The sequence below is a fragment of the Buteo buteo genome, chromosome 19 (assembly GCF_964188355.1).
Source record: "Buteo buteo chromosome 19, bButBut1.hap1.1, whole genome shotgun sequence".
Lineage (NCBI taxonomy): Eukaryota > Metazoa > Chordata > Aves > Accipitriformes > Accipitridae > Buteo > Buteo buteo.
The window spans coordinates 26,919,612-27,063,790 of NC_134189.1; the positions used below are offsets into that span (position 1 = coordinate 26,919,612).

The following is a 144,179-nucleotide window of genomic DNA, read 5'->3' on the forward strand; positions in this document are numbered from 1 at the left end:
ACTGCTTTTTTTCCCATTCAGAAACTTTTTTTTTCCATTTTAAAATCTGTATGCCCCTTTGTCTATGAATAGTTTGCCTTGTTGATTTGTAAATTAAATTTGTGATTATGTAATGTATCTGTCTACACTGCGAAGTTTTGAGGTTAATGTCCTCTGAATTGAATTTGATAGGAAACACTATCTTCGGTTTAACACAAGCAGCTAAAAACTGGTTCTAAGAAAGTGTTCTAAAAAGAATTCATTTGAAAAGAGAAATATCAAGATCCTCACAGAAATATGAAACAGAATAGAAAGAGAATTATTACTTTTTCTCATTCTATAGTGAAATTTCAGTATTCGAAATGACTATATTTACAAGAGCAGAAATCTCTTTAATATTACTAACTTGAGTCTCCACTACTTGCTTATGCAACTTGCCAAAGTAACAGCAGCAATTTACTAATTGAACTCCTTCAAATCCATATTATTTATACCAACTTTACACAAGATTTGCAGTATTCCAGCAGACATTTCTTCTATTTGTCTAGAATTTAATGACTTGTGATGATATAAATAGAATGTCATTTACCCAACCAAATACAAAATTTAGTAATGTAATAGTCCTAATTCTGATTAGTTCAATTCAGAGGTTAATTTTACTCAAGTCAACAGATGAAAAAATTTAGTGAAGGGTCAAACTTGAGCCAGAATAACACTAAGAAATTATTTTTTAAGGTCTGTTTACTCCTTTTGGATTTAAGATGCTCTGCTGGTTTTTTTTAACTGAAAATTTGCTTTGTTTCTCCACATGTTTTGATTAAGTTGGAGATACCCTTTAAACATCTTTCTTGTACCATGCAAACACCCTAACTTTAACAGAAGTATTAAATTTTACTTCAAAGCTGTCTTTCATTAGCTACTGCAATGTTTAATTGTAGTAATTTCTGATTTTTGAACAAAAAAAGCTGAACGTTGCCTACACAGTTCTGATCCAAAGCTTACTAATATCTGCAAGACTTTTATTAGGCTTTTCTGAGTTTTGAAAGTTGGAGAAAGAGATGGCATTACATTATCACAACTTAGTAACTCAGCCATCTCTTCTTGTAAAATAGCAAATAAAACAGCAGACTTATTTTTCTTTAAAATTTTAACTAACCAATAAACCTGGAAAATTCATATATTTTGGAAGAAAATGAACTGCCCACTGGCATGAGGATAAGAGGGGGTTTTTGTTTGTTTGTTTTATTTAGTCTCTCTCACTTATATAGTAAAATAAACGCAGTGGAAATATTTTTAACGACATGATCTTTGAAATTGATTTGCTAGAGGTTATGAAAATTCCTAGTTAAGAAAAAAAATACTAAAAAGTAAAAGTAAGCAAAATTAAACATTACCAAGACCTTAGAGAGAACAAAACTTCCCCAAGCATCATTAGGCAACAAAGTAAACTTTTTCAAGGATTCCATCTTACCTCCAGTGGTCGGTGTCAGAAGCAGTGGAGAAAAAACCCCGAACTCTGGCAAGTTAAATGTAAAAACTTAACAACAATGACAACAACAAAGTTTAAGGATCTCTAAAGTAAAGGCATAAAATACGCATTCATTTCTGAATACCTCAGTAGCAGGTAATCTGAAAGAGAAGCCTGTAGGAGATGAAATTTATAAGAGCAGCAATTGGAAGAAATAAGGACATTGCAAATAGATTTAAGAAAATTTTTGTGTGTTCACAGTGCAGGAGAGTAGGGATGTTTCCAAACCATAATCTTTTATTATGTGGAACATATTGGTAGATGTCTCAAGCCATTATGTTGATCACAGAGATTACAGAACAGCATAACAAAATGGACAGTAACAGGTTGCCAAGAATGAATGGTCTGCTTTAAAGGGAAATAACTCATCAAGTCCCTCAAGCCTTTGTCCTAGGTAAAATGGTATTCAACATACTGAAAAAGGAGGTAAATATTGTGATCATACACTTTACTGATCACATTAACCTACCTGTGTAGTAAAAAGATGGTGAGAAGAACTGCATAGGAACTTGGTGATACTGAGCAATGGGGAGACAAAATGGTAGGTGAAGCTTGATACAAAAAACCCCAAAGTGACACATACAAAACAACCCCCCCCACCTAATTATATATAAATTATATATAATATATAACCCTAATTATATAACCCTAATTATATATAAATTTTGGTGGCCCTGAGCTAGCTGATACCACCGAGGAAAAAAAAAAATCTCCAAGTTACAGTATAGAGTTCTAAGAAAATGCATCTCAGTGCTCAACAATGGCCAAGAAAACAAAACAGATGTTGGGATTATATGGAAATATACATATATATTACTATGGAAAATATGGAATAAAACAGAACATACCATTATTACACAATCTTCTGACCCCCTCATCTCAAAAATGTTATAGAGTATAATTTTTAAAGCTACAGAAATGGGTAGCAAGGACTGAAAAATCTGTGACAACTTCTTAATGAGGAACAACGGAACCAACTAAGGATTTTTCAGCCTAGAAAAAGGGAAGATTAAACAGTGATGTGACAGATGTCTAAAAAACTGCAAGGAATACAAGGAACAGCTGTTCAACTTCTTAAAGTATTTTCATAAAAAGATTAACAAGAACCAAACGAAGCTTGAAGATGTCAGGTTCAGAAACAAACAAAAAAAGGTATGGAGTCTGCAACAATACATCTGGATGCTGAATTTATGTGGACTCAAAAACTGTAAGACTTTTCTATCACATTTACTAATTGTAATAACAACCACCTATAGCTCTGGAAGTCCCTGAGACAGTTTGCTGGAAACTCATGTTCCTCCATCAAAGAAAGGACAATGTCTTAGTTGGATACTTACTTTGTTGTATTTCTTAGTCCCTCTTCAGGGAAAGGAACAGAAGGGTAACCATACAGAGAATTTCAAACTCATTTGCTCACACCAATTACTATCACTTCAAAGACTTAACTATGCACTTTACCCTCTACTTCCAACAGTTCTGATTTGTACTTATTCCAATTAGCTGTCCATATCCTCATACACAAGATGCTGTCTTTTTCACTGCCATATTTATTAGAAATATCTACAAATATCACAAAGAAAAGATTACCTCAGTAATGGACACCAACAAACATTTTCAAACAGCACCTACAAACAGTTAACGCTCTTCTAATACACCTTGTCTACTTATTCCAATATTCAGCAGTAAAAGCAAAGAGAGTGACATTTCAAAAGCTGTAGATACCAGTCCACACCTTGTTTGTTATAGAGCCATACAGGTTTGAGAAGTTCCTGCACCTCAACCCCTTATTATCACCTACTCAGCTAAGATATGCCTACTGAAAACATGGCTTGTTTCTGTGCAAAATAAAATAAGTTGGTATAAAATATCAACGACAATTAATCCTTTTTCGCTTTACATTAAGCATGTTCTCTACAACTTGATTGTGCTTCTTTTTTAACATCTAAAATAAATTTCACATTTTGTATTCTGAAACAACAGGTAGAATGTAGTATGGTTGTTCTTGCAAATATAATTGATGATGCTGAAAGTTTTCCAGGGAATTTAATGATGCCTGATCCTACCCAATTATTGAATTGTCAGTCATCTTATTTGAATTTCTATCTAAAGGCTTATTTGTAGTATAACTGAGAAACCTATCCTTTTTGTAACTTCATATAAGAAGTTTTCAAGCAGGTGAGTAGATAAATACGAAAAGGCTTTAATCATACAGTCCTTCCTTAAGGAAGCTCAAATGTCATCTGACTAGGTCCAGCGTATTTTAGTTAAACTGTACAGCTGTCAAAGTCTGTAAACACCTACTCACACAAGCTGGACAAATGAAGACAACTTCATGAACATTTCATCACTTTATTCTTTTTCCATCTTTATTCATTTTTCCATCAGGTAACTAAAACTTTAGTTGGAAAAAAAAAAAAGAAAAAAAAAAAGTCAGAGCCTGATACATTCAACACAGATCAACTTCAGTTAAATGAAAACTTCTACAGATAGCCTATTATTTTATCCTCCCACTCCATTTGATGGCCTTTCTATTCTAAGACAAGTACCTGCACTCCTGAGATTGTCAATTTAATACAGTATTTGGTAATACTACAGAGATATCCAGCCATGTGTGAATCCCAGTCTAACAAATAAATGGATCTCCAAATGTTATCACATTAGAATCTCTTGAATACCATCCCTTCTTACTTCTTTGTGGTCTGGCTCGTCATTAATGGTGCAAGTGTGATCCCCTCTCACCTTTATCTTCCAACTTTTCTGAATAGCACATTCTTCAGTTCCTGTATTCCAGCCACACTTCTTTTCTACCTAGTTTCTGTCTATACTGCAATTAGTTCCAGTTGTATTAATAGACTAAAATTGGAACATATCTTTTTGCTATGGGTTATTCTGTCCAAAGACACTTCTTTAACCCATTTTTATATTCTCCTTACTTGATTTCCTTCCTCCTTTCCATCTAGAGGGATTAACATGATGGTCTTTTGCAAACTCCTGTTGTTATTACCTGATTCAACATGGTAATTAGTATTAATAGCCTGATCCCACAGGGCCACTATTTCAGCTGAGCAAACAGACCTGTTTGAAAAGAGTCCCCTTTCAAGGAATGCAAACAGAGTTGTTTGAACAGTCCCCTTTCAAGGAATGCTTCCTTCGAACATCTCAAAATCCTCCTAATTGTATCTAACTTGAGAAGCATGCATTCTTCATTATATTCACAAAGATGAGACTAACTCATTAGAGTTTACCTCAGCCTCAGTTTCTTTAAACGTCTTTCCTACTTAGCTTGGTATAGTCATCTTTAACCTGTTTCACCAGCATTCAAAGTTATCACTTATCCTGATACAAAGAACAGTCAGTGGACTCCATGCCAATAACATAAGGATGTTTTTACCCCAGGTTTACATCCCAGATTCCAGCAAGCTACACATACCTATTTCAAGATCTATTCTTATAAATGGCCTCCCTATTTTTATTAAGGGTTCACAATCTTAGAGGTCTTGGATGTTTAGCTGAATCTCTCATCTCTTTCATCCTTTCTTCTGTTTTAGATCATTAAGTCTTTTAAACCTTCTTCCAGCCCTCTGTATGTTATCTCTTTTCCTTCTGGATTTAATTTTCTGGTTATCCCCATCATCCATTTCTCTTGTGCAGTTCGTTTCTTACATTGCTTTTCCATATTTTCTTCCCATGTGTTTCACTTGGCCATTTTTCAAATATCATTGATTGGCTCGTCCATTGCTAAGTCAATTCGGTAACCATAAAAACAGGAAGCAAACTGTTTCCCTGTATTACCCTGCACAAGCTGAGATTTTTCTCCTTGATTTTGTTTGGTGCATGCCTGCTTTTTCCTCCCCTCTTCCACCATTTCTGTAAACTCTCCCTACACTCTCCTTTAGAGGCACACTGCCTTTAAATTTTCTGCATTATTTCCAATGAGGGATGGTGTATGTAGGAGTACTTTCCCCCACTTACTGTAACACACATTCCATTTCTGTGTCATGCCTCAATGCTCTAACTACCTTGGCAAATATTGAAATCTTCTCTTCTTATTCCCACTATTCAGGAAATAAAAGCAATATTTCTGACCAACTTTTCCATTTCTTCCTCTTTGCTTGCTTTTGTGTCTGGCTGCTTTTTTTGCCTTTTTAAAAAAAAACAAACACGAACAAAAAAACCCAAACAAAACCAAACCACAAACAAACAAACCCAAAACTTTCTGCCTAGGTCATCTTTCTTCCCTCCCACAGAATCTGCTAAGAGTGCATCACTTGTGATCTATGTCAGGCAGCATTCCCCTCTGACCAAGTTGCATAAAGTAGCATTATATTTTAAATTGTGATTCCTTTCCAGAAATTCATTTCTAAAGGCATGGATCATGTAAAAATTACAGTTAAGCCTGAGACACTATAGTCTAACAACCTACTACTGAATCTACTAGTACTTTTTAGAAAAACAATCAAGTTTAAAAATTATTACAGTTTTCCTCTTCTTAGAACAGATGTGGCCTAGCAGGCTGTCCTTTAGATTGAATGCACTGGTTGAACAGAGAGGGAACAGATAAAAACATGGGATTACTCAATAAAAAATTTTAATATGTCTCTATACTTCTGTATATTTCAGGTTGATTTGTCCAGAATGTCATCGGCTGGTTGTATTAAACTGTGCATAATACTGGCCTGTTGGAAAATTTGAATATGCTTCTTCTTTAAGATAAATGTTCCTAGCAAGGAATAAAAAAATGCAGTTAGTAAATGTTTTCTCATTATAATATAGAAGTAACCTGAGAAACCTAAAGAAGATGTAATGCATAAGCACTCATAAATACTAAAAAAATTCAGAATTATTAGAAATGGAATTTAATATAACTAGATGATATATGTCCAAAATGTATGCCACATCTCAATATAGCAACCTTTTTTTTCATCCTAAAATAACCTTCAAAAAAGTCTCACAGTGAAAAACTAAGGTAACACAATTCCAAATTTTTACTTCCATAATAGAAAAAGCATCGGGTACTGGAAATTCTTTTGCAAAATGTATGTATGTATGCATGATGAAAAAAATAAAAAGAAGAAGAAAAAAAAAATCAAACCTGGAAGAATAGAACACCAAATCACTTGGTTTGATTTTTTTTTCCTTCACATATTATCTTCCTCCTTTCCCATTAGAGTAGATGCAAGATGTGTCCACCAAGATGCGTCCAGTGGTTAGCTGAAGAATCATCTAGTTTTGTCATACATAATGGAGGAGCTCCATTTGTGCCATTAGTTTAACCCTGAGTTATCAGAAACCAGTAGCCCTACTTATACCCATCCTTTTCTGTTTCAGAAAACTGAGGTAAAAAATAAACACATACTGCTTTACACCTGTTATAATTTTCTGCATAGTTAATTGTATTTATTCTCTATTTTGCTACTGTCAACAGACAACCATCTGTTGTCAGTGGAACACTTTTAAGAATTCCAGCTACTAATTCATACATGTAAGTCAGTAACAATCGTAACCTACTCTTTGAAGATTGCTTAAATAGTACTGAAAAACACACTTGAGCTGAATTGTTTATTTTTTTTTAAAGTATAAACTTGTAACAAGTGTATTTAAAAAGTAACAAACAATACAAGTAAAAATGCTCTTTGAAAGCCAAGCCATTGTGTTAACGGCAAAGAGTTTCATTTGAAAAGAAGAAAACTCTTTTGGTACTTACTTTGATTTCTGCTCCTGAGATAACTCTGCATTTATGTTATCTAAAGCTCGGCGGCGTTCCCGATTCTGTCGTTGTTGATGCCGTTCTAAAATCAAGTGAGCTTTTGCAGCCTGTATACTTTGCCTGTCCCATTCAGCATCTCTTTGGTGTTCTTCCTCTTTTAGTCTCTACAGGAGTCAAAAAAATGCTTCATTTTCTCTTTGTTCAAAGATGAAACAGTCTATATAAAGTCTCATTGGTAAATTCATCCAAACAAACTTGCTTGCCTTTACTGAACACTAGGGGTAGCATATGAAATAGAGAGAAAAAGTAAGCACTTCCAAACTAGGTAGGAGCCCACACGCTAGGCAGATGTAAGATACTGCAGATGAGAAAGCTGTCCTTTTCCAGGGAGCAAGACAGACTCCGACCTCTCCATAAGGTAAGAAAATTAGGATCTGCTGCCTGGCAGAAGTAAGTTAATCGGTAGATTACTATTTCTCTCTGAGATATTAGCTTTCTAAAAACCTAGAGCAGCAAGACAGACTTTTTTTTTTAAGTTCCTGTTAGCAAGAGTTGTAACTTCTTGAGGTCAGAAGTTAGTATACATCAGTATGGCTTATAATACGGCTAACTCCATGTGGTAAGTGAGCCACCAACACCAGATGTGTAGACCCAAACTATTTTTTCCTCTGCCCCTGTTATATTATCAGTTCCTCACTTCTTGTCTAACATCACATTGAACTGATTCAAGAAACCAGACCTGCAAAAAACCTCACTTTTCTTGGTGGGGCTCATTTTCTGCCAGCTTAACTACTTGAATGGGTTCACTTTAGGGTCATAGGAGAGCCAGGAAGATGACAATTCTATCTTCAGCTTTAATAACAGCAGTAGATAAGACATAGTGTAGCACATGGTATTGTAGGGATTAAAAAATAAAACTGAACAGCTATTCATTAGCTGTTATGAATCCAGCCTCTGCACTGAATGAAGTAAGTAGCTTCCTACTTCACAATACCTAGGTCTGTACACTCCTGACTGCCTAGGAAGGGTAGATTTCTTCATTTTGACTGCCTGCTTCCATACACCTTTAGAGCAGCAATTATTAGCAATATTTAGGGTTTTTATTGAAATTCTACCCCAGAGCATGGCTCATAGCTGTGTGGGATGGTAGAAAGGAAATTCTGTTGCATTCATGAACTTTTAACACTATGAAACATGCATAAGCAGGATCACTGGATCTGCTGTATTTGTTTTGCTCGAGTACCCTTGAGCATGAGAACACTGCTCCGGCCTACCCTGCTCTCACCCTTAGCTCCTGGCTCTTCTTCCCATATGGAGCAGCCCACTCCTGCTCATCCCCTGCAGACAGCTCATGCCGTCTCAAGTCCTAAACTGCACCATGAAGCCTGGGTCTCGGGCTGTGCAGGACCTTGCTCCTCAGCTAGGACACCATGGACCATGCCCTAGGATCCCCCAGGGCCCTTAGCCCTGGGCTCCACAGCAACCTTCCTCCTAGCCCAACTCCAGGGCTCCAGCCCATTCCTGCTGCTCCATGACATTTCCCAGCTGCTTCAGAGACACTGTTCAGTTTGATTTATTAAAGTTTGGGTAAAATTCAGATCAATGGAAAACACAGTGTTATAATGCAATGTGCAGGGCAAACAATAATATTTTCTTCTGCAAATACTGTCTATAATATTATTACAACCAGGAATACAGAATATGCACGTAAGCTTAAATACCAGCTTCTCCAGAACTTGTTGCTGTTGAGAGTAACGGATTGCCATCAGCTGATCCCGATTCATTCCCTTCCATCGATCTGTGATCACACGATGTCTACCAAAGGAACTGACTGCTTGTTCAGGGTTTTCCGAAAGTAAGTCTCCTTGAAGGAGGCTGGAAATTTCATCCATGTCCTCTTTCATTTTTTGACACTTTTCCAACTTCTTTCTCTCAGCTAGTTCAGCAGCCTAAATTCAGTGAAAGAAGAGAACTGATAGTTTTTTCAGGAGAAAATATTAACTAAGGGATGCAACAAAGTTAGCACATCACAACAGATTTCTTTCCAACTTGCATACAGTTGTCAACAGCATCACATATGAATACTATGATCATGGTCCTATCGGCTAAGATTGAAAATCTAATAGTATACATTTCTTCAATGTTGTCAGATCACATACAGAAAGTAATTTCAGGAATTTTTTTTTTTTTATAAGAAAAGTAAGAATTAAATAAAAAATAATTTCACATTTATCCACAAGCAAACACCAGTTGATATTTGGAGGCCAGACACAATATGGAAAAAATTTACAATAAAAATGTACAATCGTGAATCACTAGTCTTGATATACATTACAGATTAAAATCTATGTGGAGAGCATGGTTAAGCACTCAAAACTGTTAAACAAACAGACAGGAGATGCCTATGTTAAGCCTGAAGATGCAGCCTTGACTCTGTTCCCTTTGCTGATACAAAATGCAAACGTGAATCACATTATGTGAATGTATCTGTAGTATTAGAAATCATAATATGCATTTCCTATGGAAATCACTGTTCCTAATGTCTACTCTAAGGTCATAGTCTCCTGTTCAGAGGAAATTTTCCCCTTACAAAACTCCAGAAAGCAAATATGATGATTTTGCTTCAAAGTAATTATCTTCCAAAGAAGAATTACACTAAGTAAACTAATTCAAACTAGAATGATACCGCTATGCATCATCCATTTCTAATCCTGTCTCATTCTTCTGTAATGTGTAAACTAAACCATCTGGAACAATGCACAGTGCCAGCTTCCACCTGGACAGAGGATAAGTAATCAAGCTCCTTGCTAGGGCACAAAGAGCACAGGTTGCCAGACCCGTCTCCCACATATGTAGCTTTATCCATGTATTGTGACTGCAACAGACCAGTGGATACCCATCTCTCCAGTTTGCCCAGGATTGTCTCATGCTTTGTTCAAAAATCACTGGCTTGAGAATATTCACCTTACAAGTTAACTAGAACAGCTCTGTACTTTTCTTGCCAGTAAGTAGCTCACTGGTTGGCACATACACATTTAGAAAGTGGATGAGGACAAATGAAAAATGAAAGTTTTTGCATCAAGAAAGTCACAACAGGTAAAACAGTCTTCTGTGGCATATAAGGTGAAGTGAAAATTAGTAGGCAGAGCAACTAGAAGATATAAACAACTGAGAAAGACAAGACTGTCTAGACACATGCGTGGGAACTTGTTCCTTTGCAAACTTTATGGAGAAGAATCCTAACTCAGTAAGCATAGTGATTCATGCCACCAGAGGAGACTGCTAATCTGGGTTTCTCTCTACATTTGTATTTATGGACTTCGGGTTTGGATGACAGCAGTTCTCCCAAGTGTAAGGCCTGGAGAATGTAAAAAAGCTCCAAGCAAACATGGACAACAACCTGTTAGGGATCAGACAGAAGAAGAAACAAATAATACTATCCTAGATTAATAAATTCCATGGCTGAAAACAGCCTCGTGGCTTTCATTAAAACAACAAAATTATGTGATGTGCAAACAAACTAATAAAAGATAAATTAGGGTTTTTAGAATTATAAATTAGCTAAGCCACAATTCAACTTAGATGGTGCAGAAAACCTCATATTTAAAAACACCACCCATCTAATAGGAACATCCATTCTACTCTAGAGCAAGAAAAGAAGTGTCTACTTTTAGACAAATGGAAAAACTCAAGCAAATCAAATTTCAAGTGGCAAGACATCAACTTCAGGTCTAGTAATTACCAGTTCTGCCATGAGAACATGGAATAGTATGTTGGAAACTAAAGGCCACTTTTTCATCTCACTTAAGTCAGCGAGTACAATTTTTACCAGCAGTTTAAAGCAATTTTTTTAATCCATAATGTGTTCTCTGAAGTTTGGGGTTTTTTCCTCTGGAAGAGTCAATAACAACTTGAAAGGAACTATGACATTGCACTTTCCAAGAAAACATAAAACCTAAAGATTTTCAATCGTGATATTTTTGGAACACTGAACCAGAATATCTTTGTATGTACTTTTAGCTTATTAATACTATGAATTGAGCAATTATTTTTAGTTCTGAAAATGCTCTAGAGTAAATCACATTTAACAGAAAGTCATTTTGGATGGAACTCACATACTTATTGGCCTATGACAGAATTATTGAAGCTTAAAATGCATAATTTTTATTTAGATCACCCTATTAATGTCATTCTACTGTGATCTAGCAGCAGAGCCAAAAAAGGCACTTAGACCTTGTAACCCTAACCTTCCTAGTAAGAGGGAGAGCCTAAAATTTCCGAGCTGCCTGGGAATCTTACTGGAGGAAACTCCCAGCTCTATGCATAGGCATGCATGTAGCACTACTATGCAATGATTAATAACACTGCAGAAGAAAGATTTTAAACTCGGAAAATGCATCAGATTTAACCTATCAAGTCAAATCCTTAATAAAACATAATTCATTGGAGTAGCATGGAAAAGAAAACAGATGCACAAATACATGCTCCTTTATTTTCATTTGTGATCTAATGTTATTTCTCTTCCCTACTACTAAATTCTTCCTTTTGCTCTTGATTCAAGTCATGAAGCAAAAGAAGAAACACACATAGAAGCATTATGAGGCCAGGACTTCACATGCTTAGAATAACACCAAGTTTTGAGTGTGTGAAGAACTAACTGCTGCCAATACAGGAATAAAGGAATGCACACCTTCTGAAGTCCTTATCACAAAGTCACAAAGCTCACAGATTACAAGAGTGACCTATCCAGGGTCTTCAGAACTTGTGAAAGAAGTATTATTAATCTGTAGAGTAAATACAATTCCTTTGTCTGTATTCTACAGATACTTCTCTCGTAGTAGATAATTGCACATCCATGCATATTGAAGCTAGGAACTTCTGCTTAGCAAGGTCTGTCAAAAATCAGTATGTGCACTATGTTTCCTCATGCATGAAAACGTGGTAAAATGTTGAAATATTGATGATTCTAGACATTGAATATCAAGAATATGAAGTAAGTGATAAAAGATGTTTGCGCAGCACACTTTGAAAAATGATAAAAAGTTACCATTCTTTTTCTACATTTAGGCACACAAATGTTTCATTTCAGGTGAAAAAAAAGCCTCTGCAGTTAATGCAAATACATTATTTACTCAAAGCCTGGAAAGCTATTTCTCTGAAGTGCCTGCTAGCTCTGAATGTGTTAGTAATGGCATAGTGTAGAGTGAATCAGGAACCAGAATAATGCCATGAAATGTCCATGATGTGATATGCCCAGGAATAAATTCTAACTACGTAAGGTCTGTAAGATTGTTAACAAGTCTATAAATATGAGCTCATTAAATTAGAGATCCTCTGTAATCACATCCTCACATGTTCTTAGCATTACCTACAAAATGTCTTGGAGAGGATTCAAGTCCTGTGCTATATAAAGCAAGATGACTCATTCTGATTTCAAGAACATAATCAGTGTATCTATCACTGTACTGCTAAATTGGGCATTCCCAAGTGTTATTATCCTTAGTGAGAAACCTCTTTCTGCAACAGTGAGATTCTGCTATGGAATAACAATCCCATCAAAAGAAGTGAAAAACACATATTCTAGTCAGGACTCCAGGTAGCCTTCATTTCTGTTACCTGGCTTCCCAACTTAAAATGACTACTACTTATGAATGAATGATTTCAGCAGGAATAACTGACAGTTTAAGTGAGTAGAAGTCTTCTCTTATACCAAGGACAAAAGCAATATTGTTGTTCCTGGTTAACACATACTTAGGTGAGAGAAAATCTGAGAGGAAGGATAGCATTGATTTTCTAGACACTACACATGCTTAGAAAGTTTGCAGTACAGGATCCTTCACCACTGGGAAATATGGTATCAAACATATCATCAGTTCTTTGTCCTGCTAATTAATTCCAGAAGAACAGAAAGAACCATTAGTGATAAGCTTGTCAGCAATAAAGTTATTGGCAATGGTATTATAGTAAGTGGAGGAAGCTGAACCACTGTCACAGGGGGCAGCAACATCAAATCTTGTCATGAAGCAGGCTGTAAGGGACTGAGATACCCTACTTTCAGTCATCTGCTGGGATTCTTTACTAATTGACTAGCAGACTGACCAAAACATGTTTTGCCTGGAGTATATGACTTGCTGGGTTTTCTGTTGGTTTTTTGTTCAGGTTTGCGGTTGGGGTTTTTTTGTTGTTTTTTTTTTCTTTCCCCTAAAGATATTGGCAACTGTAAGGACTACAGAAGATGGCCACAAAGACAATGATTGAGCCAAAGCCAAGTTCTAGGAAATTTCTTCCTCTCAGAAGATGCATTCCCATATTATGCTTTATCTAAATGCCTTAGAAAGGGTGGGTTTGCTTTCTCCCTTCCTTTACTGCCACCTGTGCATTCACTCCTCCCAGCTGGATCTAGCAGTCACTCATTCTAGACCAGAGTTCATTTTCTTTTGGATTTGAGAAATGATCCAACACATCCTGAAGCTTCATGACCATTAGATTGACTGCAAGAGACACAGCAGAAAAAAATGAATGAAACTTAGGGAACAGGAAAAAGGAGTTCCTCTTTTTGCAGCCACCAACAGGTAGAGCAGATGTGTGTAGAGCAAAAACGCAGTGTGAAACTGCACCCTCAAGAGGTTAAGATCTTCAAACCAGCTACTCAGAATGCTGAAACTGCTAGAGACTCCTGTTCAATGCATTTGAGGTCAGACATAGAGATTTCTTCTGTGAAGTTCATTCTCAGGCTGAATGCCCTATTTTTCCTCTCTTGGGAAAAAGGTGTATAAAAAATCCCTCTGTAATGTAACTTTCTCTTAAAGATGTCACTGAAAGGCCTGGCAGCCTGAAATCTCTGGCTTGCATGTTTAATAAAGAAAAGCAGCAACTGTACCAGGGACGTCATTTCATCAACAACATCATGTCAGGGAAAAAGAAGAGCTTTTCTCAGCCATTCAGCAAATAAAAGGAAAAGCTGAAAACAGTATCACGGATGAAAAAAAAGTAAACTACCACAGAAAGAAAAAGAGCTGCAAGTTGTCACTCAATCTATACAACATAGCAAGGGACAACAAGAACTAAGAGGACCCCAACCTCCATTATCATGCCCTTATGTTAGAAAAAACAAAGAGCAAGACTTTTTAATATATTTAATATGCATACCAGTCAAGTAGAATTTTTATGTGGAATCAATTGGTATGACAACAATCATTTGGAATACTACTGCTACCCTAAGTGCACCAGCTACTTAGGGTACTTTTGTGGCTATTAATGTAAAATACTGTTCAGTAGCCATGACTTCAAGCAGCATAAGCCTTTTCAATTACCTTGGGCTATCTATAAACAAAATTATATGCCAAATGTGCCCTGAAAGTCTCAAGCAACGCTGACACAAAGACTTGCACGTTTATGTACTTAAACCAAAGATACCATACTTGATGTAGATAAATTTAATGTGGCTTATTTTGATGTGACTAAATAAATACAAAGCTAAGTCACACTAAATATAGTTTAACCAAACTAATAGCCCTTTGAGCTGTATGTATAAGCTGAACGGGAAAAAAAAATATCTGTGGAGCAAGATAAAGAACTGGAGCATGACAGATAATGGTACTAAGACAGATAGAGAAAGGTTCATGTCATGTTTCAATAGGTTCGAAAGTACACTTGGTAAACAACCAAGAGACATGTACACAAATACCAAGGAAGCAGCCAAAGTGCCAAAACCAGCGGTTATGGGGAATTAATGTAAGCAATAAAGACAAAAGGCTACTGGTAGTGATGTTTCCACACAAGCAAAAAGAAAAGCAGGCAGACACAGCTAAGATTATCCAATGACTGATATAAAACCAGAAGAAAGCATGGGAGGCTTTTGCTGTACCCCAGTTTACATAGAGAGACTGGGGAGTTGTTGCTGCTCTCTAATCAGCAAGCTGAGAACCAGGTGGGAGAATTTTCAGAGAGGGTAACTAGATAGAGGATAGCTAGATCCTTGGAGAGGACAAAGTGAATAAATTCTGTCTTCCAATTACTGAAACAACCTTGGAAGTTAGCTGCTAAGAAACCTCTGTGAAACCATCATTACTCTTTGTACTTTTGCGCATCTTATATTCTTTTTGTGTCACCACTTCTTTTAAAAACAAACCAACCAACCCAATATTAATTTACCTGGGTTCTATTGAAATCTTTAGTAGCTGCACAAACAGCACGCCTGCTTTCTTCTTCTTTTCGTTGTTGCTCCATAGTCTTTTGGTCAAGTTCAATCCTATTCTTGTCATAAAGATCATCTAAATTAGATTAAAATGAAAATAGTCAATATTCACGGACGTGATGTGCCATGAGTAAGCCACTATAAGACACAGAGAGAGAGAGAGAGAGATGGACAGACAGAGAAGCTATAGATACAGTAAGCTAAATTACATAACTATATCCAAATCCTACCATTGAAGCTTTCCATTTTGGAATTTCAAGTGACTCATGAAATCAGTTTATTATGTAAACCCATCTTGTCTTAACAGTTAGACAAAGTTAAAATGAAAAAGTATGTAGTACTGCAGAAAAAAATGTTTCATGACAAGCTAGAAAAGAAAAATCAGTATTATTTTGTCTGCTCTAGAACAGTAAGGATTGTCCAATTTTGTCTAATGAAGTAAACATACCATGTAGTAAGCAAAACAGATGTTTTTTCAGAATGCTCTGGTACTTCATTTGAGGAGTAAAACAGAAATGAAACCTAGGTAATATTATACTCATCACATGTTATTAAACATAGATTTCTTAAGTGAGATATTGAATACATTAGAGCTTGTAAATTAAAAACTGCTGCAGTTTTTCTAAAAGTTAAATATTGAATATATTAAAATACTGCTATGTCAAACTGGCTATACCATATTTTTGTCAGATACATCAGAATTTCAGAAAAAGCAGATTAAAACCTTATTATCTTCTTTTGTTACCTGCAAATTTTTGATCAGCTAATGCATTCTTCCAGTCTCTCTGTTGCTGAAGAGACCACTCTCTTAACTGCTCCTTTTGAAATTTCATCCTCTGATGATAGTTTAAGTCTTCACCCATAAACTTTTGCAAGCCAGATATAGTACATCGAGGATCATTGTCTGAAAGTCGAGCAGGTCTATCCTTCTTTAGGGCTTGCGGATCAGACAGGTCAAATTCACGCCTTGTTTCTGGCTTCTGAAAATTCTTCCGAAAATCACTGATAGCCTTATTTACGTTTCTGATATCATTTTTCTGTCGTTCTTCTAACATACACATGATCTTGTCATTTTGCTTCATTTCATTAGCTAGAGAAAAATGAACACAGTGAAAATACAACTCTTAGAAGTGCACGTGTCATGGAAGTGCACATGTAAGATGGAAAATAGAGTTTTGAAGGGGAATAAGTAGAATATAAGTCTTCAAATGCTTACACCTTAGGAAAGACTATTTGACCTGTGAGTACCAGCCCAGCAAACACTCTCATGTTAATAATATTTATTTATAAAACACTTTCAGTTTTTTAGGTATCAATTCTCTTATTAATGTTACAATGAAATATATGCATGTGAAACAAAGACAATGAAAAATACTTCTAGAACTATGGGGTTTCATTTGATTAAAACATGCAGTAATGCATGAAATGCACTGTATACTAATTCTTCCCATTTACTCTTAGTTTACAGTTACAACTGAAATACATTGAGTTGCTTATTAAGAAACAAACAAAAATTGGGCTTCCACTGAAAGGAATATAGATTGTTGTTTCATAGTTCCAATGATTTTTCTAACCATAGCACTAAAATAATTGGCTGGCACTAACAGTTTTTGAAAAGCTTAATATCTCTTGCTCATTTAATCAAAATGCTATAATTGATTTAGTTGTAAAGAAAAACAAACAAACAACAAAAAACCCCCACCCAAAACTAGCCATTTTAGCCATTTAAATATAATTCACAAGGACAGATCATTTCCTCTGTTGCCAGGCTACACATAGGTTCTGGCAGTTTCCTAGGAGTCAAAGTCTGACAGGTATTCTGCCAGGAAAATCACAAGCAGCCATAGAAGCACAGCATGGAAGTTGGCGGCTCATTCTAGCTCTTCTTGAAACCCACAGAGAGCTCAGTCTGTGGAACCTTTTCACATGATACCACAGGAAAGCATTCCAAACACAGAGGGCCACAAAGGGTTTTGAGGTCAGAGGACATGAAATATTTGTGTGGCTACGTGTTCTGATTCAGCAATGGCTCCAAGTTACAACCCTGCTGCACATGATTCATGCTTCTAGCAATAATAATCTGTAGAGGAGTCTGGTAGAATCTATATATTCTATTCAAGAATGGCCAGACAGAACATGGGCTTACTCTACAAGAAAACAATCAAAAAAATTTGCCACCACTATTCTGAAAAGAACAGTATTAAGTAATTAAGTTTTGTTAAAATGCTCTCGTATCTTCAGGTCTCCAGCCAATGCTATTTGTCAACATTTATTAAAAGAAAACACTGAAAATTCCAGCCTATTAGGAAATGCATACCAGTTTAATCATGTCAATATAAATCTTAAGATACTGAGGAAAACACATACTGTACCAATGCAAATGTATGAACATAAATAGGACTACACATTCTAGTATTCAGTTTGTATGTCTGAATTTAGAGAAAAGCCTACAATTGTGCTTATATATACCTATCTTGATTGATAGATTTATATAGATAGAGCTATATAGCAAGATTCAAGGAGGTAGGCTCTATTTGGAAACAAAAACGGCAGTTTCAAACACATGAAGGGAAAAAGAAAGGAGGAAACAGATGGTAAATTACATTTAACTCTTCACAGAAATATCATAGTATCTATGAATATACCAAGTTCTTCATTTCGTGCTTTTTCAGCTGCTTCTTGAATTTTCCTATCCTTGACCTGGGTATCCAATGCATCTTTATCAACCTATTAAAATGAAAAAAAGCAGCTCTTTAAGAGATACTATGTCTGAACAATTAAAACCAGGCATTGTTAAGCTACATTGATTCACAGTTGCATGAGATAGATATAAACCCACTACCAACAGAGTATATACACATCACTATTTAATGTGGGTAACATAAAAAGCAAATCCAGAAACAGCAATTTTCTTGTTTGTTTGCTTTGTTTTAATAATGATAGGTATATTCTTGCACCAAATCAGAACAAAACACCACATTTACATGATATGTAGAGCTAGAAATATAAACGTTTTAAGCTGTGTTACACAGAATGTTTTCTCCATTATAGCCAGCATTTTTACTTTTTCTTGTTATTCTGCTTTCATTTATAAAGCAGGTAAGTATTCTGACAGTCAAGATGACAGGAAGTTGTAATAGTTCAGATTTGAAAAAAATAGAGATGATTCATTAAAAGTACATTGAAGAAATAATGTGAATGGAAAGAAGTTTTCTAGTCTTATCTGATAGAGTGGGATTCATGTAGTTGCCAAAATGCAATATTGGGTGCCATTTGAGATACATGCAGACATCTACAATGAGCTGTCAGATACGGTACAGAATATTCACATCCCTGGATAGTGGTACCTGAGCAAAGCATAATACCCTAAGGCACATCATCAAATGGTAGCAGCCACCTACATTGTAGGCAAAAGAATCAGGTCCCATATTTGTTGACAGAAGGTGGCAAATTAATAGGCAGACACCTGGATTTTTTTCCCCTCTTTTATTTTTATTTTTTTTTACTGGTCAAGTCACTTAATGTCTTTAAAAGATTTGTCAAACAACAATGACAATTCTTCAAGAATCTAGTAAAGTGTTTTGATAGTCTTTGCCTAAAAACAATTCAGATCAAGACAGAAAGACCTGAACAGATCATGTCTGACAATACACATTGTTAATGCTATGAAGGACTACTGCTTATACCAATCAGGCAAAGAGGTAAATCTGTAAGCAAGAGTGAAATCCTAAAGAATTCTACAGGGTATCACTGTCCAAAAACAATGGTGTCATGGGCATTAAATATCAACTCATTTAGAGGTCTCATTTGGGAAACCAACCTTTCAATATAACTATAGGAAACACTGTTAAGACAAATTCAATATGACTTCATTAGTAGTTTCTGGCAATAATACAGGTAAGTCAATGCATCAACTTGTGTGTGCAAACTCAGTTATGCTATCAGCTCTCTCCCATTTGAACAGCTTTCATTTGACAAGAATACATCCCTGAAACAACCATTCCTAGTCACATAAAGCTACAGGTTTAAGTGTTAAAATAACAAATCCCTCACTATGAACAGTTTGAAGCAGTTAATTTCTGATCTACTTGTATTTATGTATAATAGTTCATATATAAATGGAAAGTAATTTTTCATTTCGACTACTCATCTGAACTTTTTGGGGAAATGAGTGATTTACTGAGGATAAACTCTTAAATCTCTACGTGAAGAGAGTGGTACCTTACTTTTGCATTACTCAGATGAGGAAACAGATACAGAAGTCAAAGTAATAGTAAAACTAGTAATAATCAAGAAAAAAAAATTAAAATCTTGGTTCCCATTCTGCTTTCCAGTCAGTATATTATCTCCATGTTTTTAAACTACTCAATCCTTGCTGAAAGGTTTGTGGTATCTAAGTCAAATACTGCCTTGATTTTTTAATTGTGTCAGAGACAGCCGCTCAGCTAAACTGGTGAGAGACAGAGAAAGCAAAGAATGTAAAACCACATTGGAAATACTGATACAGTATATCTCTGTATAGATTTGTGGACTTTTCATGCTTTGGACTTGGCCTAACTTCAAAGCACAAGAACAGCCCCTTCTGTCAGCAGTCATTGTTCAGCCAATGAGCAAGGTACATTGAATGATATTAATCAGAATATTTACAGAATTATTCCAATGGGCTCTCCTTCATTTTAGATGTCTGTCTCATGTAAATGGATCTATCAGAACCGGTCTGATAAGTTAGTTCTGCAAAAGTATTTGGGAAAGACCTTCAGATGGTGTACTTCAGTACTGCTCAATAACGTACACCAAGATATGCTATTTCATTCTCAGCTATTTCATTAGCTGAGAATTTATGGTTTACATTTCATTTTTAAGGCCCTAGAAAAGCCATCTTCCAGAGAAATTATGTGTTTCCTGATGAAGAAATTTGGACTATCTTACTATACTCATCCCACATCTGTTAAAAAAAGGTTATTAGCTCCTTCCACTTAAGTATATTGTTGGCTTCCATATGTGTCAGGATGCTGTATCAGGTGGACAACCTGTCCTGTTTGTTAAGTGGGAACTGCTACTTTGCTCTGCAGCTAGGATGACTCTTGCATAAGAGTGACAAGAATAAATCCAAGGTGCTGTCAGAGACAAGATGGATATCCTTCCACTGACCTGAGGCACGTTTCTATACCCGAGACAAGATGGATCAAATTGACATCTGTTGCAATTCTACCAGTCCAATGAAGTCAACAGATTGGACTTCTTTTCACCAATTCTAAATTTGGTTCTATGTAAGTTAATGCTACAGCACTTACACATGATATATACGCATCAGCACAGAGCACTCAAAATACTTTACAAGCAAAATTTAAACTTCCTTGACCTCATAGCACTCCTCCCTCCATGCACACACACAGAATCTTAATATGGGCCTTTGGACACATTACAGGAAGATTAAATGAACCATTGCATCCAAAATTTAAATAGGTGTCAAATACAGCATAATTTCCTGACATTCAGGGTGCAAACTGCATAGATGACTCTAGAGAAAACCCACCAGAATGAAGCTATCATCCCCACAGATCTTCATAGACTGAAGGACATTCACATTCTGACACCCACTCCAAGAAAAATGAGACAAATCAATTAATTCCATATACCTAAACGTGGCCTGATTGATCTTATTTTGCCTGACGCAAAATAGGGACCAATTGCATGATCCCCTTCAGCAATAAATCTCTCACAGCACCGATTCTAGCTTCTAGCGAGAATCAAGCAGATGAGGGAAGTACCAGCAGAGCAGCAAGGTAAAAACACTTATTTGTTTATGCCACTTTGCCTGAGCTGAGTTGGCAAGTTTCTGGCTTACCCCCCCCAGTAAAGCATCCTACATCAAGTTAACTCCTACACAGATGCTGAAACACAGGGCTTGATCTTTCTGTCAAGGAAAGATGAAATCTTGCCCTTGAATGCCTCAGCAGTGAGACAGCAGTCCTCCTCAGACTCTCTCACACCCCACACGCACCCCCAGCGACCGCTGCCAAAAATAACCGTTGACGGTGCCTACAGAGCATCAACTCGCTTTCCCCAGCAAATTTTAAAAGGGCCTCAGCCCTCTAAAACACGCGACGGGGCGTTTTCTCCCCGTTTCTCTCCCCAACCTGGAACCACCCGTGCTCGCAGGCGCTGAGGGGGCGCGCGCCGCCGGCAGCCGTTGAGGCAGCCGCTTCCCGCCCTCCCTCGCCGGCACGGCCGCCCCCTCCTCTGGCCTGCCCTAGGCTTCACCCTCGCTTTAGGCCGGTCTCCTCAGAACACATCGGAGCGGGGGGGGGGGGGGGACCCCTCCCCGCTTCGCCCTCACCCCTATGGTCCGGACTCGCGCGTTGAAGATGCGGCTCTGCCGCTGCAGCTCCCTCTGCCGCCGCCGCTCCAAGGCGGCAGCCTCCTGCAGGTCTCGCTGCAGCCCCAACCAGCTCATGGCGCCCAGAGGGGCAACCGGCCGCCGGGGCTGAGCGGGCGACGGCCGGGAAGAGCGGCCCGCCAGGAGAACAACACACCGGGTCGCGATGGGAACGGCAGCCCCGCCCCCTGCGCCGCTTGCCCCGCCCCCTGCGCCGCTTGCCCCGCCCCCCGACGTGGCGGCGAGCACGAGGCGGGTGGCGGTTGAGGGCGCGGCGTCGGCGCCTGTCGCCTCCTGAGGGGAGAGGGCGGGGGCCGGTTGGGGAATTAGTAAAATTTACTCGTTGATGATTTAAATCTTGTGGAGGGGCGGGAAGTTCCCGGCTTCAGCTCCTCCTCGCCCGCTGCTGCAGGCATGGGTTACCTCAAGCTGCTGGTGATGAAGGACTTCAAGTCATGGCGGGGGCAGCAGGTTATCGGCCCCTTCATGAGGTTTAGCTGCATCATCGGGCCCAATGGATCAGGTAGCAGGCTGGGGAGCGGGAGGGTGGAGGGTTAGTGGCCGGCTGGTGGCCCTTCTTCTCCAGCGTAGCTATCAGGATTGAGGTTTTGGGGTCTTTGCCGGGTCTTTTCTGTGAACGCCGCAGGCCCGATGGGGAAGAAACAGCAGTAGTGCAGGTGCGGGCTCAGGAATAGGGCCAGCATGGCTGCACTGAATGGGTGAGGACGGTGATAGCTTGCCTGTTGAGGAGGAGAGTTGCAGGGCTTGGTGGAGGGGAAGTAAAGATTCATGGGCCTGCTTAAAATCTCTTCATGTGCACTTGGGGGGGTGGCAGCACAAGCAAAACTTTGGAGGCTCTTGAACTGCTATTGCTTCTTTAACTGAAAGTATAGATTCTTCCAGTACGGAAGGACAGGGGTGGGATGTTTGAAAGAATTTCCATTTCTAGCTGACTTCTCTACTCTTTCCAGCCCTTGTAGAATGAGTGGTTTGCAAACAGCACACCTTGCCTTTGCCACTCCAGTTCGTAGTTCAGCTTATTATCTGGGCTGTAAACTGTAGCAGTGGAAAGCTGCTTCTTGATTTGAATCTGTGGTTTTTGCCATATGCATGAATGCCTCTGGGAAAGAGATAGTAGCTTTGCAGCATGGTAGCTGCTTTGTAGTTTAGCTCACAAGAGCCTTGGTTTGTAGATGTCACTCCACATTTTTATCCTGTGGATGCTGAAACTTTTTAAAACTTGATTCACTTCTTCTGAAAGCTCCATTCAACAAATGGGATTTCATCTTCTATTTGCTAAAGAAAATATGATAGGAGGTGAGGATTGTCCCAACAAAGATCCACAAGGATGGGCTTAGCATTTGGTCTCAGTTTCCCCAGTCTGTTAACAATTTAGTTTATGACTTAGATTTTTAGATCCTGTTGTTTCTTCACTTATCTAATCAAGTGAAATCTATGAATGTAAGTAACTATTATTTAGCATTATGATCATATTCTTTATCATCCTGTCCTCACTGTTCCCTATTGGGAAGTCTCAAAATTATGGATGCTTTTTCCAGGTACTCTTCCAGTTAATTCCGAATACATTTTATAGGTGAATTCAGGGAGAAAAATTGAGAATATTGTTTAATCTCTGAATTAAGTATTTATCTGTTTTCCCCCTAGTATTCTTCCTTTCATGATGTTTTGGAGAGTAAGTCAAAATACTGCCAAAGTAGCAAGGTTGAAGGCAGGAAATAATTAAGCTGTCAACAGAAATGCTCAAGACTAACGGGGAAAAACAAAAAGAGGATTCAGTTAAGAGAATTTTTGTCTAAGGAGTATGATCAGATAACTTTGTTGCTGTGGTTAATGGATCTGGGAAAGTACTTGGGTTTTTTAGAACACTGGAGTTCCAGTGGAAAAGTTCTAGTTATGCAATGGAGTACTTATGCAGCAAACCTCACTGACTGCATTAGATGAAGGAAACAACCAAGTAAGGATTATGATGTTGCTCACTCAATTTAAGTAATGATCTCTGGAGATGCCTGGGTAAGAAAAATTTGTTCAACAAGGCTGAACAAATAACATCATTTTTGTGATGATTTTTATTACAGACAGGCCGATTATCTGCTGCCAGTGTGTTATATCTTAGAAATGTATTTCTTTATTATGTGCAATATTTTTGTCTCAATGAAATACAGAATTAGAAGTAGAATTAATAAAAACTTTTGCTTTTTTGTATCTTTTTTAGTTAATTGTTAATCAAATGCCTCCATTTCTGCCATGTCAAAGCAATATATTTTTTTTTTTTAAGGAAAATCCAACATAGTGGATGCTGTTAGTTTTGTGATATGTGAAAAGGCATCTAATATGCGAGTTAAAAGTGTTCGAGAACTTATTCATGGAGCACATGTTGGAAAACCAGTTTCTTCTACAGCTAGCGTGAAGATAGTGTATTGTGAAGAAGATGGGGAAGAAAAAACATTTTCAAGAGTTATCCGTGGTAGGTAGGAGATTCTGTTGCGTGTACTTCCTCTTGTCTACTGTATAAAAAATGGAGACCAAGAGTATTCAACTTTGAATTTCAAATGCCTAACCCTCTTGCATATTTCAGAGGATTAAGCCCATGAGTTTTGCAATACTTCTTATAGTCCTTTAGTAGCATTTTGATAGCCAAGTGTTATAACTGAAAAAACATATTGGGGCAAAGTTAAAAAAATAAACAAGTGATTAATACATGTTCTTTGCTCTGTACATTGATCTGTAGATATTCACTTAGAATATGTAGATGGTGTAGGCTTTAGAAAATGGGGTCTGACCTAGCTGCAGGCATGAGCACTTAAGCATCTCTCAATACCTTTTGGAAGCATGCAACTAGAATTTTCATACAGGAAAATGAAATTATTGAAATGACTAAGGGAGTAATTGAAATCTATTTTCTTCTTTGAGGAAATCGCTCAGTTAAATTGTTCCACTAGTTTAGTTCTTTTCTTACGGACTTTGTGTTGTAGCCATTTTATAGTAATCTTTTTTTTTTTTTTCTTTCCTCCTTTAGGTAGTTGTTCTGAATTTTTTTTCAATGATAAACCTGTCAGCCGATCTACTTACATATCTGAGCTTGAAAAAGTAGGCATACTTGTCAAAGCTAGGAATTGTCTTATTTTTCAGGTGAGCATTTAAGGTACTTCTTAGAAGTTTTTATTTTCTTTATGATTATTTCATAGGAGTACACACTTACTATTTGACAGAAAAGAGGGCACCCTTAGCTAATTTCAACCCAATAAGTTTTTTTTTTCTCACCTGAGTGAAGAATTACAAGACTGCAAAATAGAAATAATGGGGTTTGTGTGTACATGAGTGCACTAGTAAGACAGAAGCTAATCTGGAAGAAATTGAGTACTTGTGTTATTCAGAGTATATATGAAAATGTGTGTCTCTATTTATAAATGTTTAGTGTATTAAATTCTAGGATTGTTATATTTAGGAAAACATAATTTTATCTTAAAACACTCCTGTCAGTCAAGATGCATGAAAACTTACTGGATTTTTTATTAAGACTGTGGGATTGAAAATTGTACTGGGTTATTAGTTCACAAGTATTTAACAACATAGGTCAGAAATGCCATATACTTATGATGAATATACTTCACAGGATTGTCTTCCTTACAGTTGCTGTGGCAAATTCCCAAGGAAGAACTGATTCTTTCTTTTTGTAGAAACCCTATATATGCATTCTTATTGTGATAATAGTTTCTATGCTGAGGGCATTTCCCCACTATACAAATAGAATAAAAATCACAAAACTAATTTCCTACACTTGTCTGAAAATAGTAACTCCTTCAGATCTGTGAAGATTTGAGCAGCTAATGCACGGACAAAAACTGTGTGCCCATTAACTCTGGGAGTTATGTAATCTTCTAGTGCATTGATTTGAGCTGTTTTGCTTTTGAAATACTGGGGGGGGTGTGTGCAGTTTGTTTTTCATTGAAAATGAGTTTCAGTTACTTTAAAGAGGCTAACAAGATTTAACTTTGTCATTGTGATATGCTCACTGATTGATTGATTGTGCAGGTTGATTTAGGTTGAAGGTGTTTTTCATAGACCATATCTGACATTCTAAAACTTCTAGTGATGTCCTTTAAGTGAGGTGGCTAGGTGATATTCCTTTTGGTACTAAACTTTTCCTTGGATTTGAATCTAAAAGTATTTCCATGCAGTTCTGTTAACCATAAATATATCCGGAGATAAATCTCTACTGTATGCTCTTAAAGAAATTCATTAGACAACATAATGATCTACAGTGCTGCATTTTTTTTGCAACTTTGTTTTAGGGAACAGTAGAATCAATTGCAATGAAGAAGCCAAAGGAGAGAACTCAACTTTTTGAACAAATCAGTAATTCATGGGAATATGCTGAAGACTATGAACAAAAAAAGAAAAAAATGCAGAAAGCAGAAGAGGATGCGCAGTTTAATTATAACAAGAAAAAAAGTGTTGCAGCAGAACGCAAACAAGCAAAGACAGAGAAAGAGGAGGTAACTCAAAGTTACTCCTTTTTTTGCATGTTAAGATCTCAGATTTTACATCTTTTATGAACTTAAATACAGGTTTTCTTTAAAAAAAAAAACCACGACCAAACACAAACTTCTGGTTTTCATCTAGTGCTTTTTTAAGTATCATATAGTATATAATAACTTGGTATAATTTAAAAGGGTAGAGGAATACATGTAATAAAATGTAAATAGATGAAAGTGTAGTTTTGCCAGTATAATTGTTGACTTACTCGTTGAGTTTTATGACTAGTGCACGTTACTGGAATTACAGCTACTGGTCCATCATCTTGCGTCACTTTGGAGTTGAAATTAGAATCTTAACGATTAAAAATCCTTTTTATAAACCATGAATAAAATTTTGATGTTGGTAGGCAGAGCATTACCAGATGCTTCTCAAGGAACTGGATGAAGAAAGGATTCAGCTGCAGCTTTTCCAGCTTTATCACAATGAAAAAAATATTGACTTGGTGAAAAAAAGATTGGATGAAAAGAATAAGGAGACTAGTATCAAGAGACGGTCTCTTTCTGCAGCAGAAGATGCATTCAGAGCCAAGAAAAAAGTGCTTGGTGTACTAAGCAGAGACCAACAGCACATGGAAAGAGAAATGAAGTAGGTTTTCGAATCAGATTCTCTGATACTTGAGTTAAAGCATAGTCTGCACTGGGAATTGCTTGGCAGCCATGTATTTCCTGTTAAAGCAGTTGGGTGATACCCCAAGGCTATGGAATTTAGTTTGTAGCAGTTACTTTAGTAATATCTAGACATTGATTTCGCCTCTACCACCATGCCCAGGTTGTCAATAATTTCATTATATAAATATTTGTTTGCTATTAAATTTTTAGGAGGTTATGCTTCACTTCTTAAATTTCTGTTTTCAGTGGATATTTAAAAAAAAAATCACCTGTGGGTATGTAACCTTGCAGTTGATAACTGATTGTTTGCATGTGTGGTTGGGAAGGGGTTGTTCTTTTTCTTTTTTTGGTGTGGTTTTGTTGTTTTGGATGTGGTTTGTGGTTGTTGGTTGCTTGGGTTTTTTGTTTGTTTGCTTTGGGTTTTATTTTTTTAGGACTCTGGAAGCATCACTGATTCAGCAGAAACCCCTCTATATAAAAGCCAAGGAAAACACTTCCTACCAAATCAAGAAAGTAGAAATGTCTAAAAAATCTCTAAGGGACAAGGAGAAATCCTGTGATAAGGAAAAGCAGAACGTAAAAGAACTAGAGATAGAATTGAATGATATTGAGAAGGCATGGAGAGCATTTGAGAAGAAAGCTGAAGAGGAGATACTACAGAGAGCAGCAGCTATTGAGCTGGGAGAAAGTCAGGTGAATTGGGAGGCCAAAAAGTACTGTTTGCTAGTGAAGTCCAAAAATCCCCACTGACAACAGAGAAACCATTGTTTCACCAATAACCTGTAATTTCTAGTGATCTCTTGCTGTTGAGCTCAAACAAAACCAAAATTGTAACTTTTATTTAGACACTGTTTCATTGGCTGAAGAGAAATGATGGTGCAGCCTCTTGGGAGTGGGCTGTCTCCTTTCTGGGGGCGGGGAGGGGGAGGAAGTCAGATCTCTCAGAAGTTCCAAGTGTGGAACACTTCTTGGAAGTAAATTGCATAAGAGAGAAAGTTGCATAGAGATTTATAAATTCACCATTGTGAGAGTGGAAATGGTAAGCATCTCTCCTAGGCTGTGACATGCATCTTCTAAGCAATGTGAGAAGATAATCTTATTAGACAAAGTAGTGAATTTTCAGTGAACAGGGAGTTGAGAAGAGTTTGATGGAAACTTCAGAAGGGCTGCACACACTGACTGTCATCTGTTGATTAGGATTATAGCTACATGTGATTATCCATGGTTAGGTTGTTCTCTTTGGTTTGGTGTTTTGGGGTTGGGGTTTTTTTTGCCCTTCTTCATGGAAGCCCACATAAGTACATTGTGGGAAGATAGGATAGAAAACATCCAGTAGGATTTCAGGGTGAGAGGCTAATATTTGAGAAACGGTTTGTGAGCTGAGGTACAGAAATATGTCTTCAATGAGGAAAAAACAAGACAACAAAAATGGAAACAAGACTTGGTAGTATGCATACCATCTACTGTGGGTCAGAATCTAAAACTGAGGTAGCTCACTTACAAGCTATTTTAAGTTATTTTAGAAGGAGAGGACTGCATCACTTTACAGTAAATTCACATTTGAAGAAGTTATCTTTGCAACCATATGGCCAGAAACACTTTTAAAACTAAGTGCTAGGTTCTTTTCTCCACTGTCCCTTCCTTAAAGTAGTTTCCGATCAATTAATGGAGAACCTCCAGGATTGTTCTTCGAGTTTGTGAATCTTCCTACTCTGCACTTCGGTGGCATTTGGTCAGTTAGTCATAACTTTGCAGGATTGTTTAAAATGTTTGTTTACCTTTAAAAGAAAAAAACAAAACCCAAACATGAGAATGCTGTAATTATAAATACCAAAACTTGCACTAATTCTGGACTGTGCAAAAACTTAGTGTTAACCTTAAGATTGACTGTGAAGTACTGTAAACTTTATAAACTTTACTGAAACATAAGAGTCATTAGAAGTCTGAAACAAGACCGCAGATGAGAACATTAAGTGTAAGCTTTGGGTTGACTCTTTCTCAAATAAAATACAACTTTTTATAATGCAGTTAATAGCTAGAAAGTCTTCTAGATAATTGGGTGGTTTCATAATCTTAAGTATGATAAAGTAGGCAATCACTAATTGAGGCTGTAACAACATGAATCTCTCCACTTATAGTGGAGTTATTTTTTTTTTGTTTGTTTGTCCAGTTGGAGCGCTATAAAGAGCTAAAGGAAATAGCAAGAAAGAAAGTAGCTACACTAACCCAGCAGCTAGTAACACTTCGTTGGGAGGAAAAAGCAGATCAAGAAAGGCTGAAACTTAATCGAAGGAAGAAACAAGAAGTTGAGGTATTTGTATCAAGCTAGAATTATGTTTTAAGGAGAAAAATGTTTCTTTATCCCCCCCTCTGGTATAAATGTGTTAAATGCTTTGACATAACAAATCCTCAGCAAAGGAGATACATTGCAAGTGTTCAGTTTTCATATTGCAACAGGTTTAGCAAAATGGTTTCTAAATTTGTTAAGAAAAATGGTTGTGTGGGCCCACACTGAGGGTTTGGTTTTGAAAGCTCTGGTATTTTACAATTACTCAGAACATATGCTTAGCTGTAATCAGTTCCTGTTTCTGTAAGTGCAGTTTTTCTTTCTGAGATGTCCTACCACTGTTGTATATCTGTATGATACTCACACCCTTTAGAGGTTTATTTTGATTGCAGCTACCTTTTTGCTGAGATGTTTTTAAGATCAGTTATGTGTACGTGTGTTGTAGCTGGAAGAACCTCCTTGGAGCCCACTCTTTTATTGCACTTCATAGGTGGGGTGTTTGGTGTGAATACAGATCACTGCTGTTATTTTGTTTCTGATTTCTCTTATCATTGCAGATCCAAACATGTAACAATAAAATAAGTAATTGTTTTCCCTATGACTTGGTCACCATGCCCAATTCCCCCCCGCCTTTAATTTGCTTTAGTTAATGTATTTTTATTCAAGTTGAGTAATTGAAAATACTTGTTTCAGTGTTGGTTTGTTTTTTAGTACAATGCTTTTCTGTCAGTTTGGAACCTCTGTCAACTTCTTCATGTGTTCTTCTTGGGGAAGAAGATTGTAGTAATCTTGGCCCAAGAAAAGCACTTTTTTTTTTTTTTAAAAACCTGTAACTTACTAAAACTATGTTTAAAGTTATTTTCTTTGATGGTGCTGTGATTCTTTGTGCTGAAGAGGTTTTCTCTGAACTGTAGCCAAACGTGAAAAATCCAGTAATGGCCTTGATAAATTAATTTTCCTTTATTATTCATGGTGCAATTTGGCATCTACTATTGAAAAAGAGATGCTATTACTTCAGCATGAAATACTAGCAAGGAAGAAAATATCTATCTCCGTACTTCTGAATTAAGAGCTTTATCTCGTGCTATAAAACTGTTGTATTCCTCTGTCTTGTTTTTAACACATGCTATTTGTGATTGCATAGGGAAACATAAAACAGACTGTGGAACAGATAGAAGAGCATAAGAAACGAATAGAGAAGTTGGAAGAATATGCCAAGATATGCACGTATGTTTAAAAAATGAAAAGCTAATTGGATTTCTTGCTTATTACATGTTTTCAAATTAACATAGCAGGTTTCTAATTCTCATTATTTTCAAATTAACATAGCAGGTTTCTAATTCTCATTATTTTCTGTTCTTTCAAATTTTAATAAGAATTAGAATTCTTACTAATTCTAGTTAACAGTTCAGGTACTTTAACTGTCAGAATAAAGTAGGAAGTACATTGTTTGAAGCAGTATTATAATTGCTTCTGATTTCTTGTAGGTGTGCAAATTATGTCACTACAGGTAGGGTGTGGGGCTATTAGTGTACACATTCTGAGTGAGAGAACAGGGCAGTTCTGTAGTTGTGCTACTCTAGGAAGCAGTTAATATTTACATTGAGTATTAGGAGTACAGCTCAGTTCTTGCTTCCTGGGTCTTGTCTTCTACCTGATTTTTCTCTTTGTGAAATAAGGTATGTAAGCCCTTCATTGAGCAACCTGAACTAACTTTGGCATTAGCCCGTGTTTTGTGGAGGAGGTCAGAGTAGGTGATCTCCATACGTTTTTTTTGTTTGTTTTGGTTTTTTCCCAACCTATCTTTTCATGTGCTTCTGTAATTTGTGCTTTGGCTTAATGCTTGCTGTGTGTACTGAACAAAGTTCTGCCATGGACAGGGAGCAGCAGACCCATTGTGATTGGTGTAATGCAGAATTACTTTAAGTAATTGTAGTAGAGTGTGGAAGAGCCTTAGTGACTTTTGTAACGGTGTAGTGAGTCATAATTTTGCATGAGAATTCTCAGTCCTTAGTTTTACAGTATCAGACCTTTTCTTGATGGAGGATAAAACAGTATGGTTGTATGTTTCACAGCCAAAAACTCTCGCTTGAGCTCAATTTTGAAACATTAAAAATAGTTTATACTATAGAATGCAACTTGTCTAAGAAGTAGCTTCTTATAGATACTTAAAATCTTTAAAGATTTTTATAGTCTATGACCGCAGAATGACTTTAATTTTATAAGCTAAAGGCTTGTATAAATGAAAGAGTAAATTGCTTTCCTATTTTTGCTTCCCTTCAAAGTGAATCATTAGAAGAGAAAAAACAGCAAGAGGAAATGCTAACTAAGGAAATTGAAAATTCAACAGTACGAATGGCTGAAGTCAATGAAGAATTGAACAAAATAGCTGGTGAACTGCAGAATGCCAAAATTGATTACCATGAAGGAAGGCGTCAGCAAATGAGAGCAGAGATCCTGGAAAGTCTCAAAAGACTATATCCGGATTCTGTGGTAATTGAATGGCCTCATTTAAATGCCTTATTTTAGAATTAAGATTTAAGAGTTTTGCCTTAGACTGAGTAAGCAGCTAGAGTAAATTGGACTGCCCTGAATATTATTTTAAACTTTATGCTTGCTTGAGTGTACTTGGTGAAATAGTATTACTGAAAGAATAGTAGCATATACTGTCATCATTCTTCACCGTTTCCAGAAATAGACAGATTACTGCTTGCATCAAAGAATAGTTTTGATCTCGTGTGATTTTTGTGGTGTTTGTTTATTATTTTGGTTTTGTTTTCTTCTGTCCTCAAACTTATTTTTTATTTACTTATTTTGAACAAATGAATGGGAAGGTTAGCTGTGAGACCATTTATTCCAGAAAGAATACTTCTTCCAAAGGACAACTTTGCTTCGGTACATGATATTTTTGTGTTACCAGCTGGTCTGTCTTTGCTTATCAGTTACCATATTTTACTTAATGGCATTACTGAAGAGTAATTTAAGTGTTTTGTGTATTGATTCTGAATTGTCAGCAAGCATTGTTTTACAAGGCATATTTACACCTTTTTTTGACACTTAAAAATATTTACTCCAACACTGGGAGCCATTCCAAATAAGAACTTCCAAATAACTCTAATCAATTGAATAGTTGGTCTCTGAGTATGTCTCAGTACGATCAATCCTTTTTGATATATGTAGTCATATATAGTCAGTTGATATGTACCAGCAGGGAATTTTTTTTTTAAAATGTTTAGAAGGCAACATATCTCTGCTTCCTAGTGCTGCTATAGGAACATAAAAAATAAAATGTTTTCTGTTTTTTGCTTCTTGATCTTTTGCAAAACCTCCTCAGAATCTGGCAAGTGTCTGATCCTGTTGTTTTCTCAAGAGATTTAAGAAATTTGCTCTTCAGCTGTTATTCAGAATTTTTTCATCCATATTAACAAGGTGTTCCGAAAAAAATGATTGGTATATCTCTTTATGCTCACTCTTTGCATTGTGTCCCTATTTGAAAAGAACTGGATCAGACTGGTGATACCATGCTGACTTAGGGGAGAGATGGTATTCAGCATGTTTTCTGTTGTTTAGCTTCAGGTGCTGCAAATTTAAGAGTATTTACAGAAGTGATGGCTTCTAACAAATGAAAACTAGATAAGTCAAATTGGTTACATAAACTCTCCTATTACAGCAAGTCTTAACAGTATCTACTTCAGCTACCCTTGTTCCTGCAACAGTTTTCCCAACACCAGCATGTGAGGCAACAGCATTGCTTCTGAGCTGCTCCTTACACTCTGGTGTACTAATTCAAGATTACTGAACACAATCCGAATTAGGTCTCAGGATGGAAGGGTCACGGCACATTTCATCATCTGGTAGTCCACTAAGTACTCAGGCAGAACAGGAGGAAATCTTGGTGTCAGTCTTCTGGATTTCATAGGCAAAAAATAGCATACTGCTTCTAAATGTTTACTTCTTAAATCCATTTTAAAGCTTCTGTTCTTCTGTCAAAACATTCTTGTAATGGTTGGTGAACATTCTAGATAATGGAATAGCCATGCAGCAATGTGATTCCTGCATTATGAGTGACGTATGCATTTTCATGGATTTGTCTGATCAACAAAGTGAATTTTGCAGCTGATGACAGTTTTTACAATTTAATCTTCAAAATGGTGTTCCTACATTGGTAGTTTTAATTGGCAGGATTGCTATTGCTACAGATTCAGTTGGGCTGTGTCAATATTTGGTTTTACAGAAATCTGGCATTCCATCTGGACTTCAAATGCCTGTGTCTGAAAGTATGTAGATCCTCTGTATAGTTTTGCATGTCTGAAACATCACATGTCTGAGCTGCAGATAGAAACATCCAAGTAGATGTGATAAAACCAGGAAACTAAATAAAGACCTTTGTGGTGTTATCCTCGCTTCTACTGTTTTTCAGAAAGGGGAAAAAATTTGTCAAGAGAAGGGTAGGAAAGTAGATCAACAAGCAGAAAAACTGTTCTTGTATGAATTCACAGTTTGTAACTTTCAGAATGTGCATTAGTAGCTTTAATCACTCATGGAAAGTTCAACTGTACCTACAATTACAGAAATGGAACAAAAGATCTTTAGGGAGTGTGTACAGCAAAGAGCTAATTACTCCGATCTATGGACATGTTATTTCAGTATATGGCAAAACAGGCTTGATTATTTGGACTATGCAGTACAAGCAGTTTTTATTCTTTTCATGCTATTAAAGTAAGCAGACACTTCTTTTTTTGGGTTGAAACTGGAATGGTGCCTCTCTTGCTACCATTTTGCAGTTAACAGTTTGATTTATTTAAGACCTTATTGTCATTCAAAGATCTTACTCTGTGTTAGATATTTTCTTTCTCTCCAAACAAGATGGTTAGTTAACTTTGCTATTGTCACTCTGTCATACTTCTAGAGGTATATGCTAGAGAATCAGAGTAAAACATTGAGATATGTAACTGTAACCTCAGGGAAAAAATTAAATCCCTTCAGATTTTGAAGGCATACTTTGCAATTTGGATTGACTGCTACAATTTCTATTTTTTTTCTGATGTACAGCCATTGTAAGAGTGCAGCTGGTAGATATGCAACACATTTTCCTCTTACTACTTCAGTATCTTGTATGTGGAAATATTTCTTGATAGGTAAATAACATATTAATATTTCTCTATATTTATATCTTCAGTTTGGAAGACTGCTCGACCTGTGTCATCCTATTCATAAAAAATACCAGCTTGCTGTTACCAAGGTATTTGGCAAATACATGACTGCTATCGTTGCTGCCACTGAAAAAACAGCAAGAGATTGCATTCAGTTCCTAAAACAAGAACGAGCTGAACCTGAAACTTTTCTTGCTTTGGATTACCTTGATGTAAGTACACTTTTCTTGTTCCTGTCATCAGGAATATGTCTCAAGTTAATACAATTGTAAATCTTGATGTTGGCTCATTTAAGCTTAACTAAAATAGGCTTAAGTGTTAAGGCAAAGCACTTAGGAGGTGAATTTCATGAAGTTCCTGTCAGCCTGTTTCTCCAGCCTGTAGAGGTCCCTCAGGATGGGAGCATGACCATCTGGCATATCAGCCATTCTTCCCAGTTTTGTGTCATCAGCAAGTTTCCTGAGAGTATGTTCTCCCCCGTCATCCAGATGATTAATGAAGATGTTAAACAAGATTGGTTCCAGTATTGACATGGCTAGTTACTGGCCTCCAACTGGACTTTGTGCCACCAGTCATCACCCTGTGTGCCTGTCTCTTCAGCCAGTTTTCAGTCCACCTCACTGTGTGTTCATCCAGCCCATATTTCATCAGCTTCTCTATAAGGATCTCATGGGACACAGTGCTGAAAATGCTGAAAGACTTACTGAAGTCTGGGTAGATGATATCCACTGCTCTCCCCTCATCTATCAGGCCAGTCACTTCATTGTGGAAGGCTATCAGGTTGGCCAGGCATGACGAACTTGGTGAATCCCTGCTGACTACTCCTCCAAGACTTTCTTGTCATTCATGTGCCTGAAAATTGTTTCTAGGATTAGTTGCTCGTTCACCTTCCCAGGGATCAAGGTGAGGCTGACTGTCCTGTAGTTCCCTGGGTCCTCTTTCTTGCCCCTTTTTGAACATAGGAGTGACACTTGTTTTTTCTCCAGTCCTTAGGCACCTCTTCCAGTTACCATGATCATTCTATTAAGAGTGGCCTTGCAGTGACATCAGCCAGCTCCTTCAGCACTGGTGGTTGCATCACATCAGGGCCCATGTATTTATGTATGTTCAGTTTGCTTAAGCATTCCCTGACCTGATCCCCTTCCATCAAGGGTACATCTTCCTTGTTCTAGACTTCCAGTCTCTGGAACCTGAGATTCCTGGAGGCCAGTCTTGCTAGTAAAGATGGAGGTGAAGAAGGAATTCAGTACCTCAGTCTCCTCCATATCCTGTATCACCAGGTTGCCTATGTACTTAGATAAACCATTTCTTTGACATCCCTTGCCAAACTGAATTCCATTTGGGCTTTGGCTTTCCTAACACCATATCTGCATGCTTAGACAGTGCCTCTATATTCTTCCCAGGTTACCTGTCCCAGCCTTCACCTTCTGTATGCTTCCTTTTTGTATTTGAGTTTTGCCAGGAGCAACTTGTTTATCCATGCAGGCTTCCTGGCATTTTTGCCTGACTTCCTGCTCATTGGGATGATAGCTCTTAAGGCTGGAGGAGGTGATCCTTGAATATTAACCAGAATTCTTGGGCCCCTCTTCACTCTGGGGCCTGATCCCATGGGACTCTAGCAAGCAGATGTTTGAAGATGCCAAAGCCTGTTCTCCTGAAGTTCAGGGTTGTGAGCTTGCTTTTTGCCCTACTCCCTCTTCTCAAGATCCTGAATTCCTCTCTCATGCTTGCTGCAGCCAGGGCTGCCTTTGACCTTCCCATCTCCAGCAAGCCTCTCCTTGTGGGTGAGTATAAGGTCTAGTGGAGCATCTCCCTCATTGGCTACTCTGTCACTTGGGTGAGGAAGTTATTATCACTGCTTTCCAGAAACTGCCTGGATTGCTTATGCCCTGCTCTGTTGTCCCTGTAGCAGATACTGGGGTGGCTCAAGTCCCTCATGAGGACCAGGGCCTGTGAATGTGACACTGCTTTTAGCTGTCTGTTGAAGGCCTCATCCCCTTGTTCTTCCTGGTTAGGTGGCCTGTAGCAGACACCCACTACAATGTTACCTTTACCAGTTCTCTCCTCCATCCTTACCCATGAGCTCTCAGTTGGCTCATAATCCTTCCCCAGGCAGAGCTCCATGCAGTTCAACTGTTCCCTCGTGTGGGGCAACTCCACCTCTTCATCTTCCCAGCCTGTCCTTCCTAAAGAGCCTGTATCCCTCCACTGCAACAGCCCAGTTGTGGGAGCCATCCCACCATGTCTCCCTGATCCCAAGAAGCCCTGCAACTGCATCTTGTTTATTCCCCATGCTACGTGTATAAATGTGCTTGCATTTCATGCACAGTGAAACAGGTTATACAGATTTAAGGACTAATTGCATACAGAGAATATGAAAACCAGATCTATTTCTAGTCTTAGAACAACTGAGACCCCCATTCTGTTGATCTGTACATCCTGTCCCCAGACCACTCGGATTTAGACATGCTTTGCTATTACAACATGGATTCTAAACACTGCTTGTTTGCGTTACAGGTTAAACCAATCAACGAAAAGTTAAGAGAGATAAAAGGAGCTAAAATGTTGGTGGATGTTGTACAAACTCCATTTGCTCCACTGAAAAAAGTGATTCAGTTTGTGAGTGGGAATAGCTTGATCTGTGAAACAGTTAAAGAAGCAAAACAAATAGCATTTGATGGACCAGTAAGGTTGAAAGTAAGAAGCTGAATTTTGTTGCATATGTTTTTCATTGCAGTTATGTATTTGATGCCATTTAAATCTTCTATAAGCATCCCATGAAGTATTGCAGATAAGCACAGAATGGTACTATGCTGTCTAGTCTGTTCCCACATAAATAAACCCCCAGATATGTCACATGATTATGTTTTCCTCTGTATGGTAGTATGTCTAAGTGATTTCCTGGGAAAAAGAGGCAAATTAGAGGATACTTAATGTCCTAGTATGTTTGTTGGTATGGTCTTTGTGATGAAGAAGAGGAGGAAGAAGGAGGGATAGTCCTGTTCTTAAAACTGTCTGATTTAAAAATACAAACTTTATCTTGCTAGCTTTTCTATGAAGAAATGCTTTCAAAAATTCTTTAAAATACCTGACAGAATCTCTTAGTTGTAGATATAGACTGTGTTGAGGACTGGAAGCTTCTCTGTCTCGTCCTGCAGTTTGTTTGTCTTGTCCATATATCTATTGCTCTGGACAGTCTGTAAAGCCCTTTTATGTACTTAGTAAACCTTTTAAAATCTTGACTAAAATGACTTTAAGTTGAGTGTGAAATCATGTTTACTTGGAATCAAGTTAAGTCACAAAAACACCCATGATGTGTACTACAATTTACACTTTCTGTTTACAAACGAGCTGTTTTGCTTCACTTCATTATCACATTGCTTGGTTAGCTCTACTGAGCCAGACATAACCTCTTAAGTTGCTAGTGTGTACACAAATGTCTCATTAATTTCCTAAATACTAGGAAATTACATGATTTCATTTCCTTTTCTGATCAGTTGTAATAATACCAAAATGCGACTAGTGCCAAGAAACAACAGACTCTTTTTTTTTTTTTTTTTTTTTTTTTTTGTGGCTTCATGTACCTCATGTTGGCAGGTTTAGAACAGGAAAAAAACTTGGAGTCCAACTAAAATGTAGTTGTTGCTTGTTTCACTACCATATCTTGGTGCACTAGTTCATGGGATATTTTGGCTGCTTTTTGTTCAGATTTATTTAGTTTTAATTTATTTTTTTTTTCTTCCAGACAGTGGCTCTTGATGGAACTTTATTTTTGAAATCTGGAGTGATTTCTGGAGGATCAAGTGATTTAAGATTTAAAGCTAGATGTTGGGATGATAAAGAAATTAATAAAATGAAAGAAAGAAAAGATAGCTTGATTCACGAGTTAAAGGTAGGTCTGTTTAAAAGCACTTAACTGCAAAAGGCATAAAGGAGTAAAAGTGTCCAATTCAGCTATGGGAAGATGACTTTCTAAAAAGGTGACTTTGGAAACTTCTAGAAGATAGGACATGGTAGCTGTTTATCCTCTTCTAGTTAATAATAATAATAATAATAAACTGTGGGTCTCTGTCCTTAGCTGATGGGTTGGCTCACGTATCACAGAGGTGGAGAACCAGGACAACACTGTTGATAGAAGTTCCTTCAAGGAAGAAGCTGTTGTTCAAAGTACCTGAAAACTTTTAGTGGAAAAGTTGATACATTTTATCAACATGAAAATATTTGCAGGGACCAAAACCTGTTGGTGTAAAACGATTTGTCATACCTCTAGTCATTTTGGATGAGGGATGGAGTAGGAATTTAGGAATTTGCAAGCATATGCTTTCTTTTGAGAAATAAAACTGTTACAAAATTACTGTTGAATATGACCAATGCTATCAGCATTTACCTTGAATGGGGCCTATGTCAGTGAGGCTAGTTTTATGTAGTGTGTAAATCTGAAAAATGAGTAATTTCCAAATAAGTCACCTTTTTTGTTTTAAGTGTTTTTTCTCCCTTTGTAATACTTTTCTAGAACTTAATGAAGATCAAACATAAGGAGGCTGATTTGAAGCAGTTGGGTGCTCAATGCCATGGAATTCAGACACGACTTAAATATTCACAGACTGAATTGGAGCTTATTAAAAAGAAACATCTCGCTAATCTCTACACGGTATAGTAGTAAGACTTTATAATCTTCATATTTAATAAGAGTATTTTTTTTACCTAAGCTGTAATTACTGATGAAGTAAATACTACTTCCTTACATAGTTTTTTAAGTCAGTTTAAGTTTTACATACAGCAGTTATGACTGAGGAATTAATAAAATATAAAAACCAAGATTACAAAGAAATTTACGTGAGGCTTTTACTATTTTAGGTTATAAATTTGAATTTCTGGTAAGCTTGGCTTATCATTTAGTAACCTGTAGAAGTCTGTAAGTCACAATGCACTTCAAATGGTACTTAAGTAATTTGCTTTTCTGTTCATTAAAACTAAAATCATTGCATGCAAATCAGCAATAATAGTGGGTAAGTGGCATTTGAGGAAAAAATGTTCAATATTTTTAATCAGAAAAATACAATTAGCCTCAAAAACTGTCTCTTAATTTCTAGAAAGTTGACCATATTAAGTAAAATTACCATCTTTTTCATCTCTTCCTATCTAGGAAAAATCAAAACTGGAAAGTGAACTTGCAAATATTGAGTCTCAGCATGATATGCTGAATGAGGGAGTAGCACAAAGAAGAGAAAAAATAGAAGAATTTCAGAAAAAAATTAATGAGGTAATGCTTTCTATCATAGCTTTGACAGCTTATGCTGTTATACTACAGAAACTTCTTTCTGTTCTTGCTGACTTTTAGAACTTGGACAACTTTTTACTTTGTAAACTACTTTGTTGACAAGGGTTGTAAGTTACTCCAGCAATCTTCCTGCCTTCTCTACCTTTTTTACCAAGGTAACTGTAAACAGAAGTGCACTTGGATGTTAGGATAAACGTATCATAGCTTTGCAAGTCAACTTCCTTAAAATCAAAATTCTGTGACTTTTATGTGCCAAACATAAACCCAACCAACTAAATCCATCTACTTGAATTTTAGATTAAGCTTTGCTCAATATATACACTATAATTTCATTTGACATGGGAGAAAATTTTTGAGTTTGAAGAAGGTGGGTTGATTTTCCCCCCACCTCTTCCTGCTCTGCTAATAAATATGATTTACTCTCTGTAGTATTGAGCAGGGACCGTCCATCGAAGTTCACAGCTTTAGAGCTCTCAGTGCAAACTTTCACTGTAGATCAAATACCAGAAAAATATTGTCTAGGTCTCAAATATGGTAAGCATCAGCTTATTCTTACTCAGACTCTAATGTCCAAGTTCTTTGTAAGAAACTGTAGTTACAGGATCTTTCCTTTTTTGTGGAGAGATAATTATGTAGCCTGACTAGACCGTAATTTTTTTTGATGTGAAGTCTTTCTGGCCAACGTGGATCTGTGATAGCATGTACGTACACTAAACTCTGTATGCGCTGTCGTGGTTTAACCCCAGCCAGCAACTAAACACCACGCAGCTTCTCACTCACTCCCCCCCCATCCAGTGGGATGGGGGAGAAAATCGGGAAAAGAAGTAAAACTCCTGGGTTGTGATAAGAACAGTTTAATAGAACAGAAAAGAAGAAACTAATAATGATAATGATAACACTAATAAAATGACAACAGTAGTAATAAAAGGATTGAAATGTACAAATGATGCGCAGGGCAATTGCTCACCACCTGCTGACCGACACCCAGCCAGTCCCCCAGCAGCAAATCCCTGCCCCCCCCTTCCCAGCTCCTAAACTAGATGGGATGTCACATGGTATGGAATACACCGTTGGCCAGTTTGGGTCAGGTGCCCTGGCTGGGCATGAGAAGCTGAAAAATCCCCGACCATAGTCTAAACACTACTGAGCAACAACTGAAACCATCAGTGTTATCAACATTCTTCACATACTGAACTCAAAACATAGCACTGTACCAGCTACTAGGAAGACAGTTAACTCTATCCCAGCTGAAACCAGGACAGCACCCACAAGATTTGCAGATCTCTCGGTAATCAGTGCACCCACTAGGTAAACGGTCTCTGTATGGGTGTCTATCCTTCTGAAAATCATTCTCACTGCAGTCATAGCAGGACGCATTCAGTGTCTATGTGGAAATGATTTATCAATACCTTTTAATCTGGAGAAGAGAAGATCCACCACTTCTAGTTTTCTAGAGCTGAGAACAGCTCTCAGCACTGCTAGAGTGCTTTGTTCTGAACTCTATAGTTATCATGTCTAGGTGATACACCACTATATACTAAAAAAGTAGATAAAGAGCAGCATAGTGTGAAGATTCCTTTCACTTCTTGGGGAAGTAGCCAATATATGTGCTTTATTTTCTGTGCACTCTGATTACCCTGGGAGAATGGTTAAGGTGAGCATGACTATTGTCAGCAAATTCCTTATTCTACTGTTTTGTTTTGTGTTGGGTGGGGGTGGTTGGGGGTGGATTTGGGGTTTTGGGGGGTGGGGTGGGGGCAGTTCTTGTAGGGTTTGGATGTTGTGGTTTGGGGGTTTGTTGTTTTGGGTTTTTGAGACTGTTGTATACCTATGTTCTTTTGGAGTCCAGTTCATGGAAGATGGAGCTAACCCATGATATAACTGAGTCATCTTTGCTCTCCCTCTTTTTTGAAGGGTAGTTGATGCAGAGCTTATGGACCTTGTGCTATCCCCACCTGTCCAAATTCATTATCTGTTATGATACTAAACAGCTGTTGTCATTAGAACCTGCTCCTTTCTGCTTTTTATCAGCAAAAGGAAAAGTTCTCCATGATACATGATCCAGCAGTTAGATTTCCCAGCTGTTTTTTCTGTAGACTGTTCTGCCATCTCATACATCAGTTTCCCTATCATTCTCTAATCTTCAGATGGTACCCAGAACAGTTTGTATAGACAACCGCCAAATTCAGAAGCACGGTTGTCTTGAAGAGACTGATGGCATTCAGTGAAGTGAACAGTAGTAAAGCCTAATCTGATACCAAGAGGGTTTTCATACTGTGTTCTACTGGAGTAGACAGTAACTGGCCTCTCTGAGAAATAAGCACCTCAACTCTACTACTCTCTGGAAGCTGCCTTTGTTCCTACTCTTGCCAAACAAAGAAATCTGGTACAGACTGTGGAAGAGTGGTGCTGCAGTTTTACCTGGAAAAGTCACAGCCCTGCATCTAGGTGCTTGTGTAAATGTAGATTCTTAGAAAAAGAGAGATGCCTCACCACTGTCTGCAGTTACTTGAGGTGTCTAGTATGTGTGTAATTTAGTTCCTGGCCTCTGACCCATTCTCATCAGTCTTTCTTGGATTAATCTATGACTGCAATTCTGCATGTAAAAAGAAGCCAAAACTGTTGCATGTTCATTCTTTTGCTTGTGATGCAGGCATGAGGGAGTGCAGATGTTTGTCATCTGCAAACATTGAGGAAGTCATTGATGTTTAGGCTATAAGAATTCCAGACATCCAGGGAGCTTTTCTTTTGCTTGTTCTGCAAAAAAAAAAAAAACAACTGGAGGCTGGTTATCAGTTTCCAAAGAGTAGTGTTACTTGAATAGTATAACTTGATTTGATGTAGTATTTGATATCTGGTTAAACAAGCGTGCATACCAAAAGAATATAAACAGTACTGGGTTTTGACCTGTAAAATTCTTAAAAATTTGTTCAGTCCATTGGGTTTCCTTTTTAAATGCTGTAGGCGGCTGCTATTTGTTTGTTCAGTCCTGCCATATACACTGTGCCTACTGTTAGCCTGCTTCAATTTTTCATTAAAATTTTAGGACTGGTTTTGGTTGAAGCTTTTGTTAGCATATAGTGTATAATTAGGAAATGAGAGATTCTGTAGCAGTTTTTTTGCTGTGGCTTTGCTATAAATGGAACATAGTAATTAATATTTATGGATTACTTGAAAGGATTAAAATGAAGAACTGAACTACACCAGGAAACCTGGTGTATCTGATTACCGTCCTGTATACCATTCAGCTCTCTCTTCGTCGGTTGACTGGGAACAGACAAAACAGGGAAGTTGGTTATACTGCGATTACTTTAATTGTCTTTGGAATGACCAGGTCCTGTCAAGAAGAGCTTAGATCTGAGTTACTCTTTGCAGATCACGTGCCTTCTATCTGGCATTTGTACTGAAAATGTTATTTGAAAATTTCAAGTATGGATTATTTCTAGTTCAGTTTGCTGTTCCCTAAAGTACCTTGAAAATCCAGCCTGTAGCATGAGGTGATTGTCTGAATGTTTAGTTCTGTGAGTTGCAAAATAGCATAAACATCTTTTTTTCTCCATTTCTCTTTATTCAAAGGCTGAAGATGCTGTGTTCCAGGAATTCTGTGAAGAAATTGGGATAGCAAATATTCGTGTGTATGAGCAAGAACATGTGAGGCAACAAGAGGAGATTGATAAAAGAAGGTGGTATTTGTAATTAAAATGTAAAAAAGTGGTTTGTATTAGATTGAGCACACTGGTAAATGAGTAACTCCATCACAGGAAATACCACAAAAACTTAGAAGACTGTAAAAGGTTATATCATCACTGCAAGGATTGGTTAGTAGTCACACTGCTATGGTTTGGGTTTATTAGCTATATTCAGTGACATTTTGCAAGAAACTTGAAAGGTAAAATTTACTATTTTAGTAGCACTATTGTAGAAAAATAAAGGAAAGAATAGTTTTCTAAAATCCACATAGAAAAATGGCTCTATCACAAATTGAGGATGGCATGAAGGCTCACTCGTGTATCAAAAATCTTAAAGGAGAACTGGGTATAAGATGCAGTGATTCGGTATAGGAACATACTGTTAAGGAAAACAGAATCTTAATTTTCTCAGAGGCAACCTCAACAGGTATCCCACTCAAACAGGCATATGTCACAGGACCACAACTTTATATCTTAAAGAATGAGAATGTTAAAATGATCTATCTTCTTGTGCTACAGGTGTTTTCAGGCAGATGATAGTTTATGCATTTCCTGACATTATTTAAATACACCTTTTCTACATGACTAGTGTAATTGCTAGCACTGAACTCCATTTTCTTTTCAGCCATGTCTTCAGCTGCTAAGATATTCTGACTGGTTTTCAGTAACTAGTCCAAACATATGGTTTTGGCTAGGGCTGCAGTGAGGTAGTAGTGCAGTGCATTTGGTTGCAGTTACAGCACCTGCTGGCTGAAGTGATCATTTATTTATGTTTGCAAGAACTGAAGTCTGGTGAAGTGTAAGAAGTTAGTAATAGAACAATGAAAGGAGGAGCTTTTTGCATGGCCTTATGCTACACTGCACATACAGCCTTGGCCTTGCTTTTGCCCTAACTTGCCATCATTAGTCCTGTAAACCTGTGCTATGGTGCCTTCTTGCCCAGATCTAAAGAGCCTGGAGCTGGTGTGGTGCCAGCCTTTTTGCCTGAACCGCAGATGGAGCACTAGTAGTCATTTCGGAAGCTCAGAGGCAGACAGTAACAGCTGAGAGGAGACCTTTCTGTAAACAGCTGCTTAGTTTTACTTCAGTCCTTTCTCACAGCAGCACGTGAAGAAGTTTCTGCCATTGTACCCCTATAAACAAATACAGGTCTCAACTGAGAGGTGATAAGCAAGGCTGAATATGGCTTGAAAAGCTCTGGTCTCATGCTTCTAACTACCAGCTCCCAACTGAGATATGTTCCGTATAAAATTCAGATAAACATATATGCCAGCTGACTAGACAGCTTGCAGAGGCAGAGCAGGGAGTGCAGGCATTGGGTAAATACACAGCATCAGTGTAGCTTTTGCCCAGCTCATTTCTGCATCATTTACAGGTATATCATTCATACTGAGATACTTGAACTCTTAGTGTCACTTTCCATATTGAATGTGGCCATATAGTATCTTTATATTGTATTTTTTGAACTATTATCACTGTATTTTTGTAACTTCCAGTATATCCACAGGATGTGGTGTAGTGGAGTTGATGATCCAAATGTATGCAAATTTTTGTGTTCACGTAGAAGTTTTTCACTTTGACTATTAAGATAGCATTTTTTGTATCTTGTAATAACTTAAAATCACAGTTACTAGCCTGCTTTATAAGTGTTGGTTTGAAATACTGTACTTTGACTAGAGTGGAGTTTGAAAATCAGAAGACACGACTAAAAGTTCAGCTGGAATATAGTCGTGATCATCTACAAAAATTAACAAACAGAGTCAGCAAGTTGAGGGAGACCATTCATAAAGATGAAGCGGAGATTATCGAACTACAGAAGGTAATGATAAAATATCTATCTATCTCTATATCTCTGTCAGGGACTGAGAGGAAAGAGTGCATTGAATTACAATTTTGAATAATTGTAGTTGATGCTGTTGAGTAATTCTTCTACAGCTTAATTCAGTGTTGACTTTGTAAATGTTAAAATTGCAGTTGCATATTGTCATTTTCACCATGGCATAACCTGTCATATTGGACTACTTATTATTAAAAATAAGCTTACTTAAAAAATAAATTTGGGATTACTGTATGTACAGTGTTATATTGTGTTTAGCTTATATGAAAAGGCAGCATATGACTACAGATAAAACTAGTAGCATGTGGCTGAGATTCTTTAGAAGATTTTGAGTAATAGTAAACAACTCTGGTGCTTTGCATCTTTTTTAGTGGCTGTGAAGCACATTAGACTTAAAATAATTCTGTGAAAACCAACTTAGATTTTTAGTTGAAGTAATATGTAAATTCCTCTTCATAGTGTTCTTTATTCATAAGTAATTTTTTGTTGTGTTAATGTTGCTTGTGAAATAAATTATGCTTGTGGTGCACTGGAAAGTGAAGGAGGAAAGATGTGTAGTAGTGCTTTGAATAAAAAACAAAAGTGAAATGTAAAACTGTTCCAAAGCGGGCAAAAAAACCCACATGCATCATTTGAACTCTGTATTTTAACATTAGAAGACCATGTATTTCTGAAACTGAGGAAAAACAATAGACCCTTATTCAGTTACGCACAAAACCACGTCTGACTTCATGCCTGTGTGCGTAATTCTTCTGAAATATGACTTTGAGCAAATTCAGATATTTTTGTCCTGAAGAAGGATTGTTTGTATTGGATTCTGAAGGTACTTTGTTTGGATACTGCAACAGCAGTAAGTCTTGATTAGTTTGCCATAATATTAGTCTCTTAAGGACCATGTCTTCACGCATGTAGCGTTAGGTTTACTTTATTCTAGCACCTAATTTCTAGCAATTTAGCAGTGGTATGGGTTATATAGGGAAAGACTCTTCTAACGTACTGCCACAGATTCTTTGTTCTCTGCAGATTACCTCAGGATTTATCTTTAATGAACAATACTTCTTAAATGATTTCAGGTTACCTTAGGTGTTGCTAAATATGTTGTAGATGTGCAGTAGATGGGATCCTTTTTGCAGCGCTAAGGGACAAATTGAGGAAAAGCGGGTAGCCTACAGATCTTAGGTGTTCTAGGATCCCTGCCTTGTTTGATGGCTGTATAGTTTAGTCCGGTACAGTCACAAATCCGGAGCTGTCTCTGCCTATGTATACAAAACATCTGGATATTCCTATCTGTAACAGACTTTTTTCCCAGTGCCTTTCAGATTTTGTGCTGTAACACATTTGAATATATTGTAACAGGTTTAAACTTTAACTCTTTCTTTCTGTATAATAAAGGTTCCATATCAAGATTTCTGGTGAAGGTTTAAAAATGTAAATATTTCCCTGCAGAATGAGGAGAAGCTTCTAAAAAAAGTGAATGAAATTGTGGAGGAGCAGCAACATCTTAAGGATAGATTAAGTGCTCATAAATCTGAGGTTATAAAGACCCAAAATGAAACTGAAGAGTTCAGAAAGAGATTGTTAACTCTTAATAGGTAATTACTAATTGTACTCCTGGGAAAATTATTGATGTGATAATGTTTAGAAGAGTTTTAGTGATCAGATGTTTAAATTTCTCTTGGTCTGTTTTCTTGTGAAAGATTCATTAGAGACATGGTAACTTATATTTACAGTATGCATTAGTTAAAAAGTGTTTCTAATTCCGTATGTAGTTCCCAGAAGTAATGCGAATGAGATTATTTCATGAGAGCCATCCCATATACCATATGGAATTAATATTATCTTATTATCTACCTAGTGTTAGGTCTCATTGTGATTTCTGATAAATATGTAGTGACTTCTGATAAGCATGTATTGGCTTATAACTTGATCTCAGGTGGCATATTAAGTTTGCTGGTAGCTTAATATTTCTGTTTGAGTTGTATAGTTGGTTCGGTTAATAAGGCTTTTTTTCCTGATTTCAGTGTTCTCATCTTCTCTAGGCCTTTCAAGTGTTGGATACCTTAAACTAATATTAATTTTAGGTCACTATTTTGTCCTTGCTGTTCTTCTATATCAGCAGCTTTGGGGACAGTTTATACTTTGGTTTTCTTATGCTTGCTTATTGTTGATATGTTTAATGTCTGTTAATCAGGAGTCTTTATGTTTAAAAATTGTCACTATGGCGAGGTAGACTTGTGGAATTTTACATAAACATAGATTGTATGCCTAGTAATTAATTTTCTAGTGTGTAAGTTTAACAATATAAGACTGTTAATGTCTTTGCCTTATTTAGCAACCTGATGCTATCAAATGAATTTGTTGCAAAGAATTGAGGTGTATTTCAAGTAGGGTAATGATAAAAGATACTTGATTAAATATTGAAAGGATCAAATCTCCGTACATCTTCAGCACAGCTGAACACAACAGAGTTTAGTTGTAGTTAGAAAAGTGGATATTTGAAAATGCTATAGTGTGAACTTAGCAATGTACTGAAACTATGTCCGTGCTGCTAGCATTTACCTTGCAATAGAAGAGTTAATACAGATAGCAAGGTGTTAGCTTGTGTGCTAGAATAGTGCATGGTTCCCAGCTCCCTCTTTAGTAATTTGGGAAAATTAAGGAGATGGAAGAAGTTATGTACCATTTTAAGCACCATTTTCCTTTATGTTTAGTAGGGACTATAGAGGAAAAAGCCCTCTTTTTGTGCTTAGTAACTGTTTTTCATGCTGTATGGCTGTGGATGTTATTGGTAGCAATGCTTCTGCTCTTCAACCGGTTGGTGCCTTTTGTGTATGTAGGGAAACTACAAAATTACAAAAGGAAGCTACAGCTATAGAAACCTCTCTGGAAGAGAAAAGATTAAGACGACATAATATGCTTCTTGAATGCAAGCTGCAGGACTTGAAAATAAAGCTCCTGTCTGGATCACTGGATGACATCAGTGAAGTAGAGGTATTTAAAAGGTTTACAGAAGATAGGTATCATGGAGCAGCAATTCTTCAGTCTTGAATTTAAAGATACTTATTTTTTCCTTACAGGACTGTTTGTCTTGCACAGTAATGTTAAAATAAATGCATTGTTTCCATGTGATCAGGCCTCATCCATTCAAGAGAATAATTTGGGGGTTTTTTTTGTAGAGGGGACTACTGTTTGCAAGTATTTTTGCTTGTGCTTGAATTGTATTCCTGTGAAATACGTAAAATTGCTGTGGTACAAGAAAATTGGTATGAAGGAGTATTCTAGATACACATATGTAAGAGGACACGCGGGTCAATTCAGAAATGTAAATAGCTATGGTATGTACATAGACTGAGATGGTATTTGGTTAATCATCCATAATATAAATCCTGTCTAAAATCAACCTTTTCTCTTCAGTAGATGTAGATCCTCACAGAAATCAGGGATACACTACAATAGAAATACTCCTGCTATCAGGGGATTTACCCTCATTATTTTTCTCAGTTTTCCCTCTTTTTCCAGCATATCTTTTGTGAGGAGAAATTAAACTTTCTCCACTATTACAAAAAAGAGCTATGGGTTTTGAAGGACTTGTTACAAGTCTGTAAATTTGGAAGGAGTCTTGCTGAGCCCATTCCTTAGAAAAGTACTTTTACTGGAGGATAGATATGAATTGAGTGGGTCAGAAGACAAAATGAAGGCAGTGAGGGAGGCAGTCTTTGAAGGGAAAGGACATGAACGGCTAATCATCAGAGTATGTAGGCAGCTCAGCTCTTGCTGTTTATGAATAAGGAAGAGATGAAACCAAGGAGGTGTGTAGTAGGCATAACAACTTCAATTCCTAATTAATATCACTGAGAAGACCAGTAAGATTGGGTTCTGAGAGAATATCTTGGTGGGAAAGGGACTGATAACAACATGCAGCACGTGTTTCATTCAAGGGAAAGTAGCTGTTTGAAATCCAGGTTTACAGCATCCAGAAGATACTCTGCTTATGCTGTACAGAATTGAAGCTACTCATTTCTTCTGAGGCCAACTGAGTGGAAGATATGCCTTGACTTACACGCTTCAGAGCCTTTCCTTGAAAGGCAATTGAATTATCATGGGAACGTAAATCTTTCCAATCAGGAGATTTACAGTATGCACATTGTTCTAAATATATTACAAATAAATTACTGCTGCTTTCATCTTAGCTTCAAACTGAAATTAGCTGATGCTTTCATCTTCGTTTAAAAGGTGCATTTTTTAATTAGACTGATAAGGTCTTAACTAACTGTTCACTCCATTTTGGCTAGGGGAGGAACTACGGAATAAGTTTACCTCGTACCATGTTACCACTGTCTCCTCATTTTATATCCTTTTAATGTATTGGTTTAACAGTTTAAAAGCTAATTGTCATGTTTCTGAACTGGAATGTCCTTCATATTTATAGCTAGGAACTGAAACAGAAGGCACTCAGACTACATCAAGCATCTATGAAAGGGAAGAGGCGATTCAGATAGACTACAGCAGCCTAGCAGAAGACCTGAAGGTAATCTTTTTTGTTTGAAATTAGTAGAGATTGAGTTTTTTATCTTTATTTAAAATACTTTAGTTGTCGAAATTATTTATTCTTCACCCTAGTCTTTAAATGAAACTTATTAAAAGCACTGTTAAGCTTAAGTGCATGTGTGTTTGTGTTCTGGTTTTGCAATCATATGTAGCACTAATGTATGGGATTTCTGGAGACGTCACTTTCCCGTATAACTAAATCTAATTTAAAGCTTACCTAAACCATCAAAATAAAATGGAGAAATAGTAAATATAACTCTGATTTTTACTTCCTCCTTTACCTTCTGCCTTCAAGTTCCAACACTATAGGTTAATGACTCAAAACTCTAGAAACCAATGATTGGCTGCTGGGGGGGGTTGTACCACCTTCTCTCTGTAGTATGTTCAGAGACTGAGACTTACCATACTTCCCTCTGTAACAGTCCATTAGGTCATGTTTTCTCAGCAGTTTTTTGTAAATTTTTTCTTTTTTCCTTTTTAATCATAAGGAAAATAATTAAATGTCAGAGGCTAGGTACAGAGTAAGGGATGAATCTGTCATCACTGGAGCTTGGCTCAAAGAATTCATTGAGAACTTGTCTTCAAAGGTTTCCTTTACAAAACAAGTAGAGAAACCAACTAATCCTCCTATGTTGTATTTTAACTCGGACTTCTAGCCTGAAGGGAATTTGTTGTCTGTTTTTAAAGGTCTTCTGGAACAATGCTTAGGATCTAGTAAATTTATTCTGAGAACTAAGACTCTGAGTGCAGTTTTTTGTTTTGTTGTGCTTCCAGTTAAAGCTATTAGATGAGTGGGGTACTTCTTCCAGAAACCATGAGTGCTTGCTGTATATGTTGAAATGTCTTGGCCTAAAGGCCAATTTTATTGTTCTAGGTTTTGGTTTTGGTTTTTTTTTTCTTTAGGACCTAGAATCTGAGAAGGATATAGAGGATCATCTGAAACAGATGCAGCAGGAAATAAAATTTAAAGAGAATACTTTAATCAAGACAGCTGCTCCGAACCTGAAAGCAGTAGAGAAATTACAGATAGCTCGGGACAAATTCCAAGAATCAATAGATGGTAACACTGAGTCTTTCACAGTAATCCCTTTTGTGACTGTGAGAGTTTTCACCCTAATTGAAATTCTTCTTTCTGGAGTTGGTCCTGCTGTCTTTGCTTCTTTCAGATACTAAAGTAATTTTTGTGCTCAAATGTTTATCTCGGTTGTCTTTTTAATTATATGTAAATGATTTATTAACATATACTTTACTCTGTAGTGGTTTACTAAATACAGTTTGAATGATTGGAAAGATACTTTGTTGGCCAAATGACATCATAAAGTATTTTTACTTATTTTCTAAAAATTACTGACTCTTATTATAAAATTCTTTAAATTTTTCTTAAATAATTGAAGGAACATATATGTATTGTCCAGAACTCAGACATGAGCATTACTGCAAAACTACTGGTATCCTTGAAGAACATTCTAGACTTTAAGATATTAAGAAAACCAAGGAGTTCTGAAGCTGTAACAGGTAAATGCTGGTGCTGCTGAAGGCTACCCAGCTTACAGAAGGAATTAGAAGAATTTTGTTCATTGCTCCAGACAAATGTGGCATGGAGCAGATTGAATACATCCCAACTTCTCAGGTTGGGGCCTCCATTTGAAATCTGGAAGGAAACTCCATAATATTGGTATGTTCCTTGTATGTGCATGAGAACCTTTTTGTGCAATAAATATTTTCCTTCATGCTTGTTATGGCACACAATACATATTTGTTCTGTGTATTTGCTTAGAGGCTTATTATGGAGTAATTTCAGTAATTTTTTTCGTAGCTTTTGAGACCAGCAGAAAGGAGGCCAGAACATGCAAGAAAGAATTTGAACAAGTGAAAAAAAAGAGATATGAGCTTTTTAGCCAGTGCTTTGAGCATGCCTCCATAGCTATTGATCAGATCTACAAGAAACTTTGCAGAAACAGTAGTGCTCAGGTGTGTCATGTTCTTGGGTGCTTGGTTTAAAAGGCCTACTCAATACTTTGTTATCTAGAATAAGAGAACTTAATAACACTTTTACTTTTCAAAGACAGTTTCAGTCCTGAAGAGGAAAATTACATAAAGACTTCAGAATTTTAAGGTCAGAGGAGGAATAGGTAATACGCCAAAGCATGCTTGACATTAGACAGAGATGTGATCTAAAGTGTTAACAGAATTGGGAGCTACTCAGTTTGGGTTAGTTTTACTCTTTGTATTTAGCAGACTTGTAAATTATCATGACACAAATGTGAAATATATTTGAGTATGTCATTTAAAAATAACACTGGTTTACAGATCTAGTGATACCAATAATAAGTAATTAAAACCACTTAATCATTAGTATAGATAAAACTAAAAATCATAAATCATTCTTTCTGTGCTAGTGTTTTGTATGAGGTTTTGAAGCTCCTTATACCCCACTAAAATATTTTAAAAAGAGAGACTTAATATATTTGTAGCTTTTAGGAAACCTGTAGAAAAATTGTTTCACAATTGTATTAATCTTTGTTAGCATTCCAGTATTAATGCTGAAAGTAAAGAGGAAACTCATAAATGCTTTAGTTACAACAAATTCTGTAGACGGTTGAATGTTTAAAGGGCTCAGGCTTGAATTCCTTGTCTGTCTTAAACTTCAGATTTTGTGTTTTCTCTGAGTCAGATATTCAGTGAATACCTTAAATATCTTTAAATATATCCTTTCTGCTTCTAGGTTGGACAGGATAATTAAAGCATTTCTTCATAATTACTGGGCGCATACCTTTTCCCCTGGACTAAACATGAGGCAGGATCTTGACTTTGCATCACTCTGAAACAACCAGTATTTTCCAGATGCATTGTCAAAAATAATTAGTTGAGTGCTTTCTTTGAGGTCTGTGATGCTGCGCCTTGATTTGAGCCATAGTGGTAACCTGGTCAAGAGATTTATCCTGTGATTAGCTGGGAAGCTAAAACTGCCTACTAGATGCTAATATAGCAGCTGAAGGAAGCTGGTCTAATTGCATTGGAAGAGTAAACGATTGCTCTGTGTGTGGTGATTTTTTTCTGGTTAGCTAAGGAAAGGGTTAGCTCTGAGTTTTGCTATTAGAGGAGGTGGCCTAGGTTGCAGCTTGAACAGATGTTTTTTAAGCAACCTTAATGATTTTTAACATGAAAATTTCTTGATAGTAAAATTAATATTTCTTAATAATATTATATTGATAACATTTACTAATAATGCTTTACTATCCAGTCCAAAAAAGGGAAGCTTTGATAGATTGAGTTAGTTTAACTTCTAGAGATTCTGGACTCAGAACATTGGTGCACTTAATATATTGCTCAGTAAAATTTATTTCATCAGCACATTGTGTGTTGCAAGTACTTTAAAAGAAACTACTGGCCAAGAAATTGTGCATACACAGACTTGCTGCTGGGTTTGCCACCAGTTCTTTTCCATTCTTCCTCTGTGGAGAGAGAAGTGTTGTTCTTATCATATTTTGATGAGCAAGGAATATCTGTACCCTAGCAAGCTACAAGATGGTTTCTGCTAACAGTGTCTATACATCTTAACACTTCCTCTTGCATAGATACATGCAGTGGCATAGAACTGGGAGTTGCATTGCAAGGTATTTGATATGTTTACAGCCTGAAGAACATTGTAATAACAATGACAGGCATTCTCTCAGCAGAGAAAAAGACAAAAATATGCATACCTCCAACAAAACGAAGGTACTGCAAGCACTGTATCTTACTTCCAGACTATTTACCATAGAAATTATTTTAAATCAAAGTACATGTAGTAGTTTGTTTTCTTCCACTGCATCTGTGATCCAAGAGGATAACTTATTTGAGTGTCAACTATGGAAATTTTTCTTCTATCTCTATGCATTTGTGCAGAGGGGAAGAGACTGTATTTCATTTTCTCTTCTATTTAATGGGAAAAATAAACCATGTAGCAATTAGCTTATCCATCATACTTTTTAATGGTCTGGTAACATGGCTATTCCTTTAAAATAATACTTCTAATTTTTGGACCTGGGAACCAGGATACAAAGTATAGAGAAAGCCTACCTATATTAAAATCTTTCTCTAGCTCAAAGCTAGATTTTGTAAAACTAACCTTTTACAAAAAAGTGTAATTTTGGAAGTATATTTACTCCCAAACAAAAAAGAAAACTACTTTTGAAGTCTAAAATTTTAATAATTCAAAAAAATTAAAGCAATTACATAAAAGGTGATAAAATCAAGTTTATTTAGTCGTTGAAAGTTTGTAAGTAACAAATATGTGGACCCATTTCAAAAATGGTTTTGTTAATTATTCTCCTAGCTCATGGTTTGTTAATGAAGGCATATTCACTGGGAAATTTTATAGTGCTGCTCTTCTGTATAGATGAACAGGTGTCTCCTACAAATGAAGCTAACTTAGCAGTTTCAACACAAGCTCAGTATTTAAACCTAAAAAATATCCACTTAATTTTATAAATGTCACTATTAATAATGAAATGTATGTGTTTCCAGGCATTCCTTACTCCTGAAAATCCTGAGGAGCCTTATTTGGAAGGCATTGGCTTTAACTGCGTGGCTCCAGGAAAACGCTTTATGCCAATGGACAATTTGTCAGGAGGTGAAAAAACTGTGGCAGCTCTGGCTCTTGTGTTTGCTATACACAGGTAAAAGGAATATTATGGTATTATCCAAGTGTGTGGCTGAATAAGTGGCAGGAAGATAGACATTGTTACACTTACAAACATGTTCAAAAAATCTGCTAATAGCGTACTTAAACATTACTAAAGACCTTACTCTATATCTGTCATTACTTCTTGTCAAAATTTTATGATATAGGAAGTGAATCTCTAAAATAATTAGAATGGTTATTAACATTTTTGCATCTAAATGCAAAATACTGTCTTGTCTTCTACAGTTTTCGGCCAGCACCTTTTTTTGTTTTAGATGAGATAGATGCTGCCTTGGATAACACAAACATTGATAAAGTAAGTTGGTCCCTTTCACCTCAGCCTTTTATTGACAATATAATGATATCTTTTGCAGAAGGATGGCTACTTTCATTATAGGTTGATGGGATAAAGAGATTGATTACACTGTCTTAACCTGTTTTAAAATACTACTGGGTTTAGGATGGAAACAGTGGTTGTATGAGATGTTAGACTAGGGCTAGGTTTAAATTCATAAATCTAAATGTGTTTTAATCAGTTCCCAAACTCTGAAGTTGAGAAGAATGGGTCAGGAGTGCAAAAGAATGCCGCATAACCACGTGATGCAATCTGACATGAAGTTTACTTGTGAATTGCTGGTTGGGGTGGGTTGGTTGGAATTTTTAAGGCCTTTGAGTTCCCCTACCTCTAAGAAACAGAAAGGAGCATATCTGCATGTTGAAAGTCAAGTCATTCTGTCACTGGAGTATTTCTTTTATATAATTAGCCTACTAAATATTTTTACATTAACATCAATTAAGGGCTATCACTCCCATCGTTTTAGTCATGTGAATTCTTGCTTGATTGAAGTAACTTCCTGTCCTCCTCTTAATTTCTCTTTCCCTTTTTGCTAATAACTATTTACTGTAAAAACTTGGTTCATTCTGACACATCTGGTAGAAGAGATGTCCACTTTATACCTAAGAACATGCTAAGCAGCATTCTTCTTCAGAACACTATAAATAAAGAATAGCTGATTTTTTTTCTTCTATGTAACTGCATTTCTCAATTCAAACATTTCAAATCTGGTTTACTTTTCAGATAAAAATCACATTTGTAGCCCACAAAAGATGGTCATATTTACAGTTGTTAGCCAAATGGTTCCTAGGCTTACAACCCTCAACCGGTAGTATTTTTAGTTTGAAAGTATCATATTTCATTTGACACACCAGTATGTTTTTAAGATGTATATTCAAGAAAATAAAGAACATCAATGCGGAAAGCTTAAGTATTTTAAGTTCTGGTCTAATGTGTAGTCATAAAAATAACATGCATAAATACCACTTTATGGCCAAAGAGCTATTAAACTTGGATTATATTACACATTAAGGTTAACCCTGAAATTGCCTTAGTTGTCTATGTTAAGCCTTTAGCCGAGTCCATGGGGCCCATCTAATCTGACTGGGAAGTTTTGCTGAGCTTCCTGCTTTGAAGTTGAATTGGGCTTCTCCCCGTTTTGTAACCTTTGTGGCTAGAGACGCGCCCATCTTCCCTGCAGCTGGGCCATCCGGCTGCAGAGCCTCTGTCCGGAATGCCCGCTTGCCTTACTGCCCGTCGGCAGCCCTTCCTTCTCCTGCTGGAAGGAGACGCAGCGTGGAGGGCTCGGGGCAGGATTACTGAAAGGGCTGCTCTCTTCACCTGAACTACGCGAAGCAGGCAACCTGTGGTACGGGCTGTGATGTATATAATATGCTTGGAGAGCAGCTGCCCGTGGAATGCAGGAAGAGGGTGATGAAATAGTGGTTTCCTAGAAAATTCCTTTAATTGGCTTCAGTATCTATCTAGCTATTGTTATAAGGAGGGTTAGATGATTCTCTAAGCATGTGTGAAAAGTGTCTTAAACTGCAGAATGAGCAAAAGCAAACCTGCAGTGATCTGCAAGTATAATTAAGTTAATTTTTCCCTGCTCCCAGGGTCTTTCGTATCTCTTTCCTTATCTGTAAGATGCAGCTGTTATTGGAAAGCACCAAAACCTTCAGACAGAGGAATTAAACATTGCAAGTGAGCAAAAATGATACATGGAAAATTGTGTTGCTGGTGCTCACTCATATCCAGGTTTTATGCTTAGAACTAAGTGTTTTTCTTTCCATTCAGCTTAAGGATTTACTAAAGCAGATGTCCAATAATTTACCAGTAATTATACTGTAAAATGAATGTGAATTATGTAACTCACCGAAGACAGTTCTTCCACTAAAAAATGACTTCCATATCATGTAGATATAACTGTGCAGAGAAATGCCTAATTAAAAATGTACTGCTTTTCCTTTATTCAGCATTTAATTCATATTGTGGGATACTGCCTTATTCGGTCACTAATTTACAACTTAACATTTGTGCCTTTATTTTGCAGATCATTGGAAAAAATGCTGCTGTCTGCAGTGAAATATGTGTTTAACGTCTTAGTTTACAGCCAGTAACAACCTTTTCATACTTTCTTTCCTTATTCAAGAATTTCCACCTTCCTTTGTAGTTATATTAAGTAAAATATTTTTCATTGGCACTGGCCTTTTTCTCTAACTTTTATTCATTGGAGTAAATGATTATTTTCTTAGCATTTTCAAAAAGCAGCAACTCTGAGGGGTTGTTCTAAGAATGTGCAAAGTATCTGTCTTAAGACCATTAAATTTCTCATTTTATCCTGCTTATTTCATAACTGAATTACTGAATTCTGCAACTAACATAGTTCAGTTCTTTCCTCAGCATTCCCTATTTATAGCATGGTTTAAGTCTGCCAGAACTAACTTACTGAAATATTTGGCTTCTTTCCAAAGGTATCAAGTTTCATTAGAGAACAGGCACATGAACAAGTTCAAATGATAGTTATTTCTCTAAAGGAAGAGTTTTATTCCAAAGCAGATGCATTGATTGGAGTGTGTCCAGAGGTAACAATTAATTATTACCAAGTTTTGTTAAATAATACATGCTGGCTTTTGTTGAAGTACTGACACCTTAAGGGTTACTACAGTGAATCATGTACATAATTGTGCTGCTGGATTTGAACTACTTTGTGTTCAGAAATAAGTGCAGGTACTGGCTTGATGAAAAGATCGTTTTGGTAACTCAAGCTCATTATTGTGTATCATAGTCATTTATAAAATGCTTATTTCATGTAACAGAAATGTTTTAAATTGTATGATCCTTCCTCTTCTCAGCATGATGACATTATGTTCAGTCGAGTACTGACTTTGGATCTTACCGAGTATCCAGACGTGGATGACCAGGAGAGAACAGAGGACAAACCCAGTTCTGTTTCAGAATAAAGCATGGATGATTTCAGGGCCAGGTGACAACAGCAAGAACTGGGTTTACAGCCAACTTACAAATCTGAGTTTGGATGTGGCTGTTAGAGGTTGATAGATAAATGTTTACCTTTCAAAAGAAGCAGTTTTCTAAAATATTGAAGGAAGTAATTGTTATTCATTGATACAGTTTTGTTAACAAGTAAGAGATAGCCAGAGATTGTCACTTGTATATGTTCTGGTATGCAGTGCTTTATCTTCGAATGTTTTGGGGATTTTTTTGCCTTAAGATGAAGGATTACAGGTTCACATAAGCACACTGTTACAAAGATCAGCCTCTTGCTTTTCTTATGAGAAGTAATGTGTTTAGCTGCATCTTCAGTGCACTGTTGAGATCCATGCTACCACTGGTCAAGACCTTCACAATTTCTCTCATGTTGCAGCTGCATCTATTTGCCCTTAGATAGGATTATTTCCTGTTTTTTTTAAAACAAGATACTGAAATCTGCCCATTATCTTATGTGGCTTTTGTGACACCCAGTAAGGCTTCAGTCTTCCACTGCAACCTTATGAAAATGTTAACTTTACAATGGCTCATGATATATCTCTATAGGTGTGTTGTAACATGGAAAAATTTCACCTTTGAGGTATTCTACCCCCATACAAAAACTAGGTGTGAGTCAGATGCCATACACCTAGCAGCCTTAGAAAAAAGTAAATTGGTTTGCAGTTGAGATTTGTTGCGTAGCTGTCCCAGTAGTGTCAAGTTTATTTTGATGGCCACACTTCATCTAAGAAGCAAAGTTAATTGAGTTGATTACAGAACACAGAGCTTGAATCACTTCATCTGGCTTAAGTTTCACCTCAGTGTATGCTGAAGATCTTTATTTGGTTTATTGTTGTTCATAATAATTATATCTTATGTTCATATACTAGCTTCCTTCTGTCCACCATGCTGCTTATACACGTCTGCCTTGTAATGTGTTGCTAATATTGTACTTGTTGCACACAACTGATGATGTCTGGACATGTGTGGTTACTGCACAAGGAAGGAATGACGTGAGCAGTAGGTAACGCGTTCGTATGGGAATATAACAATGTAAGTCTGTCCGCTTACACTGTAGACCAGTGTTTATCAAATCCTTATGTTGTTCCCACACTTTATTAATAAAAATTATTTACTCTGAGTGTAAGTTATGAGTTAGCATCAGTCCCTTAATTCAGAATCCATTGACAGATGTGGAAATGCTTGCAGTAGTGTGAAGGATGAATAGAAGAGCAGCCTCTAGTGATTTTCAAAGACCTTTGACCCACATCAGTCTGAGTATTGCAAATACAGAAGTTTTGTTTTGGTTTGTGGGTTTTTTTAGCCATTTGCTAGGAACAGTTCATTGAAATAGAAAAATACAGTAAAGAATTAAACTGTCTGAAGAACAATGAAAGCTACACATTTTAGTTACTATATAAGAATGGTCTATTTGGCCTTAAATATTTTATTAAAAGAGCATATGCTATCATCAGAGATGTCCTATCAACATTGTTACACAGCTTGAGCAAGACAGGATAATAAATGGTCAACAAGTTTGTTTTCAGTAAATATCTTACTCCCATTTAAAAAAAAATTATGAATTAAGTAGAAAAAGAGCAATCTACATTAGAATCAGCAAACATCATTTAGTATGCCAGCCTGTATGGTTAGTTCTTTCATGGCACTCCACTACTAATTTGAACAGGGCCTTAAACAACCTTACTCTTTCACTTAACAGATAAATGGAACAGATGAGTTTCAGGTTCTGTCCCTTTTGACTGTATTTTAAACCCTTGAGGTAGCTGCAAGGCAATCCCATCCCCAAGATGACTTAAAATATATAGGGGAGGGGGGGTTGTGTAACAAAACCCAAACTAGGCATTTCTACCTTCTTATTGTGTATGTTAGGAATTAAAATAACTCCTTACTTACTCATCTGCTTTTCAGGATATGAATAAATGGCACTTAAACGGGGGGAGGCTGTTGCATAACTTGCAGTTCAGCAGTGTCTACAAAATGGAAGATTCATCGTCAATGCTAGGTGTAAGTTGATCCTTAATACAGGGAGGGGATGTGATTTCCTAATGTGGATCTGACTTCAGGCACAAGATAAGGAGTTACATGACTTTAGGGTTGGGCTTAAATAATTAATCATGGCTATAAATAGCTCAGCTCATCTGATTAATTTTGCTGCAGCTTGAAGCAACAATTTAAGTGTTATAAGCTGATAATCAGCATCCAAAATAGCGTGACAGATCACTTTTCAAAACAGCCAATTCATGCTGACTAGAGAAGCCATTTTGGAAGTTAAGAGTCTTACAGATAATGCTATATGCAGTGCTAAAAGACTTAATTTTCAGAAGTGATGTATGCATAAATACAGTCTCTCAAAGAGAGAAGGTAAGTATGGTCTATACTCAGGCTAGTTTTGCTTTTGATTTTTACCTTGAAACCTTGAGAACTGATACTTAAGGTGCTTAGCAATGATACTGCATGCTAAAACCCTAGTTTCCAGACTGTCAATCATGAAAGATGACTGGGTGTTTTCTCCTGGGGTAGAAGAGTCAGTGTGCATGCATTGTTTAAGATTGCTTTTCTAGGCAAAACGTCTTCAGATCTTTACCTGCTTCAGAACAGGGACAAAGACTTCCACACCACAAAAACTCTTCCCATCCCAGTAGTTACTAGTCTAGAAAGAAGCACGCACCTCACTTTTAAGCTTTTCATTTTGCACACATAGATATTAGAGAACAAGGAGAAATTGGATTTGTGACATAGGAGTAAAGAGTTGACATACCACAATTCAGACATAAAGGTCACCTGACAGACCCATCACTTCCATTCCCTGTAAAACCTCATTATCATATAGCGTGGTCTCAGAAGGCATAACAGATCAAATCCCCAGGGCACATAAGCAGAGAAACGTGACTGAAGCAACCGTCCAGGACTGCCAGATACAAATGTGCGGGCAGCAGAACAAAGAATGGTCCTGAACGTGCTCTCCTGCAGGCATTGAGGTGAGAGGCAGCTGACTAGAAAATTGCAGAAGCTTAGCAGTGTTAGCAACTGAACTGCTAATTATGTCAGTTCAGTGCTGAGATGAGTGCTAGGTGAAGTAACAGCACCTCAGAAAAAAACAGTTAATGCAGTGCCTGACCTTCTCAGTGCCTACTGATCATTTGAGTAATTCAAATGAAGTCAAACTTCTACATTAGAAATGGTCTACAAATACATTATTAGATACTAACTGGTTTTAATTCTGCCACATTAAGACTATCCATTATCTGCTTTCTGAGATAACTAGCTGCATACTCTGTGATTTAAACAACACTATTTTAACTATTTCCATAGAAATACACTGCAAATAGGTCAGTAAGCCCCCATATACATATGGTATGTCCTTGCCAATACATGACTTTTGCATCCTTTTTTTCTCCATGTGATCTCATGCTTGACAGACGGACAACTGAAAACAAATACGCTAAAAGTGTAAAACAGGCAGGTTATCATGATGCAGGTTCTATAAACATGAAACAACAGTTCCTGTTCCTAACAGCTTAGGGATCTGAATCTGAAGCCTGCAAGCAGCCTTGTGCTAACAGACCCCTGAAGAGTTCAACCTGCAGCAGCCTAACTGCAGTTCAGCTGATGAGAATAGAAAACCCTTCATTTTGAAGGCACCTAACAGATAGTCACAGGTATGCTAAAAGTAATTTTTGACAGATTCAAACATTACCTCTGTTGTGGCTTCACCTTGGTAAGAGTTTGGTCCAACTGACTTGAAGGACAGGCAGAGAAAACCTGCACCCACTTGTAAATGACCCTGCAGATACAGTTTTAGTAGTACGGAAGTGCCTGGAGAGTGACTAGTACGACTCAAGCTTTACACACATTACACATTTACAGCTTTAGAAAATAAAAGGCTAAGATGCACAATTTTTATTCCACTTAAAACCATGGAAACACTCTGCTCAAAACTTTCCATACAGCAGATGTAAAACACCTACTGTTAAAAAGCTTCTGGGTTGGGCTTTGGGGTTTTTTTCATTAAATAGTGAGTATACCATTATCTGACTGCTTGATTCTCTTAGAAGAGTCAGTGCCATTTTCTCCTAACTTCCTTTTAGCACAGTCCACACATGAAGTTCCTGTGGAGGGAGAAAAAAAGTAAATTTAATGTTGCTACATATGTGTGCTTTGTATACTTTTTATTAAAAGCACCAAATATTAAGATAAACACAACAGTGGTCCACTGAGGTTCTTGTATTTGGATTCTGAAGTATAACCCTAACCCTATTGAAAGTCTGCACCAGTTCAGTGATCTCCAGCTCTTCCCTAACACTGAGCTCTGGTACTAACATATAAATCAGGAAGTAGCTAGTTATACAGCTGCCTTTTGAAGAAAATAATTATTGACTTTGTGTGATAATGTCTGTGGAGTTCAGAGGTGAGAAGCTTCTTTAAAAAGTTTGGATCCCTTATTCAGAGGAAGAAAATTCTTGGTGAGAGCTACTGTTGAGAGTACGAACAGCATAGCTGGACAGTAAAAACGAATGAAGGGAAATTCCTTCAAATCAGGACATCCATCACTTAAAACTCTAGATATATTTTTTTGCAGGGTATTATACAAATCTGTGTTAAGGAATAATTCTCCTTTATTTTTTTACTTGCGATGTATTCCAAAATACAAGTAAATAGGTGCTAAAATTACTTGTAAGGAGGATGCTAACAAGTTAGTGAAGGAGCTTTATGTTAAGTGGAACTGGAATAAATTGTGCTCAAGTTTTTTGTTTATTTTCCACTGATGCCTAATTGTACTTTACTGAAAAAGGGATTTATGAACTCATCAGAAAGACAGATAAGTTTAACATCTATTTGGAATTACAAAAGTAATCTCTGACTTTATATCTGCTCCCGAGTATCTTGGACCTTCTGTACTTTTTGACGGTGAGGAAGTAGGGGGGGGGGTTAATATACTGCAATGCCAAAGACCCTTATGTCCAATAATGAAATGATACTTCCATACAATTTTGATATTATTTGCAGCAGCAGCACAAGTATCTTAGAAATGTAATCTTTTTTAAGTTGAAGTGGTGTTTCAAATGGAAGTTTTGCTATTTTATACCATAAATTGGGATGTATTACTGCTCTGCTTATTCACAGAAGTATCACAAAAGATGCCTGAACAACACTTAGCCAAAAATTCACCTTCAGTACTACACACTTAAGCTTGAGATTCACTCTTCTATACCTTAAGGAGGGCACTCAAAATAGCCAAACATGTTTGGAAGTTTAAGCCAAAACCACAAGGATGTTAATATTATCTGGGAATATCATCATCAGTAATTTTTAATATACATTTTCTGGAGCTTTTCCATTCTATCATTTCTCATTTTATTGACAGCTGAAAGCCAGCAGTTATCTGCTAATAGGTAGAAAGAGGGTAAAAAGAGAATCTGGTAAGCAGACTTTCAGAGCTAAATGAGAGCGCTGCACAATAATAATTTAATTACTTTGTAATCAGAGACTTATTTTTATCTCTCTGATAGATTATGGAAATTTCTGTAAAAATAAGAAAGTTACTTACCCAATAGTGTTGTGCTATCCACTCGATCAGCATCTAGAGAAGTGTCAGAGACAGGAACAGCACAAGTTAGCGTCAAAAAAGCTTTTACACTTTTATGCAACATCCCAAAATGGCAAGGTTGCATTTAGAATCATATGTCCTATGGCAGGGACACCTTCCACCAGACCAGGCTGCTCAAAGCCCCATCCAGCCTGGCCTTGAACACTGCCAGGGATGGGGCATCCACAACCTCTCTGGGCAAACCTGTTCCAGTGCCTCATCCCCCTCACAGTGAAGAATTTCTTCCTTACATCTAATCTAAATCTACCCTCTTTCAGTTTGAAGTCATTACCACATATCCTGTCACTACACACCCTTGTAAAAGGTACTTCTCCAGCTTTCTTGCAGGCCCCCTTTGGGTACTGGAAGGCCTCTATAAGGTCTCCCCAGAGCCTTCTCCAGGCTGAACAACCCCAATTCTCTCAGCCTGTCTTCACAGGAGAAGTGCTCCAGCCCTCTGATCACCTTCGTGGAAACCTCTGGACTAACTCCAACAGGTCCATGTCCTTCTTATGTTGGAGGCCCCAGACCTGAATGCAGTACTGCAGGTGGGGTCTCACGAGAGCGGAGTAGAGGGGGAGAATCACCTCCCTCGACCTGCTGGTCACGCTTCTTCTGATGCAGCCCAGGATACAGTTGGCTTTCTGGGCTGGAAGCGCACATTGCCAGGTCATGTTGAGTTTTTCATCAACCAACAGCCCCAAGTCCCTCTCCTCAGGGCTGCTCTCAATCCACTCATCGCCCATCCTGTATTTGTGCTTGGGATTGCCCCGACCCATGTGCAGGACCTTGCACTTGGCCTTGTTGAACTTCATGAGGTTTGCACGGGCCCCACCTCTCGATCCTGTCAAGGACCCTCTGGACGGCATCCCTTCCCTCCAGCGTGTCGACCACACCACACAACTCGGTGCTGTCAGCAAACTTGCTGGGGGTGCCCTTAATCCCACTGTCCACGTTGCCGACAAACATGTTAAACATGGCCAGTCCCAATACCGACCCCTGAGGAACGCCACTTGTCACTGTTCTCCACTCAGACATCGAGCCGTTGACCACAACTCTTTGAGTGCGACCATCCAGCCAATTCCTTATCCACTGAGTGGTCCATCTGTCAAATCCATGTCTCTCCAATTTAGAGACACGGATGTCACATGGGACAGTGTCAAACACTTTGCACAAGTTCAGGTAGATGATGTCAGTTGCTCTTCCCTTATCCACCAACACTGTAACCCTGTCATAAAAGGCCACCAAATTTGTCAGGCGTGATCTGCCCTTAGTGAAGCCATGCTGGCTGTCACCAATCACCTCCTTATTTTCCATGTGCCTTAGCATAGTTTCTGGGAGGATCCGCTTGATGATCTTGCTGGGCATAGAGGTGAGATTGATTGGCCTGTAGTTCCCTGGGTCTCCCTTTTTTCCCCTTTTTAAAAACCGGGGCTACGTTTCCCCTTTTCCACTCAGTGGGAACTTCCCCAGTTTGCCACAACTTTTCAAATATGGATAATGGCTTAGCAACTTCTGCTTCATCACTAAATTGAGAATTCTATCAGGGCATCATTGCTGCAGCCCAGGCCACCTCCCATCTTGACCTCTCCAATAGTGAGCAACAGGTCCAGCAGCGCCTCTCCTCTGGCTGGGCTCTCCGTCACCTGTACTAGGAAGTTGTCCTCAACACACTCCAGTAGTTTCCTGGGCTGTTTGCAGTTCACTGTGCTGCTTTTCCAGCAGATGCCGGGGTGGCTGAAGTCTGCTATCAGGATCGGGGCCTGCATTTCTCATTTCTTTCATATAAGCCTTTTAACAAACTCCTTCTGCTATTTTTTTTAAAAGAGAGTTTGTAAATAAGCATGAAAAAATGAAACCTGACAGTTTGGTAATGTGAAGAGCAGTTAATGCACACTTGAATTGAAAACAGTGTGGTTTGGGATCTTGACTTGCAAATGAGATCAACAAGATTCTGCAGTCAGAGTAAGGTCCCTCTTCTTGCAAGTATTAATCCCAATCAGTAATTCCACTGAACAAAAAAGGGAGGATTATAGTCCGATTTTGCAATCATTTCCATTTAGAGCTTATGTAAATATATCTCCCACCCTGTTTTGATATCAATGGCTGCTTCACAATAAACTGGATACTCCAGACTCCACAGGCTCTAGACACTGCCCAGACTGTGAGAAGTATGTCCATCACATCCATCAACAGCAGCATGTCAAAGAAAAAAACTAGCAGTCTGAGGCTACTTCAGTGTCTGAAATTGCACCCCAACTTACTTCTGGGAGTCTACACCGCAGACAAACTTCCTGAAACCTAGATGCTGTGCTCAGTATTTTTTCTAGCCTTCATGGAAAGAAAAATCTAATCCAGTGTAAATGTAATGTTCATCCAGTTACAAAAACCATTACATAATTTGGGCATACACCTGCAGTTTTCTTTTACGGAGGGCAAGGGGAAGGTTCCTGCTATGCACCACTTGGGAATAATTTTAGACAAAAGCTTCCCTGACATGATAAAAGAGCTGTGAAACAGTATTCTTCCCAAGGTCATTTACTCTAGTTATTCTCCTCAACTCTCTGGCTAAGCCAGAGTAGAACTGTCCTTGTTTGGAAAACACTGAAGAAATGTCCTTCCTTCAACATACAGTTGTTTTTCCCTGGTTTTGTATTAAAGGCTCTTCATTGCTACAGCTAAGGAATTTTATGAGTTGAGAGACAACAGGATGGAAGGGAGCAGGGGGGGAAGTAAGTGAATGGACCTAGTTAGGAAAATTTAGCTCCCTGTTGATGCAGGACTAGTCGTTACCTTCAGCAAAGGTATCAAGATATTTCCCATTTTAGCATTAAATGCCCTCTACAGAACACCATTTGCTGTCGCAAATAGAGTATTACTCCACAGCCTCTTCTATTTTATTGTCATAAAACGTTACCCTCACACTCAGGTTTTCTCCCCATTTGTCCTAACTGCGTTAAACCAAACACTATCAGGTGTACTGATTTAATTTCCCATTCTATGCTTAATCAGATATTGTGGCTCAACCAGCTTATCCCACCAGTTAATTCCTTCAATTCTTTTAGTCTTTTTTACTGACATGTCATATTTCATATAATTTAATACTCAATATATTGGAGTAATTCACGCCAAAATATACACAAAGTAAACATCTTAACTAAATGCTAACAAAAAGACAAATTCAGAATTAAAGATTAAATTTGCAAGAATCCACAGACCTTACAGAAAGAAATTTGGTTGGAATTTTGTCACGTGTTCCAACTCTGCATGCCATTCATAAGCAAAGATGCTACACAGGCCAGCTACACATGAGGTCAACACCTCAGACCAACTGCTGATTGTTCAGACATGGCATCCTGCTACATAGCTGCTCAAAATTTTCTTATTAAAGAAAGAGGACACATTACCTGGACTTCTCTGCTTGCAGATTTGAGCAGTCAGATCTTGTACGTACTCTGGGAACTGTTTAAAACAGTCCCCGTAGGACACTACTTTTATTCCGTGCAGCAGCATATCTGCCTGGAGCTTAAAAAAGTGGTCTTCATTTTCTTTAAGCACCAACATATAATGTTCTAAATCCACTTTATTCTTTACAGTATAAAGGAAAAGAGCTTGGAATATCTGATCGCGCAGAGTCTCTCCACAGCCCAAAAACAAAAAAGACTTGGTTCGATACAAATTTTGAAGAACTTCCTGTTAAGAAATAGAAACATGCAAGAGCTACATTTACTTCAGTAGTCAAAAGGCCAAGGTAAGAACTTCTAGAACATCAGACTTAAAAGGAGAAGCAGAGCAGACATCACTATTGAACTGAATTAAGCGTATGTTTTAGGATCAGGGCAAACTGACATTTCATAAGTACTCTTTCTACAAAAATGTTATGTTCAAAATCAAAGTTACTGTACAAAAATAAGTACACACGTAAATATTTCCAGTAAGGGAATTTTAAACTGAAAGAATTATGGTGACAGAATATCAGGCTCCCATTAGGTCAATCTGTAAATAAGGAAAATTAATATTCTTGACCAAATGTTTGACTTCTTAAAATACCTAAGATATGACATTAAGTCCAGAATCCAGAGCTGGTAACAGCTTAAGCCCCTAAAAAATGAATCCAAGCAATCAGATGGTGATGAATCCTTGTTCTGGTGTCTAGTATTTTATGGCTAATGTTCTTTCACAAAATAAATACAAAGAACTCTAAAACTATGACATACAGCTGAGGGTTTTGATTGTGATTTACAAAGCAGCAGTATACAAGAGCACACATTGCCCTAGCAACATAGCTGGCTTTCTGAATACTGCCATTTTTCTGGGCCCCAATTATTTAATCTACATGATAGGTAGTGCGTATGCAGTGATTACAATAAAATAGTTTGGCAAAACGTAGTAAAAATTTTAAAGATCACACGAACCATGACTTCAGGATCTTGAGTAACATCCTTATATCCTGAGGGATCTAGCACCATTCCACAGGGATCAGTATATAAGCCATGAATATGAAGAACTCCATATTTTATATGACCTCTTGCCCACTGAAGAACCTAAAGCATATCATGCAAGTTACATTCTTTTGTTATAATATACTACAATAACTGAGATTCTGAAAAAAATACAGTTGTCCTAACTTACAAAGCCACCTAAAGCAGAAGTAACTTCTTTTGCACTTTTCTGCAGCAAGAGGTAATTTTAATTACTAATTACACAGCTTACTTTAATAAAGAGGTGATTGTCGATACTGAAGATACCTCTGGCTTTTTGGTCTAAACAAGCATTCAACCAAGCAGCAAGTTCCAGCAACGCTGGCACAAAAGATACGAACAGCAAATTAACTACCAGCTAGGTGAAATCGTATTTGTGATTGTAACAATTACTTCATGTAAGTTAAGTAATTTTGTGGGTTTTTTCCAAGGAGTGGGAGGGAATTGGTTAATAAATGTGTCACTGAAATTCCCTTAGGTAACTGTTACCAGATTATTCAGAATAAAAAAGACACGTAAAATATATGTCTGTGCATCTGCTTTTAGCTTATAGACATGCTTTACCAATTAAGAAGTTTTAGCCTTGACACTCTTTAAACAGGAAAACATCTTTCAATGAAGCTTACAGTCTGCCTTCTCTTATTAGAAGTCTTAAAATTTTACCGCTCTCATCATACCTTATCCTTATCTTTCAAGTCTAAAGATTCCATAGGTTTACCCTGTTGCTGACCAAATATTTCAAGTAAATTATCATAGTTTGTAGTCAGAACCATTGTGCCTCTCTCCATGAGTCTCAGGATGGATTGCAGAACAACAGGATTCTGAATGTGTTGTTCTAAATTATCAAACACCTCCATTAAGCAATCCTGGAAGAAGTTGGGCTTTGTATCCCCAGTACGCTGAAGAAAGAAAAAGAGGAACACTTCATAAGGACCACATGCACCATTAGAATTGCCTCCAACAGAACATCCACCTCATTTGTCTACTTAATGCCAAAGCGTTTCTTTAAAAGAGGGCTTATATGGTATACAAAGCATAAAGGTCTCAATGTACAAAACCATCAAAAACAACAATCTCAAATTATTCAGGTGCTCTTGCCTCTACTTAATGTAGCTCAAAATAGTAGTCTGGTTTTCTCAAGGAAGCTTGTAACACAGGTACAATAAACAAAATTATTTTGCTACAGTTAAATCCTCACTCGTCACTTCTAAACAAACATGAAGGTACGCTTTCCTAAAAGCGTAGGCTCCATTTGTCCAGAGTATCTGCTGAGACTGACAGGAACTTGTAATAATTCTGTAAAATATACAGGCTTCCTATTCAATAAATTGTATTAGACGCAGAACAACTGTCTGTTTATAAGCCCAATAGAGTTACTGGCCTAACTACATGGAAACCTCACCTTTCTCAATATGCTTTTACTGCTGTTAAAATGAGTTGGTGTGCTAAAATTATCATTCCCTGGATTCAGAGTCTGGGATATACCATTAAAGGGGTTTGAGTTGGGGTTTTTTTTGCTTCCTGGTTGAGAAAAATGTATTAATCATTAAATCTGCTACAAAGCCTAACCATACATGCAGACTCCTCCCAAAAGAGAGTGGTGGTTATTACACTTTGCCTGTAGAGAAGCCCACCACGGTTTGCAAAACACTCAACACATCCTGCAACTTAGCAGTGTGTATGTCACCCTAATTATTTCAACTAGAAGACTTGGCAAACCTATTGACACGATCTGAAAATCTCCGGAACCTAAGATGAACAGCTGAGAACCTGGGCATGTATGGACTGTCTTCAGCGAAGTGTGAGCTGCAGCGGTGATTAAGTCTGTGTGATCTAAGGCTATCGACAGGGTCAAGGTCTACCTGTACTTTCAGGGTATCTCTAGTTTTAGCCGGCACAGCTATAAATTCCTCTTTCAGTTCCAAGAAACATTATTGCGAATATTTAATAGTTGGGACTCTTGCTTGCATTAATTAAGACAAAAGCTTACTTACACTAAAAACAAGGATTTTTTAGCCTCTCCAAAATGTACAGTGTACTATATGATTACCACCAAAATTTCAATTTTTTACCAGAAAAATTTCCAGTTTTAGAAAGCTGAAAAGAATTTTTGTTGATAACAAAATAAAAGTATATAATAATTTTAGAAATCAATGTATGTTATAAACAGACTCACTGGTGACATTTTCCTGATGAGATCATGTGCAACCACAAGCAGGTCTCTATCTTTGATTACTTTTTTACGAAATTCAGCAACATCTCCTGGATGAAGCACCTCCAGCTGCTCAGCTGCTTCAATTACCGCCTCAATGCAACTTCTCCAGGAGCACAGCGCTGGGATTCCTGGTGCTACTGCAGCACTTACCCCGGTTCCAATTACAAGAAGAAGGTCCCGAGGCTGCTTTCTTATTAGACTTTTTAAGAACTTCCTTTAAAACAGAAAACAAAAATCTTCATTTTTTACAGTGCATTTTCTAACTTGTCTGAAGATCTCGTGACTGACTCAAGAAGTCCATATGAACTATTAACACTTGTGCAAAATACTAACCAGCCAAAAGGAACCAAGTTCTCCATTGCTACACAGAAGAATAGTATTGGCAGCAGTTCACAGCCTTCCCCAAACCGACAATGTACTTTAAGTCTTTTTGTCATTTTAGACAAGTAAGTGTGCATAATTAATTTAAGCCAAAAAACGTCAACTTCAAATCACTAATGTCTTTGAGATCCAAATTGACAATTACCAATTTTCAGTCCACTGGGCTAGCCAAACACCATTTCAAATGGAATTTTGAAAAAAGTAGTCAAAACAGTCCAATGACTTACTTGAAACATGCCTGATAGAAAGTAAGTAGAACTATTTCAAAGGGACAAGTCACAGTATTTCAAAGAAACAAATTTTTGTGGTTTTTTCTGGGAAAAAGCAGTATCTTTTATTCTCATTTATTCTCACTTTAGGATACATGAACGTAAGAACAGTCATGCTTGTTCCGATCAAGGGTTCATCTAGCCCACTATTCAGATGTTACTAACCACAGATTACTCTCAAAGGCGTATTTGGTTCCACGTCAGTATTCACTGCGCAAACCAGCACAAGAAACTGTCGAGAAAGTCTGGCTTTCATGACTACTCTGCGAAGAAGTGAAAATGCATTTAAACCATACAGTGAAATGACTGTATACAAGCAAGGATTTCAGTAATACAGAACCTTAGAATTCCCTTGACTTTCAAAACTACCTTTACAGATTTTTAATTCCTGTTAATCTGATAATCTGGGTGTTTAACACCTCTTATTTCACGATCATCTGAAAGGATCTAGCTAAAACGTTATTTAACTTGAAATAGCCCTAGGCAAAGCAATTAATAAACATGCAGATAAGGTTGCTAGCTAATGCCTACAAAGAATATGTTGCTGATAATCCCCATGCCTTCCTGCTACATTCAGCACGAATTGTTTCCTCTCAGCAAGTGTATTATTTATTCCTCACGAACAGCTTAACTCTGAGTATGAAGCACTCAGTCAGTGGAGAAACTAGTTTCTGGGATCATTTCAAGTTTCCAAGCATGATGTATCCAATTTTCAGTAATGTATTTCCATTGTGTTTTCAGATTTCCATTAAGAGACAGTTTTATATAACCTTTGCAACACAAGTTACCTGGATTTCTGCTCACTTCTAATTGTTGATCGTTCTGATGAATCCATCTCTGAGCCCTAAGTAAAACAAAAAGTAAAATAATTCTTGATGCTTCTCCCTTAAAAAAGGCCAAAATTAAAACCATATGTATGACTGTTAGCATTTTCTATTTATTCTTATTAAGTATTTTATAATCAAGACTCTGGATATCACATCCTAGTTAAGCAACGCACTGATAGAAACAAAGCTGACAAATGATGAGCTCCATTTAAGCTCAGTTGATTGACATTTTGAAGCTAACACAGATATAGCTATTCACGCAGCTGAAAAATACTTGTGCCTAAATTCAAGATAAATTTTATCATACCTACTAAAATGTTAATTCTTTTCAAGCAATGAATGCATCTCTTGAATTTATTTTTTTCATAATAATCAGCTGATTCAACCAAGTTTGTGCAAACTGGACTTCTGCAACACGAGACGCCCTCTGCTAACCACCTGGCTACACTACCAGATCATATAACATGAAAGATTTTTCTTCTCAGCAAGTACATTAAATGAAAACTTTAGTGTCATCTATATTGTCTTATGTCTGAAGCATGAGAAGGACTGCATCTTGGCAAGACAATTTGGCTACAACATCATCACTTAGAAATCCCCAAGTTTCATTACAATGATTCTGGGGTTTGTTTTTATAAGGATGTATTTTTTGTTTGGCTTTGAAACACATCTTAGTTTGTGCTTGTGGAGATTGCAGACCCTAATCCCTCAAATAAGCATTCTGCCAGACCCTATGACTCATTGGCTACTTGCCAGCTCCCAGGTTCACATGCTGGAAGCTAATTTGGAAGCAGGAGGCCTGAGTTTGGAGATCATTTGACCAAAAAAACCCCCCACCAACCCCAAAGAAAAGAACAAAACCAAAAAAATCCCCACCCTGTGACAGAGGGACATGAGCATTTCTGTGGAAAACAGAGATCTCTTCTGCAAATGCACCCAGAATGTCTTTTCAAGTGGAAAAATCTTTTCTTGTTGAGATACTTATTTTCTCCATGCTTCCTTCCTTGACAGTATCCTACAAAGATGCTACACTATCATCTGAAGAACAGCAGCACATCCAAAACTCAGAACAATAACCTGCCTAGAGCAAAACACTTCAAAATCTAGAGAACAAGTTTCCATCATATATGGAAAAGTTACGAGTTCACAGTGCAAAACCAACACATGAAGGAAGTGCAACTTACTTATTCTGAAAAGCATTGTATTATTTTATTACCCCATCCAGTGAAGTGTTTGGGAAAGAATCCCTAAGAAAGCTTTAATAATTACATTAATAACTTACCAAAATTAATAAAATAAGCATCTCGCCACAGGATGCTGTCAGTACCAACATTTTGGACCTCATTGTTTCCTTTTATCCCTTAAAGTTGCTTCCTGGAAGGAGAAGCTGTGCAAATAAGTGGCAGCAATTGCCACCACCCCCTAGTAGCTAAATGGCTGCAAACGATAAAGTCTGAATTTCTCCATGCCTTTGAGTGGGGAGTAATTGTGACTAGTCTTGAAAATTCTCTTATTTAATTTAAGAAACACTTCTTCAGTGAGCATACCTAGAAAAACAGAGGACCTGGGCACCAGCATTCAAGACTGGTTTGCTTTTTAAAAGAGACACCGGACCAACCAACGGCACGCACAGTTGCTTTTCAACAACCTTTCCTCATGGCAGCCTGGAAATCGGACCCCTCTATAATCCAGATTCACCAGAAAGCGCTGAATGGGAGCTGGGTCTCTACTTCAAACACAAGGGGGGTTCATCAGAACAAATTCTGATTTTGTCTTTTCTTCCTGTTCAAGAAAGCAGGTTTTATTTAAGGCTCTACCCGTGAAATCGGAGCTCTATCCGCTGACTGAAACGCCAAGCCAATGCTCTGACTGAACCAAACGCTTCTTCCAGGCAGCTTAATATAGGAAAACAGCCTAAAACGTTCAAGGCAAAAGCAGCGGGGCGAAGGAAAGCCTCTTTCCCCTGTCCACCCCGCACACCCGCTGATTCTCTCTGGAAAAAGGCCAAGAGCAGCAGGGGGGTGAAGGCAGGGCAGCAGCCTCTCCCTCCGGTAACGGAGCCGTTACCTCCCTCCTCCTCCTCCTCCTCCTCCCTCAGCGGCGAGGGAGGAGGACCCGCTCCCCCGGCAACGCTGCCGACTCCGGCCGCCCCGGGCCGGGCCCGGCCCTCCCCGGCGGCGCCGCTGCCGCCCGGCCTGCCCGGGAAGCCCCCGCGTCGAACGGCAGCCGGAGCGGCGGTTCCCTTCGGTCCGGTCCGGTCCGGTCCGGTTCGGTCCGGTAGCCGGCGGCCCCCCGCCCGCCCCTCACCGCCGGGCCGGGGGGAGGACGGCGGCCGCGGACCCGAGCGGTGACCCCGGCCCTCACCCCCCGCCGCCGTTACCTCACGGGAGCCGCCTCGCTCCGGCGGGGCGGGCCCAGCGGCAGCGGGGCTTCTCCCGCCCCACCGGCCGGCGGGACCGTCCCCTCCCCGAAGACCTTCCCCGCCGGCCGGGAAACAGCCGCCCCGGGAGGAAGATTCCGCCCGAGAAGCGGCTCGGCCCCGCCGGGCAGCACTCGCCTCGTTAAGACCCGCTTGAACGCCGCTCGCCGTCTCGGTCACGGCGGGGCGACGCCGGGCGAGAGGGAGCGGCGCTGCCGCGCCTCGGCCGGTTCCCCGCGGCGGAGAGGGGTGACGCTCACGCACCGCCGAAAAATCCCCGAAGCCCTTTTCCAGGCAAAACCCGGAACGAGCAGCCCGCGGGTCTGTGTGAAACGGGAGACCCGACTCCGGGCTGCAGGAGAAAGGGAGCTCGAAGGTGAACGGCGTTAGTGCCGTGAAAACTTACGGATGGTGGAAGCACGGAAGATGCGAAGCAGTAGGGCCAGGAGAAAGCAAAACAAAACACGAAAATAAAAAAAAAAAGATAAACAAACCGCACAAAGAGACCCTGCGGGTACCTTCCGTGGCTCCACCGGAGGGGCGGCGTGGCAGCCCACTGCGGGCAGCTCCCCGCGCACCAGAGAGCCCACGGCCGAAGCTCTCCTCCTCTCCAAAGCGCGTTGCTTTTCTTTTTTAGTCTCTTAAAGCCTAAAAAACTCGCAGGTCCTTCGCCACGGGTTATCGAGGTGTTTGACTGACAGCACGTCGCCCGGCTCCACCACGTTTTCCGACAGCGGTGCCCAGCTGGCGTTGCAGCGCTGGGGCTTCAGTGGGGTGACCCCACGGGAGGAGTTTGCCACGGCGGTCCGGTGTGTAAAGGCCGCTCGTGGTGCCTAAGGACACTGTTACAGAACCATACCCCCAAATTCCAGTTGCAAAACTGTGTTGAAAATGTGTCCTCCAATTTTGATTTCGTAGCCGGCGTTCTAAAAACTACTCGCGGTACCATTTTACAGACTTTTGCGGACTTGAACTACTTACTGGCGTTGGCTTCCCAAACATAGGTCTTAAAAGATTTTCTTTGTTTCTCTAGTCAGTCACTTCTATCATTTTGGGGTACAATCAAGATTCACAGGTTTTGCATGACTGTATGATAGATTTGACCACTCCCTTTTGTTTGTTAAACATCAGTGTTGCATTGATATTCTGGTATAGTTTTAGGAGGAATTTTGGTAAGCATGGCCAGTTTTGCAGATAAAACATAAACCCACTGCTTTTACTCCATACCCAGTCTTACTTTTGGCAAGAGTAGTCGTGTTGACCGCACTGACTTCACTTTCAGTTTGTGTAAGAACATTGTGTCCTTGTGAACTGTCTGTAATATGCCCTAGACATCACTTCTCACTTTGTCATTTTTTTATATCACTACCTTGCAGTGTCCCTAGAAAGTCTTTACAAAGATTTGGAGCATCATATTCATAGCAATAAGGAAGATGGAGGATAGGATGAGAGAGAACAGAAAGGGAGAAAAAAGAATGTAACGACAGTCTCACCTGAAAATGGAGGTTTGATGGCGTTAGAGAAGCTCTGCAATGCTTCTAGCTCTTCGCCTTCCACCCTTCGCTACTGCCAGTCAGTCAGCAATGTATTTTAACATGCTGATATTTAGGGTTCAGTAATCCTGAAGGTCAAAGACCTTGTGTTTTAGAAGAACCAGGTGATAGTCTGCTCCCTAAACCCCAGTAACTATGTCTGAAATCCAGCCTGCAATGCCATTTGACACTGCATTGTAATAACGTTGGAATGTATTACTAAATAAGTTGCTGCATATCTTAGAATATTTTGTCAGCTGTAGATAGGAGTCACAAAGACTTGCTAAATATTTTCCAGAGCTTGAGACTCAAGGTCAGACCTATCCTGTAGATTTACAATACCCAATATTCTTCTTTGTTTCGCATTAATTTAAAAAGTAATGAGAGGAAATATTTGTGAAGAAAGGCCCTTGAAAGCTTTTCCATTTTTCAGTCTGAGTCAATTCATCTGATAAATGTTATTACCTTTTCATGTAAGCCTTGTTCCTTTTATATCCTTAGACTACAATAACTATTATTTAAAAAACCCCAACAGTACTCACAACAATAATAAATTACATAAGCTCTGAATTCCCTTGCAAGTGGTTAGGAAAGTCACTAAGGACAAAGAATATCAATACTTTCCAATCAAATACAGTACAAAAGTAACCATATAAAACACAATCAAAAGGAGGTTTGGTATACTTTTCCAAATGTACAACAAGAGGTAACAATGTATTGTTTTCCATTATATTTCCTTGTTATTACTGAAAATGTATATGACAGACAGGCAAATGCCTTTACAAGAAAATTGGCATAAAGTTCAGTAGCAAAAGTCACAGTGAGAAGAGGATGCTGAAGTGTGTTGAAACCTGTAAGCTTTGAAATAGGAAGGAGTTTCTTTCAAGAAGCAACAAAGGCAAGTACTGTTCTGCTACAGTCAAGAAACACTGAGGGGTAAAATGCATACTCTAAATAACTACAGAAGCTTCCCACTTGATTCAACCTAAGATTTATTTCTCATACTATAGTAAATTCATATGTTTATCCAAGTGTACCAAACAATATGTTAATTCAGTTGTTTATTTTGGGCTTTCTTTGCAGGCTTTGGAAATACTACTCAAAGTGATGTAATCAGGACAAGAAATGCAGCTGGTTGGTTTTGGCTGGAAGAGCCAATGCATCTGATTATTCAGCTGTGGTTTTATGCACCAAGATGTAATGTTGATTTACTTTTGACATCTTGCTGTTTAATACGTTATGATAAAATAAACCCTAGTTTACATTATGCCAGAAACTGCTGGTTAGAAAGAAAACAAGTAAAACTCGTAATGAAAGTTTATTGAGCTTGCTGAGAAGCATCTTTAAGACACCAACTAACTCATGTCTTAATTTTTTTCATAGCAGGAAGCCAATTTGCCCCTTTTGATTGAGATAAAATTCCTTCTACATGCACAATGGAACTACTAGTTACTTCCTGTTAGGTCAGTACTTTTTTCTACCTTGGAGCTGACTGGATCTTACTAGTTTGTCAACTTTGTAAACAGAATAGTTTATAAAATGCTTTGAAGAAGAAGGATGCTATCAGAAATTCAAAGTATGTTTTCAAAAGCCAGTGTCAGCTCACTTAGAGTTTACCTATGATTGAATATAGAGATTAATTTTCAAAGACAACCTTTTAATTTTTACTTCCAGCATTATGTGTGTCTAAGCCCTGCAGAGTGACATGATGCATAAAATAATTCTGTATGTAACTGCAGATGTACACTAGAGCTGATTTGTAAAGCTGCCAAGTGACAAGCACATCTTCAGTGACAGACACCAACAAGGTCTCCCTACAGTCAACTTTTACTTAACAGAGGATAACTACATGCAAGTTCTGCGTTACCTCGCACCCACCTCTCTCACACTGACTGAATCGCAGTCAGTATTCTTCAGTGTGTACAATTTGCTGCTGCTGTCCTATGCTTTCAATGAGACAGGGAAGAGATGGTAAGCTACAGCTTCTTGGGGAATTTTTTTGAGGTCTCTTTTGAATAGCAGTGTAAGCTTTACTATTAAAAGGCTTTAATAACAGATTTGACTCTACACTGAATACAGGACAAAAGGCCAGAATATAATTTTATAGCATGCTCCCTTTTACGATTAAATACAACCTGTTCTCTCCATTTACCATGGCTTTTTTTGCCCCCAATAATTAATCCAATAATTAACAATTATTAAACTAATAATTACTGAATTAATAATAAATTAATTCCTATAATTAAAACCCATTGTCTAGAGTCCAGCAACATTAGCATCAGTGAGAGTGTAATCATTTCAGTATAGTCATATGTGGAAAAAATACATATTAAAAAAATGATGGGGGAAATTGGGTCTGTTAGCTGCAGTCTTTCTGACCTTGAATTTAGTTTGAACTGTTCATAACAGAGTCTGAATATATGAGTTTGCTTTGAAGACCTAAGGAGTGTAACTGACTGGAATGTCCTTTGATTAAACAGGTTGTCTTTTGCACCTTTCTAACAAAAAAACCCAAAGCAGATTTGTCACAGGGTCCTTATCTGTTCTGAACAGCAACAACGGGTGAAGCAGTGTGAAAGGGAGAAAAGCCATTTCAAAGGAGAGGCAGAACTGTAATGGAAAAAAGGAGCAAAAACAAAACCAAAGAGGAGACAGTATAAAAAAAAAAAGAGAAAAGGTAAAAGGAAATAAAACATTATAGAGACTGGAAGGAATGGATTTTAATCAAGCATATTACTGTAAAGAATGGGCAGAGACAAAGCCAGACAGGAAGTTGCAAATACTCAAATTTTGCTTGAATAAGTTGCTGCTGTTAAAAAACATAACTAGATCAGAGAAATGAACCGTGGGAATATTATTTTAAGAAGTTGTTGGTGAACTGCCTTAAACGTCTGTCTTGGTTGTCAAATATCAGATGTTGAAGATACTTCTGCAAATATTTTAGCTAAAAAAATATATATAAAATAGGGACAAAAGTAGAGGTGTTACCCTGCTCTGTTAGAACATATCAGGTGCAGTACTAACTTTTGGGTTTGGTTGTTTGTTTTTTTTTATTGCTTGGCTGGGCTTTTGTAGTCCAGTGGCTACTTCTTCTACCTAGGCAGATATTTAACAAGATTAAAACCACAATCAACAGATCAGCAAGCAGAGAGGTATAAAGGCGACCAGCACATGGGTCCAGTATGCATTGCAGAAGTGCAGTGGAGAAGCATAGGTTAAGATCTTCGACTTTTCTTGAACTGCAGCAAAAAGGAGCCTTGAGGACAGGAACCCCATGACCCTCTGCAGTGGTGGCCAGTCAGACTGGCTGTCTGATCCAGGAGGATCACTGCAGAATTGTTTGCATAATAATACTATTGACTGCCCAGATCTCATGTATTTTCTAGTAAGCAGACTTTTGGTTTGAGGTGGTTGGTAATATGATCTCTCCTGTAGTTTAAATATTTGTGCCTAACTCCTAATTTGGGGTATAGTTGAGGTTATCTATATTTGTAATTCCTATCAAGTCAGGATCAACTCTACAAAGGAAGCTGCAAATGTAGCACTTAAGTCCAGGGAGGTAAGCCAAATGAAATCTTACTCAAGAAGCAAAGTTCTTTGTATCCAGCCAGCTGCCATGCCTTATACCCTCTAGTATGCCTAAAGAGAAATGAAGCGTTATACCACATTTACGTTACACTTGCTTGGATTAACATCACCAACAGATGAGAACCATGTTATGTATCGTATATGATTTTTGGTGTGAGATCTCAGCTACAAATCTCATTTAATGCATGTTGTAACAAAGTGTTTTGCTATAATGTAGGCTATCATTCCAATAAAGATTACAGATCCCAGCCCAGGGATATTTGGACACTTACCTTCTATTTTTTCATTTGAGAATCTGGCCCTTCACGCAGACACTCATAGATACTATATCACAGAAGGAAGACATTCAGGCAGCATTATTGTAGCGATGTCTTCAGGCCTCACCTTTAACTACTTGAATACTATGTAACCCATAAATGCTTGAAGAGTTATAATGTGAAGGTCCTGTATCCTACAGAAGAAAAAAGCTCTAAGGTTACTTTTGAGTTTAAATATTTTACTAGTATACTACAATAAGGAATTTCTGTAAGAAATTTCCAGTCTGTTGTTTTGTTAACTGGCTCTGGGTCTTTTTAACTAGACGAGGCATAAAAAGCTCCATATTCTCCGGTTTTACTGGATTTATTGTGGAAGTTATTAACTCCAGTAGAGACTCATATTGCAATATGGCTCTCTCCAGAATTCCTCGTTCTTAATAAGAAACAATGAAAGTAGAATTAGGTTTATTCTACTAATGCAATCTTGATTATAGCAAGTGCTAGTTAGTTTGGGGGTAACTTTTAAAAAGTCAGCTTCCTAATAATGGCTGCCTTCTCCTGCTACATCCCTTACAGTGACTCTTTGCAGTGGAGATGAAAAAAAAAATTAAAAGATGTCAAACCCAATTTACCTATGCAGTGTGTTCCAGGCTGAAAAATTTCCTTGTAAGAAAATCCAGATACCTCCAGGTAGTTTCACCAGGTTGTTAGTCCTGGTTTTTGTGGAAAGATAAGACAGTTAAAAGGTTTGAGTAACAGGAATTTCCCAAGATTTCAATCTCATTCAGGCTCATTGTTCATTTTCACTCGGTATCTCCTCACCTGCTAGCTAGAGCAAATACTTGCACTGCACACCATGAGATGTCAGAGCCAGAAGAAATCCTGTGCAATGGCATTCTATTACTCCTACGTAAAAGGCTAAGGTTTGATTTGGTGTCTTGAAGTGAACCAGCACTGTGATTAAAGCTTTTCAAGAGTTTTCGTACAAAAAGCCATTGCCTTTTATTCTTCACTCTTCAACTTCTCGGCAAACTAAAAAGCCAGTCTTTCAATTTTTCTGCAACAAAAGATCTGTAGAAATAAAAAAGAAAATCTGTACTATCACTAGACTGGACAGCATAAGCATATACACACCACAGATATCTGTCTGGTTAACATTTATAAAGAATATTTGCAAAGACAGGCATCCCGGAAATATTTCCTGGAAAGGCATCAGAGTATGTTCTAGTAATGCGAGGCTGTTAACAATCACAGAAAGGTCAAATTCAGTCTGCAGCCATCCTATTGTGGGCTGTGTTCCTGTTACATAGCAGAAGCTACAGAAATCGGTATTTGGGCAAGGGGATTCACAGCAACAGTTAGTATACATAGAATTTGGTGCCCATAGGTAAGTCAGCAAGATCTTTCTTTTGCCCATACTAACTAAAACAAAATTCAAGGAAGACAACAACAAAAAACTGTGCTATTCTTCTGAGGACACAGAAACTTAAATGACCTAAGTATTAATACTTGTGACTTAGTCAAATCCCTAGTTGAATAGTTCAGTTCTGTTTAACTTCCTCTAGTAGTTTTAATTGGATGCCTCCTGTCCATGTGCTTAAACCATTCCATGATTTTATACAGGAACACAGGGAATAGGTTTAAAAAGAATCCCTTCGGTTTACAAGTCCAGTTCTGTGCTTTAGGTGCATTAGTAAACAGTAGGAAACTGAGTTGCACCAGTGGGCACAGCAGTTGCTAGCTGACTTAAACGCTTTGGAATGAAAGCATTATGTAAATGTACTAATGATTAATCTAAAAAGAGTAATTTAAGGGACTGAAAGTGAGCAGAATAAATGATTTAACTGGAGGCTGAAGAGAATTGCAGACTACCTTGGAGAAACCCACTGCAAGGTTTGTATGTTAATATAAGCAAATTAAAATAAATCCCTTGCAAAACTGTGTTAAAAGAACATTACAGTAAGGTTCAAGCTCAAATGCTAAGAAGCCAGGAAATAGAAAAGGTAGCATTGCCTGTGCATCCCTGATTTGCTTCACCATGGATTTGCATTATGATGCTACTTTATAGGAATGCATACTTCTTTCCCCTGTCCTACCTCTCCATCTTTTAGTACATAGGATGGATGGTGTTTGCTTCAAAAATTTTTCTCATTATTGTCAAATGTGCAGCCTTTGTGCTTAACATAGTGCACATTCTCTAAACCATCACTGAAGATGAAGCTACTTGCGTATTTGCAATGAAATATTCTCTTTATATAATGTCTTGTAATTTATTTTTAAAATTCCTGTGAGTTGGAGAGGAAAATTATCTCTGTTTGACTGATGGGAGAAAAAATGCATGTAGAAATTAAAGTAAAATAATATTTATAATTTGGTTGCCTATTTTTAGATTACTAGAATCTATTTTGTTCTACTACTTTGCATTTTATAGTACCTTAAATATTCAAAGCATGGTTTCCACTGACTACAGCAGTAGGTGGGAGTGTTAAGTATTTGCCCAAATCACATATGGATCCTCAAACTTTGTACCCAGATAACAAAGAACAAAGTACTACTGATCAGACTAGAAAATTTTTGTTGAGGTGTTTTGTCCAGATTAGCACAAGAACTCTATGGTAGCTGAAGAGACTGAATCTACGTCCTAAGTAGGGATGGACTGCCTGAACTTTGAGACTGTCATTTCTTTTCATTCCTTGTTTGATCTAAAGCAGTGGTGTTATCTAGCACACAGACCTGATTCATCTGCAGAGACAGAAGCAGAAGAAATAATCTGTGACTGTGTAATTCAAGTACCATAACACCTATAAGTAAGATGTTAAATAAATAGTGCAGAAATACCCATAATACAGATTTCTACTCTTAACTAACTTGACTTTGCAGCCATAGCATTCTTTTAACACTGTTATGAGTGTGAGGTTAGTGCAAGACAAACAGACGAAATTGCATTATGTGGTTTTAGGACTGGAGACTTTAGAAGCAATTCAAGGACCTTTGTCACCTAAGTGAAGAAAGGAACTGATAACAGGAGAAGATTTGGCATGCTCTAAATACATAGATACTTATGACGGCTAGAGCTCTTTCCCTGTAGGTTTCACAGATACCAGGAACAGCAGAGGAATGGTGAGATTCAGGAACCCCGGTCTCCTTTTCAGGTTTGCAGGGAAGCATTTTATTCTCAATTTTATGCACGCAGCAGCACCACCTCCATTCTGTTCCTCCTGGTCTGTTAGAGGGTCCTGCCTCTATTCCAAGTTGATCCTTTCTCCCTAGCTCCTTCTATGTTTCTCATTCTTCCTATTCCAATCTTGATTTCTTTACCCAGCCAGCAGTACTCTCATTTTGAGAAAAAATGATTGATTCTCAGTACATTCAATGTAGTTTCTTTGCCAGGTCCCATTTAGTTTCCTCTTTCCTTATCCCTCAGCACTTACCCTGCTCTTGTCCTTTCTTTTGAAGCCTGAGCCTGATGGAAAACTACCAGACAAGACCCTTAACTGGCATCACTTTGCACCATGAGGTGCAGTCCTACTTTGTCCCTTTCTGGCTCTTTGTGTCAAACAACCCTCTTTTCCTTGAGCATCTTGGCTCCCTGTCAGACTTGTCATTTCTTCCCCAGGCTCACTGCCCATTACAGGCATCTGCTTCCCTCACAGTCAGAGTCCCTCCTTCTGTTTTACGTGCAGACAACTAGATCTGGCTATCCCCTCTTCTTCTTTTCCTCTGCCATCACCCGAATATATGGTTTCTTCCCATCTCAGTTACCCTGCACATCACATTTCAGCTTCCCTTTCTTCCGGTTGCCTAATTCTGGTCTGTTTGCTCCACAGATCCCATTCATAATCACTCTCTATCCTTCCCTTCAACATAGTTTTACCAATCAATCCCAGTTTTACTGGGTGGGATTGCCCTTATCTCTTCCTTCTCCCATTATGCACTTTCTCCCTTGAGACATTTAACCCAAACGGTTTCCTCCCTCCTCTGCAGTCCTGTAGCTACTGAGACAAGATCACCCCTGGGAAATCTTGTCAAGAGTAACCTAAGCCCTTGAGCAACCATTGCAGGGAAGGGCAGCCTCCCAGCTGTACTCCTGAGGCAAGGCACCCTCACCGGCTCACTCACAGCCCACTCAGGGTGGGGAACAGGATGAGGCCCACAGATACCTGCTGCAGGCAGGAGCCAGGCTTTCACAGCTGTGAACAACTTCCCAGGGCAGCGTGCATGGCACCTGGGCCACCAAGGCCACCACCACCACGACTGCCACCGCCGTGGCCTCAGCCAGGGATTCTGTCAGGCCCTGTGGGAAACATCTCATGACCCATCCAAACCCTCCCACCATCACCTACCAGCAAACCCTGGTCGGGAGCATGGGGAGCAACGGCAAATGAAAGCAGCTACTGCTGCAATGAAACACTGGGGAGAGCCTTTTTTCGCCAGATGAAAATAAATTGCAGTCAATTACTTCCTAATCAGCAGAACTAACAAACCTGCTCTCCTATACATTAGCATCTTTCCAATGAGTTAGTTATACCAGTGCAGCTGCTGGTTTAAAGCCAGATTCGTGCTGCTTCTGCTGCCAAGGGAGAGGCAACAGTTTCTGCCTGCCTGCCTTCCCTGTAGCAGGGCACTTACCTCCTCTGCCCAGCTGCTGCCCTGGCTGCTAATTAAGTGGAATTGTAATTATTTTTGAGATCACCACACTTCACTTGGCCGGAGGCACCCAGTGGTTCAAGAACCGTTGGAGGAGCTGGCGTGTTGGTGTGCGCCCTATTTCCACAGGTGATCAAGCTGAAAAATAAAAGGGAGCTTAAGTTCCTGGCCCAGATGCCAGGAGAGATCCTTCACCCTGGCGGGTGTCAGCTGTTCGCTGCTGTGTTTTCAGCTATGGCCATGGCTGGTGGCTGCCTCTTGGGGCCTGCGTTGGGCTGCTCCGCTCTCCTGCCTGCGCTCAGGAAAGCTCAACCCTTCTCCTGTCAGGACGGGTTCAGCCGCCTCAGCAAGCTAGAGCTGTAAGTAGCTGGGACTGTTTTTTTTCTTAATGGAGAAAAGAGCCCTTTATGAGATTAGTCCCCTCAGCGCTTTTTATGGGTCTGCCTGAGAACCAGGACCCACTCCCCAGCCTGCCGCCAGGGTGGCAGCAGCCCCAAGGAGCCATCTTCCCCCCACACAGCCACAGCAGCACCATCTTGCCTCAGCCGTCCCTTCGTGCCTGGGAACCAGGGTCCCTGCCAGCCTGCCAGCTTCCCTGCAGCCCCCGAGCTCTGCTTCACCCCCAGTTCTCCAAGAGATATCTGTATATTCAGCCCTGTTTTCTCTCAAACACCAGAAAAAGAGCCCCCCCCCCCCCCCGACACTGTCAAGTAGAAGCTGGTTATGCAGCAGCCAGGCACAGGGCCATGTCACCTTCAGCCCCTGGGCTGCTAGATTTTGTGGGCCCAGAGCTAAAGGTGACAGCCATTGACGACCCTCTGGTGTCTCCAGCTGGAACTTGTTTCCCCATTTTGGAGAGGGGCGCTTGAAAGGTAAGAGCAAAGTCAGACGATGAGATTGCTAGGTCTTACCAGGAGCTTACTTAGCCTTCTCCACATGGAAGCTTGTTTAAATATGTTTTAGCTTGTTATGGTTTACTTTTATGAGGAGAAGAAGGTGAGGCAATTTCTACTCTGCATGTATGCTACATCTTTTCCCCTCCTCTTGTCTCTCACGTGAGGTTTCAAGCTCCTGGCAGAAAACACTGCAGAGCTGCAGGTACTCAAAGGGAAAAAAACCAGGGACAAACCAAATTATTTTCCTCAGCCTTGCTCTTAGAAAGTGCTGAATTGTTTAAGTCTATTTTCTACAGTATTTTTTAGCCTATTGCAAAATGTAAGCTGGAATGGTTAGATGTTGGGAAGATCGTAAAGTAGCTAAAGACTGGGTCCTTTAATGGAAAGTGGTGGGAAAACTTACCTGTATATGTTATTATCAGTGCTATTATAAAAAAGATAACTTACAGAATAGAGACGTGGTAGAAATTCCAGACTAGTCGTGAAGAAACTTCTGCCAGAAACAGTGAGCTATTTTACCTGACTCCTATTTTCAGATGATCAGTAATAATGCGTAGTATGTACTGAAAATACATGCGCTTCTGCTATACATGAGCAAGCTTGGTATAGGTAATACACGAAGCTGATGCAGGATATAACTTGCCAAATCAAACTAGATCACTACCAGTAAAAAAATTTAAATGTCTCCTGGAGTTTTATCTTGTTAACTAAATGCATTTTAAAATTTTACTGGGTTGTCTGTTTTCCAACAGCTCAAAAGTGGTTTTAAAATTCTCCCAGAACCCACTGCTTCTCTAGGTGCAAATCCAGGACTTGCGGGATGAGTGCCCAGGGGGCATTGTAACCGAAACAATATACACTGGTTCAGCTATAGATGATTCAGTGTTGATAAGTCTTTGGAAATAATGACGTTAATATTCCATTTCTAAGAAAATTGTGCGTAACATTGGGCATGTGCCAGGCATATGCAATACCCCAGGTTTCAAACACAGTGGAGGAATAAAAAAAGGAATATATGGGCTTGAAGTAATAAAATGTATGATATAAATGTTTATCTTCAAGCAAATATCTTTTTCATCCTGGGGTGAAGTATCTTGAATAATATAAGGGGGATCCTGCATTCCATTTATGTTAACTCCATACTAATAACCTGGTGTATAAGAGTACAGAGGTTTGCAAAAATCAGTCTTTTCCAGGTATTGGATCTGGAGCTTTTCTCTGTTGTGTGGAGCAGATTCTGTGGTACCAAACAAAGCAGCACTGTGCCATCCTACAGTCTGAGCCAGGTTTGCTCTCTGCAGAACAGATAGCACAAGGAGCTCTTGTTTTTACAAGAGATGATCTCAGTGCAATAAGGGCAACAGTATATACACAAGTAGTTCAACTCTCAATGCCTTGTGTATCTTAATAGTTCCTAGGAACCATAGCTGTGTACTCAAGCAGAAATAATTCCCTTTATTGATGAACTCTGTGCAAAGTGCTTTATGACTTCTAGGACATTTTAAGCATTGCTTGGGATAATGCCCTGCAGCTCAGGCATCCGTCAGATGGTCTTCAGAGAAAAGTAAGACCTATAATGCATTCTGATAATAATTGTTTGGAGGATGCACTTTGTATTGTAGTTTGTGTGTGTGGCAGCTCTGCTGTATAGCTTATGTACTCTGTTCATACCATATTTATTTTTAACTATATAATTGTACATTTGTGGGTAGTTTATTTCTGTATTACAAAACCAATACACACTTGGTTCCTAGTGTGTATATGTGAGCATGTAAACAGTATCATATGATAAAATTTAGGTTGGAAGGAACCTCTGGAAATCATCTAGGCTGGACTGTTGCATGGGGTTATTCCATCTCAGGCACAAGACCTGGCATTTGCCTCTGCCGAACTTCATGAGGTTCCTGTCAGCCATTTTTTCCAGCCTGTCAAAGTCCCTCTGAATAGTAGCCCTGTCCCTCAGTATACTGATTGCTCACTCTAATTTGGTGTTGCTGAAAGTGTACTGCATCCTATCATCCAGGTTATTAATAAATATTTAGAGTTTGATGCCCTCATGTAATTTATTGGCAGCTTAATCTGCTAAAGCTATTGAAACATGCCCCGCATTGACATTCTCAGTGATAAGAAGGATAGATGCTCTTCTCTCACCTTGTATAGCAGACAAACCTTCCAATTATCAGCAAAGACAGAATTCACCATGAGTTTTCACAAACAGGAAAAAAAATCTGGAGGTAAAAAAAGAGTGAAATCTTAGAGTCATGGAAGCTAATGGACATTTTGCCACTAGTTGTAGACATAATATTTTAGGCCTTTAAAAATCCTAGCTAGCTCTTATTAAAAACACCTATATGAAATTCAAATAATTTACTGCCTTCTACTGTGGCTTTTTTATGCACTGCACAGATTCTCCTACACAGTTTTTAACCTTGAGTAGATATATATCTGCAGATTTCCCTATTAACTGAGAACCTTTTAGACTTCTCTGAAGAAATTCTTTACTATCCAGGATCAGGTACTAATTAACAGTACACAGGTAGGCTTTGTGTGTCATTTAGTTCAAAATGGTCGAAGTAGTTAGCACCTGAAAGCGCTAGAGAAGCAAAGTAACAAGACTGCAGGTACAAACTTCCAAGGCAATATTTGGAACTATCAGAGTTTCTTGAAGCCTAAGAAATACCACAGTGCCTTCTTTCACTTTTCTCTCCTGGGTCTAAAACCAGTTACTCCGCTTGAAATAAAACGTATTGGCCTCTGTTATTCTGTTGGTGGTATAGAAACTTGTACTAGCATGATGTTAGGGTATATCTACATGAACGAGTGTAGTCAAGTTTTTTGCTTGCAAATGTAGTCTGAGCTGGCCTGCCACCAGCCATATCTGGTTCTGGGACTGTGAATTAGCTGGGAAATAGGACATACCATCACAGGTTCAGAGCTGTGCTAGTGTGGCTACCTGTCTTCCAAAGGACCAAGTTCCAGTGCAGCACAGGAATGCAGAAGCAAAGGTCTGCACATGTGGGTGTGGAGGTTATCTTCCACACACCATGGTTCAGTAACAGTTTGTGTTCACTTTGAATACACGTGGACTATTAAATGAGGGGGACGTGATGTAGAATAAAGCCACAACTGCAACAGAAAGTTAGATTGCTTTGATCTTCCCATAAAGTCACAGAGTACAACTTAGATTGTTTTAATCTCTCTAGAAAGTTACAGAACACAACTTGCCTCACATTAGGCCTCAAAAAACTCTTAAAGGTGCTTGTAGTTAATTACGTGCAAGGGAAAAGTTAGGCTGCATCAATAACATACACTCTTTCCTTCAGGTGATCAACCTTGTCAGAGTCACACTTTAGGTCTCTCTACTGTTCAAAAAGTCTCAGTTCTCGGGAACTGCAGTGGCATCTCACTACTGAAAGAAGGGGCTTGAGCACCCCTCGCTTCCTCTCCACATCAAACACACCTTCACCAGTTCAGTCCCTCTTATCCATTGGCTTGATAAGAGCTTACTTCTAGGTCTCAGTAATATTACTGCATATACATTCCTTATCTATAATAATCTTGTTGTCTTACCTTACATTATTTTTCTTTTGCTGTGCCCTATTTCTGTTTGCCTTCTGTGGGAGAAAGCCTTCTCTTTTCATCAGCTTTGCAGTTTTCTCAGCTAAGTCACGTATTCTGCGACAGTTTTGAAGCGACTAAGCCAGCTCAGCCTTTGCCATCGGACGGCAGAGCTCAGGCCTAGGTTTTAAGCAGGGTGAGAACCACCGAAGTGCTCCTGCCCTGCTACATTCAGCACCAGCATCACAAAACCTCTGCTGCGTGGCAGCAGTCACACCGCCCAGGGCAGCGCCCAGGCTCCCAGCCCATGGAGCAGGGGTCCCGCAGGCAACACGCTGGCTCCGTCTGTTGGCACTGACATCACGGTCCTGCCTGGGTTTGGCTTGTCCAAATCTCTGTGCTGGCATCTCCCACACCTGAATGTTGGGTGAGTCTCAGAAATAGAGAATGCATCTTCCTTCCTGCAGACTCTAAAATGCATATTTATGCATCTGAGCGGACCGTATTTTTCACGTCACATGTGAGTAAATCTTTGCCATCCATAGGTTCCACCACTCCTCTGATTCCAGATCAGTGCCACGAGTGTCAGTTGTACCTTTGGCTTTGGATAAGCCTCCCTGCCCTCACCACCAAGGAAATAAATTATCTGGGTACTCCAGGGCTAATCTTCAGGTTTTCTTTAGCAAACAGAAGGCAGTACCAAGACTTGTCATAGAGGGCTAAAACTGACCCATCTGACCTGTGGTTTGACTGCATTATAGGAGAGTTCAGGTGTTCTCTAATACTATGATTTTAAAATGTATCTGTATCTAAAATTTTTAGTAACAGCCAACTTCTGCTTCACCCACGCCTTTGCCAAGCTTTACGCTATGGCAGATGCTACCAGCTGGGATACACTGCTTGTCAAAGCTGCTTTTCAATCACTGTTTTCCTAAATACTCTCAGACTCTCTCACACATAACAAGTATGCTTCCTAGCGTACTGACTGGGGCCACCCACAGTGTGAATATGCAGTTTCATCCACAGAAGAGCTTTTGCTTGTAAATATGGTTTCATAGGATTAAAATATATATATATAGCCCACTTTAAAATAGGTGTAACTCTCAAGTATTGAGCAGGTCTAGTTGAATTTAGAAAGTATATAGAAGGTACTAAAAAATTCTTATTAAATGTTTTATGATGTGATTTTGGCTTCTTTAATAATTCACCTTTACAAGCAAATTATTTTATTTTTATTTTTTTTATTAAAGAACAGTCTTTCTTTCAAACAAGATTGAGTGTTATTGCAATTTGAATTAGGATGTATTTGTGGTTATCTTTAGCTTATGAACATCACTCATTTTTACTTGACACTCAAAGTAATGGCCGGGGGGGGGAGAAAAACTGGAGTGGGAGAAGTCGGAAAAGAATTCACATTTGTTGAAAACCCAAATGTTATAATTTATCAAGACCATAAAAAGTAGATAATTGTGCATTTTTCAGCTAAAAATGTGAATGCCTAGTGAGAATCTGAGTAGTGAAATAGTAAATTGTAAGTAATGGTATCAGTAGATGCAAGACAACTTTGCTAATAGATCACTGTTAATATATTTCAGGTGTATAGCTTGTGGGTTGTTTTGGTTTTTTTATTTCAGCAAAAGTGTAAGCTGAATTAGCATTGTATTTATGGCTTTTAAATCAGTCAGCACATTCCATGGAGTGCTGCAGAGCTCTCTTTCCCCAATATAGGCTAGAAGAGGACTCTTTTCCTCGGTATGGGTTATCTGAGAACTACAGCTACATTTCTATTAGCATAATTCTTTTTTATTTCTTATTGTGGGTTGTTATGCACTTTGATATACCATTGTCATTTTATGAAAGTAATCACCAATTACTGTCTTTAGCTAATTCTTAGGTATTGGGAAAGTTCATTTTCTGAAAGATAAAAACCAGAAAGAGATTAATTTTAAGTCCACTGTGTGTGTACAGAATGTTTTCTGTATGAATTCAATAGGCTTTGGATCAACTCCAAAGTAGTAGTCTGTGCTTAAACATGTGAGGTCCCATTGAATTCAATGGGCCTTTCATGGGTTGGACTGAGAATAGAATTCAAGTGAGAATGGTCAATTGAAGTTGAGGGCAATTTCTGTAATTTCTACTTAATTATAGACAATACATTATATGAAAGTTATTACAGAATTTTGCAGAGGCTTGGTATATTGTTATTTTATTCATTCAGGCATCACTATAACAATTTGCAACATTGCTTTCTTTTGCAAAAATTAGTTAGCATCTTTCCTCCTTGAGATCACAGCAGAAGCTTTTTAGATGCAACTGCAACTGTTATAAGATCAAAATAAATTCTAATCACTGAGATTAGATCTGCAACCAGCAAAACTATTGCAGGTGAAAACTAATCAGTTATGTGAGCAGTCTAGGTAGCCTCCACCAAAATATTTCAAGTGGTAATGGACACAGAAGGTTTAGGAGATTAAATGATACTGTAATTTGGCACAAGAAGCAGGCAACTCCTCAGGTCATCTCCAGCATAGCTATAAGTCTGGATCTGGAGATGGGCTGAGGCCTGCAGCTCTCAAGTATTAGTAAGGAGCCTGCAGAGCTGAGTTAGCAGAATAACTGATCTTCAGGTACTCTGAAGATTAGACACCACTACAGCGTATCATAAATTGTCGTACTGATATGAAATATTAGATTTGAATCTATAAGGCAGAAGACCTTTGACTCAAGGCTATAAATAGAATGTCAAAGGATACATACCCAGGATAGTATGCTCATAGTTGGCTATTACACGTCATATATGTATATGTTGCGATGCAAAGTCTGGTCTGTCTGTCAGAAGTTCTCAAAAAATTAGAAGTTATGCCTTCTCCTATATTAATATCTCAATTAACAGCAAGTTTTCTATTATGCCCCAGAGGACATTAATTAAAGGTTCAAAGTAATCATCACTCTTCATCTTCAGCTTAGAGATTTGATTTGGCTCATCTCTTCCGTAAGGACTTGAGGTAAACACTGTCACTGCACACACTTCATAAATTGCACATCTTCACTACCCAGTTTGCATTATTTCTAATTATTTATGCTACCTGCATGATATACTACTCTTTACATCATGTTACTTTCAAAATCAGTTATTTTATATTTGCAGTTCCTAATATCTGGAAGTAAATCATGATTTGGCTGCTTTATGGTTTGGTTTGGGTTTTTTTACTTTCAAGAGATGTTGCTACAAATAAGCCAAAAAACAGGAAGCATCTAACAACAAAAAGCAGAATGGCACTCACTGACGTTCTTGCCACTTGGCCTTCAAATGACCCATGCTATGTGAAACTTACCACTAAAAAGCAAAAAAAAACCCCAAACCCTAAAACTACATGACATTAAAGAAGGTGCAGCAGATTTTCAAAGTTGCCTTTTTTGGTTCTGTATCTGAGAGTAAGAATATAAACAGTATTTAAAAATCCAAATATAAGATTTTATATTGTCCTGGTTTCAGCTGGGATAGAGTTAGTTGTCTTCCTACTAGCTAGTACAGTGCTATGTTTTGAGTTCAGTATGCAAAGAATGTTGATAACACTGATGGTTTCAGTTGTTGCTCAGTAGTGTTTAGTCTGAAGTCAAGGATTTTTCAGCTTCTCATACCCAGCCAGTGAGAAAGCTGGAGGGGCACAAGAAGTTGGCACAGGACACAGCCAGGGCAGCTGACCCAAACTGGCCAACGGTGTATTCCATACCATGGGACGGCACATCTGGTGTATAAACTGGGGGGAGTGGGGGCAGGGGGATCGCCGCTCAGGGACTAACTGGGTGTCGGTCAGCGGGTGGTGAGCAATTGCACTGAGCATCATTTGTACATTCCAATCCTTTTATTCTTGCTGTTGTCATTTTATTAGTGTTATCATTATCATTATTAGTTTCTTCTTTTCTGTTCTACTAAACTGTTCTTATCTCAACCCATGAGTTTTATTTCTTTTCCCTATTTTCTCCCCCATCCCACTGGGGGGGGGAGTGAGTGAGCAGCTGTGTGGTGCTTAGTTGCTGGCTGGGGTTAAACCATGACATATATGGATTTAAACACTCATGCATTCAGACTCATTGCAGTTTAGCTGAAGGTATGTCTTTAGATTAACTACGTCAGCTACAGAAATTAAGTTCAGTAAGACTGGACTCAGTCAATGCAGCAAGGACTCAGGGTTATTTTAGTAAAATTAGATGTAAATTGATCTAAGACTACTTTCATTAAGATATTGCAGTGGATTGATTAAGTTTTATAGTCTGTATAATTAAGCCAATATAATATATTGCCTGCAGGTAAGCTTTTAGATGTCTTAGGAAAAATGTTAAATCAATAAAGTATTGAACCAAAACAGATTTTTCTTATCTCTAGAACAATTACACTACAGACTTCCAAGGGAAGTCTACTGTGATAGAAAAATTTGCCACATATATACATAGTGTGTGTTATGCAAGTTCAGTTTCTGTGTATCAGCCCTTTGGAGCAATATTGCCCAGATGCAGAAGCCGTTTGGAACTTCTGTATATTTTTGTCAGTGCTCACCCTTCAGTCCTGCCCCTCACTGTCTTGGGTCTGCAGGTTCCCTGGGCACAGGACACCTCTTGAGCCCATGAAGTCCTCCAGCTCTCACCTTCCTTCTACATTGTTCCACAGCTCTTCTCTCTCTGGCTACATTTACACGATGAGCCATGTGTTTTCTAGGACACACTTGTATTCCCTCATCCCACACACCAGAGAACTGGCAAGGCACAGTGCAGCCCTCTGAGAAGTTTTTTTTCCTGTAGAAATGAAAGATGGGAAGAATAGATGGGTATTGGTCTCACCTCAACATAGAGCAGGATGTAGCTGGGCCTTACAATTTAGACAGAGGCTATTGCCTGTGAACGAGGAAGGCCAGAAAAGAGAAGGCTGACTCCTAAAAGGCCTCTACATTTGATCTAAGCTGCAGTGGGGGCTGTGGTGCAGGCTGTAAAATGTTGATGTAGCTCATACTGGCTTGGGTGGGCAGGAATCAATGCCGGCTATCAGTGCAGCTTTAACCACCAGCTACAAACATACTAATAAGCAGGATCAAATTATGAAATTGAGCTCTGCCCCATGGTTGTCCGTACTGTTCTACTGCCAGGCTAGTTCCCGGCAGAGTTTTGGTTTATGACAACAAGCACTCTCAAAATCAATGTCCAGACAGAACTTTGGTGACAGGACTGGGTGACACCCAGGTGCCATTCCCCACAACAGTATGGACAATGCCCCTCTGTTTCAAGAGGAAAGTGTTTAGCCAGGTGGAAGTAAGCCATGCTGTGTCACTTGCTGTGAAGGTCAAAGAAAGGGCTGTGATCTCTTTTATTTACCAGTGTGGATGTAGCCAGGGATCTGACTCCGTTTGGAAAAATAAATGTTGCCATTTGAATATAGTACATATGTAAACAGTTATGCGAAGTGAATTGTAAAAGAGCAGTAGAAATTTTGCCAGGTTATTGTTTAGAGAAAAGTTTCAGAACTGGGTGTGTCTACTGCAAGGTAGTGCAAGGTAAGACCAAATAAAGAGAATTGATTAGAACAGCTAAACGATTACATTATGATCTTAAAGACTGGGCAATATGCGTGAGTATTGTAGCTCCTTCATCCAAAATAAAGAACTTAACCATGGGAAAGACCAAAAAGAGTACAAAGAGTCACTTTAGTAGAGTCTTATGAAATTAGCATACTGTATTTGTTTTATTCATTAGCTCTGCATTATGTTTTTTTCTATATTTTATGTCTATATATTATGTTCTATTTATTATGTCACTCCAGTCCAAACAGTAATGAATATTGTTTTAATAGAGGGAGACTGAAAAGGGCAGGAGCATGTGATATCAGTCATTGGAAAAATCTAGATCAAAGCCCTCCACAGGATTTGATTTACCGTTGTTCAGAGGAAGGAGTTTTGGAAACAGAATTTAGGTTAGATTTGTCACTACTTCTTATCTTCTTAAGAAATGTTTATTTTTACTTTCAAACTTGCCCTAAATCTGTACCTGTGCTTCTGAGTTTATCCTAAATATAGTCACTTAATCCATTTTTAGGTTATCCATTTAAATGGAGCCCTTTCATTACTCTACCAGCAAGACAATTTAAGAGTCTGGTCTAAAGCCATCCATCATAAGAAAGACTCCTATAGACTTTAGTGTGTTTGGAATTAGGCTGTAAATCTCACACCCTTAAAATTGGAAACTGTTATTCATGGTATTTGGCAAAAGGGAGAGGTTTGTGAAGCTAATGCATTACATTCTGGATAGAATTTAGACATACTTGAAATGGTGCAACATAAAACCCAATTCATATCCTAGTCACATAATGCTCATGTATTACTGAGTGTTCAGATATCAATTTGTGACTGTAGACAAGAAAACATCTCTTTGCTTTTAAGAATGAACTGTCTCTGTTACTATCAGTTCTGCTGTACTTTTTTTAAAGTTACTGCCTATGGACTAGTCGTTCTTATAATTCTCCAGTACATCTCCTAGTTCTACGTAAGGATAGAATGCAATCAGGAAAAGATGTTTTAGTTTTAGGCAAGTAAGTAACCCCTGTCCACCACAAAACCTTGTACCTTCCTATCATTGGTACTAGCGTAAGAGTTATTTTTTTTTAAGAGGTAAAAGCTTCTAAACAAGTTAAATGAAACAACGATATTATTATTTCACTTGGCTGATGCAATACGTTTAAAATGATGATGACTTAAGGATGTGATTGTGGAAGACCCCCACCTAACAGCTTGTAACAGTCATCACACTATAGTTCCCATCAATGTCCATTTAAAAAAAAGATTCCTAGCTGCTATAGTAGAAGACACTGGGATTCTCCCCAGCAGTATATTTGTATAGCAGAGAAATTATGCACAGATGTGATCCAATTCATGTCCAGCACAGCTTGCAAAGAATAGCAGGAAATGAAAGTGTTAACTATGCAATTGAAGGAGCACAACAAAATATTTATACTAGACTATGAAAGTGTTAGCTCAGGATGTAACATAAATTGTAGTAAAGTGTGCCAGGAAAAGGCAGCTGTACAAAGAGATCTTTTGTATAGAGATTGAGGGTGTTAAAGCAGGAGGGGAAGCAGCGTCCCTGGGGGTGTATTTTGTCCTCCAAGACACAAACAATGTCTGGCTGAGCAGTGGCACAAGGAGGGAAGCCAGCTGAAGATAGCTGTCACATGTTGTATCCCTCCCAACAGAGGAAAAAGCATAATCTGAACCGTAACTCTATCAGGATGGTGCTGTCAGGCCTGGAAAGGGCTCCTACACAGCGATAACTAGCATCAGTCTGTCCTGGGCGTTTGCTTGCTAGCAAGGATAGGCACTGCAGCTCTCCTAACCGTGGAAGCAGGCTTGATGTGTGGCAACATCACAACAGGTTTGGCTTATTGTCCTGTTCCAAGCTGCAATGATCAAACACAGCACTGCCTGTGAGCTATGGACAGTCCCAGTTAAAGTATCTGCATGCCTTATTGACCTTTTTGTGTTTCTTAACCATCCCTTTCTCCAGCTCAGGCCCCTCCTAAACAAATAGTCTCACTTTTCCCTACCAGTCCCAGTTTTGCTACATGCATACCCAAATGTGTAATTTCTGATATGCTTTCCTAGGTTGTCTTGGCCTTAAGATATTACTGAGATGGCTTTGCAAGGTTCTGCTCCCTTAAAGGTCCCCAGCACTGCTCTCCAATCGCCCATGAAGCTTGTCCACTTCTCATATAACTCCCCTTTAACCGCATGTGAAGTCCAGCCACTCCTTACAGCACTATCTGTAACTTTTGTCAGCTTCTCACATCGTTATCTGTCACATCCAGCAATTTTTCCCATCGTGTTCGGTAGTTTCTCACATCCTGTTGAGTGAGCTTAACCTCAGGCCAGGGCCTAATCAGCAATTTAGTCATCTGCTTACAGCTCCAATAGGCTAAGACATATAGTCACTGTTCATCTGACAGCATCCATCTGTTCCTTTTTAATTATTTTTTTAAATGTTGCAGGGTGTTAACTTAGTTTAACTGTGCATTTTAATGATAAAAATAAAGAACAGACATGCATAGACAGACCTATTCTGATCTCAGGATGCAGGGTCAGCCCAGTGGTGACCAATGCATTAAAAAGGACTGGCTTAAACATGAGGACAACTGGTCTTGCACCAGTAAACGATTACCATTGCCTTTGGCATGATCCCACGGTCTTCCTACACAGTGATGATTTCAGCAGTAGTACACTGAAGGTGACTGTAGTCTGTTATGGGCATGTTCTCAGTTAAAGCTTGCCTGGGAATACTACTGGGAAACAAGTGGAAGACATTGACATCTGAAATTATCTAAATGGTTTTCATTCAGTTTGTTGTAGACTGCAAGCTGTATGCAAGAAAGCCGTCAAATTATAACTAGCTTTTAAATCCTTTGAAGCACCAAGGCATGATGGACACAGACATGGAACTAACCTTTTCCATATAGAGGCAATGTGCTAGAAAGTCATAGATGAGGAAGACACTTTCATTGCCTTGACTTTCAGTGAAGATCAGAAACATATTTGTGAGGGTGGCAAGACTTTTCCCACGTTTCTAACTGGTAATGCTCCAATAAGTTCAAAAACTCCTATGAATCCAAAAATAAACAGGGCAAACATGAAGTACTTGGTGCAGCAATTCAATCTGCAAGAATAGCTTCTGTTGCCTTGATGGCTGGGTATAAACTGAAAAGGTGTGAGGGGGATACTTTTGGGAATATGACCAACATAAGAAATAACCATTCTTGTTGCTACAATTTTGTTCATTAAGTGGACAGAAAGGCAATGTTAAAATAAAAGACCACATCAGAGTAAATTCATTCCCACGCAAGTGTGTGATGGACAGAAATCTAGTAAAACATGACATCTCTATTTCAGCTGGTTAGGAAATTATTTCTGCCTTCCTCCCCAAAAACCTACCAAAACCAACTAAAAACCCCCAGATAACCTGGATCAAGTGTTTTGATGTTCACTGACATTTTTCACGTTCTTTTTTTCCTTTGTGAAAACACATTACTGATAAAAACAATACCTTTTGCTAGAATTCTGTGTATTGAAAAGTCTTTTTCCAATACTCACATGCTTAAAACTAGATTCAGGCTCAAACTCTTCATTAAACTAGAGTTTAAAAGTGATACAAGAATGTGTAGAATTAGCCTCATCATATTCTCTTGTAATTACCTTGTATGCTATCAGTAATGCATGAATCTTTACTGACATTTAAGCTGAGAATTCCTCTTCCTGAGCCAAATCCGAGAAAACCCTGGGGTTCTCTTGCGGCTGCCAAGAGTAGATCCACCGTTTCAACGAGACTGCAGAGTGATGTTCTTCTGTGGGACTAGTCCTTGTGCACTCTAGCTGGGCTCTGGCCAGTTGTTCTGATGCCAGGGAGTGGGAGGAAATGTGGGAGAAATCATATATTGATAAACTGATTCCAACTGTGCATAATCTTTCAAACTGTAGGCAAATCTCAGTGGGGATGTTTGCTGAGAAAGGGCTGCAGTCCTGAATACATTCAGCTGCTAAGACATGCTTGTGTAAGTGCAGAGAAAATGGGCAGGCTTCAGTGGATTTGGCTTGGATTATGCTGGCAAGTGTGGAAGAGTATCTATCCCAAAGTTACTCATACCATTAAGGAAATAACAACCCATTGTATTTAAATAACTCCTTTCATCCAGAAAGAATTTACAATGTTTTGAACAAAATATATATCATTCTCCAAAGTCATGATACAAGAGCTATTTAAAAAAAAAAAAAATCAATGGAGAGACTAACTGAATTCAGCTGGTGCTTCATTTTAGCCATAAGGCACTACATGACTAAGTGCAATAATGAAACGTCACAGATCCTGTTTATGAATACTAGTTTGTGGATAAATGAGGAAACAAAGCATTACCCTCAAAAATATCAGACTCCCAGAATATAATACCATCTCTGTCTCTCTCGTATTAAAATCATAAATAAAACTATTCAGGTGAATAGAAATAACAAACTTACATGCTACACCCATATACCTCCATACCCACTTTTAATCTTGAACCTGTTGATACAAAACTAGGGATTATAAACAATTTTCCTTTTTGCCTTCTTTCATCATGAGAAAACTACTCCTAGTGCTTTGAAACCTTCAGATCTCTACTGCTGAATTCTGCTTGGACTAGGGAAAACAGTTATATGGCAGCAGATGCTTATCCCAAGCTTACTTTTGCAAGCTACCTCAGAAGAAAGAAGTTCCTGTATTCAGGCCAAATTAACATAGTTATTAGGAAAGTACAAGATTTTTTTATGATTTCTTTTTAGTCACGTATGATGCCATCTCAGTCCTCTCGTGTTCTTCGGTAGGTATGCTATTATTATGCATTTTGAAAGGTCAATATGCCTTACAGCTGGATGTATCCAGAATAATTAATTGAATATTATTAATATTTTAATACCATCAGAAGCAACCATGAAAATGATTGTATACGTTACTTTTAAAATATGCTATTAATATTTAATTATTAAATAATTTAGCATTAATAATGCTAAATTATAAAAATATTTTTTAAATATATGAATAATTTCTTCAGCTTAGTAGTTAATTTAACATCAGTAGAAATACTTCAGATCTATTTTCATAGAATTTGGTTGTATGTAAAGTGTGTAATGCATACAAACATCTCTTACAAATCATTATTTCCAATGGAAAGAAATGATAGTTTCCAACACAGCTGTCTATACAGCTATAGACACACACAGAACTAGGTATGTAAGAATTGCTACAGAATATAAAACTAAAGTATTGCCATTTTCTTGTCCTCTAGATTTCAATTACTCAGTTACAACATATTCTTTAACAACCCCCCAAATAGCAATTTGGTGTATATTACAGTATAAAACCCAAATGTTATTCGTTACTGCTGAGATGACAAAAGGGCACCTACAGACATTGTCTAAACTGAACAGCCTTTCCTATTCCAAGTGGAATAGGACACAGTGGGGAAGTAGTCCAGCTTGTCCATCAATTGAGAGGTAGTTCTGGGGCTGCCAAGTTGGTATAACATGAGGGAGGGACAGATTTGCATTCATTAAATAGAAGCAAAGAAGGAAGATACAAAAAAAAGGGAAAGAGAAAATGCTGATGTATGTACTCTTTAAGACAATACTTTTTATCACATGTAGACTTTTAACAAAAAAACTTAGATTTGATATTAAATGCTAAAGATGGTTGACTTGCTCAGAAATTAATAAACTTCTGTTCAATAATTCACAGGAAATGATACTTAGATAACAGATCCATGTTGTAGCACAAGCCAGAATCCTATTTCTTTTTAAAATGAAAAAAATTCAGTCCAATAGAAAGCATTTGCTTAGATGCCGCAGCCAGTTTCAAGAGTAAGACAATCCAACATTACGTCAAAAATTTCACCAGGAAATGCATTCATTGAAAAAAAAACCCGACAAGACAAATAGGAGTAAAAGATTCTGCAGTTCCCTGGTTACTACTTTTTGACTGAAGGAAACTTCAGCTGAGTTTGTACAGTTTGTAGGGAAGAACTATAATATTCTGCTAGAAGTGTGACATCTGTTTTCTCTTTCCAAATCACTATTTATATAAAGAAGGGATTAGAAATCTTATCCTGGAAAGAACCAGGGTTATTGCAAGAAGACTAATATAATGAGGTCCTTATCAATTAGATATGAGAAAACAACCCATTACTCTCTTATCAGAGTTGTATTCTTTCAGTTTTCTTTACCGCATGTGGAAGATAGTTATCAATGAGTGGATCAGCCAAAGATGTGGAAAAGTCCATCTAGTTTTCAGGAAGTTTTTTCTAAATATGATACATTAAAGTTTCCAGGGAGACTTTCTACCTTATTCTTTACATCCAGCTTTGGGTTATAGCAGTAATGCATATAATATAGTCAACTTTGTCAGAGAACATAAGTCGTATTTTCTGGCATCTTTGAATGTTTTTTAGAAGGCTTGAGGAAGAAGTGATAGCAAATAACTTCAGCCTTCAAATACTGACTGAGCCATGTGAAGCAATAGTATAGATTTGGATATATATAGATATGGAAGGAAAACAGAAAATAAAAATCAGACATTCCAGACTTATTTATCAACGTTACTAAAACTTGGCTAGGTCTAGAGCTGTGCAGACAAAGCATTAGATGAAAACCTTGGTGCTGGAGGTTGAGGAAGTGAATGACGATAAATGACATGCTATTGTTTGCAGTCAAATAGAACTTAATGTCACAGGATGGGAGTATAAAACTAGTGCCCTCACCAAACAAGTCATAGATACTTACGTTCTGCTAAGGCAAATTCATCTGGGAGTGTTAACACTTGTTGACAGTATTAACAACATTATGCATCACAGTATGCCTAGTTGGGAAACGGCAGTATATTATGCTAATATGTTACCAAAAGACAGTCTTTATCTTGAGGAATTTACAACTCGATACAAGATGAAACATCAAACCCACAGAGGAAGGTAATGCTTGGATAATTTTGATAATTGATAAACATCACACCAGCAAATTTAAGCTTGATGATCTTTCGTTGCAAAGTGTTTTGTAGTTTCACTCTGCAGGTATTTCATGCCTGGGAAGCTGCTGTCCAATACATTATAATGGTGCCAACAAGGAATGTCTACCACATTGTACCCCAATCTAGAATACCCTTTGAAGGGCCTCTGGAAGAAAAGTTGTCTCGTGGGGGTTTTTTGGTACTGTTTTCTAATGCAAAGCCTTCCACTCAGTATCCCTGAGTGGATAAACACAGTAAGCCAGCAACTGGTCTGATTGATCCTGATGGCCACAGTTTATTCTGACTGTCCCCCTTCTCCAGGTAGACTCTCATCCTCCCAGATTCAGAGCAATTTTTCATTGTGTGGTTCACATCATGTCTCTCAGGCAAGCAAAAAAGCTTGTGGAGGCATAACATCTGGAATAATTGTGGCATTGGTAAAGTTTGTTCATGCATTTTAACTTCAAGACATGACACCATGACTTAAAATCACCTTCATGATGTCAGACCAAAGGACATTTACAGCAATTGTGATCTCAGTGTGTTGATACTGCCATCCTTTTTCTGTCATTAAATCTTAACTGGCTTAGTATAGAGGTGCTTGCTGCAAACTTCCCTTTAGAACAAGGAATCAAAACAGGTTCAATTTAACCATTTAGAGGCCTATCCATGAATTTATATAATATATGAAGGGGGAGAAACTCTACCTAGCATTCAGCATACACCAAACTAATATTTTTTTTAATCCAGACAATTTCAAAAGCTCTTTATACATTGACTCACCTACTGCGAAAGCTGAATCACTCTGAGAAACAGCCATATGCATGAGACTTGATCACTTTTCAGTTCAGTTATTTTGCTTAGCTAGGCACATAGCCCCTGCAGGCAAATAAAAGGTCAGAGCATTTCTTCAAGAAGCACTGGCAATACTAGGATTGAAAGTTATCATACTTGACTTTGTCAGGGTCAGAATTAGCAATAAATCACATATGGAGGACAGTGCATTTTACAAAGCATAACCAAAGAAGGCTTGAATGCCATTTAAAAACCATTTGAAAGCTGGTCATTCTGCTGAAACTTTTGCAACGAAAGTGAAAGATGGTATTAATTACAGGAGAGGATGTGTAGTATATGCACACTTGTTCAAATGGGAATGGCTCAAAACTCAAACTTGTCTCCCAAAAAAGCAGCCAGCTGATTATAATAATTTTTGGTTACAATCAGCTTCAGTTATGCATGAACTGTACATGAAAGACATGCCAGCCTGTTACTATTTTTCGGTCAGATAATAGTGAGTGTACTTTTCTTTTCAGGACAGCTGAACATTGAGCTTACCCAGGCAGGTATTATTAGAAAGGACAAGGTGTAAGAAGGGAGGGGAGTGAGAAGACAGCTGCTTACTTAGGGCCAAGACCTCATTTCTATAATTGATTAGGATTTAGATTTGGGGGGTGTTGGTGCCATACTATTACATTTTCTCTGTAGTTGCTAGATGTCTTGATATCTCATAGGACTGTGACCTTGCAAAGACAGAACTAAACTGTAATCAAGTTGAAAAATTAGCGCCAGCAGTTCAGTAGCATGCTGTTGTAGTTTCTATTGCAATAGCACTCAGATTTTATTTTTTTTCCCCAGAAGTAGGCACATGTGTCTAAGTAGAAGACAAGTACACCAGGGTCTCTCTGAAACAACAGCCTATGTATGCAGTTACAGCCAGAATTCTCAAATAATTTCTGAAATTTAAAAAAGAGTAGAAACAATTTAAATAAATTCAAAGGATGGGAATTTAGTAATAAGGTTATTTGTGTTGCTGAGACCAATGTCTTGCATCTTAGTCCTGTTTCCAAGCATTAGAGGGTAGGTCAGGTCAAAATGGGAGTTCACCAGTGAGTGATGGACCTTAACATTGTGCATGGATTACTACATTGGCTGTAGTGACATAGGCATGGACTAAACAGTAGAAGCAGAAAAATACAAGCAAAGAGCAGTCCGAGCCATGAAGATGGCTCAAGTGCAGTGACCAGAGTGGCAGAGCTACACCTGGAAGTCAGTACTTTTCTGAGAAAGTACCATACACCAAAAAAAAAGAATTTTTTTTTCAGAGAGTTTTTTACATTTCTTTGGTAAAACCATAAGGAAATATGAGTTCCTGAATGCTCAGACTGCTTCAAAAATCATGCTACTGATTTTTGAATACCTAATTTCTAGAGCAAATTTTCCTCCCACAGGGAAAATTATATTCTGTTGTCAGATTGTTTTTCCTTCCTGAACAAGCCTGTAAACTCTTTCTAGTGGGAAATATCAGGTTCTTTGCTCATTAGAAAAGGCATCCAGCACTCTACCAGCGCTCAGTACCATTAGGCATTGATAAATGCCTTTTGCAATTTGGTCCTGATCTTGAGGTAGGTTTCCTGATCACAGCTGACCAGATCTATCATGAATATTGATACAAAGTACTGTGACTGCTTTACAGTATGGCTCTCACTAGCATCCTTTTCCTCAGGTTCCTTCCGTGGTTCTAAATATATCTAGCAAGTGAGCTGCATTTATGCCCAAGCTAAACAAAAGGAAAGCAAATTCAGTAAACTGGCCATGGTTATTTCAGCATCCAAGCAACCTAATGCTATATGCCCCAACTTAACTGAAGAATAGTATTAAATATTGTATCTGCTAGGTTCCCAGCCCAGTTCCTATACAACTGAGAGTATAATCCAGAGTTTCTTACCAGGAGCTTCTGAGAATGCTAATTTTCTGTAGTATGCCCCAAAACATCACCTGTTACAATCAAATGTGCTGCTTCCTCCTTTATCTAAGAAGGGATCTTTTAAAAAAGTCTCTAATGTTACTAATGACTAGTCAATTAAATAATCTGCAGAATCACTTACTAAATAAAAGACAAGTAGTTCTGAAGGAAATGACCTCTTCCCTCACCCTGCCCATGTATTAATTCTGATTAATTATGCATTTGTCCTGGTGAAAGTAGACCAGAAGAAACTTGTTTGAAGATGCAGAGGGCATTATCTTCATGAACACACCATGTTCAAGAAATACACTGTAACACCTCTCCGTATTCACATCTTTACCATCTTTTTGCTCATTCATCCCATTAAAAAGTTGGTTTTATTTGGTATACTACAGTTTAACAATATGCTTATAAATGCCTCACAAAAGTTATTACAGTTGGCACAGAAAGGAGTCTTTTGGTCAACTCAAGACTCACATAGCCATGTTTTAGCAGCAGACAGCCCCAGGACCAAACAAACCATACAAGCAAGGGAGTGCTTGAAACCACACAAATCTTGTCTAGCTCTCAGTCTTTTTTCCCACTTTTCTTCCACATCCAAGCTCAGGCAGCTCCACAGACAACTTGGGTCACAAAACTGCCAGTGGGCCACCTCAGCTTTCAACTGTACCAAATCTTAGTGCGGTCAGTCCATCTGCTAAACAGGCCTAAAGCAGCCTTTCTGCCAGGGCCTCAGCTGAGAGCGTGCTGGAGCAAGTGATGCAAAGAGAATTGAATGCAAGTTGGTTTTCAGTCCTGGAGACCAGACGTTTGAATCTTTACCTAGAGTACGGGTGCAAATATGTACAATAACCTCATCCCAGCACTAGTTTTTTCTACAGCACAGTTCGTATTACTTACTTTCTGCCCAGACAAATACCAGGACCCAAGTAAAAGATACCAGAAATGGAGTATACAACTATACTCCTAGCAACTTAATGCTATTAGGGTTACATTCATCTCAGTGCAGACCAGCAGGCATGGGTCAAAGTCTTCTTAGAGGTTCTCTTGAAAAGAGATCTCAAGTTCAACTTGTTCACAACCATCACATGTAACATTGATAAAACCTAAGCACAACCTTGAAGTCTTAAACAAAGTCTTAAGCAAGCAGGACTTCAGTAGTGGTTCCTGGCCTCTCTCCATAGGTGTAATTCTTACCTTTATTTTCTACCATATCTACTTGCAATCAGCATTTTCAATACATTTTACAGGGTCGTTGAAGGAATGATAACTATCATTGAGTGCCCAAAGCAAGAGCTAGGAATAGATGAACAATACCTAGGAACACCTAGCAAATATCACTGTTCAGTTTTGTCTCATTTCTGTTGATGCTTTTAATGTAAATACATAAGGCTCAAGAACTTTTTGTTTTACCCATACATATTCCTTCCTTCAGTGTGGCAGGCTGACTGTGAAAGGCATATCTGAACAAAAATACAGGCAATGTTGGCAAAAAGTCCTGAAAAAGCCTAATGTAGTCTTTTGTATCCCCATTCCTTCAAAAATTAAGCAGTGCCCCCCCAACCTTACCTTTCTGTTTAAGTCTATGTACTAGAGAAATGCTGTTAATCATCAATACCTTGTATTTCTTCTGCATGGACAGATAAGAGTCAGAACATATCTCTGACAGGCTCCAAATGGGAATTTCCATACACTTTCTTCAGTGAGGAGTCAAAAGCAGAGCAGAAAGAAGTCAGTATTTAGATCAATGGAAATACCACATGGAGAGGCAAAAGTAGTTCTTACCCTGTTCTGGTATTTATCATGACTGTTGTTTAGACTGGGCACAGTCCTGAAATACAGTTCACAGCATAATGAATGGGTACTGACATGCAAGATCCTGTGAAAAGTTAGAGCTGCTCCGAGCATAGTTCTCCCTGTCTAAAGGCAGGGTTGCATAGAAAAAGTAGAGTTGTCATTTTCAACAAAATATTTCAACAGGAAATTTTCATAAAAATCATAATATGTTAGAGTTTCTCTTCCTTCCCATGTTCTTTGAGAAAGAAACATCCTAAGTTTTGAAGCTAGTTGTCCTGGTTTCAGCTGGGATAGAGTTAACTGTCTTCCTAGTAGCTGGTACTGTGCTATGTTTTGAGTTCAGTATGCAAAGAATGTTGATAACACTGATGTTCTCAGTTGTTGCTCAGTAGTGTTTAGACTATAGTCAAGGATTTTTCAGCTTCTCATGCCCAGCCAGCAAGAAAGCTGGAGGGGCACAAGACATTGGCACAGGACACAGCCAGGGCAGCTGACCCAAACTGGCCAACGGTGTATTCCATACCATGGGACGGCACATCTGGTGTATAAACTGGGGGGAGTGGGGGCAGGGGGATCGCCGCTCGGGGACTAACTGGGTGTCGGTCAGCAGGTGGTGAGCAATTGCACTGAGCATCATTTGTACATTCCAATCCTTTTATTACTACTGTTGTCATTTTATTAGTGTTATCATTATCAGTTTCTTCTTTTCTGTTCTATTAAACCGTTCTTATCTCAACCCACGAGTTTTACTACTTTTTCCTGATTTTTTCCCCATCCCACTGGATGGGGGGGAGTGAGTGAGCGGCTGTGTGGTGCTTAGTTGCTGGCTGGGGTTAAACCATGACACTGGTGAAAGGTAGAATTCTTCTTCACACAAACTTTATGAACACTGGGGAAGTTTTGAAAAGCTAAAATGAAAATTCACAAAGCCTGTATGCATGGCAATATAGGAACAAGTGAGACTGTTAATTCTGCTTTGTTTGTGTGGAGGGAAAAAAAAACCCAACCCAAATAATCCATTCTGAATTTTTCCATAAAGAAATGAAGGTAAGATCTTTTAAATGAAAGCTGCAAGAGAAGCACAGGAAGAAATACAAGCTATTCAATTAGGCCCATTAGCAGGATTAAACTGACTAAAATCAGTTATATGTTGAGTGAGAGACAAACTGCTTGATGTGTATGTCTTAATAGATATTGGCAGAAAACAGATTGGATTATTCTAGTGCTGTAGTTTAAATGATAGCTGTATGTCCTGACATAGTCTCATGCAACTCCTTTAAACAAAATGAAAGAGAACTTATTCCAGTAATAGAATTAACTGATATGGCATCAAATATAATGTATTGACTGTCTGCAGTTGAAAGGATACTTACTTGTCTTTATTAATTTTATTGATCCTACTGTTAGATAGCCTGTTTTTCCACTGGGTCCAGAGCAAGGAGTTGAGTCCTCTATAGCAATGAAGTAGTACTTTGGCTTTATAAAGGAGGCAAACACGCCAAGGATCTCTCAAGTACTCTAATGTTCAGCATTACACATCTACAATTCATACTCCCTTTTTTCTTCAAATATCCATTGCTTCCAAGTTACTACCCAATACACAAATGAGAAAGCATCTCAAAATGGTGTTTGTAGCAGCCTGTATGGCAGAAAATTATAAGGAAGGCACCAATGGCCAAAACCCAGAAAAATATCATTCCAGGTACTTCAGCATCCATTTCTAGTCAGAAGGCACAGCACACATCTCTAGCTTAAAGTGCTTTCTCCCTTCTCCCTGCCAGCCCTTGCATGGCTGAAACCAAGATGGTGAGCAGGCAAGCTTTAGCATGCTGTAGTTAGAATACCCAAACATCAGAAGCTCATATACAAATCTCTTGGGCCTAAGTCCTGAAGTTTAAAATGGAAAAATTTACAATCACCAGGCTACAATCTCAACACTCCACCCTGACAATGTTTGACTTTACACAAAACTTTTTAATTTTCAAAATCTGAAGAGAATAAGTCCCACTCCTTGAAATAAGTATCACTGCAAGATCATCCAGTCATGACAGTGATGGTGAACTACCTGTGTCAAAACAGAATCCTTATGTATTTATAATCTGAGGCAGTTTAAGTTTACTGATAAACTAGGAGCACATCAATAACAAGTGGTAGCTCTGTACATATCACAAGTAAGTGGTTGCTGCAATAGCATGGTTGCTTATACATACTCAAGAGGCAAAAAGTAGGGCTTTGAAGTTGAATCTTCCTCAAGTGTTTTGTAGAGACAAAACTGCATATGGAAGTTGGCATCAATGGAAAAAAGCAGTACATAACTCAAACTTGGGGCAAAGTTTTATTTTTAGTCACCAACTGAGATCATGAAATGAAGAAAGAGAATTAGCTTAAAAAAACCCCACCAGTCTAGATACTAAGCAGTGAAGAGTGCTGGCTTGCAGCTGCCTAAGATAAAGAATGAGGCTAAGCCTGACAACAGTGAATATACTCATGTGTCCCACTAAAGCAGTATCTCCTCTTCACTAGCCCACCAACAAATTATACAGAGCTCTGAAAGAACACACCTTCTTTGAAGCAGTTTTGTTAGCTTTCATCCCTGCAAAGCTGTTTGAGAGTATTTAAGTATTTGAGATCAGAATTACTCTGCTACATACAGGGCACTTTCTTGCTTTCTTTTAGGGAAGGAAAGGAAAAAAGGGAAGTCTTATGACACAAATAGTCACTAAAATCCTGAGTAAGCAGCAGTAGCTCCCTGTTGTCTACCTTTTAATCCCTAGTTTTCTCTAAGAACATCTTTTTCTAAAGCAGCCTGTTTTTCTTTATTCCTCATCAGTTACTATAGAGAAAGTTTGAGACACAAATGGCTACATCACGTTCATCTGATCACAAGAAGCAAATGAGAGGTCTGCAGTAATGCTTACTCCAGATGAGATGCGTGTACTAGACAAGTTCTGATCACACCAGTGAAGTTGAAGGATCTTGTGACGATTCTTTCTTCAGTCCAGGCATTCGATATGTTCTATACAGGGCAATTAACTAAATCAAATCTCATTAGGACAAGACAAGATATCACATACTGCAAGACTTCAAAAAAGTTGTCCTTATTTCATGTATGCCATTCATCTTCAGTTGCCTGGGTTGCGTTCTGTAGCTTGTTTTGGACTAGTGTTGAGTAGAAGAGACAGTCCCTTAGGTCTAGCACATGTAGCAATTCAGTTGCATTTCCACCATTGACTTGAATCAGGTTGTTCACTCAGAGCTTAACTGCGGTCTTGGTTCACTTTGTTGAATAGTCTGAGACATGCACCTCGTCTCTGCAGAAGAATCTTTTGATCCCCTGGTGGGCAAGTGAAAGGCTTTATTAAGTTCCAGTAGAGACTGAGTGGAGCCTACTGTCACAACACTTTGCAAAGGCTGATTGCTATTTAAATCATTCAGCATCAGAGAAGCCCATAGATTTTTTTAAATAATCATTTGCAATGCAGTTTTTGCTTTCCACATCTTTAATCCAGGAGAGCCTGGCAGAGCTGACAGAATACAGAGCACTTGCATCATTTTCAAGTGAATGAAAGAAGAGAGTGTTAGCAGCCCTGCTACCCACCATTTCTAAAATTTAGTTAATTCCCTCCAAAATGAACATGCATAGACTAGTTGAGTTATACAGCTCCAGCAAAGCCTCACTTATTAATTGAAAGGGGTAACTTATTTCTCTTGTGGAGGAGGCAAATAAATTAAAATCAAGGCATTAATTAGGACATTATGTAATCTTTACAAATGCCTGCACTCCTAAAGACAGTTTCCAAACTCTTGAATAGAAGGAAAGCTGCAATATGCAAGAAAAAAATATGCAGGCTTTATGTACAACTCTACTGTTTTTCTTCCAGTAGTCCCTACTAAAGCCTGGCAGCTAGTAAGCTTAAGGCTGTGTAATAATTACAAGAGCTGCTGATCTTAGGGAAGATTATGATAAAGTAGTCTTTTCCCATTACCAGCTTCAAAATTTGGAGGACACCATCTGGTCTGTCATCTCAAACAAGACCAGCAACAGTGGCTTGAAGCCATATGGAAGAAGGCTGATGACTGAGAGGTTAGGTACTCTTACTGGAAGTTGTAAGGTGTAGCAGTACTTACATGGCAGCAGAGGACACAGAGGCAAGAAAGCCAGCAAGCAGAAGGAACACAAGAACACTTAGGATCGATGTAATGACAATCATGTCTCCACTCCTTCGACCAGGCCAGGTGTCAATTTTCAAGGGAATTTTAACTAGAAAAGCATAGAAAGACTGTTCCTATGATCTATTTTTGACCATGAACACCCCTACCAAATAGGAGAAAGCTGGTGATTTAGGAGAGGCAAACTGATTATGTCTATACTTGAAGTCTTAGATGATTTATGGGAAACAGGTTTAAGACTCGATGTCAGCATTTAGAGTTTATAAGCTTTCCTCAGCAGTTTAGCCAGTATGACAAGTACCTGTATTACTGAGAAATGTCAACAGCACCAGATACCATGATGTGCATCAAATCTGAAACTGCATGTACAAACTTTCTCTTTACTAAAAGAATTGTTCTGAAGTACACAAAAGTAGAGAATTATTCCATATTTAAGTCTGCTACTCCAATACTGAAAGGCTGACAAAATTGTTAAAACTTTGGGAAAGGACTAGGTGTTGCTCATAGAGCAATAGTGTCCTAAGGCAAGCACAACTACTCAGAAGACCTGAGCAAAGCCACAGACTTACCTCTTCTGGTTTTGATTGGATCAGACCAGAGAGTTTGGGCTTTCATGATACCTTCAGTGCTATCTAGCAACACATATTTAAACCTATAGGGAAAAAGCGTTAAATTAGGTGTTTTAAATTGGAGCTTTCTTACCAGCATTTTTAAGGTATTGGATTAGCTGGTCAGACTGCAGGTTTTGTCAAAGCATTAGATGGAGACAAAGGTAACTGACTATTTTCAGAGACCTTACAAAGAAAAAATAGAATTAATCATGGAAAAGCATTCCATGCTATGTCATGCAGAGTTTGTACTTTGTTCTTCTGAGCCTTGGCAGATGATAGCTTTCCAACAACAGTTTTTCCCAGCTTGCTATTTCCTGTTGTGAAGAGCCTCATTATTTAGGACAGCAAGTGGTTTTGATTTCCATATGGAAGTCAAAGATTTTGTCCAACAATAGAGACCTTTGGCACTTTCACTGCTAGAGGAGAGTATTGAAGAGACAGGCCAACATCAGATTTGGCAAAGAAATTAAGTTTCCATTCCACAATAGTTTGAGTTTTCAGAAATGTCCTGAGGAGACAGAAGAGGCAAGACAGTTTTTGCAAAACTAAGAGCTGATAGTATTTTGTTTCAGAAGTGTATTAGGTCTCCACAGCAGATATGGCTCCACATGACTGCCATTTTTACTACAGCTTTTAAGTAGCTGGCAAGAGCAAAGCAAGTGTTTTGGGTAACGGCTGTCAGTGTGCCTGAATTCCCCAGATGGCCAGCTTCCCCAGACAACAGGGGTCAGACAAGTCTGCAAGCCACTGTGAAGACTCCAGTAACATTAATGGCTTCCTGGAGCTGGAGACCAAGGAGAGCTTTGGCTCCCCAGAATCCCATCAAAACAAAGCAAGCAGAGCCAGATCTGTCTGCAATTTGGCAGAATCATCTAACACAAAATACATGGTGAATAATCTCAACATCATTTTCCAGTCAAAATCCTTTTCTACAAGCAGTTTCTCATCAGATGCTGTCACTGGATTACCTACTCCAACAAAGGTATAGATTCAGCAGTTCACACATTGAATTTTCCTGCTGATCACTGAATTGAACCTGACAGAGCTCACCACTGCTAGGGTACCATACGGCACCATCTGCAGGGTGCTAGACCAAAGCCAAGCCTTCTTCACAACTACCCTTGCAATAGAGCATTTCGGTTAGGGACTGGTAATTCACACCATACCATTACAAAAGAACATTACAAACTCCTATTTTGCTCCATTGCTTCCTATTGTGTTTTAAGAGCAGCAATCACCTTGTAAGAAGTAAGAATTATACCTGTACGTTGTATCTGGTGCAAGAGGTGGGTTACAGACAGCTAGGAAGTTTGGGTCATACAAACAGGTCCCATCATCCCCAACTCTGAAGAGGTATTGTTTCAGGACATCAGAAACTTTGTTGACATCTCCTACATCGGCAAGTTTGGGAGGCGATGCACAATTGGGTACATCGAACAAGGCAGCTTTGTAAGGTCCAAGCTGCCCGCCACTTGTTTGATGGAAGGTGCTGTCGAGTGGTTTGCCGCTGTTGTCGGTCACCAGGGAGCTTATTGCACTTGCTGCAGGAGAGATGCTTTTTCACAAGGCTGTTAGAACTAGTTCAGCCCTTTCCATTCACCCTGTATTTACTTGGCAACTTGCTCTTCTACCCCAAAACACTCAAAAGGGAAACAAAAAACCTGCTACCAATTTGGCTGTGTAGTGATCTTACCACTTCCTCCTTATTTGGTGATGAAGCTCTTTACACTTGTCCCTCAGAAACTGAGAGGGATCCATAGAGTATCTCAGAGCACTACTTTAGTAGCCACCCTCCCCAAATTCCTCTTTTCCAAGGAGAATCTGGTGGAGCAGGGGGGAGGATGGCAAAGGCCATGCCACACATGGCTCCAATAAACATTCAGTAAATGCTGCCATTTCAGATTTGATACTATAGCCAAGGCAGAGTTCCTATAGAGTCACAACTCTCCCATCTCCTGGAACAGAAACCCTTAGACCTCTGGTCATGCAGCAGCTGGACCTCCCAGAACCACACAGTACACAGAGCAGTGTGTAGGGGCTGCATGAATGGATGCAGTATCTCCATTTCTGGCCAGCGAGGCTTGTCACTGCTTCCAGGCAGCATGCCTCAAAGTCTGAAAGTCCTCACAGCTTCAAGCAAAGTGTGAATCTCTGCCCAGCCCTAAAGCATAGTTTGGAAGCTCAGTTGCAGCTCTCAAACCTTTCCTGTTGCAAAGCCAAGGCACGAATCCCAAGACATGCTCCCAAGTTCTGCAACTGCAGGTTACATTTTTTTTGAGAGCTCCCTCCAGCTGTTCAGTGGTATCAGCAGCAAAAGAAGGCCAGTTTTTACAAAGCTGCGGTACATTGGGAACTACTTCAGTTTGGAAGCATTCTGCTGTGCTCCTGGAGCAGAGTTCCTGCAGCTGCTTGGCCATGAGTTTATGCTATGACCCAATGCAAAATTAAACCTGTTTTAAAAGGGAAAAGTTTCTAGCACAGGTTAGAAATACAACTTAAGGTTCAGCGCTCAAGTTTGTTGAGCTCTGACATCCCTCTGTTCAATGGGAGCCAATAACATGAAAGCAAATACTAGCTAAGACCTGCTCTATTCTTGGGCTTGCTTTCCCAAATTATACTTCTCACAGCTAGGTCTTACTGCTCTCCCAGTCTCCATCCACTTCAATAACTTCGCCTGGCTCTGGTGAGCAAGTAAGAGCTGATGCTTAAGCAAGTTCATTTTGTGGTTTTGGGGTTTTTTTGTTGGGGTTAGTTGGTTTGTTTGTTTTTTTTAAACTTTACTAGGTTTACTAGCAACATTAACAAGAGGAGAGCTAGAAGTTACATTACTTCCTCAGAAATTTGCGAGACCCTCAGCTTTGTAGTATGCTGACACATTTCCTTACCAGCAGAGCTGAACATAAGGCATTAAAGAAAATTAAGTTCTCTTAAATTTTCCTTCTCCCTGCTCCAGGAGGCATCCAAGGGTGAGCCAACCTGCTTCTCTGCAGACCAGAGATAAATCCAAACAAAATTCCTCCCAGTTTGCAAAGTAACAAGTTTGTGTCTGCTTGCCTTAAAAGCAGCAGAAGAGATTTCTCTGTATATAACCCCTTTTGTAGGGATTCATCCATCTGTGTAGGAAGCTTTTGCCACAGAAACTACAGAAGATGGGGTGGTTGAGGTAATTTCTAACACAAACCTTATTTGCAGGTCTAACTAGGTATCAGTAGCCTTTTATATAATTATAATGCACTTATAGTCTGTTTTAAACATATAAAGATGTGCACTTCAGTCATGGGATGTGTCTCAGAAGACCATGCATTCACAATTGTCTATGTTAGCTGTATGGGATGGTGTCTCTGATTACAGCTTCTGCCCCAAGGCACCCTCTTTTCACCTTGTCCAAAGTGGCAACCATCAGCAGTGAAGTTTCAAGCCTGTTTTGTCTGTTGGTGGGTTTCACTACTTCCCCCTCAAGCTCTCTTCTCGGTGCCTCTCAGAAAAGGAGGCTGCATACAGCCTTCAGGGGAGAAGGCGTGATATAAGGAAGTAATTTGTTTCTGTCAGCTTATGGAGTAGCTCTAACTGACATTCAAAACAGTCTGCCAGAACAGCAGGGAACAGAGAAGGCAGTTCTTGGTCACTGCCAGCAATGTTTCATTGCCAAGCAGTTATGAAACTCATTTTATGAATGAGCCCATGGGACAGGCATCTTTGACAAGTCTAGCATGACTTGCCTTTGTCTACAAAAAAAAAAGTAGTCCTTGTAAGGGCTGGCTACCCTAACTATGATGCAAACAGCAGCGTTACCCAGTTTCTCTTAGCAGGTTTACTTAGGGGAATTCAGACTTTTATACAAGGCATTTGTGTTTAGACAAAAGTAAGGTATCAGACTGTGGACCACTTGGTTTCATTACCAAGATTTGGGCAAAGGCTTATAGCTGATAGCACTGCTCCACACCTACTGGGAGTCAGCTAGCACAGTACTAACACTTGCTATCATTAACCAGCCCCATTGAAATACTATGGTTATTTATATTTTGTAATAATACCCTAGACAAAACTGAGTCCAGAGGCTCAGCTTGTACATAGCTTACAGCAACAGATTTTTCTCTTTTCCCCCATTCAAACCCACTCCCATCAAATTGTGAAGAATTGCATGCAATGGCCACATAATGTAGTTATCTTCCAGAGAGGCATAATGCTTGATACTCACCTGTTTCCTTCATTGCATACAAGTAGATTACATAAGATTTATTTGGATGCAGTGAGCTGTCAAACATACAGAAAGGTTTTTCTAGAGCAACTGTAGTAAGAGTGGGATTGTTTGTAGCAAGCTGAGGGGCTGCAATCTGAGGCTTCAGGCTTTGATCTAGAAGAGAGTTACCAAAAAAGTGTATGAAAAATCTTCCTCCTCTCCCCCTGCAAGCTCTGACTCAAAAGGGGGGATCTGGCAGCACTAACAAACATTAAAGCATAAAAGAGGGATATGAACTGCAGCTGAGCAGGAAACAGCCTACCTGCCCTGTGAAAGTTTGAGAGGTAGGGGGTTTGCTTTAATGCAAAACGGGGACCCCAAGGATTTGGGAAAGGAGACAAGAGATGTTGCTCCTCAAACATACAGGTCACACCACCTCAGAAGGTGAAAGGCAAAGCCTCATTATAGGGGATACTTGAACATCTGTCTTCAGGGTCCCACATACAGACTCCCCCCTCCAGTGGCAGCACCAGAAGCAGTACAGTCAGTTCTCAAATCAATTAGCAGTAAGGAATCTTAAGGTTTTTAAGACCAGGCTTGTTAACATTCAGAGAGAGATAGCAAAACCTTACAAAAAAGGAAAACGGTCTGGGAGAGGCACTGGAAAGAGCAAGTAGTCTTAGAATAAAGTTTATGTCAGATACTTCCTCCCTCTCCACACAAGCTCATCCCATCTCCAGTCTGCCGGGGAAGATTAACTAAAAACAAAGAGAGAGATTCAGCAGCACCTCCTCCTTCCCAGCCTAGCTGCAGTAGAGACACTTTCACAACATTCCAGCAGAATACACGTTTGAAGCCCTAAACTCCCCTCCCAACACAGGTCTTTGAGAGCAGAGACTTGACACCCAAGACAAAACAAAAAAAAACACAAGAAAAACAGAAAGGGAAGAGGTACCAGGAGAGGAGCAACAGGAAAGGAGAGACTGCAGATAGATGCCTGTTACCTGCACACAGCTGTCCCAAGCAGCAAAAGGCTAATACAACCCAAGAGCTGCTCATGCTTGAGCCCTCCAGAAACCTGCCAGGAAAGGAAAAACAGTGCTGGAGGCAGCACCCATTGAAGAGCTCCCAATTCCGCTCCCTCCCTGAAGTCAACCACACCTACTCCTTTCCACAAGCTCCCTGTGGTTAGAAGTGACCTACTCCCCCCAGCACCTCCCTATATGCTTATTGCCCCTCCTGCTCAGATGTCACCAATCCCCCAGCTATTACCTGCTCCCAGGTGAGGAAGGGTGTTGCAGCTTTGATTTCCACCTGATAGTGGGCACCAGTGTAGTTCTCAACAGTGCTATGGGTGTAAAGAGGTTTTTTCTCCACCTGCGTAATTGATAGGTGGCTTTGTTCTTGACCTTCTGTCTAAAAATTTTTTAAATCTCTCATGTAGGAAAAATTTGGAACTGAATATCTGAACCCTTCATCCAGTCTGCATCATGGATAGTTCTGATTCAGAGCTCTAAATTTGGGCAGCCTTAACAGAGGTTACAATTGCTTTCTGAATTGTGTTTTCTGGGTTACATCCTGAAAAACATAAGCTTTCTGCTTCTGGTTAACCCTAATGTGATTCAGAGCAACTACATGAAGAGCAAACCACTGGGAAATCTGAATCTGTCCTGCTGTACCAAATTGTTCAGCTGAGAATATTCTTGATGAGTAACTGCTATTATGAATGGTCTATTACGTAAGAGCTCAGGTTACAAAATTATTAATCACCCACTTAAAATAGGCTGAGGGGAAAAAATAACTATCAGCAAGATTTTACAGAATTAATGGGGCTAACATGATGTTACTGCAGCAACTCCAGATTTACACTAATATCACTACAGCTACATTACCAAATTCATCTCCTTTATGGGTATGCCATGGGCCCCAGAAATCTGTTTGAAATATGTAATCAAATTATTATAATGCAATTTCCTCCCCATATGTGTCTCATTTTGTTTCAAATTCTGCACATCATCTTCAGTGTGTTTGGTTTGACTTTTTTCTCACACTACTTTTGAGGGAGAATATTGAATACAGGAGTTACCATAGATTTGCACTGCTATAGGATAAGAATGAGTTGCAGTATTCCTTCTTACTCTACAATGCACTCAAACCTGTGCTGGCATTAATACTCAGATAAATCAGATTGAACCAGATTCTGTCTTTTATTCCTAGGAATCTGATTTTTAACATTTACACTAGGGGGGTTAGTTGTACAAACTTGGTACTGATCTGCTCAAGAATGTTTTGATCCCTTAAAGCACTATAATAATGCTCAAAAACTGTAAGGTTTCTGACTCCACAGTAAAAGCAGAGCTTAAGAACAACAAGATCTCTTTCTCCATCATAAAATCGATACTTTCTCCAAACAGTGATTCCTGTAAAATCAGATCCTGAATTCTTTACACAAGTAACCCTTCCAGAGCAATCATCAGTAGCTTTTTTCCTTTAAGACAGAAAATAGACACATTATTTGCCTAATTAAAAAAAAAAAAAAAAAAGATACCAGCACATACTGGATGGCAGGGAAAACGCAATATTCTATTTCATGGCATGCAAGCCATTTGCATGTACTACAAAATACTTTTTCAAGTTTTATAAGAAAGCACTGCTCCCTCATTCACTTTCTAAAGCATCAAAACAGACAACAGAAAAAGATATCTATTTTAAAAATCAACAGATTAAGGCCCAGAATCACAATAAAATATTTAATTTAAAGGTAGCAATTATGTTTTTTAGATTCACAGCCTTCAAACAATAAATTTAACACTTATTACTCAGGCAAAACTCTGCATGACCTTCTTGGAGTCTTGCCTGGATGAAGAGTGTGGCAAACTGCTCCTCGGGCTACAGTCATGCAAACTGTTACTCACGCGATTCATTTGAAAACAGCCAGGAGTATATCAATAGAGCTGCTCATCACAGAAAGTTAATCACCTTTCAAAGTGGCTACAGGATGACAATTTTAGCCATTATTTTCCATGACGCTATTTTTTTAAGCCATCATGATTTACTTCAGTACAAGGTCATCTTATGCTCTGGTGGAATTCACCAGCCACAATAAGAGGGATAACATTGCCTATGTTGCAAGATTTTAAAATTGTTGGGTTTGTTCCATGCTCAGAAGAATCTCAAACAAAGGTAGAAAATTAACATGACAATAAACTCTCTCAGCTCCATCTGTGCTGGCAGATGTGTCCTAAATTAGGACCAGATCTCATCCTTGCTTACACTTGCGTAAATCCATATTAACTCCACTGAAGTCAGGGGAGCTGGTCTGGATTTCAAGGATGTTACCATGAACAAACTAAACCTCAGTAAAATCACAGTGTTCCCCAAAGGAAGTGCAAGAGAAGAAATCAGTGTAAATTCCTATGTCTTTGTTTAAGCAACAATGCCAATTTTCTTGCTCTACGTTGCTTTGTGGGCAATTCTGGAGTAATTCATAGAAGCCTCCAGAGTCAGTTTGGATTGATAGCTCTGTGAGAACAAAACTTGCCTGTAGCTTTGGCTTTCCAGGGCTATGTGAAGCCCGTAAGGGTTTGAAGAGGATGAGGCCTGAACTCCTGAAAGGCCGTAAAATGTATGCGACACTCCAGGATCTGAAGTCCAAACCTTCTTTACATTCTCAGCTGTGGGCATAGTGGAGATAACCCTCCATACTCTGCTGTGCTCCATCTCTCCGGTCCACTACACGGGCTAAAATTTATGGGCCACTTACAAGCCCAGCTCCATGTAGAGACATTACAGTGTTTAATAAAGAGATTAAAAAGCATGGTGGTGACATCTACCCGTCAAGAGATAATCTAATCCAAAGGGTGAGGAAGACAAATAAACCATAGAATCCATTTTAAATTATTTTGAAGATCCTTACTAGTTTTCTGCATAGCTATTATTAGCTTGTAATTTCCTGCAGATATCCTGGTGGGTGTAGATCTTGAGGAATGGGCTGAAGAAGGAGACATGTAATTCCTTTGTGAATTAATTTTTAAAAAGCATTCCATGAATATGGGACATCTGGACAAGGGCGCAGAGATGGTTAAAAAAAAGTTGATAAAACAGGTGATCAAAGCTTGGTACAGTGGTGGAGAGCTGACATGGTTAAAAAATGGGGAAGTACAGAGATGTAGCATTATAAAATATTGTGAAAGTGAGGACAAGCTGGAATGAGAAACAATGGAAAAGTTTTTCCTTCTGTCCAGTCACTGTTCTTCAGACATGATCTGGCAGGAACTATAACCACCTCTACTGCCCAGTTTTATGCACCATCTGGTCTGCAGAGGTTAACTGCAAGGGAAGCAGCTGTCATACTGCTGTAAATCAGTCCATTTGACAGTGGCACTGAAACCAAAAAATCTATTCAGAGAGATTACTGGTCAGCTACTACAGACTTCAGTAGTGGCTGTTCTGGGGGCTGGTATTAGTAAGAGATTGTCATGGGCAGCGTCTGGAAATCCAAGCTATCCTGGCAATGGAAACTTTCATCTAATGGTAAATAACTTGCAGACACTACTGCACTGTATTTATATCATAAGGCTGCAGATAAAAGGGAGAAACTTCCCATTTATCCAGAGAGAAAACTCCTCACTGAAGCAGGAGGTGAAATACATTTTATGACATTTCTCTCTCTCAAAGTCTTCCCAGAACACTTCAAGACAGTAGGAGCTTCACATCTCACAAGATCCACTGCACAAAGGCCACATGGATGCCTGGTACTTTTGTTCAGTTCTGAAATCTCTTTGATATGTCTTTGGCTTCCTGGAGAAGTATTTCTGTCCTTCGTTGCTGCCACAAGGAGCATTAACTTCTGATCGTAAAATCTACACACCTATTAACATGGCCTCAGGATTTATTTTCAGGGTCTCTCTTGCTCCTTTCCTAATAGAGTCTCTTTGCGCGTACAGAAGAGCTCTGCAAACTGCTTTGTTAAAAAGGGACCGGTGTGATGGAGATAAGCCCCATCCTACATTCACTCAGCACAGGAACAGACTTATGTGCTGAGTGGGGGTCCCATCTGTGCACAGATCGGAGCAGCATGACTCACTGAGCCATTGATCTCCTTAAATTAGAAATCTTTCATGTGTCCATAAGGAAATATGAAGGTTCCGTTAGAAAGATGAGAACTTGGAACTTATTCTATCATCTGGTGAGAATTAATTTTGTGCAAACCTGAAAGGACAAGCAGTGGAAACATCAGGAAGGGAAAAATAACTTTCTACTTAAGAAATCAGGGCCACACCCTTGTCCAAATTAAATTGGCATCGCTCCATTGAGGTAGATTCCTTATGAACAGAAGAACCAGTCCTTCTTGCATTCCCCTGAGAAATCACATCTAAGATCTTATCTCTCTAGTAAACCCCACACAATCGCAGAACACTGAAACATCTGCAGCCTGGAGGAGCTAGGGGTTAAAATGAAAGGCCTCTTTGTTACACAGAAGTTACTGTTTTCTTTGCTGAGGAAATGTCTTGCTATCTACAGTTATCTGCTTGAACTTTCATCTCATACCGTTAAGAACCCCTAAGAAGTACTTCTTTTTATTAAAGTCCTGGGCTTATGTGATAGTGTAGATGTCCCTCATAACAGCGAGCACCGTTTGCTGCAGCCTTCTCAGAGCTGCCCCTTGTGACGGATCATTTGTGCCAGGCAGGTCAATGTAGGTTGGTCCCACATTTCTTCACTTACAAAATGATACTTCAGTGAATCCACTGTTGGTTGAGGGGCTTGTTCTAAACATTAGTTATAATGAGGAGTCACACTGCTGCAGAAGAGGAAGAAGAGAATGTATCTTTGGTAATTCAGACTGGCTGGATAATTGTGTTTTATATCTATGACAAAAGTAACCTGGCTTTTGATGAAGAACTAAACAAAGATGACAGGAGGTGGAGTTGATCTTCCTGGCCTGTGAACGGGCTACATTCCCTAGGCTGCAGTTTCCGTTAACTGGCTTTGTGCAAAAGTAACTTGACTGTGCTGGCATGACATGGGTCAATGCAATGACGCTTTCCCTGGCTGATGTGAGGAAGCAGGCCTCCCTAGGCGGTGGGTGTAATCCCTCACCTTCATCCTCAGGTTGCATGTGATTATTTTTATAATGGAGCCCTTTTAATTTAATTTTGCCAGGTAAATAAAATTTAGCTTTCTGGGTTTGCAAGCAAGATTGAATTTTAATGATATGAAACTTGATTAATATTTGCAGTTCAAGAAGGATCTCTCTGTAACAGCTGAAGAGTAGGCCCTTTCCTCACAAAGATTTTTTTAGGGCGTGGAATCCCTCTCTAAATCTAAAGTCCTGAAATATCACTTCATGAAGCCAGTTTAATACCCTTGAGACTCAGCTGAGCTTTGGTGCAATTGCTGTGGTTTTATATGAATGTGAAGTACAATACAAGGAGGCTCCTGTACTGATCAGTGTGCCAAATTCCACTGCAGTCGGATCAGGGTAAAAGTTTTCTAACAAAATGATGAATTGAGTCCATAATGTTGTAATTAAAAATGGAAAAAGCTTTCTGTTAGGACTTCCTTTACTCACTGAATTGTAACCCACTAGCTAATTCACTGTTCCGGAAGGACAGAAAGTATATGCTGGTTTTGACTACAGTTTTTATGTTGTAGCTGAAATGCTTTATGCTAAATTCTGATAGATGCTGTTTGAAGTTAACAACCAGATAAAAAACCCTAAACCAGAACTACCCCCTAAAAAGAAGTACATGAATCAGATATTGCTTAGTCTGGATCTTCATTCTTCAGACAATATCACAGAAATGCCTCATTCATTTGCTTTCCAAGAGGTGTAAAAGGGCTTCGTGAAACTATTCTGATATGCAGGTCCATGGTATTCATGTCCATGGTTCCAGAGCAGACTATGCAGGAAGATGGAATAATCTGTAAGCGTAGGTACTGAATGCCCATCTGCTGCTAGTCAAAATTTATGTTCTAAACAACATCCATATTCCTCGTTACTTATGCTCATTTTGTTTGTTGTTTGATAATGTAGTCCTCTATAGAATTTGCTTATAGGTTCCTACTGATAAAGTTTAAATGGCTCAGTTTCATGTCTGTTCCTCTTCAGTATTCAAAAGACATACTTCTGAGCAGTGACTTCTTTTTCAACTCTTAATTGAATGGAAGCCATGAGAACATGTCAAACAGGAATGCTGCCAGCCCTGTATTGAGTTATCTCTGTAAGTCAATAAGCAGCACCAAAAGATTGCTTTTTTAAGGAGTTCATTCTCATGATTTGATAACATGATATACAGCAACTTCTCATGCACAAATACATTTGGAATATGACAAGAACAAGAGATTTGGGGAAAAAAGGATCCTCATGTAGTAAACCACTATGATTCACAATTGCTCTAGGAAAGGGAGATAAATGCTTGACCCAGCTGTGTTTGTGTGGTTTGTAGTTTAACATGACATTTATAGAGTTTCAGTTTGCAATAGACTGAGATGCTTCAGTGTTTTTCTACAGCTTCTTTGAGATGATGTGCATAGTGGGTTTGCTTGGCAGTAAATATCTTTGGTCAGTGATTGAAAGTGGAAGAAAAGTCAGTCTGATGCTGTAGAAGGCATTTGCAAAAATACATCCCAGAATAATTTTTTTTACATTGAAAATTGAAACAACCACTCAAGGAACAATATACGAAAAGGAAGACAATGTTTCTCCTGACTCATATGCTTCTGAAGTTCTAAGCTTTCAGCTGATACTAGTGGCAAATATAAGTTAATAATAATTAATAATAAACAGGCAGGATTCAGTGTAAATAGCTGCTGGGAGAGGGATGTGATAGATAAAACAATATTAGAATTTCAGCTATGCTGGCGTAAGTTTCTTTGCAGTCAACAGGTTTAAACCTAGAGCCCTGTAAAGAGAGATAAAAACTGAATGAATAAATCCAATTATATTTATCATTAAAAGATTATATGAAAAAAGTAAGCATTGCTGTGACCAATGTCTCAATGAGGAAACTGATGCACATTAAAGTGCAATGACTTGACTGGAGTGTTACAGTAGTAAAGAAAGCCCGTGTCTCAACTCTCATGGCTCCTAGTCCAGCATCTAATGGGCTGAGCTGACTCCACTGTAAGCTTATTTCAGGGAACTTTATGATTAGATATTTTTACTTAACCTGGTAGGCAGAAACTAATTTTTTTCTTATATAAAGCTATTTAAACCCTCTCTTTCTCCTCTTAATGGGACTCAGTGAGAGACATTTTGTTGAAATCTGCCTACCACTGCAGTGCACTTGTCTCAGCTCTCAGTTGTTAATTACTCGCTTAAGGAAGAGTTGTTTTGTGATTTGGACCTTGGATGAAGATCTAAAAGATTATGCATAGTTAGAGGCTCCCTCTGAAAGCGACCTATTTAATCTCTGTTTTTTCAGCTGCCCACCTGTAAAATAGGAATAAAAATTATTCTGCTCTCAGCTTTTGGTATTGTCTATTCAGACTATATGTATTTGGGGAAAGAGTATTCTTTATTAACTACGTCCGTGTATTGATTATTTTAGCCTTTAAAAGAAGAATTATGTAATACAATTCACTGGTCAATTTTGGGCAGACATAGAATACAACCCTCAAACTCACTTTCAGTTTCCAAGCATTCCTGCACAGAACTTCTGGAAATAAAGTCCTCACGATACAGCTTGCCATATGTTCAAGCTGTTGAAATAATTTAAATACATTTGGCTTCCAAGAGTGAATTTCATATGAACACAGTCTAAACAGATATTCCTGCTCAGGAGCTGAGACCCAGTTGGGTTTTTTTCATACATACAGCATTTTGTTGCATGACAGGGCTTGATTCTTGAGCAATTTGGTTTCAGTATAGCCACATGCCAAGAGTGGAAACTCTGAAACTCAAGGTTTAAGCTATGTATATATGGATATGCACATCCTCATAGACAAGCTGATGAAGAGCAGACCAGATAAGCGGACAGCAAGGTGGACTGAATGGCCGGGCTTAGATAGTTGTGATCAGCAACACGAAGTCCAGCTGGAGGCCAGTCACTAATGGCATACCCCAGGAGTCAATACTAGGATTGATACTGCCTAATATCTTCATTAATGACCTAGGTGATGGACCAGAGTGCACTCTCAGCAAGTTTGCAGATGATAAAAAACTGAGAGGAGTGGCTCATACACCAGAGGGTTGTGCTGCCATCCAGAGGCACCTGGACATGGTGGAGAATGGACCAACAGCAATCTCATGAAGTTGAACAAAGGAAACTGCAAAATCCTGCACCTGGGAAGGAATAACCTTCAACACCAGTACACAATAGGGCTAGCTGGCTGGAAAGCAGCTTTACAGAAGAGGAGCTGGGCTCGAGGGACAAAAAGTTAACCACGAGCCAGCAGTGTGACCTTGCAGCAGAGGCAGCCGACAGCATGTGGGGCTGCATGAGGATCATTGCCAGCAGGTGGAGGGAGGTGATCCTTCCCCTCTGCTCAGCCCTGGTGAGACCACAACTGGGATGCTGTGTCCAGTTCTGGGGTCCCCAGTACAAGAGGGAGATGGAGCTACTGGGATGAGTTCAGGGAAGGGCAACTAAGATGATTAAAGAATTGGAGCATCTCGCATAAGAGGCTGAGTGCGCTGCAGTTTTTTAGCCTTGAAAAGGGAAAGCTCAGGGGGACCTGATCAATGCATATAAACACCTGATGAGAGGCGCCTATAACAAGAAGGTAGCCAAAGGAAGAAGCACATGGAAAGACAAGACCAAATGGATTTACTGGAGTCTGTACAAAGGCGTGCCCATCAGCAGTATAAACAATCAGCTAACTAAGAAGGAAAGGCTTTCTCTAAAACTCATTCAAATGATTTAGAAATGCTTTCTCAGGAAGGCTGCAATGCAGCATGATGTGAATTTGTTTTCAGCTATACTGCAGTAAGGATAATTAAATAAGTCAGATTAGAAAATGCCCATGTGGAGCTATATGGACCAAAACTGCTGTAATCTAGACCAGAGACCAAGCAGACTACCTGATTCACAAAATCAGGAAGTGGAAAAAAAGTAAAACTCGTGGGTTGAAATAAGAATGATTTAATAACTAAAGTAAAATAATAGTAAAATACTAACAACAACAACAACAATAATAATGAAAAGGAATATAATTTAAAAAAAAAAATCCAAGAAAAGACAAGTGATGCACAATGCAATTGCTCACCACCCACCAAACGATGCCTGAGCAGTGATCCACCCCTCCCAGCCAATTCCCCCCAGTTTATATATTGACCGTGATGTTCTGTGGTATGGAATAGCCCTCTAGCTAGTTCTTGCTTGCTGGCAAAGCATGTCCTTGACTTAAGCACTACTTAGCAACAGCTAAAACATCAGTGTGTTACCAACATTATTCTCACACTAAATCCAAAACACACTGTACCAGCTACTAAGAAGGAAATTAACTCTATCCCAGCCAAAACCAGAATGAGTGTGTACAATTTTCTTTGAGAACATATCTTTGCTCATCCTTGTCCCTCATGCAAAGACAAGAATGAAGTCAGATCCTTTGTGCTGCTTTTGGTGATAAAACAAAAGCAGATGACTTTGGCATCTCATTTGCTATGCTGGTTTTGGGATTAATAGCAAAAATTCTTACACAGTGCCTGCTAAAGCATATGCCTAGTACAAAAGTCCTGAAAATGATAATGAAAAGGTGCTAAACAGACTTTGTCAAATGCATAAGAGCTTTTCACTTCTTTCAGTATGGCTGTAGTTCTTGTTCTACCAGACAGACCACAATGGTTCGTTGCTATCTTCTGCATTTTACATTTTTAAGGTATTTTCCCCTATTTTTGTTGTTAAACATTCAAGAGAAAAGCATAGCTCCAAAAGGCCATTTCTGTTTGGTAGGACTATTAAGCTTCAGCACAGATAATTATAGAGTAAGTCCAGCACCCCAGGTCATTATAAACATTAAGGGATGGTGTGCTATTCCAGCCTTAAATACTTTTAAAACTGGGAATGAAATAGACCCAATTACTTCTTTCACTGCAACTGGTATAACAATTGTACTACCTGGTGACTGCATAGAGGTAATCAGTAAGTTGCTGTGATTTACCAGCTTCCAGCTTGTCAGCTGAGCCACGTGAGCTGGACGTATGTGATCTCCCAGGCCTTTGCAATTGTGGAGTAAAATGAGTTAACTTAAATCACTTAAGCTGTCATGTTTCATTACACATCTGCAGCAGTGTAAGAGCACATTATACTGCCAATTATTGTGTATTATTTGATGAAAAGTAGAGCATTAAAATGGGGAAATTTGATCATTTGCAACTATCTATAAATATGGATCACAGATCAATCCCACTGGTAGCCTGAAGTGAAAAGTTTGAGCAAGCTTAATTCATTTCCTAGTTCTTCTAGGAAATCCTTAAAAAGGGATTACATTTAGCTTAGCACTCATCCAACCTGACAACTTCCTATCAATAGCTCTGCTATTTCAGTATCCTGTCTAGTAGAGGCAAGACTTAAACAGCTACAAACACCCAAAGAAAAGCTCCAAACTTGTACTCAGATCTCAACCTGGCAAAGCTTAATTTACGTCCTGATGCTTCTGTCACATGGCATGCCTTTTATTTGTTCACCTACTAGTGGGCTGCATTTCGGCTCCAGTTATTTACATATTTTTTGCTCTACTTTCCATTAATCTCAATTCTTCTATTAACAAAGAATTGCGCATCTCAAGGAAGATTGCTTCTTACAGATCTTTATTCCATCAAGCTTTCTGTAAGGGCATTTAAAACTCAAAAAGGGCTAAAGTCTCCTCTTAAGAATCAGTTCTCCTAAATGCAATGGATGTATGGGGGGCAATGTACTTAATAAGAACCATCCAGCAGCTCAGGCATTTGCACCTGTATTACACAGCTGTAGTCCTGCTTGGTCAAAGCAATTTTTCTACCAAAAGCTGACTAGTGATACTGACACTGACATGTCAGAATTTGGAGAACATTTGTAACGCAGGCTTAATGTTATCATGTGTGGCTTTCTACATTAAATGCTAAAGTACCTCACTAATCAGGGCAGCAAAAATACATTTTAAAGTATATAATCCATCTAGTTTTATAACAAGTCATTGCCACTATCCCAGCTGTATTACCACATAGCAATACACATCTATCATCCAGGAGGATAGCATCATAAATCCAACATCATAAACATGAATACCACTTACAAAGCCAAAATGAGCCGAACCCAGTGGAGCTACATAGATTTATATCAAGTGTTACATCTGTAGTCTCCCCCAAGCAGTAATCCCTCTTAATTGACCGTAGTCTCTCTTAAGTGTTCTGCAAACAATGAGAGAGAAAGACACAGGGAAGGCGAAGGCAGAGCTGTATTTCCTCTAAAGAGAAAGGTTTGATGAAAGACATGATACAGCACGTACGTGAGGGAGACAGATTTCTCAGCCTGCATAATAGACTTCCATGGAAACTAATAACTGTCAGAAAATGAACCTCCTTCCATCCAAGAACATAGCTTATATAGCACCATATATATAAGAAATGAGAGCAAAGCCTTCCTGAAATAAAGCGTCACTCTGCATGCACAAACCTTTCCTTGGGGAAGGGGTGAAAAAGTGAAATGAACTGCACATGCCAGCTGTTCCTTGTGCTCCTTGAGGCTGCCAGTAATTCTTTAAAAAGGGCTCTTGAAGAGGAGAGGAGAGAACAGAGCAGAACTTGCTGAAGAGGACTGGGGGAGAGAAGGTGGTGGAACAAAGATTTTGAGAACACAAAGTTGACAACCAAAGCAAAAAGCTCCATGACGTCAGAAACAAAAAAAGAGACAAAGCTCTCCATGACCAACGTGAAAAGAAAGCCAGCACATACTGAGTCAAACAGCCTTTCTCTACCTATTTGTCAACAAATTACCTTACACATCCCAAACACAGTGACTTGCTCCTGAAGCAACAAGCAGAAAGCAGAGGAGCAGCAAAGACCTCCAAAGCAGCACGCCTGTGGCTGGCACTGCAGTTCCCCCGTGTCCCTTCCCACCGTCAGGGAGCAGAGAGTGGGTAACGCTAAAGCAGTGCTGAGCCTTCAGCCAGGCTGTGGGAACGTCACACATATCAGGTGGTGCTGAGTAAAACCAGTGCTGCTGTAGGAGGTGTTTCAAACTTACAAGATGGTAAGATGGTAAAGGAGAAAGGGCTTTTTCTGAAACAAAAAAGGAGAAAGTCGGTGCAGTAATCCACACAGTAGTACTGAGTTATAGAAAATATTCCAGCTCACAGCAAAGCAAGTTGCAAGTGCATTCATAGCCAAGGACAAGAGTTTGGAATTATATATACATTTAGCTTGAAACCACAATCAGTAATAGAATAGAAACAAAAACCTTAAAAGTTATTGGAGATTTTCTTCTCTGTGCAGTGTTCCCAAATGTTGTACATCATCCAGAGACATTGCCTGCCCCCTCCATCTGCCACATAGTTCAGAGACGGCTTCTAGGTGCCTCATGGCCCCTCACTGCTGTCTGCCTGTACTCACACTGTCTCTCAGCATTTACCCCACCAGCTGGCACTGCAGGGCTGAGGCTCAGGTGTGTCCAAAGAGTTGTGGCAGGAGTGCCCTGGAGGTAGGGCAAGGACAATGCCAATGCTTCTTTCCAAGTCCTCAGCTTTGAGATCGGCTTTAGTTCATTTTAAATAGGGTAGTTTGTGAAACAGCTAATCAAAAAAGGTTTCTGCAGAAAAATCTATGGTTAAAGTAACACTGATGTCAGCCTTAAGTACAAATGGTGGCAGCATCCTGTGATGGTGACAGGAGGGAATGGGTTACAAAGTATAACACTGGTAAGCAGAGTAAAGAACAGTCTTTTCTGCTGGCTGCAAATGATGTTCCAATGAATTTGTAAAAATAGGGCATTCAAACTATGTTGTTAATGGTTGAGAAATGATACTACACAATTTTTAATAGAATAATTTACTAACGATGAGTAAATGCTGTATGGGTGCTATTTATCTTTATTATTATAGATCCAGACCTTTCCCCCCCACACACTTAATCTTACCACAAGCTAAACTACAGTCAACTTCAGGCAGACATTTGTTTGAGTAAAAGCTAAGGAAGAATAGAGGGCTCTGTTTTGTTGTCCATCCTTTAAGCAAAGCTTCCTTTATTCCACAGAATACACATAGAGACATTAAGATGTGCTAATAAAACATATTAAAAGTAATATTAAGTCCTAAGGCAGTGTGCAATAACTTAAATTGTTATTCCAACATGTAAATAATTTAATGGAATAACGAGTGCTATACTAATTATTTAATTACATTAGAGATCACAATTAAATGTCAAGAAAAAGTGTCTGGCAATATTACTCTAATGAGTTGCATTACATTATCTATAAACAGAAATGAACTGGTTTTGAGTCTCTTTATAAAATTATTTCCTCTCCAGCTGTACCTCCCCACCCCCCATCCCCACCCTGCCTTCCTTTTATAACTGTTTGGGAATGCTGGGTTAGGTACATGAGTTTAAGAAGAAATAAGAGTTCTCTGAAATAGGGTGTTGGTTTGTAGCCCTTAAATTCATTGCCTTTTGAAATGAACCCACAGAGACCCAGATGTCATCAGAATCTCTTCTGAAGCCTAGTTTTTATGTATAGCTTAGTGTGCCTAGTTTCCCTAACAGTTCCCCAAAGAGTCTTGCATTGTAGGTGTCTGTGACTTTGTACGGATGTTGTTCACTGACATTCGTACAGGAATGTACCGTGCTCTGGTCCAGTGATCTAAGCAGCAGTCTGAAACTCAGGATTTGGGAAGGATCTCTTTGGTTAGATGATAACCAAAGAATATAATTTCAAGGCAGTTTGTATGTACAGTTTCATCAGTGTAAGGGTGAATTCAACATTGTCAGGAATGTAAACATACATTCTGTGAAGCTATATATCAGAATTTGACCTTTTGCTTCCGCATCTCAGTCTGCCGAGGAATGGCCCTTGTTTGATATTCTTCTGTCTTATAGGCATCCAGGGATATAAAACCAATGAAGCGTTTCATACTGGAATTTACTCTACACTGTAACTGCAGAATAGGCTAGTATCTCTCAGGAAAAGTCACATGTTTTCTTCCAAAAATCTTTTCTTTGAGTGAAGTAGTGACATCTGATCCAAAGCCTGCTAAAATGAAGAGTCCTGCATCTTTGAAGAGATCAGAGTCTATAATGATTTGAAAGAAGTGTACTATAAAAGGTGAACTGTAATTCATCTTACCAGCATTATGAAAAGGCTCATCTAAAGAAAAAAATAGTCTGAGGAAGAATAGATGTTTGTTTTTATAGAGCATATTAGCTGCACTGACCCTCTTTTAAGCATTTTTTCATCCACTGAAATATTTATGAGTGAAGTTAGCATCTCCATTAACATTTAATATTCTTTTTCCCCCCTTGCACCAAAGTACTAGATGATGAATGAAGTGATAGCTTGAGGGCTGAAGACACAGGGCTTAGTGATAGCAATCTCTCACCTTTATATAGCACTTTCTCATCCAGATGAAACTGGGCACTAAAGCCAGCTTGCTTTACAACCTAGTTCAGAGCTCTTGAAAGTGGTCAAGGTTACAGTGACTTAAAGAGAATGGTTTCTGTCAGTCCTAATTTAAGAGCATATTTGTGTGTGATCGGGTGTATACACACTTATTTGCTCATACTTCAACCTGACCTGTAAGAATAGAGTTCTACTGGCTGGCTGTATAGCTCCTTTCAATCTTCCAGCTCTTTGAGATCTAAAGTCATTGAAACTTGGGCTTCTAAATCTGTATTTACAGTCATAGAATGGTTTGGGTTGGAAGGCATGTTAAAGTTCATCTAGTTCCAACCTCCCTGCCACGGGCAGGGACACCTTCGACTAGACAATGTTGCTTAAAAAATTTACACTATTTTAATGAAATACAATAATTATATTCGTAGCATGAGTTAAATGGGTAAAAAAATTCACTTGACATATAAGGCTTAGTTATCTAAGCCAAAGAATTTTTAATCTGTCTTTACTAGAATTCTATTTTGGACATTGAATTAGAGTCAGACGAGCCTTGAATTTTAGGATGAAAGTCTTCCTGCAATGAAATAGTGTTTATGATGTAGACATATGGCACAGAATACAAATACTCTCCAAGTAACAGAGGGGAAGAAACCACATTGAATAAAATAAACTGCATGCACTTCTCCATTATGTATATGTTAAGTTGCTGCAATTAATATTTGTCTTTCTATTATATTTCAGCTGGACATAGGAATCCCACAAGAGACAATGTATTCACTGTGCAAGTCTCCATATAAACACAGAAGAATAGCTTCCACCTTGAAAAGCTTGCAGTATAAATAGGTAAGTGAGGAAGGAAAGAGCCATGCACAGAGTGTAGTTCCTAACAACAACAACATATACTGTTGTCTTATTAGTGACATTACCGGAAAAGCCCTGGATGTTACAAAGAGAGATTTGTTATCCAAATGACTCCTCAGATTTATAGTTTGCTTTATATATGGATTTCTGAACAGTTTGACCGATGCTCCTACTTCCCCATGGTAGTATGGTCTGTGTCTGTGGGGGAACTGTGTGGGCAGCATGCTTCTCCTTTCACGCAGTCCAACTCCATTATGCCCCACAGGAAGATTAGGTATTTTCTCCTTTTCCCCAGAATTGCTTTCACTCCAGCTCAAGCTTATGAGTTACTCAGATTAGCACAGAATGGCTTTACACCATGCATGGAGAGAAAACACAGGGTTCATAGTCTCCTTTTTCTGCACAAGAGAGCTATTTTCTTGATCCAGCCCCTGATTTTAGGCCTGACCTTATTAATCTCTCCTTTCCTGAGGACCCATATCGCCTGTCCTTCTGAATAAACCCTGCAGATGGCAGTGATCTAGCTTAGAAGGTAGTACTTGCAATTGCTGTTATTGCCAAGACAAAAACCAAACAACAGAAGAGATTAATTATGGTGGCAGGATTCTGAGAACAGGTGTTTCTAAATTGCCATTTTTCTGTCAGCGGTGTCCTTTCAGTCTGCAGGTGCATACTTAAAGGCATACACAGTGACTATGTGGTCACAGCTAGTGAAAAGTCTGCTTGTTAAAGTTGCACTTGTGGAAATAAAGCACTTCAAGCTTCTTAGTGTTCCTTACAGAGTTTCAGACATAACATATTTAAAAGATGTGGAGCAAAAACATGGAAGGGGAATTGTCTTCAGATAATTAATATCTGGTTAAGAACTAGGAAGTGAAGCACTAAAAAACATAAATCAGAAGATCCTAACAACCAGGGCTGTTTCAGCATTGCCTGATCACTGCACTTAAATGTCTTGTAGTTCTGTCCCTAAGTGTAAATGCTGATATAATACTATATTACTAATTGGTATTCTGCTGTAACTACTATTGTATTTGTGCAACGTTTTGTATGATATGATTTATGCCCGCTGAAGTCAATGTGTAGTCTTTCTATGGCTGATTGATTGGGCCTATGTGAATATATTTCAAGATACCCTACAGGAAAAAAAAAAGTCACTGTGCTTACTCATGATTGAAGGGAAGTGAGAAATGCAGCACGTGCTCATTCACCAGGTCAGAGAGCTGGGAGTGAAACCAATAAAATGTTTACTGACATTATAAGCACTTTGTGAGTAGGATGTCCCTGACATTAAAAGGACTAGCAATTCTAGAAAGGGAGGACTAAAAATTTATCTAGTGAAGATAAAGAAGAGATATAGATAAAGAGCACTGTTACTACCCAAGAATGAACCCATCTTTCTCTGGCTTAGATTTAATCTAGCATGAATGCTTACCCGTACATATTTGCACTTTTAAATTGTAATGCCATTGCTGAGTCCATGATAAAGGAAGCTGACATTTTTCAGTGGGGTTAGGAATGGTTGGCTAAATAAACATTGTGTACAGATCTACATCCGAAAGAGACATTTTGGTACAAAGTTTCCAGTATCACTCACCATAAGACCCCAGCTGCTCACTTACCCAGCTACACAGTCCACAGACAGTACTGCCTGGAAGTCCGAGAGCCAGGGGTGGGTTTGTATCCCAGCTGTCTGAGGCTGAGAAGTGCTGTTCCCATTTTACAGCTGTAGACCTGGAGCAGAGTAAGTTGACAAGTGTACAGGAGGACTGAATAGGAAGGAGGAGGATGGCACAGGAACTGAACATGTCTCTCTTCCATCCTTCATCAGTTGTATGTTGAGTAGGCTGACAGCTCAGTGGAGGTGACGTGTCAGAGTATATCCTTCTGCCTCGGATGAGTGGCTGGCATGCTGCTAGGAGCCCAGAGGGGCTCTGAGGTGCTCCCAAGCTGTTCAGATGGGAGATGACAGCTTGCCACCATAGGAGGCAGTAACTTCAGCAGAATTGGAAACTCAAGGGGAACCAAGAGCTCACAGCCACTGTCGTGGTTTAACCCCAGCCAGCAACTAAGCACCACACAGCTGCTCACCCACTCCCCCCCCCCCACCAGTGGGATGGGGGAGAGAATCGGGAAAAGAAGCAAAACTCATGGGTTGAGATAAGAACAGTTTAATAGAACAGAAAAGAAGAAACTAATAATGATAATGATAACACTAATAAAACGACAACAGTAATAATAAAAGGATTGGAATGTACAAATGATGCGCAGGGCAATTGCTCACCACCCGCCGACCGACACCCAGTTAGTCCCGGAGCAGCGATCCCCCTGCCCCCACTCCCCCCAGTTTATACACCAGATGTGCCGTCCCATGGTATGGAATACACCGTTGGCCAGTTTGGGTCAGCTGCCCTGGCTGTGTCCTGTGCCAATGTCTTGTGCCCCTCCAGCTTTCTCGCTGGCTGGGCATGAGAAGCTGAAAAATCCTTGACTTTAGACTAAACACTACAGAGCAACAACTGCAAACATCAGTGTTATCAACATTCTTTGCATACTGAACTCAAAACATTGCACTGTACTAGCTAGTAGGAGGACAGTTAACTCTATCCCAGCTGAAACCAGGACAGCCACTAACTTGCACTGGTACCTCTTTCAAGAGGTTGCAGGGCCCTGGGCCTAGCTCTGCAGTGGCCATGTTGTGACATCCAGAAGTCAGCCGTGTGCCAGGTTAGTCACCGAGGCCAGAGGTTCCCACGCCCTTCATCAGAAAGGCGGCCCCCTTTCCTCGTTTGAATCTGCACAACTGGGACAGCTGGAGAGAAGGCTGCAAGGTCCATGAGAGAGCTGATGTTTGGAGCAGACTGCCATCAGCAGCAGATTTCAAAAGGACTTCTGGGCCTCATCTCCACCTGCTCATTAGGGGCAGGATGAGTTCCAGCATGCATAGACTGTGGGTACTCCCACACCTAACTGCTTTTTCTATTCTCACTTGCTTTCACGGCAGCAGACTTTGCACTGGTGCTAACTCCAGACTTCACCTCAGGGCACAGCACAGGCCAGCTGCTCCCTTGGGCCAGGAGCCAAAGGGGTGCCAGAGCCAGCCGGGCAAGGTCCTCAGCAGGCAGGGGACACTCCACGGCCCCAGGCAAGCAGGGCAGGCCTGTGAGTGCTGGGGAAGCACAGGGTCCGGGCCGTTGGGCAAGGTTGTGGTAATGAAACATCAAGACAGGAAAACATTCCATGAGTCAGGATCAGATCCATTGATGGCAACCAGGGTCAGACAGATCCCAGTACCCGCCAGGCAGGTCCATGGTGACACTGCAGGCATGCCGTCAAGCCAGAAAGTCAACCCACAGGTCTAGATCAACAGGGTCCATGGCCAGGCAAGGACACAGCTAGACTGAACACAAACACTCCTACCACAGAGATCAGACAAGGACCACAGCACAAGGCAGGGCTTAAATAGACCCTGGGCCCATGGGCAGGGGGTGTGGTGGGGCCCCAGGTGAGGCTGGTCAGGGACATTAGGGACTATTTGGGCCCTCAGGGCTTTGACACTTCCCTAGAGTTGCCTCCATTTACAAGGAAATGAAAGAGCATTAAGTTTGAATCATATCGTGCTGGTATTATTTCTTTTTATAAATGGCTCAGTTTAGAGGTTTACACGGCAGAAGACAAAACCTGTATATTTTAACAGAAAGAAAAATATAAATTTTAATCATGTGCTACTTTTTTTACTGACTTAAAGCTGCCATTACTCAAGCAGAACAAGGGAAGAGAAAGCCCATGTCTTCCTTGGAAACCCATATTCAGTAAAGTGGGAACATTTCAACACATGTAATTGATTTATACTTCAAGAAAATGAATGATTTCTTTCCTCCCCACTCCTAAGCTGCTTGATTGGAAAGTAATTGCTCTGCTTTCAGGAAGCAAAGAGAGTTACAGATCCAAGGCTTACGTCAAAGCTGGTAGCCTCAATGCCACATCAAAGCCACTCAAAGGTGACTGTGAGTAAAACCAGATAAATGTGGTGATAGTCAGTCAGCATGAGCACTGGCCAACTGAGACAATATTTATACATCTGCAGGGAGTGTATTTTATTTAGTGTTTAGAAGGTGGTCATTTGATCAACCAGAACTTGAGTTTGTTTGGTGGGGATGAAGGGGCAGGGGGGCTGTGAAGGTCCAACCAGATGTTCTGGTTGAAGACTCTAGTGCTGATTTCTTACTCCGTGTTGCCACCTAGTGAATTCAAAGGTGATTTCATGACTGCTCTGCATTTGGGTTTTTGGGGGTCTGGGAGCTTTTTTTTCCCCCCATTTGAGATTTTTGGTTTGGTTTTGTTGTTGTTGTTGTTGTTTTCTGAGGCAAAACAAAAGGGAAGCCCAGAAAATGTAACTATTGCAGGGAAGGAGTGGAGAGAGTCTTTTCTCGCACATTCGCAGGTCTGATGTTCTGCTACATGGCCAAACACAGGCAAACCCAGGAAAGCTCTCATCAGCTCCCAGGCTCGTGAGTTTTTACTGATGTTCCTCTAACTGCACACTGGTTGCCTGGTACCACACCATTGCAGTAGGATATGTTGTTACTTCTTATTCTCCCACTGCAACAACAAGCTTCCTCCTCATCAGCCCCTTCCCCTTGCTCATTTTGGCGTCTTTCTTCCTCTCCTCTTCTATTTCCCCTGCCTTGCAAATCTCGGCCTTCATGCTGCCTCCCTCCCACTCTCCCTTGCTATGATCAAGACACCTTCTCCATGTTGTGTTTGGGAAGTAAATATCTCTTTCAGTCACTGTTATATGTTTTGGCAGAAGTAATGAAACTGTCTTCTGATCGGTCCTAATCCCGCCCCCTGTCAGGACCCTGAAACATCAGGAAAGGGGTGTGATACAAGGAGAACTTCTGGCTAAGATGCTAAATTTGGCCTTGGGAACTCCAGTTCCTGAATCTCTTCTAGCTTTCTGTGCGACTTTGGCAAGTCACTTAATTGTCAAGCACCGCAACTGCACTATCCTGAGAATGCCCCTAGTCTTCATGTTTTGCATTTTGAGTCTGCTTTTATTACTAAAAAATGTGGCAACATGAAACAGACATCACAGAACTTGTGAACAGATAGAGAGTATCATAGTCTCTGATATATATAACATTAATCCCTCTGCACTAAAATAACGTTTGGTTGACTTCTCTGTGCCTTTGTTGCCATCTGGCTCACCTTCTCTCATTTGTTCCACTATTTTCCTTATGCTTTGAAGTTCTCAAGAGCAATATGGAGTACAGGGTAAGTAAAACCCCCTGCATTTCTTCTTCTTAGGAAAACAAGAGTCAATAGACTCATCATAGTTTGACAACATGTCTATTGCAAATAGCAACCTTATTAATTTGCATTGGCACCTAAGAGATTCTTTAAGAGACATTGCATTTTACACATTAGTAATTTGATTAACAAAAGAAAGATCTCAACAAGGTAATGCCTCAAATAAACACCCCTTGTTCAATTTAATACTAAATGAAGCAATAAATTACAGGAGTGAAACACTTGAAAATCTCAGAAGCAAAAAAAAATCACCCCTTGGAAATGGCAAACATTGATTTAACTAACTTTGAAGGGGAAAGGTTTGGCTGCAGACGTGCTTCATTTATAAATTGCAAAAAACCTGCTGATTAGAAAAGCTGGTAGAATTAAAAGATCATTTTTCTCAAAGAAACCACACATTAATTTTAGGAGAATAGTCTTTCTGGAATAGTGTTAAGACCAAGATAATTTATTGGCTGAGGTCAGAAAATTAATAGGTGTTTTCATACTTTGCACTTCCAAGGCATTTTATAGCTAAAGATTTCCATAGTCAATACCTACACATAGTTGTCTCACTGCTACAAATAAAAACATCGTGGAATGTGTTCAGCTTCAAAAAAAGGCCTGTAAGGTAAGGACTTACGTATCTTTGAGGCACACCAAGGACATCCTATATATAGGTGTGTTCCAGTTATGTTGTGTAGGTAGTTATTATCAAGAAGTATATAACAGTTCTGTAATTTCATTTGCACATAAGAATTTCTTCCCCTGTGGCAGCTAAGTACTGCTGAGGCAGCGTAAATGAAAGTAGCAGAAAACTGTCATTTATGATAGGGAATGGACACTGCTGGTAAAATTGCAGGTGACCCTAAAATTGGCAAAAAGGTGTACAATGGTAGCAACACAAAAACTGAGCTTGAGAGTCTAGTAAAATGCATAGCCAGATACAAATATTACACATCTGAACATGGAAGGTAAACCTTGTCTATGGACAGGGGAACACGAAGCTTCGAATCAGTCACTCTGAGAAGGACTGAAAAATCACAGGGAGGAATGAACTGGAGAGAAAACTGCCATTGGGATGCTGAGATAAAAATTACTCATGTCATTCTTTGTGAGTGGTAACTGGGAGATATTTTTACTAAAATATTAAGACAATGTGATGAAAATCACTGGGAAAAAATATGTCTGCATAAAATGCCATACATTTCTTATGGCAAAGATTTCAGTTTGTCCAAAAATAATGCATGAAGAGAGAACTTGGTTACAGCATGTGAGAGCCTCTGCAGGAAGAAAAGACCAGGTACTCTAATCTCTAACTTTCAGCTAAGAGAAAGGCAGGAAGAAGCAAGGAAGGAAAATGAAGCCTGGCAAACACAAAGCCTTGTCTGTGAAAAACTGACATGTTATTAAACATAAACTAATTGAACAAGCCATGACAAATGATGCACTAATGAATCGCTGGTGAATTCAAATCATTATTGGATAACTGTAAGGTAGAAAGCAGAAGTTACATGGATAATGCAGCAGTGGTTCAAAAGCCATGTTCCATGACATACAGGCGTGAGACTGAATCATTTAATGCTTCCTTCTGAGTTTAAATTGCGCATTCTGAACAAGAATAATTTTCACATTTTCTGAGAACAGTAGCATCCTGTATTGGCTTTGTGTTCAAGGTTTTGGTAGCAGTGGCTTCTGTGAGAAGCTGCTGGAAGCTTCCCCTGTGTCCGACAGAGCCAATACCAGCTGGCTCTAACGTGGACCAGCCACCGGCAAAGGCCGAGCCCATCAGCGATAGTGGTGGCGCCTCTGGGACAACATAGTTAAGAAGGAAAAAAAGTTGCTGGGACAGACAGAAATGGCAGCCAGAGAGAGGAGTGAGAACATGTCAGAGAAACAACCCTGCAGACCCCCAGGTCAGTGAAGAAGGAGGGGGAGGAGATGCTACAGGCACCAGAGCAAAGATTCCCCTGCAGCCCGTGGTGATGAAGACCATGGTGAGGCAGGCTGTCCCCCTGCAGCCCATGGAGGTCCATGGTGGAGCAGATCTCCATCTGCAGCCCAGGGAGAACCCCACGCCAGAGCAGGTGGGTTCCCGAAGGAGGCTGTGACCCCGTGGGAAGCCCGCGCTGGAGCAGGTTTTCTGGCAGGACTTGTGACCCGCGGGGGACCCACACTGGAGCAGTGTGCTCCTGCAGGACTGCACACCGTGGAAGGGACCCACGCTAGAGCAGTTCATGAAGAACGGCAGCCCATGGGAAAGACCCACACTGGAGAAGTTCATGGAGGACTGTCTCCTGTCGGAGGGACCCCACGCTGGAGCAGGGGAAGAGTGAGATGAGTCCTGCCCCTGAAGAGGATGAAGCAGCAGAAAATAATGTGTAATGAACTGACTGTAAATCCCATTCCCCATCCCCCTGCACTGCTGGGGGGGATAGGTAGAGAATCCAGGATGAATTTGTGCCCGGGAGGAAGGGAGGGGTGGAGGGAAGGTGTTCTGAGATTTGGTTTTATTTCTCATTACCCTAATCTCGTGGATTGGTAATAAATTGAGTTAATTTTCCCCAAGCTGAGTCTGTTTTGCCTGTGATGGTAATTGGTGAGTGATCTCTCCTGTCCTTATCTTGACTCACAAGCCCTTTGTTATATTTTCTCTTCCCCGTCCAGCTGGGGGGGGGGGGGGGGGGGAGTGATAAAATGGCTTTGGTGGGCACCTGGTGTCCAGCCAGGGTCAATCCGCCACGCATCTAAAACAGTGTCATCTCATTTCCAGCCACTTCCCTGTGTTGGAAGGGTTATAAAAGTAGAATTACAGATATTATTCTTCAGGCTTTCAACTTTAATTTTCATAATTTATTCCCTCATAATATAGGATCCAATTCTGTTTTTACTTATGGGATATATTTCACATCCATTACTGTAACTGAGTTACTTCTGAAGTAGGTAATAGTTGGCCTTTAATTACTGTCATTTTTATTTTCCACTAATTAAGAATTTTTGGTTTACATATTGCCTAACAAAATAAATTACTATTCATCTCAGTTTTCAGGAGATATCTCCTTTGACTGTCAGAGAGTTCTTCTAGATAAGGTTGTAATGTATTTTTTACAGGAAGAAAGGGAATACTCTGCATCTTGAATGCATTATATGTAAAAATGGACTTAAATTAGATTGAAAGAGAATAAAGGAGTCAAAATCTCAAATGGGAGTGAGGTGAATAATGTAAGTACAGAAGAGCGTAGCTCTTACTTTTGTATCCAGTACTCAACTGACTGCCAGCCTCTCAGAAAAATCTTCCTTCCAAAAGCAGGGGAACTCGATGTCATATAGAAGAAATTCGTGACTGAGAGTACATCAGAAGACAGTTACTATTCTGTACCAGAAATTTTCTGTCTCCTCTGGTTGGTTTTGGTGGAGCAGCTACTAACCTATACAAAATGGCAATGGCTCCCTCTAGTGAATTGCAATCCCACAGACATGCAGGTGTGTGACCATAGGGACTCCCATTTCTTCTGCCAGAACATCCCCCAAACTCTTTTTCAGATTCAGTACTATCACATACTAATTGCAAAGTAAAACACTCAGCTCTAAATCCCTGGTACTTTAGAAAAGCTTAAAATGCATCTCTATCTAACTATATGAAGCTGTAGTCCGTATTCTGTAGCAGGCCAGTCAACCAAACTGTTCTCCTACAGCCAGGATGAGAAACCATTGGGCTTCTTGGACTTACGCTGATAAGAACGGGCTTGCGGAGGAGTCTGCAGGTGCTCCAGTGAAGGTCCTATTTTGCCCTTCCTCACAAACAACAGATGGTCAGGCCCAAGGGACCTCAGTTTCCATTTCTCCTCTGATGAGGACAGGGAGAAACAGGAGTTCTAAGAGGTATGGAGGAAAAGGGTTTTAGCAGAGGCTGTCAAACTGTCATGCCTAACCATCAGCATCTTAAATACTCCTCTGCCTTTCAGATTGTTCATTTCAAGTGCACAACCCATTCTCTTCTCTCATGCCAGCTAACATTGCCTCTTTTTTTCTCTCTCTTTCCAAGCCCTAAGCCTCTCTTCTCTCCTTTCTGCCATTTCTGCAAATGACAGGTACAACAGTAACAAAAGAGAACTGGTCTTTCTGTTTGTCCTCCAAGATAAAACAAACCCCTGAGAGGAATCACCAGTTATTCTGAACACTGAGCTATGAACTGTGTCTTCATGGCTATTGCTATTTGTGCTGCATAAACCCCTTGCAAAAGCTTTTAGTGCAGCTATAAATACAGAAATGTTTTCTTGTCAGCTAGTTATTTTATTGCTTTTCCCTTCTGAATTGATATTAGTTAATCAAGATTGCAGCCTGCAAGGTGCTGAATGCCACATTCCATGTAAAGCAAGTCATGGAAAGCAAGTTTCCCTTGACTGTGGAACAGAATGAGACAGTAGCTGAACTAGAAATAATATTCCTGCAACTTAATTCCGTGATGTCTTAGATTAACAACATAATCTGTTCCTCCGAGAGAGAGGTATAAATGTCTTTACTGTCAACAAGCACTGTTCAACGAATGATTTTATGGCCATCTTTCATAAGTGTTGCACAGTTAGGAGTGTGACTATGACTGGGCATATAGCAAGATTCAAATATCCTTCCTGTGTGGCATTGGATAGAATTAAGCAGGCTGAAAACTAAAGTTTCCTGGGCTGCCTTACCCACTGTGCGGTGGGGAAGACATCTAGGAGTGGTGGAAAGGAATCCAAGAGCTGAGATTCCAGAAAGTGTCGGGCTAGATTACATAGTTAATGCTAAACTAGGAATGAATGAAATCCACTGTAAGTTTTGTCATATTCTTAGTGCATGTGCATAGTAACATGTTTTACATTTAATTGGATAGTAAACTAGTTTGCATTAAAGCTAGTGAGGAGGAAAAGAAATAATTTTATAAGCAGACAAAGCAAGGGGCGCTGTCATCAACTCCAAAAAGACTACAGAGTCTGCAAAGGAAAAACTGAATTGTAAATCTTCATCTCAAAGATTATTTCACCCTTTATCTTTGATTATGAAACCTGGAAATCCACCAATGTTCTGAAAAATCTCAGAATGCCTTCTGAAGACAAGTACCTCAGGAAAACATTTGTTAGTGTATATAATGGATTCTTAGCAAGTTTTAAGATTGTCATATAACCCATCAGCTTTATCCAGAGAAGATGGATAACTATGTGAGACACAACGTTTAAGTGAAGCCAAAGTATCTACTGTGACAAGCAGGCCTTTGGGCTGTCCAAGAATAAAAAGAAAGAGGTCAATCAGAAGAATCCCTCTGCTGAACAACACTGAGGAAGGGAAAGTGCATTGATTTTAATCTAGAAAATATGTAAAGCATGGCCCAGGATTAACAGGGATGGAAGAACCTCTTCATGATCTCAGCAGTGTTCATCAGCCTGGAGAGGAGTGAACTAATAGTGTCATTCTAGTTTTACTGACCACATTTCAACAAGCAGAGCTCTTCCATAGCTTTGATTCTGATTTTTAATTAAGAGGCTTACTTATTTCTGATAGGAGTGATTAGAGGTGACATAGTTTGAGAAAAACTACTTGTTCATTCAGATTCACATTCAAAGTAATTTTGAATGCTTTCTCTAGAGCTTCCTGTAGTAGTCCATCCTGCCTCCAGCAGTATCTCAAACCATTTCCACAACTGGCAATACAAAAGGAAATTCATAATGGCTATATTGTTTTTGCAAATAGCCAGGCACAGCTCAATTGCTCCTGGATGTTTAGTTACGGATATGGGTGCTTTGTACATCATCATAACTTCACATATATTCATCTTATGCAGCCTAAGCACTTGCAGTTTTTGACTGGTACTTCAGCTGGTATTTTTATATTGCTAACTTTTACACCTTAAAATTGTGTGTGATACTGATGAGTTGTGGTTATAAGGGAAATCATATTGAAAATAGTGCATTTGTAGTTGTTGTATTACTTTGCCTTTTATTTCTGTGTGATTAAAAAACCCAAGTATTTTCTTTTTTTCTAGTTTTCTTCCTGTCCTGCTTTATTTTTATCCCTTTGTTTTCACATGTTCTTACTCAGCTCTAACACTTCCCAAGCTGTTGCTCCCAGAAGTCACATGATAATGTGAAGCATAGGGGTTAGGACAAATTAAACATTTTACTGTAATTTGGCCTATTAAAATGATCAGGACTGTTTCAGGGAAATGCAAAAGGACTTTGTAATAGAAGCCTGAAGTTTAGTGGTCTGTTTTCTGCCATGGAGAAATCTTTTAATAGCAAAACAGAACAAGCTAGCAGAAGTGAATATGGTGTCCAGATTTTCCAAAGGACAAGCAAAATTTATTAATGCAAGCCAAACTTGGTTGGTTTGGGAAATAGAACTAAATCACCTATTTCTGTGTGACACAGGATCATGTGAGGGGGTGAAGAAGGAACAGAACAGTCAGAATTTATATGGTGATGTTGTATAGTACTGGTTGTGTTCTCTTGTCTTTCAGTGCATGGAAAGCATGCAAAGGTCTTTTTTGCTCATCACTTCCTGAGAACCTATTTTTAATTATCATGTGTGCACAGATTAAGAGTCTGTTTTAACGTATCGTCTGAGCTGAGATCACAGAGAGAAAGTGGGAGAAGAAAGTGACTCAGTAAGACCAAAAAGAGAAAAAAAATCTCAAAAGACAAATGAAGTCATTAGAAGAATCAAACACCAGATTGAGGACTGCAGGCCCTCCAGCAAAGTATTCTCTGCACTGCACTGGATATCTCTTTAACATGGGACATTTTATCCTTAATAGAGAAAGAAAATGTAATTAAATGAACAAAACAGGAAATGGCTTTTGATAAGTGATTTGCTCTAGGGAATTGTATTCTGGAAGACAGAGAGAAGCTTCATCTTCCATGTTGTACCTGACACTTTCCAGTTTAAAGAGAATTTAGGAAGATGTATTGGAATAAAATCAGATAACACAGAATGAAAGGTACTTGATCTATGTTTGATAGTATTGTGCAATACCACAGGGATATTAGTCATGAATTTGAAACCTCAGAATGAATACATAAATGAATACATAATTGAAAATATCAGTGGAAACAAACAAAGCTAGTGCTTTGCATGTTTCAAAAAAAATGACATATATGCTTCTGAAAATAGCTCTAACAGCTTCTAGAGCAAGTAGACATGTGCCACAGCATGCCATGATTTCAGGTGAGTGAAGAATAGTTGTGGAGGAATTGAACAATAAACTAATATATGGCACCTTTAGTAATTTCTTAAAGCTTAATCAGGCTGTATACCAATAAACATAAAATATTTCTCAATGGTAACAGCACATTCAAAAGATTCAGTGTGTTTCTATGAAACATCAATTGGTTCAAAAAGTAAACACAGATGCTAACCACAGGAAGATGTCAAAGATATTGCTGAGAACACAATACACGTTCTCTTAACGTACACACCATCTGTAGTAAGCAGCTAAGGGATATTTTGAAGAGGAGGATTTTTATTATTTTAGGTATGAAGAGACTGTTTTGTCAGCCTGCGAATTTTATTCTTTTTTTCCCCTTCTCACAGCTATAGACTGCACAATGAAACAGCAGCAACTGTATTGGGAGGTGAAAGACACAAAGCAATTACTAACCAGTTGGTTTAGAGAGAAAGTCTTCTGATGGACAGGTTATTTGTAATTTTTCTCAATGGGCTTTTACCCAGTTTCTTCAGACTGGTCCTGTGAAGCCAGACTAAATGAGTAAGGAGACTAGTGGTGTGAACTGAGTGGACAATTCTGTGTGTGTGTGCTGACTACCTGAGTGTTCTAAGTGCCTCACACACAAATGTAAAGAGCGGGGAATATTTCCAGCTTGTGTTCAGAACAAGGATATTGCCTGTGTTCAACAAATAACTAATACCCAAACAAGTTTCTGTTAATGCAATGCTGAGTTTAAGGAGAGGTTTTGCAGAGAACCAGGCAAATCAGCTCAGGCGTTGTGTTATGTCAATACTACGAATCGGCTGCCGCATGGGAGCTG

The 144,179-nt window shown here is 39.0% G+C and overlaps 4 protein-coding genes across 8 annotated transcripts; 1 reads left to right on the plus strand and 3 right to left on the minus strand.

Moving 5' to 3' along the window:
• Positions 1 to 2,923: 2,923 nt before the first annotated feature.
• On the minus strand, positions 2,924 to 21,934 carry RIBC2 (RIB43A domain with coiled-coils 2). Of its 3 annotated transcripts, XM_075051235.1 has the most exons (7): positions 21,752 to 21,934; positions 18,057 to 18,138; positions 16,157 to 16,501; positions 15,369 to 15,487; positions 8,936 to 9,163; positions 7,212 to 7,378; positions 2,924 to 6,227 (listed from the first exon to the last, which is right to left on the minus strand). In XM_075051235.1, the coding sequence occupies exons 1-7, from the start codon at positions 21,866 to 21,868 to the stop codon at positions 6,146 to 6,148; spliced, it is 1,140 nt and encodes a 379-aa protein (XP_074907336.1). In that variant the 5' UTR covers positions 21,869 to 21,934; the 3' UTR covers positions 2,924 to 6,145. The 3 variants fall into 3 exon arrangements, with proteins under 3 accessions (XP_074907336.1, XP_074907337.1, XP_074907338.1); XM_075051236.1 differs by lacking the exon at positions 21,752 to 21,934 and having other exon boundaries at positions 18,015 to 18,139; XM_075051237.1 differs by lacking the exons at positions 18,057 to 18,138; positions 21,752 to 21,934 and adding an exon at positions 17,114 to 17,246.
• Positions 21,935 to 22,204: 270 nt separating this feature from the next.
• On the plus strand, positions 22,205 to 57,716 carry SMC1B (structural maintenance of chromosomes 1B). The gene is made up of 25 exons (XM_075051239.1): positions 22,205 to 22,313; positions 24,087 to 24,275; positions 24,828 to 24,940; positions 26,104 to 26,307; positions 26,697 to 26,935; positions 27,393 to 27,651; positions 29,129 to 29,269; positions 30,390 to 30,472; positions 31,531 to 31,738; positions 34,425 to 34,610; positions 36,916 to 37,095; positions 38,144 to 38,290; positions 38,912 to 39,049; positions 39,545 to 39,661; positions 43,256 to 43,362; positions 45,046 to 45,187; positions 46,652 to 46,797; positions 48,043 to 48,196; positions 49,635 to 49,733; positions 50,657 to 50,813; positions 51,570 to 51,724; positions 54,263 to 54,414; positions 54,666 to 54,735; positions 57,228 to 57,338; positions 57,609 to 57,716. Exons 1-25 carry the CDS (start codon positions 22,205 to 22,207, stop codon positions 57,714 to 57,716), a joined length of 3,714 nt encoding a protein of 1,237 aa, XP_074907340.1.
• Positions 57,717 to 61,639: 3,923 nt separating this feature from the next.
• Positions 61,640 to 75,453, minus strand: FAM118A (family with sequence similarity 118 member A). 3 transcript variants are annotated; one of them, XM_075051814.1, is made up of 8 exons: positions 75,435 to 75,453; positions 71,484 to 71,539; positions 70,007 to 70,259; positions 68,508 to 68,729; positions 67,765 to 67,893; positions 66,757 to 67,042; positions 63,311 to 63,343; positions 61,640 to 61,871 (listed from the first exon to the last, which is right to left on the minus strand). In XM_075051814.1, exons 2-8 carry the CDS (start codon positions 71,528 to 71,530, stop codon positions 61,771 to 61,773), a joined length of 1,071 nt encoding a protein of 356 aa, XP_074907915.1. In that variant the 5' UTR covers positions 71,531 to 71,539; positions 75,435 to 75,453; the 3' UTR covers positions 61,640 to 61,770. The 3 variants fall into 3 exon arrangements, with proteins under 3 accessions (XP_074907915.1, XP_074907913.1, XP_074907914.1); XM_075051812.1 differs by lacking the exon at positions 75,435 to 75,453 and adding an exon at positions 73,903 to 74,015; XM_075051813.1 differs by lacking the exon at positions 75,435 to 75,453 and adding an exon at positions 73,070 to 73,277.
• Positions 75,454 to 108,763: 33,310 nt separating this feature from the next.
• On the minus strand, positions 108,764 to 115,537 carry UPK3A (uroplakin 3A). The gene is made up of 6 exons (XM_075051246.1): positions 115,483 to 115,537; positions 114,497 to 114,652; positions 111,560 to 111,839; positions 110,257 to 110,339; positions 109,646 to 109,778; positions 108,764 to 108,851 (listed from the first exon to the last, which is right to left on the minus strand). Exons 1-6 carry the CDS (start codon positions 115,535 to 115,537, stop codon positions 108,764 to 108,766), a joined length of 795 nt encoding a protein of 264 aa, XP_074907347.1.
• Between the last annotated feature and the right edge of the window lie 28,642 nt (positions 115,538 to 144,179).

Coding starts and splice junctions, on each gene's coding strand:
- RIBC2 (XM_075051235.1), bottom strand. CDS start 21,868: ATGAGCTGGTTGGGGCTGCAGCGAGACCTGCAGGAGGCTGCCGCCTTG. Junction 7,379..8,935: donor AACAAGTTCTGGAGAAGCTG/GTATTTAAGCTT, acceptor TGACTCCTGTAG/AGACTAAAAGAGGAAGAACA. Junction 6,228..7,211: donor TCTCAGGAGCAGAAATCAAA/GTAAGTACCAAA, acceptor ATTCCTTGCTAG/GAACATTTATCTTAAAGAAG.
- SMC1B (XM_075051239.1), top strand. CDS start 22,205: ATGGGTTACCTCAAGCTGCTGGTGATGAAGGACTTCAAGTCATGGCGG. Junction 22,314..24,086: donor CATCGGGCCCAATGGATCAG/GTAGCAGGCTGG, acceptor TTTTTTTTTAAG/GAAAATCCAACATAGTGGAT. Junction 24,941..26,103: donor GGAATTGTCTTATTTTTCAG/GTGAGCATTTAA, acceptor ACTTTGTTTTAG/GGAACAGTAGAATCAATTGC.
- FAM118A (XM_075051814.1), bottom strand. CDS start 71,530: ATGGATTCATCAGAACGATCAACAATTAGAAGTGAGCAGAAATCCAG. Junction 68,730..70,006: donor TCATCAGGAAAATGTCACCA/GTGAGTCTGTTT, acceptor TTCTTTCTTCAG/CGTACTGGGGATACAAAGCC. Junction 67,043..67,764: donor CTCAAGATCCTGAAGTCATG/GTTCGTGTGATC, acceptor ATTTCTTAACAG/GAAGTTCTTCAAAATTTGTA.
- UPK3A (XM_075051246.1), bottom strand. CDS start 115,537: ATGAGCAGCTCTTGGGTTGTATTAGCCTTTTGCTGCTTGGGACAGCTG. Junction 114,653..115,482: donor CTTGGGACAGCTGTGTGCAG/GTAACAGGCATC, acceptor ACTCTCTTCTAG/ATCAAAGCCTGAAGCCTCAG. Junction 109,779..110,256: donor TCCAATCAAAACCAGAAGAG/GTAAGTCTGTGG, acceptor ATGCTTTTCTAG/TTAAAATTCCCTTGAAAATT.